This window comes from Dipodomys merriami, unplaced genomic scaffold (genome assembly GCF_024711535.1).
Source record: "Dipodomys merriami isolate MVZ:Mamm:240054 unplaced genomic scaffold, mDipMer1.0.p SCAF_102, whole genome shotgun sequence".
Taxonomy (NCBI): domain Eukaryota; kingdom Metazoa; phylum Chordata; class Mammalia; order Rodentia; family Heteromyidae; genus Dipodomys; species Dipodomys merriami.
Window position 1 is genome coordinate 3,219,036 of NW_027202294.1, and position 121,896 is coordinate 3,340,931.

The 121,896-nt window shown below is 50.2% G+C and overlaps 7 protein-coding genes across 9 annotated transcripts; 2 read left to right on the forward strand and 5 right to left on the reverse strand.

Moving 5' to 3' along the window:
• Positions 1-23,979: 23,979 nt before the first annotated feature.
• On the reverse strand, positions 23,980-27,487 carry Kazald1 (Kazal type serine peptidase inhibitor domain 1). Its single transcript, XM_069993718.1, has 5 exons — positions 27,410-27,487; positions 26,528-27,062; positions 25,360-25,520; positions 25,132-25,279; positions 23,980-24,959 (listed from the first exon to the last, which is right to left on the reverse strand). Exons 2-5 carry the CDS (start codon positions 27,042-27,044, stop codon positions 24,862-24,864), a joined length of 924 nt encoding a protein of 307 aa, XP_069849819.1. The 5' UTR covers positions 27,045-27,062; positions 27,410-27,487; the 3' UTR covers positions 23,980-24,861.
• A 17,893-nt stretch (positions 27,488-45,380) lies between these two features.
• On the reverse strand, positions 45,381-54,629 carry Sfxn3 (sideroflexin 3). Its single transcript, XM_069995000.1, has 11 exons — positions 54,359-54,629; positions 53,023-53,186; positions 51,865-52,035; positions 51,140-51,238; positions 50,714-50,789; positions 50,477-50,562; positions 49,372-49,499; positions 49,133-49,182; positions 47,430-47,479; positions 46,892-46,939; positions 45,381-46,674 (listed from the first exon to the last, which is right to left on the reverse strand). Exons 2-11 carry the CDS (start codon positions 53,181-53,183, stop codon positions 46,578-46,580), a joined length of 966 nt encoding a protein of 321 aa, XP_069851101.1. The 5' UTR covers positions 53,184-53,186; positions 54,359-54,629; the 3' UTR covers positions 45,381-46,577.
• Positions 54,630-56,609: 1,980 nt separating this feature from the next.
• Positions 56,610-75,174, forward strand: Pdzd7 (PDZ domain containing 7). The gene is made up of 16 exons (XM_069995014.1): positions 56,610-56,835; positions 59,885-60,025; positions 60,265-60,439; positions 61,415-61,591; positions 61,743-61,890; positions 64,081-64,141; positions 64,463-64,858; positions 65,292-65,492; positions 67,089-67,139; positions 67,823-67,998; positions 71,339-71,430; positions 71,570-71,661; positions 71,821-71,892; positions 72,810-73,394; positions 73,686-73,786; positions 74,217-75,174. Exons 1-16 carry the CDS (start codon positions 56,610-56,612, stop codon positions 74,589-74,591), a joined length of 3,069 nt encoding a protein of 1,022 aa, XP_069851115.1. The 3' UTR covers positions 74,592-75,174.
• A 1-nt stretch (position 75,175) lies between these two features.
• On the reverse strand, positions 75,176-86,363 carry Lzts2 (leucine zipper tumor suppressor 2). Of its 2 annotated transcripts, none has more exons than XM_069995021.1 (5): positions 86,258-86,363; positions 80,169-80,618; positions 77,969-78,622; positions 77,295-77,546; positions 75,176-76,535 (listed from the first exon to the last, which is right to left on the reverse strand). In XM_069995021.1, the coding sequence occupies exons 2-5, from the start codon at positions 80,574-80,576 to the stop codon at positions 75,852-75,854; spliced, it is 1,998 nt and encodes a 665-aa protein (XP_069851122.1). In that variant the 5' UTR covers positions 80,577-80,618; positions 86,258-86,363; the 3' UTR covers positions 75,176-75,851. The 2 variants fall into 2 exon arrangements, with proteins under 2 accessions (XP_069851122.1, XP_069851127.1); XM_069995026.1 differs by lacking the exon at positions 86,258-86,363 and adding an exon at positions 83,543-83,652.
• A 2,623-nt stretch (positions 86,364-88,986) lies between these two features.
• On the reverse strand, positions 88,987-100,178 carry Twnk (twinkle mtDNA helicase). The gene is made up of 7 exons (XM_069995041.1): positions 98,010-100,178; positions 97,604-97,844; positions 97,298-97,405; positions 96,905-97,046; positions 90,965-91,202; positions 89,424-89,509; positions 88,987-89,333 (listed from the first exon to the last, which is right to left on the reverse strand). The coding sequence occupies exons 1-7, from the start codon at positions 99,250-99,252 to the stop codon at positions 89,265-89,267; spliced, it is 2,127 nt and encodes a 708-aa protein (XP_069851142.1). The 5' UTR covers positions 99,253-100,178; the 3' UTR covers positions 88,987-89,264.
• On the forward strand, positions 99,899-101,079 carry Mrpl43 (mitochondrial ribosomal protein L43). The gene is made up of 3 exons (XM_069995051.1): positions 99,899-100,079; positions 100,172-100,278; positions 100,390-101,079. The coding sequence occupies exons 1-3, from the start codon at positions 99,949-99,951 to the stop codon at positions 100,617-100,619; spliced, it is 468 nt and encodes a 155-aa protein (XP_069851152.1). The 5' UTR covers positions 99,899-99,948; the 3' UTR covers positions 100,620-101,079.
• A 1,421-nt stretch (positions 101,080-102,500) lies between these two features.
• On the reverse strand, positions 102,501-117,948 carry Sema4g (semaphorin 4G). Of its 2 annotated transcripts, XR_011366630.1 has the most exons (16): positions 117,721-117,948; positions 114,353-114,855; positions 114,097-114,245; positions 113,760-113,822; positions 109,199-109,297; positions 109,009-109,102; positions 108,680-108,793; positions 108,311-108,474; positions 108,054-108,223; positions 107,633-107,777; positions 107,284-107,506; positions 106,746-106,861; positions 106,449-106,609; positions 106,214-106,275; positions 103,733-104,792; positions 102,501-103,601 (listed from the first exon to the last, which is right to left on the reverse strand). XR_011366630.1 is itself a non-coding variant. In XM_069995034.1 (15 exons), exons 2-15 carry the CDS (start codon positions 114,474-114,476, stop codon positions 103,960-103,962), a joined length of 2,517 nt encoding a protein of 838 aa, XP_069851135.1. In that variant the 5' UTR covers positions 114,477-114,855; positions 117,721-117,948; the 3' UTR covers positions 102,501-103,959. The 2 variants fall into 2 exon arrangements, 1 of the variants encoding a protein (XP_069851135.1); XM_069995034.1 differs by having other exon boundaries at positions 102,501-104,792.
• Positions 117,949-121,896: the final 3,948 nt, after the last annotated feature.

Sequence of the window (121,896 nt, forward strand, 5' to 3'; positions counted from 1 at the left end):
GCACTAGTCTCGAGCACAAAAGCTCAAAAGCTCAGAGATAAAACCCAGGCCCTGACTTCAAGCCTCAGGATCAGAAAAAAGAAAAAAAAAAGATAATGTTAAACTACTAGAGACTCTCCACTAGCCCAGTAGCTGATTTTCAAGAGAAAAGAGGGAAGAGGGAAAGGCTCACACCTCATCTCAACCCTCCAAGCACCCCCCAACACACACACACCTGTAGCACACCCTGGTGAGAGGATTTCAAAGAACTAATGAGGTACTCGCTCATTAGCCCAGAACATCCTAAAGATACCCCCATCATATCTATACGCGTGTGTGAGCACGCGTACGTACGTACACACACACACACACACACACACACACACACACACACACACACACACACACACACACACGTTCTTTCACCTTCTTCCTTTCCCTGGAGCTAGGAGAAAAAGACATCAAGGTTTGAAGGATGTGAAAATTAGCTGGAGCTGAGAGAGGTGTCAACTTCAAGGCAGTGCCCCCACCCCACCCAGGCTATGCCCTAAGGAGGGTGTTTCCACAAGTCTCTGCAGGGAGCCCTCCACCCCACCCCAGGTGCAGACTGACACTGTCAGGCTGGAGCAGAGAAGAGGTAGCTTGCCAGGAAAAGCAGTGTCCTAGACCAGGGCAGGGGGTTCTCAGCCACCCCCACCCAAGGCCCCACTTTGTGGTCAGGAGAAAAAGCACTCCTACTTCTAGAGCTCAGCTTCCATTAGCGGGACATGAAAGTGCCAGGAGCTAAGGCAGCTGTTTGGGGAGGTGGGGAGAAGCATCCCTACCCAGGAGGTGGAAGAGATCTAAGACATTGTCCTTCATCTCACAGTACCTTCCTGGCTCTACTTCTGACCTATTTGAGGATCTCCTTAGAATCCTGTCTTCTCAAGAGAGCCAAATCTGGGGATTTGCTCTACTTTCTGAGAAGGGTCTAACTGAGTAATGGACGGGAGCTCTGGGAAGAAGACCTCATCCTGTCTCTGTCATCGTTAACAGCCACAATTATTATTATTTGGAGAGACGGGCCAGAGGTGGTCAGGGATATGTTTGGGGTGAATGAAATGAAGTCCTCCGTACATGCCGTCTCGCCAGGTTAATACTCCTGCCTGTCGGCCTGACAGCTGTAAGATTGATTACCCAGGCCTCCTGCTCTTTATAACTCGATCAGTCGAATTAATCTCTGGCTGTCGGCCCATCTGATGCCTGAATCACAAATTTAATTTGGAGGTGTACAGTTCCTCCCCCCAATCCCATCTCCTCCAGCCTCCCCCTTCCTCTGGCCTCCTCCTTCCTATTCACTTTTCCAGCTTCCTTCTTCCTTTTCCACTGCCTTCCCTCTCCTGTCTGTCCACCCTTCTTTCTCTACGGTTTCCAATTTCTCTGGCTCTTCTTCCCCTCTGTAGCCTTTCAAGCCCCTCCAGGGGGCAGCAGGTGGAATAGGAGGAGGGAGAGGGGATGTGGGCAGCCCTGGACCAGCCACCCCCTCAGCCCAGGCCAGGGGAGGGTTCACATCCCTCTACCTACTAGGCAAAGCACCTACCCCAGTGAGCTCCACCCCAAATGGAGAAAGAGGCTTAGCTGACACTAAGTAAGACATATTAATGTACTAAAGACTTAATGAAGTTGGGGGGGGGGATGAGGGGCGGAAAGTGCTTGCTTTATTAGTTTATGGCCGATTAATGGGGACGCCATTACTGTGATGGAGATGGATTGCTGCTGTCAGCAGCCTGGGCTGAAGGCTGGCCGCAGCTCCTTTCCTCGAGTGGTAGGTGCCCCGGACAGAGAGAACTTCATTAGAAGCTTCCACAGGATCCCACCTGAAATGGGGGCAGGGGCTCAGCTCAAGCCTTAAGGGGGGATTCTCCAAGGAGGCCATTCTGGGAGTTGATACTAGTTGGAAATTCATCCAAAGGCAACAGGGAGCATTGATGTGGGTCAGCTCTGGACCAGCACACATGACAGGGGCTTGATGCTCACCTATAAAACTGCGGAGAAAAAAAGATAATGGTGTAAAATAAGCAGGATCTATTTGCTTTGCCTGAGATGCTTCCCAGGATGGAAGGAGAGAAGAATAAAGGGAATGTTGGCCCTATCCTTCCATTCTTTTTTGTTGTTGGTGGTGGTGGTCATGGGGCCTGAACTCTGGGCCTGGGCACTGTCCCTCAGCTCTTCAGCTCAAGGTTAGTGGTCTACCACTTGAGCCATAGTGCCACTTCTGGCTTTTTCTGTTTATGTGGTGCTGAGGAATCAAACCCAGGGCCTCATGCAGGCAAGGCAAGCACTCTACCACTGAGCCACCTTCCCAGCTCCCCTGTCCTCTTTCTCAGAGGGGATCATACACCATGTCACTATTCCATAGATTGGACAACAATAGAATCCTCAGCACCACACAGTCTCCAAACAGAATGAAAGTAAAAGTTACTTGGCCTCAGCTACTTCATGACTGCTGATCACAAGCAGCCAATGAGGAGCAAGGAAATGCAGAAAAAGTCTGGTAGATGGAGGGAAGGGCCACAGAAGATAGTGGGTAGACAATGTCCAGACTCTGGGTTGTCTCAGAACTGGGAGACAGAGGTCCAAGTCATTGGGCTAGCTGACCCAAAGATATCCTAGTGGCTTTCCCCATTCTTTTGCTCCTCATCTCTATGCTCTTCCATGGTCTTGTTTTTCTGTCAAGAAAAGGAAACAAGGGCTGCAACCAACACAGCTCTTCTCCATTGGGGTCACTTTCTATTAAGGAGCCTCCAGATGTCCCTAAACCTCAGGGCCTTCAATGAGCTCATATCTTCCAGGAGTGTTATATTTTAGACTGTTTGATTCAGGGATATAAATTTAATTCACATTATTTATTTATTTATTTATTTGGTTAGTTATTTAGTTAGTTGGTCATGGGAGGCCCTCAGGGAGGACTTGTTTCTGTTTTTTGCTAGAGGCTAGTACTCTATGACTTTGAGCCACAGCTCCACTTCCAGTTTTTTGGTGGTTAATTGGAGATAAGAGTCTCACAGACTTTCCTACCCAGGTTGGCTTTGAACCCCAAACCTCAGATTTCAGCCTCCTGAATAGCTAGGACTATAACACCTGACTTCTTAGTTCAGATTTGGCATGTATGTGCCCATTCCTGGGCTTGAACTCAGAGCCTGGGTGCTGTTTCTGAGTTTTTTTTTACTCAAGGCTAGAGCTTTACCATTTGAGCCACAGCTCCATTTCTGGCTTTTTGTTGTTGTTGTTGTTGCAGTTATTTGGCACTAAGAGTCTCATAGTCTTTCTTGCCAAAGCTGGCTTCAAAACATGATCCTCAGAACTCTGCCTGCTAAGTAGCTAAGGTTACAGGTGTGAGTCACTAGTAGCCAGCTTAGTTCATTTAAAAAAAATTAATGATGTTCAGATACTCCTTCACCCCATGCTAACTCCCATTCTGTACTGAGTTCCTCCCAGTCCAAACCCTAGGTCTGAAGAGGAATCAGGTGTGCAGAGATTCCAAAATGAGGCCTGAATCATACAGCCTAGTTACTAAAAACATAGTACTGGGGAAAAATAGTCTTGTTGCAGATAAAACAACTGTAACCCTTTTTGGCCTCATTGCCCCTTTCTTTACCATTTGTGTGATTCTCTGTGGTTCTACACACACCACACAGAATGTCTTCATATATATGGGTCAGTGCATGGTGTCATCGGTCCTTAGACTCCACAGAGCTCTGTGCCTGTATGCACTTGGGTGTCCATCTGCCTCACAAAGTGGTCACTCCCTGCACTGAGGCTGCTGCTTTGCCTGATCAGACCAAGATCCTACTTACAGGCCAGGGTCACCACTCAGGCACACTCTCCAAGGTAGGGTCTACCTGCTCAGTCTAACTGGGAAATAAATACTCTATTTCTGAGAGTAATTTAATTATTGGCTCTTGCAGACTAGTGGGTAATTAAATTCTGTTGCTCCCAAAGTAATTAATTGCTATGCAAATAGTAATGCCCTCTGCTTTGGAGAGGAGGATCCCGGCCTGGGTTTGCCCTGCAATTAGAAGCTAATAATTACCCTGTCAGTTTCTAGCTTCTATTGGATAATCACCTACTAAAACCTCACTGGTCACTGAGGCCATTCTCACCACTTGCTGCTGGTAGCTCTGGTTCTGGTCCCTCCAAAAGCCAGAATTCTGAATCCCCAGAGGATTAATCTTGAGGTCCTTCCCATGGGGCACATTTCTACAAACCCCAGGAATCCCGTAGAGACACCCTTCTTTCTCACCAAGGAAAACTAAGGACAGGACCTACCTAGCCTCCTTTTGCTAATAAGAGATGTCCCAATTTCTTGTGGGGTAGAATTCTTGCCAGGTTGATTCAGATAACTTACACCAAGTGATTCCTAAAGAGAATTAGTTAAAAGTCATGAAAATCAACACACACACACACACACACACACACACACACACACACACACACACACACACACACACACACCCCTATTTTGTTTCATTTTGGGTGTCCACAAGGCTTGGCTAAGCAAGCCAATCTCTTTCCAGCTGGAAAGATATTTGGAAATGTAATCAAAGTTCCTAATCAGTTGACTTTAGGGAGATTATCTCCCATGGATCTGATCTTTGCTGGCTCTCATTTTCCCAACCTGGCTGTCTATGGACCAAAGTTTGGCTAGTGCCCTGGGGTTTCAACTTATTTCTGATCTTTCCTTTCTTACTCTCTGCCCTACAGATTTCAGACTTTCTTGCCAACTCATGCAATTGTACAAGCCAAGTTCTTGACATTCATTTCTTTGCTACTTTAATAGAGTTTTGTGTATGTGTGTGTGAGTGTGAGTGTGTGTGTGCATGCGCGTGTGCGTATGCATGCAGGGGTTGAATTCAAGGTACTGAATGTATTAGGCTATATCCCCAGCCTTTAAATATAAAATAAGTTTTCTGTTTGGTTGGTATTTTAAATTTATATACATGGCCTTGTTCCTCTGAAGGCCCCCTAAGAAAGGTCCCAGAGCATCAAGACCTAGTAAGCCAACCTTGGTGATCACACTATCTAGTCCCTTATCTCTGTCCTGGGTTCTCAGCATGATTGACATACTTCTTCTTTTGTGTGTATACAGGTCCTGGGACTTGAACTCAGGGCCTGTGCACTGTTGCTGAGTTCCTTTTGCTTAAGGCTAGCACTCTACCACTTGAGCCACAGATCTACTTCTGCCTTTTTGGTGGTTAATTAGAGATTAGAGTCTCCTGGACTTTCCTGCCTGGGCTAGCTTTAACCTCAATCTTCAGATCTTAGCCTCCTGAGTAGCTAGGATTACAGTATTGAGCCACTGGCACCCTTGCTTGATATAGTTCTTTTTAAGAGGAAGAAAATGGACATATACCAAGCAGTGGCTGACCAAAGTTTCCATAGCTACTAAGTGGGAAAACAAAGCTTGAAGCGAGGCTCCCAATTATATTACCACTACCTATTCAGTAGCAGAACCAGGCTCCAGGTTCCAAGTCTAAAATAGGTTACATTAGAGCTTACATGTGTGTGGGGCAAGGCGGGGAGGCAGGGTGAGGGGGTAAGTTGTGGATCTCCATTATAGTACCCTACAAGTATTACTGTGATCGGCTGAATTTTCATTTCTTCTCTGACCCTTTTTACCTCCGGGACTCCCAGCCCTCTGTCCTGAACTCTGTTCTGCTCTCTCTGATTCTGTCCAAAAGATGTAGGCCTGAGAGTAGTAGAGACCATGTATCTCCTAGGTGCTGGTTGTTTCCTATGAAAATTACCCAGATTCCATCTTCCAGTCTCTAGTCTTCCAAGTGAATCCCTGAAGGACATTTTTCTGGTGCAGTCTCAAAGCTGAGGGCACACTGGGGAGGCTGGATTCTGGGCATGGTGTGGGAAGAAGGGAGGACTTGTGGAGATTGAGCTAAAGAGTGAGATGTCACTAATAGCTCCTAAGAGCCTGGAGAAGAAGCCTAGGAGTGGGAGTCAATAGGGGAGATGTTCTTCCCTTTTCTGTGAACACACACACACACACACACACACACACACACACACACACACACACACACACACACACACACACATACACACACACACACACAGATCTCCCACATGTTCTTCAAATGTCAGCTTCAATGAGCTGCCTCTAGAAAGTTCTTCCTCTCTTCTAGATGAGGGCAGGCCACATGTTCTGAATGTAAGGTATATTAAATAGATAGATTTCATTAGATAGCCGATGAAGAGAACATCATTCGGTATTCAGGCAGGAAAACAAGTTTATTTACCGAACTGCTGCCCCTACCTTGCATGGTGGAAAAGCATGGCCTAAAAGGGAAGAGCCACCCCTTGGGCCAGGACTTATCTAGGCCAGGGACAGGAGGAGTTATGGCCAGGTGGGAGAAAGGTGTGGCCACACTGGATCTGTATGTGATCTCAGGCCCTAGGACCCTTCTTCAGTCAGATGGGAGGTATGATCACAGGTGGGCCCAGGATGTGACCCAGCAGGAGGGGGAGGTGACTGCTTCCAGGTGTGCCAGTTACCGAGGTAACACAGATACTGGGTGGAAACTTAGCCCAGAAGTAGAGGTGTCCGCACAGGGCCTACATGGCCTAGCGCAGACCTTACACTGTGTTCCTACTTTTCTCTGCTTCTGTCTGGCCCAGGTAAACAAAAGAACAGAAGAGACAGGTTTTTCAGGTGATTAACTCTCATGAGTTCTCAGAACCATATTTAGGACTGAAGTCTAAGAATAGGTACAGTGGGAAGTCTAGCCCTGTGGATGTCTTGCTTTTGTGATATACCTGGGATAAGTGTGTGCCTTCGCAACATCCCTGCCAGAAGAGAACAGAGAAAAGTGGCCCACAGAAAGTGACATCAGAAGCCGGGCGCTGGTGGCTCACGCCTGTAATCCTAGCTACTCAGGAGGCTGAGATCTGAGGATCTCGGTTCAAAGCCAGCCAGGGCAGGAGAGACCGTGAGACTCCTATCTCAAATAAGCCACCAGAAAACCGGAAGTGGCGCTGTAGCTCAAGTGGTAGAGCGCTCGCCTTGAGCTGAAGAGCTGAAGGACAGCGCCCAGGCCCAGAGTTCAAGCCCCACGACCGACAAAAAAAAAAAAAAAAAGAAAGTGACATCAGAGGAGCTGGGAATGTAGCTTAGTGGTCGAGTGCTTGCCTAGCATGCATATAGCTCTGGGTTCAATTCTTCAGCACTATATGTACAGAAAAAGCCAGAAGTGGCATTGTGGCTCAAGTGGTAGAGTATTAGCCTTGGGCAAAAAGAAGCTCAGGGACAGTAGTCAGGTCTGGCAAAAAAGAAAGAAGGAAGGAAGGAAGGAAGGAAGGAAGGAAGGAAGGAAGGAAGGAAGGAAGGAAGGAAGGAAGGAAGGAAGGAAAAAGAAAGGAAGGAAGGAAGGAAGAGAAAGAAAGAAAGAAAGAAAGAAAGAAAGAAAGAAAGAAAGAAAGAAAGAAAGAAAGAAAGAAAGAAAGAAAGAAAGAAAGAAAGAGAAAGAAAGAAAGAAGTGAAATCAGGAAAGACAGAGACGATCAACAAGTCAACTTCCCAAACTTCAGATGGAGATATGGGACTGGGGTTGTAGCTCCATGGTAGAGTACTTCCCCGGCATGTTTAAGGCCCTGAGTTTAATTCCCAGGACTGCAAGAAACAGATGAGGATGTAAGCAAGAGCTATTCAGAGAAAAGCATCCAATATTCTCAGTATTGGGAGATGGCAGTCATCTGATATAAGTGAGAATCTTATCTATTTGGGAATATCAGACCTTGGAGAAGGGTTTTACTCTCACCCTTCCTCTTCACTTGGATCAGTCAGCCTCCTGTGACAGAGGGAGGTTCATGGTGTCCCATGGTGTGGAGTTTAAACTTCTGTGTTCAGGTTTAGCTTCCAATTTCCTATAAGGAATAGGAACTGTGATGCTGGCTTCATGAGGAGGTAATTTCTTGCCTCTTGCTAGAGATTCTAGGACAAAGATGTCTGGCCAGTTCTCTTCAAAGCACTCTGAGAGTAATCTAGAGCATAGAAGCCACCCTCCTCCATCAGACCAGAGGCTCCTCAAAAACAGGAGCAAAGTATATTCCTTCTAAACAGGGACTCTCCAAGGATGTTGGTATTCCTCTTCTATCTTCCCCCCTCAGTGTTTGCCTCTGAGGTATTCAGAGATACTCAAAATAGAACACATGGTCATGGCTTCTAGCCACCCTCCCCCCAAGATATGGCCTCTTGAGCAGGCTAATGCAGATACCATTTCATTGACAGCTCTTTAGAATCCATTCAGAGTTTTGGCCCTGCTGTAATCTCTGAGTGATGAATATTTTCCTTAATGAATGAGTGGGAATTGAATTAGGCTAAGATACCCGTGTGCTTAGACTCGAGCTGATTAAACTCCCATCTGCTAAGGCCTTCCTGGGAATTGCTCATTACATATAATTTTTTAAAGGAGGGAAAATGATAAAGTGATGTTGCCACTTGAGTTCTACAAAGGAGCAGGAGGGCAAATAGAAGCGAAATGTTTGTACAGACTTTTTTGGGGGAAGGGGGCAGAGTCTTATTGCTTTTAGCTTGACTGAGCTAACATTCTCCCAATTTGCAGTCACCTTATCTCATGAGATTAAACTCAAGTCCTCTGGGACCCAGGTTCCTATCTGCACCTTTTCCCAGGAGTAGTGTCTATATTACTTCTGAGCCCACACCTGTCTGCCTTCTGCAAGGAACTTTGATTGGACAAAGAGTTACATTGGAAAAAGGCAGGAGAGACAGCATGAGTAAAAATTTGATCTGTGGATTTAGTTCATCTCAGATAAAGCTCAGGTTCTTTGTTTTTCTCCAAATCATCCAATCACCTTCAAAGGAAGTTGCAGGGACTTTGGGGGTCCATTCAGGTTAGGTATTCCTGGACCCTTTGTCAGTCAGGACCAAGGACAGCATCCAGGCCATTCTCACTGATCTCTAAACTTCCGTCTCTTCCTTCCTTAACAAAATACTACCCCATCCTCTAAAACTCTCCCTTGTTTCCTTATCTTCCCTTCCCCCATTGTCCTTCCCTCTCTTCTTCCTCTTCTTCCTCTGTTCCCTCCTTGTCCCTAATCCCAAGGATAAAGCCTGGCACCCCCCAGGAATCCCTTAAGAAAAATTAAGATCTGAAACAAAAAACAAAACCCACTTGTTAAAAGCTTGAGTCTCATGACTGACTCTTTCCTACACTGTACAAGAACCCAAGAACACAAGCTAGGCACCAGTGGCTTATTCCTGTAATCCCTAGCTACTTAGGAGGTTGAAATCTGATCACTGCAGTTGAAAGCCAGTCCAAGCCGGAAAGTCTGTGAGATTCTTATCTTCAACTACCAAAAATATAGACGTTGAGTTGTAGTTCAAGTGGTAGAGTGCTAGCCTTGAGCAAAAAAGCTCTGGAACAGCACCCAGGTCCTGGGTTCAAGTACCAGGATCAGTACATGTGTGCATCAGTACATACACACATACAGAGAAACATACACACACTCTGAAATCTAGTGTTAAGAGGAAGAAAAGCCAGGGTGATTGTTTTCACAGAGTTGTATAACTTTCCTTCTCCTCAGTGGAGCCCAGATTAGTCCATCTGATTATTCCCAAAATGGCTGTGGTTCTAACTCCACAGCTCTTTCCCCCACCTCACCCCATCCCACTCTTCCCACTCTTTCCCATCCCCTACCCCTCCTCTCCTCAGTGGCTTTATGAAACGTGGCAGCAGCTGCTAGAGAAGGTATACCCTTCAATGAACATCAGCATTTGTAGTGACTGAGTGTCCTAGCCTTCTTTCCTGCTTAATCTAACTTGGGAAGAGTTGAGGTGTGTTCTGGCTCTGCTGCCCATGAAAGGGAGAGAATAAATAACAAGCCAGAGGCGTAAACAGATGTGCAGATATGTGCAGCTGGCACTTTGCTGCCAAATTACCATGGATGGAATGCTGGCGGGAGGCCAGGATGCCTCCCCCTCTGTTTGGAGTTTGGCCACCAGAACCCATCCAAGCTCACCATTCATTTGGCAACCTCTAAGAGAAGGGAGGAGATGTCAGAAAAGGAGTGGAAAGGCTTCAGGCATCCTTGGGTTTGGTAAAGAATTTCAGGGCTTGTCCTAAAGATTCAGGTGAATGGGGGAAACATGGTGGGAAGGGGGGAGTTCTGACTTCCCTCACTTCCCTTAGAGTAGTTTCCCCACACACACCCCATGTACTTGGGAGTGACTAGGCCAATTCTTATACATTACATAGCTCTCTATTAACACCCTCCCTCTTATTCACAGACACTGCTTAGTGTTGGCATGGAGTACAAGGGGGTGGAAAGCAGCTGGAAGAGGGACAGTCAGAAACTTCCCAGAATGAAAGGATGTCCCTGTAGACTTGGGCTCTGGAATAAGAGGTGAGTATTGTTGTGGACCCAGTAGACAGAGCAGGTGAGCAGGGACAGGAAACATAGCTAGAAGGAATGGTGCTTAAGGGGGCCTCTCTCTAAAAGTACCCCCACCCAGATCTGAATTCAGAGAGACATCAAGCTACCTCTGGGCTTCCTTAGATCCTCTTTATGTGTTATGCATCTGACTTTCTCATGCTGGGTGACTTCATGCAGATTGGGTGCAGTGGCATGACATTGTTTTCCCAGTGCCTGGCACTGCCTCGTCTCCACATAAGTTGATACACCCTGCACTTGAAAGTGCCTGCACTTTCAAGCCATCATCACATTATGATGGGTCATGAATGGGCTCAAATCTATAAGCAATGAGGAATGATATTAGTCATATGTTAAGACAAGACTGATAGTGTGGTAGAAAGATCAGTAGAAGTGGGGTTGCTAACCAGGTGCTGGTGGCTCATGCCTATAATCCTAGCTACTCAGGAGGCTGAGATCTGAGGATCATGGTTCAAAGCCAGCCTGGGCAGGAAAGGCCATGACACTCTGATCTCCAATTAACCACCAGAAAATGGGAAGTGACTCTGTGGCTCAAGTGGTAGAGTGCTCACCTTGAGCTGAAAAACTCAGGGACAGTGCCAAGTTCCAGAGTTCAAGCCCCACGACCACCACCACCAACAACAACAACAAAAAATGGAGTGGCTAATTCTGAGCCTATTATCATTCAAGACTTAGGATGCCATCTTGACATGCAATAGGAATAGAACAGAAAAAAAGAGTGCAGGGAGGAGTGTTAGTGGGTCTTGGTGAGGGTTAAAGGGAAATTAGAGATGGAAAGGGATAGTGTGGCCATATAACTTATTGTCTAATTCTGAACAAGTTTGAGTCCTTTCAGTAACTCTTCCAGAATGATTGATACAAATTGGACAATCTTGGAAAAATCTAGACACACAAACACCTAGGTCACAGATGACCCAATGTATGGTGCTTAACGACAGCATTTATGGAGCTAATGCTGCTCAGAGCAAGGGGACACATGGCAGGATGGCAGGAGAGGGGTAATAAACTTAGTTTTGGACTCGCTGAGATTGAAGTGCTTAGAGACATTCACCTGAAAACAACCAACTGGCAACTCTCTTCCAAACATCACTGAGTGCTTCCAATTGTGTATTTCAAAAACGAGAAAGAGAAATCAAGCTTAGATACATACTACGTAGCTTTTGAAGGACCAATGCCATATCTAGAAATCTGAATCTTAGAACAACTCATTTTGGTATAAAATGACATATGTTAAGGACACTCACCATGGCATTGTTTGTAACACTGGAAACAATCTGATAAATTGGCACCATGTCCCTCCGATTGTGTGTGTGTGTGTGTGTGTGTGTGTGTGTGTGTGTGTGTATGTGTCTACACACGCACATGCGTACACTGGAGCTGGAACTCAGGGCCTACATACTGTCCCTTAGCTTTTCGCTCAAGGCCAGTGCTCTACCACTTGAGCCACAGTGCTACTTCTGGCTATTTTGATGCTTTATTGGAGATAACAGTCTCACAGACTTTCTTGCTCAGGCTGGCTTTGAACTGTGATTCTTAGATTTCATCTTCCTGAATAGCTAGGATTACAGGCATAAGCTACTAGCACCTCAGCCGTCCCTCTGACATCTTGAATGAACACTCTACCACTGAGATACATCACTATTCCACTCCTTATAATTTAAATTAAAAAGGGGAACGCTGCCAGACTCCAGCAGCTCATGCCTGTAATCCTAGCTACTCAGGAGGCCGAGATCAGAGGATCTCGGTTCAAAGCCAGCCTGGGCAGGAAAGTACATGGACTCTTGTCTCCAATTAACCACCAGAAAAACAGAAGTGGCACTGTGGCTTAAGTGGTAGAATGCTCGCCTTGAGCTGAAGAGCTGAGGGCCAGTGCCCAGGCCCAGCGTTCAAGCCCCATGTCCACCAACAACAACAAAAAAAAGGAAATCATAAAATGATACAATGACCTAATAAATCTACATATATAGAAATGGTCTTGAAAATGTGTGTGTGTATGTGGAGAGAGAGGGAGGGAAGGAGAGAGAGGGAGAGATGGAGAGGTAAGGGGCCAGAAGAATACACACTGGATTGTCAACAGCAGTGATTTATGGAGCAGAGAGCAGGATTAGAGAGTGAAGGAAAGGCTTGGCTTTTCTATATTCTATATTCTTCTACATTGTTTAAACTGAACTCTTTGTAACCTATACTAATAGACTGTGTTTTTAAAGTAAAGGATGATTTTTTAAAAGTTGTTTTTTTTTCTTTGTAGGTGATGGGGCTTGAACTCTGGGTTTAGGTGCTGTCCCTGAGTTCTTCAGCTCAAGGCTAGCACTCTACCACTTGAGCCACAGCACCACTTCTGGTTTTCTGGTAGTTAACTAGAGATCAGAGTTTCACAACTTTCCTTCCCGGGTTGGCTTTGAACTGTGATCCTCAGAGCTCAGCCTCCGGAGTAGCTAGTATTATAGGCATGAGCTACTGGCACCAGCTAATAAAAAGTATTTTTAAAAGAAAGAGTATAGCCAAGTGCTGATAGCTTATGCCTGTAATCCTAGTTATTCAGGAGGCTGAGGTCTGGAGGATTGTAGTTGGGAGCTAGCCTGGGCAGAAAAGTCCAAGAGACTCCATCTCCAAAATAATCCACAGTCAGTCTGGCAGCATGGCTCAGTGGTAGAGTGCCAGCCTAGCAAGTAAGTCAAACTATTAGGACCAATTTCAAGCCCCAGTATAGGCAAGAGGCAGAGGGAGAGGGAGAAAACAAAAGGACAGGCAGGTTAGGGACTTACATTTGTTAAGGTGGTGGGTGAAGATCTGGGCTAGGGTCCAGAGGTGAAAACAGAAATTGGGGCTCATTCTTGAGATCCATTCACATGGAAGGGGAGGTGAAGAGGAAGAAGGCCAGAAAGAAAACCTGAGAGTAGCCAAAGAGAGTGGAAACATTTCTGACCACAAAGCTAGAAGAAACTCCTCTGCCATTCCCTCCAACCCATCCCTCCCCTTGGTGAGCAAGAGCCTGGCTTTGTCCCATGGGTCCAATGTGCCTAGGTTCAGGAGTCTAGACTCCTGCTGCCAGAAAAGCCTTCCTCCATCTTCAGTGCCACGAAGACCAGAAGACCAGCTCAATTCTAGGTATGACATTGCTGGGTGACCCAGTGCCAGCCTTGGTGGCCCTACCCCAGGAAATCTTGTCTTCTTTCTGCTTTTCTCCCCTTTGCTGTCAAAATTCCCAGCATTTCTCTAGCAAATTAATAGTAGAAATGAATTCCATGTTCCTGAACAAGGCTGTGTGTATGCATGTGTATTAGGGTGGGTGAGTGAAGGATGGGGGATAGGGAACAGTATGACTCATGGGGACTCCTCCCCTGGGGAGATAGAACCTGTCAGCCGGATGTGGGATTCATCTAGGTGACTTCCTGACAGGGCTGTCAAATCCTTTTACTCCAGGCCCCTGGGCAGTGAGATTTTTGCCATTTGGAGTTTCTCCACATCTTTCTCTAAGACTGGATCTCTTCCCTTTCCCAACTCAATGTCCCCTCCCCCACATGGCAAACATCCTGTCTTGCTATTCTGCCTTCCAGCTCTGCTAGACTATTTTCTTCTTTTTATCTTAATAGAAATGTATAGAGTCAGCTTTTCTGTTGGGGTGCCCTGGCCCCTGGCTTCTTTTCAACCACAGCAAATTTTTACAGATGATTGGGAGTCCAGGGATGTATTCAATATAGAGGCTAGGAGACTGTGTGTGTGTGTGTGTGTGTGTGTGTGTGTGTGTGTGTGTGTGTGTGTGTGTGTGAAAGAGAGAGAGAGAAAGAGAGAGTCTTTAGGTTTTTGTGTATGCTGCCAAGGGATGGGAAGTGTTCAGAGTTTGTGTCCACTAGAGAAAGCACAGTTGGCCCTATACATAAAGTTCCCCAGGACCCAGAAGATTCCAGATATCAATATCTTCAATGTTTAGAGTATGTCAGTGGGGTAGCAGAGGTCCAGAGAGGTTAAATGACATTTCTTCTATCACACAGCTAGTAGCCAAACCAGGATTAGAACCCAGGGACTTTGATTCATGGACCAGGCTATGTCTACAAGCCTATTCAAGTCCATCCAGGAAAGATCTACTTTTTCAGACACTATACAACTTCCCAACGAGGTGGACAAAGCTAGATTCTCCTGGCCTTCAGGCTGCCTAGGGAACAGGCAGAATCCAGCATTTGACCCCTACTTCCCATTGTCTGCCAATCTCTCCTGTAGAACAGAGTCTAAGACCAGCTCCTTCCAAGGTATATTCCAAGGTTCAGGAAGGACTGAGAATACTCCACACCTGAGTTTCCTCCTCCTCCTCCTCCTCCTCCTCCTCCTCCTCCTCCTCCTCCTCCTCCTCCTCCTCCTCCTCCTCCTCCTCCTCCTCCTCCTCCTCCTCCTCCTCCTCCTCCTCCTCCTCCTCCTCCTCCTCCTCCTCCTCCTCCTCCTCCTCCTCCTCCTCCTCCTCCTCCTCCTCCTCCTCCTCCTCCTCCTCCTCCTTCTCCTTCTCCTTCTTGTTCTTTTTGGATCAATCTTGGGGCTTGAACTCTGAGCCTGGACACTGTCCCTGAGCTCTTCAGCTCAAGGCTAGCGCTCTACCACTTGAGCCACAGTGCCACTTCCAGTTTTCTGGTGGTTAATTGGAGATAAGAGACTCATGGACTTTCCTTGCCCATGCTGGCTTTGAACCATAATCCTCATATCTCAGCCTCCTGAGTAGCTAAGATTTACAGGTGTGAGCCACTAGTGCCCGGCTTTGAGTTCCTCTTCTTACCTGTCCCAGAGTTCTACCTGTCTCAACCTGAGGACCTAGCCCAAATTGTCTTCTTATCTGAGCTCTGATTCTAGCCACTTCCTGTGGCCTTGCTTTACTTGTCAGTGTCTTTTGCCCCTGCCCTCACACCATCTAGAGCCCTCTTTAATCCACACTTCCTTGGCTTTGGGATCACTTTCCCCTACCATGGAAACTGGAAGGGAAATTGGTCCTTACTACAAGCTCTAGTCATTTAACATCAACAGGAAACATTCACATGATGCCCCACTCCCTCTATATAAGCCCAAGACAGGCTCTGGCCCCAGGGCCTCCACCTCTCCAGCGTGCTGATAATGCCTGAAGACTGCACCCCCTCCCTCCCCCCACAGTCCCCCATCTGCCCCATGCCTTCATCAGTGGCCATACTCTTCAGGTAAGAGGGAAAATGGTGAATTGAGGTTCACTGTCTTCATCCCTCTAAGTCACCTCTCCCATTTGCCCACCATCCCCTGGAAGAGTAGAGGAAAGGAGGATAGGAAGGGAGCTTGGCAGGGCAATAAAAATGTCAAGGCCTTCCCTCTCTGCTCCACTTGTTTCCTCCCCTCGCCCCTCACCCCCTCCATCTCCTCTGAGCTCCCTTCCTCGGCTCCCTTCCTCCAGCTCCTGCCTGCAGACCCCAACGCAATCGCGGCAGAGGCAGCAGCATTGGGGGCTGAGGCGGGAGAGGTTAATTATTGCTCCCCACCCCCTACGCTCCCCCCCCCATAAGATGTATCTGACTGTCAGAAGGGGTGACAGATGAAGACAAAGTACAGGTATGGCTCCCGCGAACCCGGCCCTCCTTGTACCAGCCTGGTGAGGGGAGGGAGGGGGAGGGAGGAGGGAGGGCTTATCCAAGTTTTAACCCCTCGGACACCAGTGCGGTGAGGTGCATAGCGAGAGGAATGGAACCAAAGTTAGAACCTTGGTCCTGGCCTGGGCAAGACTGAGCCCAAAAACCCTTTGGGGCCTCCTGTTCTGATCCAGTGGGGTGGGGGTGGGGTTGTAAGGCTACAGGATGCAGGAGAGAGAGAGAGAGAGAGAGAGAGAGAGAGAGAGAGAGAGAGAGAGAGAGAGAGAGAGAGAGAGAGAGAGAGAGAGAGAGAGAGAGTCCATCCCATCCAGGAAGCAGAATCAAGGCTGAATGTGGCAGGATCAGAGACAGAGGTTTACGGGGTAGCTTGGGTAGATTCAGGGACCCAGGAATCCCTTTGAGTCCCACATTCTTCTTCCCTTCCAGGAAATCACCCATCACACAAGGCTGTCCCCAAGGGTGCTGTTAGGGTGTGTCTGTATGTTTGAGATTGAGAGTATGTAATTATGTGTCTGAACCTGTGTGTATCTGTGGTGATGTAACACAATCGGCTTGAAAGAACCAAACATAGTGTATTTGCCTCTGTGTGTGAGGGTGTGTGTTCCATACACACTGGTCGGTGTCTGTTGGGAGGTAGCTGAGGGTATCTGGGTCACAAGTTTTTGTGTGTGCGACAGAGAACCTTTGCCTGTAAGCAGGCTGTAGTGAAGGTGTGTCCTCAGGAGAATGTGGAGAGAGGAGTGTTTGCAAATACTGGGTTGCCTTGTTCTGGGTAGAGGGAGTAAGATGTGTCTTTCTATGGGCATATGATTTGTGCCAGTGTGAGTAGCTTTTGTGGGTGTGTCTGCGGCTGTGTGTGCATGTGTGGTTTCCACTGTGTGTTTGTAGCAGCTAAGGCTGCAAAAGCCTCTTCCCTTCCTTTCCCCAGCAGCTCTCCCTTTCCCTGTTCTTATCTCTCCATAAGCAAACGAGGTGAAATAATTACTTTTCTATTTAAATGCCCCATGTTCAAGCCAGAATGAAAACAAAGTGATTTAATAAAATTGTCTTTAAAAGAGAAAAGAGGAAAATAAACGTCTCCTCTCCTTTCCTCTCTGGTGTTCAGGGAGGCCCCAAGCCCTTCAAAGTTAATTAAAACAGGAACTAAAATCACAGAATCACTCACCAACCATTTTCCCATCTCTGTCTTAAAGGTAAGGCAGCCTCAGAACCCCTGCTTAAGGCATGCCCTATTGAGCCTACACACACACACACACACACACACACACACACACACACACACACACACACACACACACACACACACACACACACACACACACACACACACACACACACACACCAGTGTCAACTTCTCCTAGGACCAACCCTCCTTCCTGGCAGACATCCTGCCTTCCAGGACCCCTATCCCTCCTCTCAAAGAGTCATCAAAGTCCTTGTCTGGCCATTTGAAGCCCTTGATGGACACTGGCCCCCATCAGAAGCTTCCAGCCCTACCTCTTTCCAGGCTAGCCAGCCAGCAGCCCCCCACTACCAGTCCCCTGAGCCCCCAGCTGCTCTGAGCTTTATCTGTCTTCACTGACCCCTGGCCTGGTCCTCAGCTCCAGCTCAGCACAGTTCCGGCAGCTTCCGCCTGGTCTGTATCTGTTCCCCATCAGAGGCCCCATTGGAGTACTAGCCCTTCAGCAGCCCAGATAAAAGAGATGGATGAAGGTGAGTTTGGGGGACGCCTCTCCTTGCAAGTCAGAGCTAGAGGCCTGAGTTCTGACAGGGGCTCCCCATGGAGAGCTGGGGGGTGGGGTGAAGACTGACAAGCTCTCTGGAAACGTCTTCTTTGGACATACCCACCCTGCCTCAACCTAACCCTTCTTCCTAAATCCCAATTCCTAGGGCCTCCTCCAGGCAGGCACCAGGGCTGCAATCACCCCTTCCCCAGTACACACACTTCAGAGGAAGCTCCAGACTGGGCACCCTGCACCTCTCCACATAGGTCAGCTGTCTGGAAATAATCAGAGGAAGGTAGGCCATTGATGGAACACCTATTGTGTTCCTCTCCCCTAGATGTTCCCTTGCCAAAGGGGACACAGAGGAAGGAAAGTTAGGAGACTAGCCCAATGTCTAAAGGAAAAAGCAGCAGGTCTGAGGCTTAAAACCATACTGCAAAACCCTCATGTCTCCTTGCCAGCTTACTTTTGGTCCTTAGTTCTACACTAAAGACACACTCTTACCCTTTAGAGGCCACTATCCGCAAAGATCCCCTTGACCATTGACCCCCAGAATCTAACACTTCTCTCCCTCCCCACCCCCTTCTCCCCTCCCCCCCCTCCCCCAGTCCTAGGACTTGAATTCTGGGCCTGGGCGCTGTCCCTAGACTCTTCAGCTCAAGGCAAGTGCTCTACCACTTAAGCCACAGTGCCACTTCCGGTTTTCTGGTGGTTAATAGGAGATCAGGGGGTCACAGCCTTTCCTTGCCTGGGCTGGTTTTGAACCACGATCCTCAGATCTCAGACTCCTGAATAGCTAGGATTACAGATGTGAGCCACAGGCGCCTGGCAGAATCTAACACTTCTAACACTAAGTCATACACTGGAGCTATAACCTGGGTACTAGAGATCAGTTAAGCACAGAACTCTGGTATTTCCTGCCTCACCTGGTTATTCAGGACAGTGAACAGTGAGAGGAGGAAGTCATCATCCCTACAGTTTTACCCTTCACCCCAAGAGACTCCCTCGCCCTTCCATTTCTCACAGATACCCTGCCTTTTCTCCCAGGTGATTCCAGACCTTATTTCAGCTCCCTCAAATTTTATCCTATACAACCTAGGGACTCTCCACTTGGGATCAGATTGAACTATGAGGTAATACTGGTCACTCTAACTGGTCTTGAATAAATATTCACTCTGGCTACAAAGGCTTCAGTCACCCTGATTGCAGAGAAAGTGTCAAAAAAAATAAATCTAAACTGGGCACTGGTGGCTCACACTTGTAATCCAAGTTACTCAAGAGGCTGAGGTCTGAGAATCCAGGTTCAAAGCCAACCTGAGCAGGAGTATATGTTCTGCTGTATTTGTCAGGTCCGTGTTCACCCTTGTTTGAGTCTCCTGTATTGAGCTCAGACTGGAAGTGTTATGAAAAGCTAGACAGGCAATGCCCTAGGTAGTTTGGACTAGACTTCATGGAACACTGATGTTGCTAGCCTGCCCCACCTCACCTACCAGTGAGTCTCCTAAGCCAGGCCAAGCCCTGACCTTAGCTCTCCTCTTTTGCCCCCAGCACATGTAGGATCCAGCTTGAAAAGTAAAAAGGTTTAAAGAGGGTTAGGGGGTCCTAGCATGGGGAAGAAAAGGGACGGCAGAGAGAGAAGGTCTGACCTGACTTCCAGGCTCTACCCAAGAGTGGTGTATCCCTACCACTAGAGACTTTGCCTCTGCCTCTGCTCCTTCTACTCCAATTCCATCTCTAATGCTGAACTCACTAGTCACTTCAGGCCCCTCTCCATCCCACTACTCTATCCTTAAACCCTTGGAATGGCATCCTCAAACCATCTCCTGTTACCTGCAGCTGACTCCCAGAGATCACTAGCTCCCAGACCTGATTCCTGCCAGTCTCTAAGTACCCACTAATACTGCCTTCAAACAGCCTATTGCCAAGCTGGTGCCAGTAGCTCATATCTATAATCCTAGCTACTCAGGAGGCTGAGATCTGAGGATCATGGTTTGAAGGCAGCCTGGGAAGAAAAGTCTGTGATACGCTTATTTCCAATTAATCAACAAAAAAGCTGGAAGTGGGGGTATAGCTCAGGTGGTAGAGTACCAGCCTTGAGCAAAAGCAAAAACAAAAACAAGCAAGAGTATGAGGCCCTGAGTTCAAAGCCCAATTTTACAGCATACCTGTGCACACATGCATACACAGACACATACAAATGTTCTTTGTTGAGCAGGGGTGAGATTTGATTTGCCTTAACTTTTGTTACCATAAGTGGACTTCCATAGCTGTTTCTTATTTAGAAAGAATTTAGTCATTCAGAGAGCTGAGGAAATGTCAAAATATAACCTTTGAGGCAATCAATCTGTTTCCAGCCTCTTACCCTCTACCCTGAGTGGCTGCACACTCAGAGTAGGGTTCAAGAACTGAGCTTTGGGGTATAAATTCAGGCAATCTCCTAGCCTACTAGAATTTAACATTGTCTGCCCCTCACATATGCACATGCAGTTCCATGTACATGCTCACATAATCTGGAAAGTATAATTAATGTAATTATATGTACATTCTACATACATATCAGGCTAGAATATAAGTTCAATGAAGCAGGAATCATTTTCCCCCATGATTAACCCCAGACCTATAATAGTGTTGATATATAACAAATATTGGTAGAAAAAAATGACACATAATGAAACACAGACATAAACAAATGCATATCTATATACTTATAATACATCCAATGCTAAGGTATGATATATGTGTGTGTATATGTATATATATCTACATGCTACCCACATTAGTGTATATTATTTAGATAACATATATATAACATGACATACCTAAGTCTATACATAGATTGCATATAAATACACATAAAGGGGCTGGGAAGGTGGCTCAGTGGTAGAGCGCTTGCCTTGCAAGCCTGAGGCCCTGGGTTCGATTCCTCAGCACCATATAAGCAAAAAGAAAAAAGCCGGAAGTGGCGCTGTGGCTCAAGTGGTAGAGCGCTAGCCTTGAGCTGAAGAGCTGAGGGACAGTGCCCAGGCCCAGAGTTCAGGCCCCACAACCGGACCCAAAAAAAATAAAAAATAAATAAATAAATACACATAAAGAAGTACAACCACTACAGACATACTCTAGATATTACTCATTTACAATGCCACAGTTAAAATATATAAACATAACATATAAAACAAATACATGTGCAGGTTTGTATACACTAAGTAATACAAACAGAAGCATTAATTTATTTATGTATTTATATTGCTGGGGATTGAGCCCAAGAGCACATGAATCCCAAGCAAGCACTCTACCACTTGAGCTACATCCCCCAGTCCTTGAAGCACTTTTTTATTTTTACTATAATTATTTTGCAGTACTTATGTTTAAACTCAGGGCCTCATGTTTGCTAAGCAGGTGCTCTGCTCCTTCAGTCACACCACCAGCCCTTGTTTGCTTTAGTTATTTTTCAGTTAGGGTCTCCCAGTTTTGCCCAGGGAGACTTCAGAAAAGGATTCCCCTAGCCGGGCGCCGGTAGCTCACGCCTGTAATCCTAGCTACTCAGGAGGCTGAGATCTGAGGATCACGGTTCAAAGCCAGCCCGGGCAGGAAAGTCCGTGAGACTCTTATCTCCAATAAACCACCAGAAAAACAGAAGTGGTGCTGTGGCTCAAGCGGTAGAGCGCTCTCCTTGAGCTGAAGAGCGCAGGGACAGCGCCCAAGCCCGGAGTTCAAGCCCCACAACCGACCAAAAAATATTTTAAAAAAGAAAAGGATCCCTCTATCATGCCTCCTGATTAGCTGGGATTGCAGCCATGTGAGATGGGGCCTCATTATTTTCCCAGGCTGGACTCAAACCTCAGTCCTTCCAATCTTCTCACAATCTCCACCCGCAGCGTATTGAGACTACACATGTGAGCCCCGGTGCCCAACCTTAAAGTACCGTTGCATACAGATTTTTCCAATCAAGAGAAAATTGTCTGAAGGTTCTTGGCTCAGGCTTGGATACCATTAAACCACCACTAGGTGGTACCCGTTCCCACCTCCGTACTCCCAAGTGTTGCTAGAGATGGCGCCACCCTCCCAGCCCCCCCACCTCCCCCTCCCCGCTTAAGGCACAAAATTAGTGGAGTCAAGTGTACCCCAGCACCCACCCCCAGCCCCCCCACCCTCACTACGAACTTGTCTTCGGTTCTCAAAGTCTCACATCTTGGTCTCCCCGATGTCGAGTTCGTCCTCCAGACCTCTGATGGCGGGGAGCAGCCCTGGGGCTGTTCTGCCCACTTCTCAAACCAGACCCAAGTTCCCCAGCGAGCCGGACCTGTCTGAATCCCTCTCCCTGGATTCAGAGCCTCGCGAAGAGGGACCCTCGGAGCCCCACGACGGCTCCGGGAGTGGTGGATCAGCACTACTCCACACCAGCACCGCACACCTGCACACCAGCGCCCGCAGCCCCCTTTGGCTTACTCCTCACGCCCTGCCCGCGGGTGGACGAGGGACGACCCCCACCCGCCCCGGCGCGGAGCGGCGGCCCAGCCCGTGCCCAGGCCCTCGGGTGCGCAGGCGCTGCGGGATGGAGCCGGGCGCCCTGACCTCGCGGTCTGCGCGTGCTCGCGATCTTAGGCAAACTGCTTGAAGTCCCTGGGTGCCAGGGGAGGGAAGGACAGACGTCTCCCGCTTCCCCCCTCCCCGCCCCGGGCTGCCTCAGTCGTCCCCCAGACCTTCACCCCTGCGGGAGGAGACACCTAGCGGGGCCTCCCTGGAAAGCTCGCGCGGGGGGCGAAACCGGATCGGCAACGGCTGGGCCGCCCCGTCCTCCTCCCCGCTTCTCCCCCGGGAGCAGCGGGAAATTATTTATTAAAACGCCGCCCGCGCTCTCATTTATTTGCGGTGAATAATCCTCGGCATCTCAGCGCGTTTATTAAACCTTTCCCGTCCCCGCGCCCGCATTACTTTAATAATAAATCGCGTGTCACTTTCCAGCGACGTTATTAAACCCTCGTCTGCTGCAGCAGAGGCGGGGTGCGGGGAGGGTGGGCGGCGGGAGAACCTCCCATTCCAGGCTTCGGGACCTGAGCCGCCAGGGCCACGGAGCGGGGGAAGGAGGCTGCAAGGAGGCTGTCCCTGAATTACCTGCAATCGCGAGCTAGGAGTTTGGATTCCCCGGGTGGGCAACTCTGGGGTTGGGTGGGAATTAGGCTAGGAGCCGCGAACCTGCAGGTGGGCAGGTTCCGATTGAAAGGACTTCAATGGCTGCCTTGGGCAATGATCAAGCGAGGAGCGGGGGTCCCTAGCCCATGTGGGGACCCAGGTCAAAGTCCCCTCTTTATAGAGGAAGCTATTTTGCCAAGCTCGCACTGTTCAACTGGGCCTCATTCTCCACCTCCCCCGCCCCCCACACCCCCCACCCCGTGGCCTTGGAATTCTCTCCAAGTACCCAGCCAGCTTCCATATGGTGTTCAGCTCCTGGGGCCTCAGAGCTCTAGTCAATGAGAACCATCCTCTGGCACTGGGTGAGGCAGTAGCAGATGGACAGATGGGTGGGAGGAGGGTGGGGAGGTGGTGGCCAATCCTTTAGGATGCGGTTGTGGGCCACGCCCCTCCCTAGAGGCTCAGCTCCCTGAGTTGGGCCTCAGAGAACTCTCAGGCAAGGAATCAAAAGCATTCCAACAGTGGCATGAGCTCCCAAGTGCATATAGGGCCACTGATGTTTTCAGTCTCTCCTTCCATCATTCCATAACTTCCCCAGTGTCCCTGAACTAGGTTACAGAACCAGAATGTGAGGGAGATTTTAGGACCTAAAAAGAGGGACCTCCAAGTCAGAACAGGGTACAATTAGGGCAGTTGGAAGCAGGCTTACCTTGCTTTTGAGTTTGGTGAGGAAAATGGAAGGTTTGCATGGGAGGTGGGGAAGATGTTCCGTTTATGCATTCATATTCATAGGGAGTCCCACCCACATTCACCTGGCTCCCCACTCTGCCTGGAAAGCAAGATGAATAGAGGAACAGGAAATCTATTTCTAATTGTGGGCTGACAGGGACACCCCTTCTTCAACCAGATAGCTCCAGGTTCTCTCCCTAGGTAGGCAATAGTACAAGCCTCTCACCTGGCAGGAGTGTACTGAGAGGGCAGAACCGGAACCTTCTAGAAGTTAGACTTCAGTTAATATGGGAGGCCTCTCAAGGGAATCCCCACTCTCCATGTGTACATCTACAAGAACCATGTAGGTGTGTGGCTTTGTTTGTTTACAAGTCTTTATTGACACCCCATTTTGTGTACAGTGTAAGGTATGGAATTGCCCCTGGGACTTGGAAAAGAGGGAAAACTGGAAAATGAGTTCTGAGGAAGGGTAACCTGAGGGAAGGCAAAGATGGAGGAGTAGGGAAATAATAGGAACCAGTGTTGATGGGGAAGGGAAGTTAGGAGAGACTGACTGAGCAGGACTGGAGGGAAGGCTGCTGAGGAGAAGAGGACCCTCTCTGTGGATACTGCAACCTGACTAACCTAGGGGCCAGCTGGTCTGTGTTAAGAATCCTCCTGGCCAGGGCATCTCCTTCATAGACCCCTTTGCATCTCTCCTGTTCTCATCTCTGCTTTCTCTCCCTACTGTCCTCCAACCTGCCTGCCTCTCTCTGTGTCTGTGTCTGTCTCTGTCTCTCTGTGTCTGTCTCTGTCTGTCTGTCTCTCTTTCCACTTGAACTCAGGACCTGGGTACTGTCCCTGAGCTTCTTTTGCTCAAGGCTAGTGCTCTATCACTTGAACCACAGCACCACTTCCAGCTTTTTCTGAGCAGTTTGTTGGAGATAAGACTGTCATGGACTTTCCTCTCTGGGCTGGAACTGTGATCCTCAGATCTCAGCCTCCTGAGTAGCTATGATTACAGGTGTGAGCCACCAGCACCTGACTTTTTTTTAATTAACTTACTTTATTGTTATTATAAAGGTGATGGTCAGAGGGATTACAATTACAACCTGTCTCTTTCATACTGTCACCACCATGATCATCCTACAAGGAGCAGTAAACTAATCCATGAAGGGACCTTGTTCACCCTTTCTAGATCTATTCCAGGTCTTCTCAGGAGCAGGGACAGATATTAGGACCATCACCCACCCCACCATCCAGTGCTAGTAGAAATCATAATCATAGCTCTCTTCATTTTCGGCTTCCTCAGGAACCAGGTTCAATGATTTCAGCCGAGGGATTCCTGTGGAGTTCAGTTGGTCTGAAAACACAGGAGGCAAAGAAGAGATTGTGGATGGCCACATATCTCACTCTGGGGGGAGGCTGTGCTTGTGTGTAGGGGCCACATTCCCATTCCCAGAAGGATTGTTTCTTACACACATTCAAAGGCTCTAATCCTACACATCCTCCCAACCCCCAGATGTCCCCTGTACCTGGTGTGAATACTATCAGGGAAGCAGGGGCTTCAACCCAGCCCAGGGCATTCCGGGCAATACAGCGGTAGGTGCCCTCATCACTGGAACGAACCGCTTGGATCTGAAGCCAACCAGTCACCTCAAACCGCTGAGGTCCACCTCTAAACTAGAACCACAAGTCGAGTCAGCAAGGTCATTTTGGGGAGCCCTACACTATCAGGGAGAGCCTGTGTTCCCTGTCCCTACCTGCACAGAGATGTGGGGATCATCCCCTGGCAGCTGGACGTCCCAGCCATCCTTCTTCCACTCGATGGAGGCCATTGGATAGGCAAACACCTCACAGCCAAAGATCACATCCTGCCCGGTCACATTCCAAATGTCCCGGGGCTGCGACACTATCTTGGGCTCTGGGGGATGAAGGTGAGAATGGGGTGGTGCATCCAGCCCAACAAGGACACCCAACGGGAATTGTTGTGGGTATACTTGTGGCAGAAGATAAAATATGCAGAGGTCAGTACATGTCTGTAAATAAAACAGGATGTGTACACAAAGATACATATAAGTGTTGATGCAGGAATACACAAAGGCAAAAATGCTGCTGTAGAGATGCAAAGCAATGTGTAAAAACAGAGCGTTTGTGCAAACTGTACAGAGACCCACACCTTAAACTTGGCAGTGTCACTCTGTCCCCGACTGCTCCGGTGTCCTCATTCCACCCTCCAGTCCCTTTCCTGCTGGGCGGGTAACCAACACCTCCCTCCCCACTTCCCCCTTTTCTAAGCCCGCGACAGTTCCCAAAGGCTGGGAGAGCTGCCCCTCCCCCACTCCCGTCCCCGGGGAGGAGGGGAGAGATGCGAAGCCTGAGCTGGGGAACGTGAAACCAGACATTAAATGGCCAGCCGGGAGGCCTGGGAGAAATCGCTGGGAACTCCTGCTGGAGCATATGTTTTCACCACAGCCCCAGCCAAGCCACATCCAGGGTAGAAACTCAGGAAATGAAAGAAAGCAGCCAAAGAAAACTTCAGACTTGAATGACCCCCAAACCCCCGGGATCAGGAGAGAAGAGAGTAGCGCTCTCCCCCCTTCATTAAGTCCCTACAGGTAGGGGAAAGGAGAAGCATACAGAATGGGCTCACAGATGTATCGCCCGGGAACCAGCACGCTGCCCAGGCTCCCGTGATCTAGGCAAAGTCTGAGGGTTCTTTCCGTCTGAGCCAGTTATTGGCTGTGTGCCTTTCAGAGATGGGTGGGTGTCTGCTAGTCCGGGACCTGCATCTTTAGCTGGAGCCTTTGAGGATCAGGGGTGAGAGCATCAATGCTCCCTGGGGATGGAGAGCCGTGCCTCCAGAACGCCAAAACTTGGGGGTGGAAGGGGGGGGACGGCAAGGGCATAAAGGCCCCGGGTGCTGCGTACCCGATTCGCAGGGGCCTGGGTGTGCCACCGTGAGGTTGGCGTCGGGCCTCGCGCGGGCCGCCTCCTGCAGGCGGCAGATCTGAGCGTAGGTCCGGCCGTCGGAACCGCAGAGCGGACTCTGCGAGCGACAGGCGCACCACGGCTCGGGCACCTCTCCACGGTGCAGGTCGTCGCCTGCATCCATCCGGCACTCGAGCTGCTCGCCGCAGCGCCCGTAGAAACGCGTGCTGGGATCCAAGTCGCAGAGCTGGCCCTCCAGGTTGGCGCATTCCCAACAGCAGTCGCACGCGTCGCGCACCTGACCCGCCAGGCAACCGCGGGGTGCCGCGCACAATTCTGGCCGGCAGGGACCGCAGTCCTCGCCCTCGGTTAGCAGCCTCAACCAGCCCCGCCGCAGGTAACCGGGGCCTGCCGACGGCCTGCCGCTGGTTGGGGGCAGTAGCAGTAGCAGTAGCAGGGGCAGCGCCCAAGCAGCTGTAGCATGGTTAGCTGGGAGCCCTGGGTGCACTCGGGACATCGGCGCGTTGGTGGCACCCTGCCAGGGAGAAAAGCCAGACCAAGAGGTCAGAAAGTCGACGCCGACGCCGACAACGAGAGCTTGAGCCCTGGCACAGTGCCAACCCCTGCTACCTGAGAATCAAGTTGTCCCCTCCCCTCTGCAGAGGCCCTGCGATCCCCTACGGGTCCCAGCTGTGTGGTTGGACAAGTGACTGAGCTGTTGTTACTGGACGATAAACACACCGTCAGAAACCACCCAACGCCGATGCTCCATCGCCCCAGAGATGAATGGACACCAATGGCTTTAGGAGAAGCTGTTGAAAGGGATAGGTGAGCCCCGGGCAGAGATGCTGCTTGTTTACGGCTTGGGGTCCTGGGACTCACCTGGTGTCCCGCACTGGGCCCCACGACGCAGCTGTGTTGCAACTCCAAAGCAAGCAGAGGCTCACGCACAGTCAGCTGGACCCGCTGGCCACCACTGCTCCTGCGGGAGGATCTCCGCCTAGGATTCGGAGCAGCTCCTCCGCCCTCTCTCCGCCCCTCGACGTCGCCTGCCCGCCTTCCCTCGGTTCAGAGGCGGCCCATTTTCTGCAGCCCCCCTGGGGACCATCTCGGGCCAGTTCCATCTAGCCTGCCCCGCAGTCACAGTGAGAATGCAGGAGAGTCACCGGACACCGACGCAGGGAAAGAGGGGTGCGGGGACTGGAGACCCAGATTGGGGGTGGAAAGATGTCTGGGAAGCCCAAAGGGTTGTCTGTGCCATCCGGCTTCCCAGCTCCGGAGGAAGGCTATAGCTTCTGCGTTACAGGGAGGAAGAAGGAGCTGTGGTGTCCTTTTACACGTGCGTCCCGGAGCTTCGGGAGGGTCGGGTCCACGAACACCGGCTCCCCGCACCCCAGGGCTGGCTTCCCAGGGCCCGTGGCAGCCTGGCCCGCGCAGTTTCTCCACCCAGGCGCGGACCAGTCTCGGCATTTACATCCATCTGCTTATCCACATCTGGCCTCCTCCCTCCCCACAGCCTGCAGGTGCTTCAACTCGCGGAGGAACCCAGTGTTTAGAGGTCGGAACCGAACCAGCCACCGCAGGGAGGGGTGGGCGGGGCGCTTCCCCGACGAGCGTCGCTCCCGGTCCTGATTAGAGGCCACGGTGTCTGGGCTGGTAGGACCAGAGGCATTCGGTCTCAAAGCGGCCACCAGCGCCACCGTGGCACTTTGGGTTTGGGGGGCGGGAGAGGAGCAACCCTGGAAGCCCGCCAGCCCAACTCGTCCCGGCCAGGCCCCGCCCCATCCTGTCCCAAGCAGTTTATAGAAGCGGCTCCGCAATCACATATGTAGGAGTGGAACCGCGGTTTGCAGTGGCGGTATTTAGTCTAGCTCCTCCCGGGACGGGGACTGGGGTGGGGGTGGGCGCGGAGACGCAGATTGCGCATGCGCGTCTGGTAACGGGGCGCAGGCTCTGTGAGTGAGACTGCCCGGGACGCTGCCCTCTAAAAACTCATCTGAGGCCTGCCAAGCCCAGGTCCTCGTAACACAGATGCCACTCGGCCTGAAGGGTCCTGACGAGGTGGGCGCGGGCAGGACACGGCTATCCTGCTTTCAGACTGGGACCGAGGGAACTTCGCGCGAGGATTCGCAACTGTCGCGAGAATCCGGAGAACCGTAGGCCTTCGGAACAGGAAAAGCCCGCGGGGTTTTAAACCGGAAAGGAACGGGCGGAGCCAGCTGTCACCGAATGTGGAAGTCGGCCTCACGTCCTTGCCCCGGCCGTGACGGGAATGTAGATGCGGGGGGCGGGGGGCGAGGGAAAGGGCAAAGTCCCCAGAACTGCAGGAAACCCTTTAGAAAAAGGCAGGAAACGGGGTCTGGCGGAGCCCACCGATGCAACCAGCCGCAGGGAGGTCCCGGGCTCCGACGAAACATCTTTGGAAGTGAGATCGTCGTCCAGGATACGGGAGCCGTAGCAGCAGTGGTCTCTTCGTGGATTGCTACGCGCTTTCTGAGACTCTGAGCCGGTATAAAATAACCAGCCACCTAGATCTAGAACGCTTATAACATTGCAACCCCTGCTTACGTTCAGTCTTTGCTAGGCTAAAACCATGTCCTAACGCACCACTGTGCTTGGTGAATGTACTGGCCGCGCAGCAGATTCCTGACAAATATTTGTGTTTTTAAATGTGCTCAAGTTTAACCTGGCCTTTCGCGGTCGTTGATGGTGGAGATTAGACTAGATCGACAGGGAACGAGCGCCCTCTGGTGGATTTGCCCGTCACCAAAGCTGTTGACTGTACAAGGGATCCACTTTTTTTTTTTTCAATTTTAATTTTATTGTCAAGGTGATGTATAGAGAGGTTACAGTTACATAAGTAAGGTAGTGAGTACATTTCTTGTCGAACTTGTTATCCCCAAAGGATCCATTTTAAGAGTAATGTGATAGTATTTTACAAGGGAGTTACTTACATATAGTAATTTGAAAGTCTACATATGTTCCTAGGTCTTTATCATCTGGTACTTTATCAATTAATACTCCAAACACATTCAATAACAATTATGTGCATCGACAATATTAAAGAAATAGCAAAAGATTTTGCATATTCACTTTAAAAATGTTGACTCACTTTGGATACAAGTTGAAAATAACTTTCTGGTTTAGTTGATGTAAGTAATGCAAAAAGAGGATCTAGGTCTTAACACCTATATGAAGGAAGCTAAATTCAAATGAACAAGATGAAGTTAAAGTTTGTTGAAGCATAAATGGTCCTGCCTCTGATTCCCCCTTTGCTGCAGATGCTTGACTAAAGAAGAAATGAGTCCAATCCCCAAACCAACAAAAAATATATAATGAATATCATCCAATGTTGGCCCTTCTGTGGAGAGTTGGAAAAGAAGCTGCCATTCAAGTCTCCCTTGAGCTGACCAGTTCACTAAAAATAAATAACTACCTGGTAAATATATGCTCAGAACTTCAAGCAGGAAACAGTAGATGCTTTCCTCAAAGGCTCAAAGAAGTGAATAAAGAGAACTGATTAGTCATCCATGAATTACTTAGCTTTTAGGCAACCAAACCACAGGAAGAATCTTGGGATCTGGCAGAATATCAGACTATAATTAGTAGAATGCTGAGTATGTTTAGAAGTTTGTAAGTCTCATGCTCATAAGAATATGCTCAACCTCACAGAACCCCAGATTCCTTCATGCCTTTTCTGTCTTCTTCCCAAGGGTAAGACACAAGAAGAAAGGTAAGACTAGGAATGTGGCTTAGAGGTAGAGTGCTTGCCTAGCATCCACAAAGCCCCTGGGTTCAATTCCTCAACACCACATAAACAGAAGATGCCAGAAGTGGTGCTGTGGCTCAAGTGGTAGACTGCTAGCCTTAAGCAAAAGAACCCAGTTCCAACCCCAGGACTGGCAAAAAAAAAAAAAAAAAAAGGAGGAGGAGGAAGAAGAAGGGAGGAGGAAAGAGGAGGAAGAAGAAGGAGGGAGGAGGAGGAGGAGGAGGAGGAGGAGGAGGAGGAGGAGAAGAAGAGGAGGAGGAGGAGGAGGAGGAGGAGGAGGAGGAGGAGGAGGAGGAGGAGGAGGAGGAAGGTAGCAAGCAGAACTATGGGCAGCAAACCTACTTACTCTATCCCTGACTAGGGGAATGCAAAAGGAAGACATATTGAATCAAACTGAATTGATGGCCTCAGAAATATAGTAGGAAAATGGAGCTTTTAATTAGGAAGTGATAGCCAAGCACTGGTGGCCCTTGCCTATAATTCTAGCTACTTAAGAGATTGAGATCTGAGCATTATGGTTTAGAATTAGCCAGGGCAGTAAAGTCTGCGAGACTTATCTTCATTTAACCAGGGAAAAGCCAGAAGTGGAATTGTGGCTCAAAGAAGGTAGAAGAGAGAGCGAGAGAAAGACAGAGACAGAGAGAGTGCGTGCTGAGATCTCCTGAGTCCTGGGACTTGAATTGCTGTCTTTACAAAATTCAAAAAGTATATGGATGTATTATTGCAAGAAACAAGACTGTTGGTGACCCAGATCTTGCATTTCTGGAGCTGCAAGTGCTGTCACTGGCACAGACACCAGGGACTATGTAAATGGGGCAGCATCTGCAGTGGGTGGAGCTAAAGAGGCCCCACAGTCTAGGAAGGGCCTAGGAGAAGGGGTTGTTTCCACTTAAACTGGGCTTCCAGGCTCAGCTGTGTCAGCAGCCACCATCCATCTGAAACTACTTCTGATAAACAAGATGAATCTCAGATACATTGTACTTGGCACAGTGTTTTTTAGTTTTTACTAAATTTCCTTGAAACATTGAGAAGTTTTGTGTAAAAAAACCAATCTAGAATGCAGTGGTCAGAACTGTTAGGCAAATACATTTAAAGAGGTCTTGAGGAGGTACTGAACTGAGTTAGGGAAGTAAGGAAAAACCAGAGGTAATATCTAAACTGCTGATGCTGTTAGATTGCTTTAACAAACAACACACAAAAATGAATTAGTTCCTATAGAAGCCAGACCTAAAAAACATGCATATTCATAGACAGGTTAAGACACATACATACATATATGGTATAGGTATATAGATATACACGTACATATAGAACAGGAGTCTATGGGGCTATGTAGGAGGATAAGAAGAGAAGGAAAAAGAAAGATGGAAGGTGAATTATTTTATTTTTACTCTTTATTGGTCCTGGGGCTTGAACTCTGGGCCTGGGTGCAGACCCTAAGCTTCTTTTGCTCAAGGCCAGCACTCTACCACTTGAATTATAGTACCACCTCAGGCTTTTTTTGAGTAGTTTATTGAAGATAAGAGTCTCACGGACTTTCCTACCCAGACTGGCTTCAAACCATGATCCTCAGATCTCAGCGTCCTGAATAGCTAGGAGTACAGGTGTGAGCTGGAGGTAAGTAATTTTAAAATATGGTGCAAAATAAAATATGCTACAAGTACAATATAAAGACAACACGAAGACTCTCCGTTTAAACTGCTGATCAACAGAGTTGTGGGAAGTGGGAAAATAAAAAGCAATAGAGGAGGGCTGGGAAGGTGGCTCAGTGGTAAAGCACTTGCCTTGCATGTCTGAGGCCCTGGGTTCGATTCCTCTGCACCACATAAGCAAAAAGAAAAAAGCCGGAAGTGGCACTGTGGCTCAAGTGGTAGAGTGCTAGCCTTGAGCTGAAGAGCTGAGGGACAGCACCCAGGCCCAGAGTTCAGGCCCCACGACCGGACCCCCCCCCCAAAAAAAAAGCAATAGAGGAAGCTGGAAGCTGGTGGCTCACACCTTTAATCCTAGCTACTCAAGAGGCTGAGATCTGAGGGTCTCGGTTCAAAGCCAGCCGGGGCAGGAAAAGTCCGTGAGACTCTTATCTCCAATAAACCAATCAGAAAACAAAGTGGTGCTGTGGCTCAAGTGGTAGAGCACTGGCCTTGAGCTGAAGGGCTGAAGGACAGTGCCCAGTCCCAGACTCCAAGCCCCATGAACAACAACAACAACAAAAAAGCAATAGAGGGTTATCCTGAACAAAATATAATACATGCATGTCTGAAATATCATAGTGTAACTCCTTGGTGCAATTAATGTACACTTTAAAAAAGAAAGAATGAGGGCTGGGAAGGTGGCTCAGTGGAAGAGCGCTTGCCTTGCATGCCTGAGGCCCTGGGTTCGATTCCCCAGCACCACATAAGCAAAAAGAAAAAAGCCAGAAGTGGCGCTGTGGCTCAAGTGGTAGAGCGCTAGCCTTGAGCTGAAGAGCTGAGGGACAGTGCCCAGTCCCAGAGTTCAGGTCCCACAACCCAACCAAAAAAAAAAAAAAAAGAAAGAAAGAATGATGGGCTGGGAAGGTGGCTCAGTGGAAGAGCGCTTGCCTTGCATGCCTGAGACCCTGGGTTCAATTCCTTAGCGCCACATAAGCAAAAAGAAAAAAGCCGGAAGTGGCGCTGTGGCTCAAGTGGTAGAGAGCTAGCCTTGAGCTGAAGAGCTGAGGGACAGCGCCCAGGCCTAGAGTTCAGGCCTCCCGACCCGACCCCCCCCCCCAAAAAAAAAAAAAGAAAGAAAGAATGAAGAAAGTAGAGCAGGTTCTCTTGGTGGTACCAGCAAGAGGATAGACAGCTAATGAAGAGGGTGAATGAGAACAACTGTGATCTGTGGAGTTTATTTGCATGTATGAAAACAGAAATAAGAGCCAGATGCCAGTGGTTCACATCTGTAATCCTAGCTACCCAGGAGGCTGAGATCTGAGGATTGAGGTTTGAAGTCAGCCCAGGCATTATCTCCAAAAAACTACTCAGAAAAAGCTGGAACTGGAGCTGTGTGGTTCAACTGGTAGCCTTCAGCAAAAGAAGCTCAGGGACAGTGCCCAGGTTCTGAGTTCAAACCACGTCAGGACTGGCATACACACCAATGAATAAATAAGGAGGAGGGGGATGAAAAAGTGATAGATGGGTGAGATTTATTGAGATACATTATTTACATGTGTGGAAATGTCACAAATGACACCTCCCTTGTACAACTAATACCTGCTAATAAAATATAATAAATCAGTTCCATCCAACAACAACTTAAGGTGAGTACTGGTCCTCTCCAGCCCACCAACAGTCTCTACTGAACCTGCTTCCCTCATTGAAGATTCCCCCTTAAGGGAGTCAGGAGGGGGAACACTAGAAAATGAGGGAGGGGGTTTCACTGTTCAAAAAGAAATATACTTATTACCTAACTTATGTAACTATAACCCTCTGTACATCACCTTTACAATAATTTTTTAAGTCTCCCAATTAGAGTTTAGCCTTAGTTTATGTTCCTCAAACCAGATGGTTCCTTCAGCTCTCACATGTCATAGTAAGAATAGCTGTCATTTAACAAATGGTTACATTGTGCCAGGCCTGTGGCAAGCAAGTCTCATGCTTTAGTTTGTTTCAGATTTACTTTTTTTTTCTTTTTTGGTCAGTTGTGGGGCTTGAACTCAGGGTCGGGGTGTTGTGTCTGAGCTCTTTTGCTCAAGGCTAGCACTCTACCACTTTGAGCCACAGTTCCACCTCTGGGTTTGTGGTAGATAATTGGAGACAAGAGTCTCAGGGACTTTCCTGCCCGGACTGGCTTTCAACCATAATCCTTAGGTAGCAGCCTCCTGAGTATCTAGGACTACAGGTGTGAACCACCAGCACCCAGCTTACTTTATTTTTTTTATATGAGAAAACTGAGGTTCAGATCCTTAGGTAAGTTTGCCCAGAGTCATACTGGTCAGTAAGCTATAGAGACTTGAACCTGGTACTGCCCAGGCTCATACTGTTCTGACACTAGTATACTATCTTTTGTCTTTGTGCCTGTGCCAGTACCAGGACTTGAACTCTGAAGCCTCATGCTTGCTTGGCTTACTTTCTCATGGCTGGTGCTCTTCCATTTGAGCCATACCGTCAGCCTGGGTTTTTGCTGACTCGTTTGGAGATAAAGTCTCATAGACTTTTCTGCCTGGGGTTGACTTCAAATCTCAATCCTCTAGATCTCAGCCTTCTGAGCAGGTAGGATTTCAGGCATGAACCACTGGTGACCAGCTACTAGTACTGTATTTTTATTAATCTGATTTGCAGCCTAAGCTGGAACCAAACCTCAGTAAATATTTTAACAATTTAAAGACTTCATGTTCAAGCATTTGAGGCACAGGGGAGTGTGTGCCCAAATGGCAGAAAGTTAGGATGTGAGGAGGTCACAGAATCTGGTCTCCTGAGGCTAAAAAACTTAAGGGTTGACAACAAGAGAAGACAGGAGGGGCTGGGGAGGTAGCTCAGTGGTAGAACACTTAGTCTAGGCCCTGGGTTCCATTCCCAAACAAAAATGGGGGAGGAGGGAGAGGGGAGATGAACTGGGATAGGTAGGTCAGTTCCCTGGAAGCCAGGAGGTTTGCCTGGCCTTGGAGGGAACCTCCAGTAGCTTTTGGTGCTGAGACAGGTAGATGGGAAGTGGCTTTCTAAGTTGAGGTGAGGTCAAGAGGAGTCTGGGGACTATAGGGACCAGCCTTCCTTATTCTTACTCCCCTGGCCTCCTTTGCTGGGTGCTGTGGTACCATTGCGGGAGAGGGCCCAGCCATCCCATAGACTGACTTCTCTGGGTACTGAACACAGCATAAGGCCCCCGGGACCAGGCCCCTGCGCTGGTGGGAAGGGGAAATGTAAAAGAGTTTGTTCAGAGGGCTGCGGTGCCGGCGCCCATCACTGTAGGTAGTTTCAAGGCCAACATAGAGAGCCGTGGCCGGAATCCCGCATCCAAGGCCGGGTGTGCCCCGGGTGGGGGCCGAGAGCTCCGCAGCACGTGGGTGGGAATCCGGCACCACCTGCCCGGCCGGCCGCGAGCGAGCCCCCTTCCTACCTGCGCCGGGGCACCCCGCTGGCCCGGGGGAGGAAAGGCGGGAGTCCGAGACGGGTCGGATTCCCAGCCAGCTCCCTCCTCACAGGAGGCGGCCCATTATCCGGCGTCGTTAAAGAGCAATTAGATGGAAATTAAGCCGAGAACAAGTATTGATTATCTCATTAAGGCCGGGGGAGCCCGCTCTGTCGGAGAGAGTTTACCACCGCTCACCCCATTATCGGCAAGGTGAAAGCCTGCGGTCTTCAAATCCAGTGATGCATCGATCTTGCCCCCACCTCCATCCCTAAACACACCCCCTCCCTCCCCTGAACGGAGTGGCAGGGGTGTGATCTGGTGGAGAACAGGTCAGCCCTCCACTCTGAGAACTTTCTCTTCTGTTCTCTTCCATTCTTGTTTCTAATTCCAGATCAGTATTTTCCCCTGATGCTACTGGGGTGTTTGTTGGGAGACCAGAGACAGTTCACATGCCCCAGACTGATGTCCAAGAAAGAGAAATTTAGCGCTGAGGTTTGTTATTATTTTAAGGAGACCCGGTTCGCTTTTGTTGTACAGGCTGGACCCTTAACTCCTGAGCTCCACTGATTCTTTTGTTTTCATTTGTGCTTAATTTTCTTGTGGTGCTGAGGACTGAACCCAAGGCTTTGTGTGTGTGCCAGACAACACATCCACAGCCTTCATGTGAGCCTTCTGTCTGAGCTGGGATTAAAGACCAGAGTTAATACTTAATGGGAAGAATATTCTTTTAACAGAATCTAGGGTACCTCTAAGCCTCCAAAGGAGAGAAGGAATTAAGATTTAGTTCTAAACCAGGTGCTGGTGGCTCACATCTGTAGTCCTAGCTACTCAGGAGGCTGAGATCTGAAGATCGCTGTTCAAAACCAGCCTGGGCAGGAAAGTCTGTGAGACTCTTTCCCAATAAACTACTTTGAAAAAGCTGCAAGTAGTGCTGTGGCTCAAGTGGTAGAGCACTAGTCCTGGCCCTGAGTTCAAGTCCCAGGACTAGCAAAAACAAACAAAAAACCACCCAGTGTATTAGACAGGAAAGTTATTTTCATCCTAGCTTTGCTTCTGACTGTGTGACCCCAGGCAAGTCATTTTGCTTTGTGTGTGTGTGTGTGTGTATGTGTGGTGCGTGTGTACACATGTGCTAGGGCTTAAATTCAGGACCTGAACACTGTCCCTCACGTTGCTGCTCTACTGCTTGAACCACAGCTACACCTCTGGCTTTTTGCTGATTAATTGGAGATAAAGGATTTGCCCACTTTCCTGCTCGGGCAGGCTGTGATCCTCAGCTCTCAGACTCCTGATTAGACAGGATTACAGGTGTGAATTACTAGCCAGTAGCTCTGAGTCCTTGGAAGACTAAAATTCAAAGAGCCTTTAGGCTCCTGAGCCCTCAGACCCCATCCTATGTGCAATGCCTAGCTTCCTGCTGGTAGGCATTGGGGATGCAGCTGTATGAGTCTTTGCCAAAGCATTCTACCATGGAGAGGAAAGGCCAAGTCAGAGGCTAGTCAGCCCAAGAGCTTATGTCCTGGAGGAGAAAAAGGCATTACACTGAGAAGGCAGCCAGGCACTGGTGACTCATGCCTGTAATTCCAGCTACTCAGTAGGCTGTATTCTGAGGACTATGGTTCAAAGCCAGCCTGGGCAGTAAGTACATGAGATTCTTATCTCCAGTTAACCCCAGAACACCAGAAGTGGCACTGTAGAGCTATGGTAGAGCACTAGCCTTTGGCAATTAAGCTCAGGGACAGTGCCTAGGCCATGAGTTCAAGTCCCACAACCGACAAAAAAAAAAAAAAAAAAAAAAAAACAGAGAAGGAAATGTTAGGGTTACAATCTGAGTTAGAAGAAAGCATGTAGGTGCTATGAGTCTGGAGTAGGAGACTTCACAGAAAGCAGATGTTCGAGGGCTAGGAAGGTGGCTCAGTGGTAGAGCGCTTGCCTTGCATGCCTGAGGCCCTGGGTTCAATTCCTCAGCACCACATAAGTAAAAAGAAAAAAGCCAGAAGTGGTGCTGTGGCTCAAGCGCTAGAGCGCTAGCCTTGAGCTGAAGAGCTGAGGGACAGCGCCCAGGTCCAGAGTTCAGGCCCCATGACCAGACCCCCCCCCAAAAAAAGCAGATGTTCGAATAGACACACAAGGGAACAAGCCTGTTGAACACTGATCCATTTAACACACAAGTACACTACAACCCAGGGGTTGAAGGCATTGGCTGAGATGGTAGAGCATCAGCCAATGAGCAAGTGTTAGATACTGAATAAGAGACCCAATCTTGGACCCCCCCAATTATATATATATGTGTGTGTGTATGTATGTAAAATTTCACAAATAAACATAAATGGTACATATACTGAAAAGCAGGCCAGGTTGGCTGGCATGGTGGTTTGTGCCTCTAATCCTAGCACTCAAGAGGTAAGAGGATCTTGAGTTCAAGACAAGACTGGACTACAGAGTCATACCCTGACTAAAAAACAAACCCAAATAAAAATCAGCCAGGACACAATGAACAAAGAGGAATTTACTTGGTGGTGGCCATGAATGTCAAAAGTGATGGTCAATTCATTTCAGATTGGAAGTCCTTAAATCCAAGTCCGTAGAAAAGCAGGAATCTGGTTGAGAGCATGTACCTTCTTCCCCAGCATGAGGACATTCTTGCCCTGGAGCACACCCAAGATATAACCTGGAACACTGCCACCCAAAATCCCATTGCTGGACTCACCTGAGAGTCTCAGAAGTACCAAGTGAGGGGAGGGGAAAGAGACATAGTAGCTGCAGGTGGTGGGCCTGCCTGTGTTGGCCTGAGCTTCGAATCTGGGCTCATCTCCCTGCCCTGGAGCCTGGCAACTATTAATCTTGGTTGACGGTTTCTCACATCCTAATTGGGAGGTGGAGGGATGGGCCCAGTCCGCCCTAAAGGTAAAAGCAGCTAATGGGCCTCTCCATCACCGCCAGGAGCTGGGCCCTGCTGGAGCACAAGGGCGCTACAGCAGGTGAGACTGCTGGCAGCCTCCCTTAATGAAGCTGCCCGGACTGGGGCGCTGGGAGACCAGGATGGTTCCAGGGGAGAGGAGGGTTTGCTCACCTCCCTCGCCTACAGACTAGCACAGAGATACAGCTAGGAGCCTTTTACCTGGGGAGGCCTTTTGCGAGTACAGTGCTGGGACTGGGGTGGGGAATGCTGGCTCAGAACTGCATAGATAGGGATTCTTCAGAGGCGGACAGGAGTTAGGTGGGATTTGAAGAAGATGGATCTAAGGATTGAGTACCCATGCAATAAATGACCCCTGAGCACAGCATGAGTACTCCTTAACGTCCACAGAACCTGCTGTTCCTTAGCTCCCTGATTCATACAATTCAAAGTGCGGAGGTGCCAGGCCTGGGACAAAGTTTTAATCACCAGGAAGAAGATGCCTGAATGTGGGTAAGCATATGAGAAAAATCACCTACAAGGCCTAAGCCCTAAGTGTCCCAAAAGAGATGTTAGGAGCAAATGTGAATTCCTGGACCTTCGGATCCCAGTGATCCCTGAGGGGTCCGGTCTTTTCATAACTGCACCCTTTCCTTCTCTGGGACTCAGTCTCTCCCTACAGCATCTTTCTAAGCCCTGTAGTCCTCCAATTCCTGAGCCTGGCCTCCTTTAGAATTTGCCAGACCTGTAGCTAACTCCATTCCCTGAACAATCACAATCCCCTCCCCCATCCTAACCCAAACTGTCAAGAGGGATGGGAAGTGGGGGCTGGGCCCACCTAGCCACTGGCATTCAGCCCTCTCTGGGGATCCCGGCGTCCTGCAGTCCTGGCTCCCCCACTATCCTGCTTGCTGTCAGCTTCTCTTCTCTCACCTCCAGCTGCATCAGAAAGATATTGTATTCTCACCTAATCCTGTTCAATTACAGCATAATAAAACACATAATAAAAACCTAATTCATTTTTCTCCCCCCCCCCACCATCTCCAGGCATCTTCTTGCTCGGGATTAAAAATTTGTCTTCATGTTTGTGGCACAGCAGTCTTGGCACCTCTGCATCTTTAATGTATGAGCCAGGGAGCTAGGGACCCACCGGCTCTGTGGCCTTTGGGCCAGAATGGCGCCTGATACTCACCTAAGGATGGTGGCAGGAAGGACGACTATGGACCTTCATGAGACCCCCATGCATCCACCTGTTCCCTTCTTCAGGATGGGGGCTCCCAAAGGCCCACAGATTTCCAGTGACAGAGATAGCAGGCCTGTCTGGTCCAACAGACCTTGTTTGGCCTCCAGGGGGCAGAACATGAAGGAATGGAATTTGCCAAGGAGACTCAACCTAACCCAGAGCACAGAAAGGTCCCTTAGCCTTTTTTCTCTCCTTTGTTTCTGATCATCTCACCTAGCTTGATCAGTGAAGATCTGACATCCAGACTTCCATCACCATCCTCAATCACCATTCCCAGTCCCCATAAACTCCATAATACCTTTTGATCACATTGTGCACAACTCTGGATTGCTGAAATTAGGTTAAAACTTCCCAGAAGTAGTTAAGAGTGGCCAGGAATGTACCTCAGTGGTAGAGCACTTGATTAGCATACAGTTTTCACTACATGCTCTTGGGTTTATCCCCAATGCCACATAAGAGATTCCAATACCAGTGGCTCACACCTGTAAGTGTAGCTACCCAGGAGGCTGAGATCTGAGAATTCCAGTTCAAAGCCAGCCTAGGCAGGAAATTCCATTAGGCTCTGATCTCTAACCACAAAAAGCTGGAACTGAAGCTGTAGCTAAGTGGTAGAGCACTAACCTGGATTAAAAGGCTAAGAAAACATGCCCAGGCCCTAAGTTCAAGTCCAAGGACTGGTACAAAGAAGAAAAAAAAAAAAAAGCTAAGTTCATCCTCCTCTTGTCTGTCATATCCAGGCACAAGCATTACATTATCTAAGCCACATTACTCCTTCAGATTCTGATAAGCCTCCCTGGGAAGGCCAGGATCCCTATAATCCACACTGAAAATCACCAGAGCTGTGAGTCTTGATTCTCTCATATATGTGTTACTTTTTGAGGTTTGATGAGATGTAAAACAGACTGAGAAGTACTAAATTTGTAAGCTTCTCTAATATCAACATATAAGTGTGGCTTAGATACTTTTGTATTCAGATTCCTTATTCAGCAAGTTTTGAGTACCTACTGCAGATCAAGCACTGTGATAGGTGCTGGGGGTGGGGGAGAGAGAGCGTTTAAGAGTGAAGATATAAGCTGGGTATGGTGGCTCATACCAGTAGTCCTAGCTACTCAGGAGGCTGAGATCTGAGAACCACAGTTCAAAGTCAGCTCAGGCTGTTAAGTCTGTGAAACTCTATTGCCAATTCACCACCAAAAAGCCAGATGTAGATCTGTGGCTCAAGTATTAGAGTGCTAGCCTTGAGCAAAAAGGCTCAGAGATAGTGTCCAGGCCCTAAATTCAAGCCCCAGGAATGGCACACAGACACACACAGACACACAGACACACAGACACACAGACACACACACACACACACACACACACACAGTGAAGATATGAGCTGTTTAATGGGCATAGTTTCAGGTTTCCAAGAAAAAGTTCTGGGATATGTCATAACAATGTGAAAATATATGTAACACTACAGAACTGTACATTCAAAATAGTTAAGATGATTAACTTTTGTGTGTATTATGTGTGTCTGTGTCTGTGTGTGCAATTACTAGGGCTTACCTCAGGGCCTGAATGCTGTCTTCAGGTTTTTGTTTTTGTTTTTGTTTTGCTCAAGGATGGCACTCTACCACTTGAGTCACAGCTCCTCTTCTGGTGGTTAATTCAAGACAAGAATCTTATGGAAGCTGGGCGCCAGTGGCTCACGCCTGTAATTCTAGCTACTCAGGAGGCTGAGATCTGAGGATCACGGTTCAAAGCCAACCTGGGCAGGAAAGTCTGTGAAAACTCTTATCTCCAATAAACCATCAGAAAACTGGAAGTGGTGCTCTAGCTCAAGTGGTAGAGCACTCGCCTTGAGCTGAAGAGCTGAGGGACAGGGCTCAGGCCCAGAGTTTGAGGCCCATGACCAACAACAACAACAAAAAAGAACCTTATGGACTTTTCTGCCTGAGCTGGATTTGAATTATGATCCTGAGATCTCAGACTCAATTCTAGATACAGACCAATGGCACCTAGCTAAGATGGTTAGTTTTGCATTAAAGTGTTTTTTAGCACAATAAAAAGGATGTAAGACGGGCTGGGAAGGTGGCTCAGTGGTAGAGCGCTTGCCTTGCTTGCATGAGACCCTGGGTTTGATTCCTCAGCACCACATAAGCAAAAAGAAAAAAAGCTGGAAGTGGTGCTGTGGCTCAAGTGGTAGAGTGCTAGCCTTGAGCTGAAGAGCTGAGGGACAGCGCCCAGGCCCAGAGTTCAGGCCCCAGGACCGATAAAAAAAAAACAACAAATTAGGGGCTGGGAAGGTGGCTCAGTGGTAGAGCGCTTGCCTTGCATGCATGAGGCCCTGGGTACGATTCCTCAGCACCACATAAGCAAAAAGAAAAAAAGCCAGAAGTGGTGCTATGGCTCAAATGGTAGCGTGCTAGCCTTGAGCTGAAGAGCTGAGGGGCAGTGCCCAGGCCCAGAGTTCAGGCCCCATGACCGGACCCCCCCCCCTTTAAAAAAAGGGTGTAAGAGCTGAGAAGGGAGTATAGCTCAGTGGTACAAATGCATGCTTAACATATGCAGGGTCAAGGGTTTGATCCTCAGCACAAAACAAACCAGCAATGTTCTGAGAAATAAAAATTGTCCTTGGAGCCCTTTTGGTAACAGAAGGAAGGTCTTCAGTCAGCAAGAAGTTAACAGAGATACCTAGTTTATAGACCAACATAGCAAACTCTCAAATCCATAACCCTACAGGAGCTTCTTGGTGTGGTGGGATGGGGTTGTGTTTAGCCCAAGCTATGCAAGGTTCTTCCACAGTTTCCTAGTGTTATTAAATTACAATACTTGCTGGCCTGACAAGGTTGGAAAAAGGAAGCCAGAGGAAGACCTAGCCGAAAGCTGGGGCTCAGTGAACCTGGGCTAGGACCGGAACTGAGGAGAGAAAAAAAGTGTGAAGGGAGCATCCTAGGAAGCTCCCTGCTTGGTACTGACCCGGATGGACCAAGATCCCCCCACAACCTCTAGCAATAGTGAAGAGGTTAGGGCGAGGGGGCCTTACTACCTGTCAGGCACCCGCCGCGTCCCAGCAGGTGGGAAGCTGGTTACTCTGTCCACCTGATTGTCCGTTTCTACCCAGTGCAGGGCACAGAGCCACATTAACAATACAATGGCTCAGAAAATATCTTCTGAGCCGCTGGGTGCTAGGGCGGAGCGAGAACGGCGACAGGAACCAGCGGGAGGACGGACAGACAGGGAGGAGGCTTGATTCCTCGAAAACCTGCGCGTTTCCGGGCGGGAAGTGCCAGGCAGCTGGATTTCCAGACTGGAAAGGAATGAGGCTTGGGGGAAATTTAGCGGCCCAGGACCGAGGTCGAGAGTAAACGGGGTCCAGATCGCAGGTTCCAGTCTAGGATAAGGAAAAGTGCGCTGAGCTTGCTCCCAGTTGGTACGAAAGTTGTTCCGGAAACGAGGAGGTGGAGCCGAGCTAGCTTTGAGTGACAGGAACCAAGAGGGCGGGACCGTTTCTGGATAGGACAGGGTACTGAAGGGGGCGTGACCCAATAAATAATTGACAGGCTCTGAGGGCGGAGCCTGAGGCTGATCGACTTAACTATGAGGAAAAGGGGCTTTGTTCAGACGTACAGGCCTCTGGTTAAGGCAAAGCTGGGACAGGGTGTGACGCATTACCCCACAGGGATTGAGATGAGGCTGGCCTTAAACAGCTGATATCGATATCCAATTCGTGAAAGGCGCAATTTGAGCCCCACCTGGCCAGGGCTCCAGGACCCACGCTTTTTCTTTTTTCTTTTTTTTTTTTTCCTCTCAGAAGATGGGCAAGGAGAGTTATAATCTTTCTAGACTTTTTTTTCTTTTTTAAAAAATTGGTGGTGGTATTGAGGATTGAACTCAGGGCCTGGAGTTACTTGCTAAGTAACCATACCTTCAACGCTTTTTGCTTTAATTATTTTTGGGACTAGCTCTCCAAATTTGCCTTGTCAGGCCTGGATGGGATCCTCCTACTTCTGCATAGCTGACAGGCACACACCACCATACTTTGTACACAGTCTGACCTGGAGCCTCAATCCTTCTGATATCCACTTTCAGAATAGTGGGCATTACAGGCACTAATTACTACTCCTGGCCTCTTTCTGGTCTTAATAATAGGCAGGGTAGCGACTCTGAGACAGATGAGGCCAGGTGAAAGCAGGGAGACTGGGGAGGGAAGACCAAGGACACCAATGCAAGTTCTCACAGAAGGTCCTTGAAGTCTAAGTACTAGGAAACAGGAGGCCCATCAAAGAGAGAAGAAAAGTGACACAATGAGAAACTCCTGCCTCTGCCCAAATGCTGATTAAAAAAAAATCAGCTTACATTATTTATAAAGGGGAAATTTCATTGTTTCAGTTCCACAACTGTTTATAATATATTCTAATCAATCTCACTCCTATTCACTTTGCCTGCCCTTCTTTCCCAAATGCTTATTTCTGAGGAAAATTCTAAGTACATAGAGACTGTTTGGAGAGTATACCTGGCTAGGATTGGTTCCTAGAGAGCCTGTTAACTACTCTACCCCTAACTTTTGCTGTATTTTGAGAAACGTGTAGAACAAAGGAGGAAAATATCAGAAGAGGACTTTTGTAACTGGCCACTAGTGCCCTTCCAGTTTTCTCTCTGATGTGGTTCAGGATTATTTCAGAGAACAGGTAATTATATTATAAAATGTTCTTGTCAATTTTGTTTTTCCCAGATTGCTGCCCCTCACTGCCCAAATGGTTTTATGCTTTGATAAAAATGCAAGGCCTCTTCTCAAGGGGATTCCCAAAGGCCAAAGCTGAACCACAGAAAGAAGCTTTCAGAGTTGACTCAATGGTTCTAGTGGGCAGTGGTCTGATTAGCAGAATGAGATGGAATTAGAATGGGTAACTTAAGTGTTATGCCATATTTAGTAAAGAATAGGGGATTCTTTGCTCATATATAGGCGATGAAAGTCAAATTTGGAAGATCTTTAGAGGCCTTAGTAAAAGGTTGGTGTACATTTGTGTACTTGTCACTTTGCTGGTCTGTAAACAAACTGGTCCTGGAAGTGGGTGTCAAAGGGATCGAAAAACGACCAGATTTGGCTGGTAATTCACAGGTGAGAGGAAGGTCAATACGGTAGTTTAGTCACACAGCTCAGCTTGAATCCTCTTTCATGTCCTAGTGGAGCCATGGGCAACTTTCTGAATGCCTCTAAACTTCTTTTTTTCTTCCAAGAATGGGTATAACATGTGTGCCTCACAGGGCTGGGTTATGAAGATCAAAATAGATAATGCACTTAAAGCATTTGGCTTCATTGAGCCTGGCACCAACCAGTAGGACCTGTAACAGGAGCTGGTGTTGGCCCTGCCTCCCAGAGAAGCTAACTTTTACTTACCCCAAGACCCAGGTCAAGATTCACCTTAGGTCACTGTGGGATCAGTCAGCCCTAAATATTGCTTCCCAGTAATTCATGTGAGAGTTTTGGGTGGAAGGAAAATGGCAGGTGAGGAATTATTTCCTTGAAGGGATAGGGAATGGCAGTCTTTGGCCTTCTTCCTTCCACTCTAGAGGCCTCTTTGGGTACTAGAGGTCACCACCTCATGCCAAATGCCTGAAGGAAACAAAAAGCCCAGAGCTTGAATCAATATAGAATGCGTGCTCCACCCTCCCTCCGCTAGTGAAGAGGGAAATGATAGGACTCTATGATATTCAGAGTGAATAGAAGGTACGAATGAGAGTGTGGATTTCTAAGCTCAGAGCACCCCCTGCTGGGAAATGAGGCTCCCTACAGATAGGTAGGGACCAGGATTTGGAGGAAAGAAAGGCAAAGGATTCCTGGGCACTCAGATCAGGGAACAAATGAAGGTTTAAGAAGTGGACAGGCTTACAATTTATTGACTCACCATGGTATCACAGCTGTTATCACTGGGAGGAAATGGGTTAGGAGGAGCAGGAGAGTGGTTTCAGGATACCACTGGAGTCTTTTCATCTGTCCTCATCTACCTCTTTAGCCAGAAGTCATAGAGGCCAGAGTTGAGATCTAATTACACTCTGGACTAGAAACAGCACACCTTATGCCATCCCCAAACCCATCTTCCATTTGGTCTAGCCAACAGGGCCTTGATGAAAAAGGCAAGGCCAGGCCTTAAGCAAAAGAAGGAAAGGCTGAGAGTATGTAGGTCAGTGGTAGAGTAGTTACCTAGCACAGGTGAGGCCTGAGTCTAATGCCACACACTTCCAAAAGACAAGAAGAAAAGAAAGAAGCTAAGAGGGGTTGTTAGAGATTGTAAGAAAAGTCAATGGAACACAGGATTTCTTGTCTTTAGAGGTCTGTGGAGTTGGAGTACTTGTTGTACTCTATGAGTCTCCCTCTATGAATGATGTGAGTAGTGGCAGCCCTCAAGGGGGGAGAGGAATATGGGAGTGTAGGATTTCTGTTTGAGGCCATGTAATCCCAGCAGACTAAGATCTAACGTTGTACATAAAGGCACCTACACTAAGTGTGGAGGACATGGGGAGGCAGCAAGAACAAGATACTGACTCCTTTGTTCTGATAGAGGAGAGGGAATGGAGCTTTCTAGGATATGGGGGATGGTCAGAAGGATTCACAAGCCTTTTGCCTGCCTCATCCCAACGCTGCTTTCTCTGTCAGGCCAGTTCCTGAGGCAGCTTTGAGAGCCAGGTATCAGAAACCTGAAGGATTTGTCCCAGTTTGGCCTGCTTATGTCCCTCAGACTCTGTCCTGACATTCTGTGGATGTTCTGATACATGTCTACTCTTAGTGTCGAGGATCAAATTTAGAAAGATGCTTGTGTCATGTATGTATACATGTAGAGACAAGCACAAAGGGAAAGGTTATGTTATTCTGCTCTTTGAAACCAGAGAGGAGAGAAAAAGGCTTACAGGGCACCTTCCCTAGCCTAGCAGATTGCTGGTCTTAATGGCTGCTTCCCTACTAAACCCCCTGCCCAAAGCTAGGCAGATGGACAAGTGGCAGAGATGGCAAGGTGGCACCAAAACATCAGGCCAAGGAGGGAAGGAGGGGGACAAAGGCTGACCCTCTTCAAAGCCCTTTGTTGTAGTAAACCACCTCGATGCTGGGGTTTTGCTTGTGAATCTGAGCTCTCAGCTCTGGCTCCAGCTTGGTCACATGTATGGAGCTGCAAGAGAACAGCACAGGCCAGCTGAATGTCCCCTGGACTCAGCCACTCAAGCCTAGGGGTCACCAGAGCTGGCTTGCTGACATTCCCCCACCTTCAAATCAACTGAGTGCCTGCCAGGTCTCCCTGAGGCAGACTAAGGGCCCGAGGATCAGTTGGTCCAGAGATGTAGAAAACTGTCCAGAAACTCCTGGTTGAACCTCAGGGCAGCACTTACCTCCTCTGGGGGAACAGGGCACAGCACAGCGGGGTGGCAAACACCAGGCTGGGGGAGAAGAATATTGAAAGATTCATGAAACTTCGATCTCATTGTGTTTCCTCCTGGCACCCACCTCACTGAGATAGTCCCTGGAGGGACTTTAGTATGCTAGGTGAATGCTGTACCACAAGCCACATACAGACCCCTAGAGTGGGGATTAGAGCCAAAGGAGTTTGGGGAACAGTAAGCCCAAGATCTTTTAGGAACATTAAACCCATTAATTAGGTTCTGACTGAGGACAGATGCTCTCCAGCATTAATCAAAAGGTCTGAGGCCAGAAAGTGATAAAATCAGGAATTAAGTAGACAAGAAACTCCTGGATGGTATTGAAGGGTATATATGTCCATGATAGACTGGACGCCCCTTTCAACTGAACTCTTGACTTTCAAGGACAGGAACCACCCTTTAGTACCTCCTAACACACACTGTGCTCTACAGGTGCCCAAGACACATGCAGTTGAATGTATGTCCCCCAGCTGACTCCTCGCACACTTACCAGAAGCCTACCAGTCCCACCTGCAGAGGTGCACCCAGCCAGGGACGGCGCTGTGGAGAAACAGAGACAGTGGAATGGCTCTCGTCCCCTAAACCACATCCCATTTTATTCACATGGCCCTGCCTTGAGCCTCTTCTCCTAAGCCCTTAAAAGGGCTAGGCTCTCCAGACCTCAACCTTTCACTCTAGCTAGGCTAAAGTCATGTAGCCAGGCTACACATCATACACTGTCACTTCTCAGGACTGATTCCCATGTACTTCCTGACCTTTCCTTTCCCTCCTTCTTTCCAGGAGTTGCTTTCTTCAGCCTCCTCTGAGCCCCACTGGCTTCCTCTCATCCCAGTGTTATGAATCTGTCCCTTTCCAAACATCTGTTAGTACACCCTTCTCTATTCACTCCAGTTCCAGGCACCGCATTCTGTTCCTCAAATGTACAAGCCTGTTCCTGTCACAGAGCTTTTGCATTAGCCAAAACACTTTTCTGAGCTCTTTATCTGTCTCCTTTTTATCCTTTTCAGTTTTCAGGGACCTTCCTCTGCCATCCTATCTAAAGTGCTTGCCTCAATTAATTATGTTGCTCCACTGGCTTCTTATAAAGCACATGCCACAATCTAAAATGAGGTGTTTATTGGTTACTTTTTATTTATTTATTTGGCTAGTCTTGGGGCTTGAATTCTGGGCTGGGCACTTCCTTGAGCTTCTTTTGCTTAAGACTAGCACTCTACCACTTGAGCCACAGCATCACTTCTGGCTTTTTCTGTATATGTGGTACTGAGGAATCAAACCCAGGGCTTCATGCATGCAAAGCAAGCATTCTACAACTAAGCCATATTCCCAGTCCCATGATTATCTTTTTTTAAAGTATAAGTTTATTGTTCTTATGAAGGTGTTGTACAGAGGGGTTTCCAGTTCATAAGTCAGGCAATGAGTACATTTCTTTTTTTGGACAATGTTACTCCTTCCTTGGCTTTTCCCCAGTTTCCTTCTCCCATTCCTGCCCACAAGTTACATAGGTCATTTTCCATACAATGTATACTGAATAGCTTGTATTTGTTTACCTTATGACTTTCTTTTTCTGAACTGTATCTTCCCATGCCTAAAACATGACTGGTGCATAAATACTATTCAATGAGTATTTCTGAATAAATGACTCAAACACTAAGCCAGAGCTGCTGGTATTCCTGTGCCTTGTTTCCCTGACCTATCTATGTATGTATATGCATGTGTGTGTATGTGTGTGTGTGTGTGTGTGTGTGTGTGTTTATCTGATGGTCGATGATGACATGAGTATGATATTAAGTATGACATATTTCTTTCAGGATAAAAGCCATTTCTTTCCTTCCCTGTCTTCTTCTGTCCCCCCCCCACCTTTTTTTTTGGTCGGTTGTAATGGGGCCTGAACTCTGGGCCTGGGCGCTGTCCCTCTGCTCTTCAGCTCAAGGCTAATGCTCTACCACTTGAGGCACAGCACCAGTTTCTGCTTTTTCTGCTTATGAGGAATCAAAACCAGGGCCTCATGCATGCGAGGCAAGCACTCTACCACTAAGCCACCTTCCCAGCTCTCCTCCTGTCCTGTCCCTTTAATGTTCCCCTACCCACACCCCTGCCCCAGCTCTCATTTTTACTGAATGAATGAAAGTACAGGGGAAGAAGGAGGCAGGTAGGATTGGCTACTGCTTCCATTATCAACAGATGAGTACCTACCTTCAGAAAATCTCTCTTCTCCAAAGAGTCCATGATCACTGGGGGAATGGCTGAGGGGAGATTAGGGAAGAGAGAGGAACTAGTGGAGTGAAAGTCAAGAACATGAAGGAAGGATGAAGGGCCTTTCCTTCACAGCCCCTCCTGCTCTTCCCAGAGCCCCTTGACTCCTCAGACAACTCTGAGAACCCCCTCCCTTCTCCCAGAGCCTCCCATGCCCCACCTAGCCACCCCTGCCTCACCCATGGCAGGAATTGCCATGCAGATTCTTGATACCACCACCTGGAAGATTCCTTGCTTGGCTGCAGTCGCTGAGTGGCCAAGCCTCTGACCTGCTTCATCGGTCACTGGGATGCCCACCTGCAGCTCCCTGGGAAGAGAAGTGGACAGGGTCAGATTATAGGCCCTAAGTCCCACCCACATAGTCCGCTGCTTCCCAGAGTCTCCTCACACACAAGATTCAAAGGCTAGTTTTCCTACCCAAGTGTTCCAGAGAATATGAATTCAGTTTGACATAGCTGTAGCCAGCCATCTTGAGGTGCAACCATTGTGAATGCCCCTGGTATTTTTTTTCCCTACATACTTTTCCAGAATTTTTTTTTTTTTTTGTCGGTCATTGGGCTTGAACTCTGGGCCTGGGCGCTGTCCCTCAGCTTTTCAGCTCAAGGCGAGCGCTCTACCACTTGAGCTACAGCGCCACTTCCAGTTTTCTGGTGGTTTATTGGAGATAGGAGTCTCACAGTCTCTCCTGCCCGGGCTGGCTTTGAACCGCGATCCTCAGATCTCAGCCTCCTGAGTAGCTAGGATTACAGGCGTGAGCCACCAGCGCCCGGCTTTTCCAGAATATTATAAGTAAAACTATTAGAGTGGTGTGGGGTACTTATGGCTTGAACCCTGGTGCTGTAATTGCCAGAGATGTGCCTGATATTTTTGATACTGAACTGAGAGAAATCACGTACATTTTGGCTTCATTTTAATCACTTTTCCCCTAATCATTTTATATTCCCCTTCCTTCTGATGCAAATTATGGGACTCTACTAGTCTTGTTGCTGCTCAGAGACACGCTTCCATCAGGGCCCAAATCAGTTTTACTCTGTGTGACTCTATGTTTGTCTCCTATTTTAGTCTTATGGCACCTTGGGGTTGATCCTCATTCACTGGGATGGAGACAGAGCACGGCAGCTCAAGTCTAGTGAAGGAAGAGATTGTCCCTCATGCTGGGCTGGATGATTGGCTGGTATGTCACACACACACACACACACACACACACACACACACACACACACACATACACACACACACACACACACACACGGCATACCTGTACCAGCAGCCAGGGCCACTCACCTCTGCCTCATCAGGGGAATGTTGATGCAATTGGCAGCAGCTACAGCTGCAAAGGGCACAAATCTGCCAACCAAGGGGGGTAGGTGCTGGGGAGGAAAAATGATGTTCAATGATCCTGAGGGCCATGCAGTAAAGAGAAATTCCTGGGAGAAATCTAGGGAGCTTGTAGCTCCAGACTGTAGGATATTTGGGAGAAAAGTGGGTACAGGATGAATGGGGTAAGGGGGAACCCTTTACCTTGGTGAGGGATTTGAGTCCCAGAGCTGTGGCCACAGCCCCAGTGGTAGCACTCACATAGGCTGTTCCCAGCTGCCTGTGGATAGAAGATTCAGATCACAAGAGCAAGATGAAGAGTTCAGCATTTGGCTGTTTGCTTTAGGGAGATGCTAGATCCTCAATGTCTGAGGTATAGGAGGGTGGGCTCGTTGCAGAGAAAGCCCTCCCCAGCTTCAGTGTAAACTCCTGTGGAAGTTTCCCACTCAGCTTCCTCCTTTTAAAGGGATATAAGAGAGGACCTCATGCCCTCTATTAGGTATGTTGCCAAGGGCTGGAGAGTATGGCTGAGAGGAGAACTGGCCCACAGGGATCAGGAATAGCCAGGAAAGTGCATTTTGAGTTTGGGGGAATAGGGTGCTGTGCCTCTTGCTGGGGTCTGGTTCTTACTGCACAGTGATGGGTGCGTCGCCACTGCGGTTGGAGTAGTTCACAACAGCATTGAAGGACTGGTTGATCCACTGCCAGAACACCACAGTTGGGGTCTTCCTGAGGAAACAAAGATTCAGTACTTACTTCTGTCCTTTCTATAGAATCCCTCATTTTGAATCTCCCTATAATTAAATCTCAAAGGGCTGGGAACTGGTGGCTCACACCTATAATCTAGCTACTTAGGAGGCTGAGATCTGAGGATCAAGGTTTGAAACCAGCCAAGGGAGAAAAGGCCATGAGACTTCCACCTCCAAAGCCAGAAGTGGAGCTGTGGCTCAAGTTGATAGAGTGCTTAAGCTTTGAGCACAAAAACTCAGGAACAGCACCAGGACCTGAGTTCAATCCCTAAGACTAGCGCGCGCACATGCACACGCGCACACACACACACACACACAGAGACACACACACACACACACACACACACACACCCTCTCAAAGGTAAGCTAACCCTTCAGAAGGGACTCAATTGACCTCAGAACCTGCCTGGTAACTCCCCATACACAAATGGACCAACTGTCTTGGGGGCCAGAGGACCCCTGAGGCTGAGTTCTGAAGAATAGGAGTTCTAACACACATTCCCACCCACCCACTGTTCTTTACCCATAGGCCCAGAGTAGAAGTCCCCAATCCCCGGGCTGCTCTAGAGTACAGCACTCAGCAAAGTGACATAAGATAAGACTTGCCTGTAGAAGGTGAGCATGCAGCCTGTGATGGTCATGTTCATGGGCACCTGGGCTGACATTCGGCCAATGAGGACCACCTTCTCTCCCGTGTCCGGATGGAATGCAGAGTCATACACATACTTGGCCTTCCATAGCTGGTCCTCAGTGAGCCCTGGAGTTATCACACCGGCCCTAGGGAAGCTGACATTGAGCTGCTAGGCTATTCTAAGGAGGCAAATGTACCTTCTCAAGCTCTGCCTCAGCCTCTCTGGGAACTCTGGACAGAGGAGCCAGAATAATGGAGTTTCATGAACCTGGGGAAAGCTAAAGTTTTGCAGAAGTGAAGGTTCCTACTTGTGTTTCCCCTATAACTACACAATTTCTTCTGGGTCATTGGTAACAGTGGCTTATAAGGATCTCAAAAGGATTAGGACATTACACAGATTTTTTTCTTTTTTCTTTTTTTCCTGAAGACAAGAGATATGGCCTCCTACCTCTCTGGGACTCTACTTTGAACTTGTTTATCGTTGTAGAGAGTGGACTAGCAGTGGGAAAGGGCCTGCAGAGGATTTGTGAAGTACAGAACAGCTCCTTCCCATAAATATCAATGTACCCCCCCAACCCAAGTACTGTAAAATCCTTCATAGTTATCTGTGATGTTATCAGGAAGGTCAAAAGGGGAAGGCATTGGGCTGGGAAGGTGGCTCAGTGGTAGTGTACTTGCCTTGCATGCATAAGGCCCTGGGTTCAATTCCTCAGTACCACATAAGCTGAAAAAGCAGGAAGTGGTGCTGTGGCTCAAGTGATAGAACACTAGCCTTGAGCTGAAGACTGAGGGACAGTGCCCAGGCCCAGAGTTCAGGCCCCACAACAGGGGGAAAAAAAAAAAAAGGAAGGCATTGAGGAAATGGGACCAGTCACTCCCTAGCTTAATGAGGTAGCTACAAAATGCACTAAATGAGGGCTGGGAATGTGGCTTAGTGGTAGAGTGCTTGCTTAGCATGCATGAAGCTATGGGTTCAATTCCTCAGTATCACTACACAGAAAATGATGGAACTGGTTGTGGCTCAAGTGGTAGAGTGCTACCCTTGAGCAAAAGAAGCTCAAGGACAGTGCCTAGGCCCTGAGTTCAAGCTCCAGGACTTGCAAAAAAAGGGGTGGGGGTGGGGACAAAGTCACCTATAATTCTGCACAATGTTCCGGGAAGCTTCCAGCTGTTCTCCAGACAGCAGCAGATTTCTAGGATCCGTAACAGTGAAGAAATGCTTAGCTCTGCCCAGGAAAGTGCTTTGGTCCCAACGAGGTTCCTGGATGTTGATATTTAAGGGCAAGTCACCCATTTCCTGCAAGGCAAGGACAGGGCTAGGTCTGAGAACTGCACTTGGAGACACTTTGGTGGCCCTGCCTATTCCTGAGCCTATGGCCAGTCTCTTCAAGAACTCAAGGTGACTCCAGATAGGTAAGCAAAATGAGGGAGGAGTTATTTATTTCTCTGGCAATGACCTGGCTAGGGAGGGAACTACAGGAAGTGGAGGAAGAGGAGATCCAAGAAAAAAAGTAGATTTTCTTGGGCTTTGGTCTGGTGCAGCCTTTCATCAAGGATGATTTACCTATATGTGGTTGACACACCTGCAGCAACTAATCATCTCATGCAGCTACTCATGAGCTCTGCTGCACAAAAAGTATAATACATGCATTTTATATTGGTGCCTCGTGACAGCTGCCAGCTCCAGCTGCCCTGAGACCTACATTAAAAAACCCCAAGGCTGTTTGGAACTGTGGTAAAGGCAACCCACACTCTAGCCTCAGATTAGAGGAAAGCAAGGGCTCACTGGCTACCTGAGGGCTTATCTGTTCCAGATCTCAAACAGGGAGCTCTGATGGCAGCCATTTGCCTGCATGTGGACACCTATATGTCCCCTCTCCAAACCCATCTTCTCCAACCCACACAGAAAGACCTAAAGCTCTCCCTGATCCCTGGCTGGGTAGGGCTGATGCTGACACCAATGCACCACACTCTGAGCCACCTATCTGGAGAAAGAACAGGACTTTGTAGATGCCCCCTGCACCCCTCACAGAGAGGAAAGCTGGAGCAGCCATCTGGCTGTGCAAGGCAAAATGCTGTAGAATGACTAATCCCTTCCAACTACACTTCTCCTCCCTCATAGGCCAGCACACACTCACACACTCACATAGCCACACACAAAGACAGATACGCCCTGCCCTGACACACTAACAGGGTGGACACACCACACCCTGCATAGCCCAGCCTTAAGGACCGTTAAGCACACACAAACATACATCCATCGGCTGCCGACACTTGAACGGGTGACTACAGTTTCTGAACACCCCCACCGCTGCTCAGCCACTCCCCTTGTGCCACACAAACCCCAAGATACTGAATTCCACAGGACTACGAATGCATTTCAAGCTGGCCTCCTCTGCCCCCAGCCATCCAACTTCCACCACCACCCCCGCCAGATTCCGAACCCCACTCGGGGCAAGGGGCACTCACGTTTTCCGGGGTTCAGACTCCGCAGCTCTCAGATCGGCCTTCCTCTCTGCCTTCCTCTCTGCTGGCGTTGGCCCTCCCAGCCTTCACGGGGGACGTCACGCATGACGCTAAGCAGCCGCGAGGGGCGGAGGCACCCCAAGCTTCTTTGCCCAGCCCGCCAAGAGGTTGGCAGAGCCGGGATGTCTTTTGGGGGCAATGTCCCCCCGCCCAGTTCACCCGGACCAAGCCCTACACGGCTTCTCAGAGCCAATCATAACGCGGGGATTCGTTCTGGCCCCCTTCCCAGCCAGGGAGAGGAGGGGAGGAGCCTCGCCGCTGCCCTCTTCGTTTGCAATCCCCTGGTCCGCCTCCAGGGGCACGCGACCCCGGCAGCCAGAGAGTCTCTGGAGCGCTAAACGCTGGTGGGCGGCGTGGAGGAGCGGGCCTCTGTCCGTGCTCCCGCCTGGAGGAGCTCAGGTTACTACTTGTTTACTGGATGGCTGCCTTGGCAATGGCCTCTGCTTGTTTGACACCCTGGGCTCCTACCCAGGATCCACAAGCTCCTCAAGCAGAATCTCAACATTCCTATCCTTTCACAACCACCGTCCTGTCGAGCCCGTGCCACTTCGGCGTCCCCATCTCTCCCCAGGCTCTCCTCCAGAATCCCTAGCTCTCCTTCGTCTCAGTCTCCTCGTGCCCCCAGCCCTCGGCTGGGCACCACAGACCTTAGCTACAGGTCCTGGGATATGGAGAGGCCAGAAGTCTCAATGCCTGCCAGCATCAAATGAATGAATTCTATAATCAAATGAATCCCTGCCAGAACAACGAAACAGTAAGATTTCATTCTCATCCTAGTGTCCTGGGACCAGCTGTCCTGCCCTGCGGCCTTCCCGAGCAAGTTGACTAGAGAGACATCTGACATAGAAGGATGTACACCCCCACACACACACCCCACATAGAGTGTGCCAGCCGCACACCCTGGCGCCAGTCTGCGCTGCTGCTCTTGGCTGCTGACAGTCTCCCACGGAAGCCTCAGATAACCACCGTGGCTGGTTGGCAATTCCCTGAACCCAGGTAGCTAGCTAGCGTGGCCCGAAAGACGGGGGTCCTAGCGGGAGGGTTGCGAGCCAAGAGCTACGCCCCAGGTTTGAGCGCCGGATGGGGCGGGGTCAGAATTGGAGCCAGGCCAGGTGACTAGCGGAGGTTCCCTGCGCCTACGAGAGGAGCTGGACAGGAGTGACTGACAGCCTCACTAGCCAATTGAAGCTCGGGGCCGCGCAGACCCGCAGCCTCACTAGCCAATTGGAGCCCACGGCCGCGCAGCACACTCCTATTCCCGCAGCCTGGGGGCGGGGTTCCTTGCTGCGGCACTGGCTCGCACGCGCGGGCGTGCAGAGCCCGCTGGTGCAGAGCAAGCCAGCAGGTGAGTGGGGTCGGCCTAAGAAGTGAGGGTCCGAAGGGTCCGCCCGGGGTGGAGGCTGCATTTCTGGGTCCCAGAGCTGCTCTAGAGGACTTGACCCCTGGTTTGGGACTGGTGGTTTGGGGGCTCTCTCCAGGAGATTATTCTGCCCCAGAGTAGGAGGGGTTCGTGCAGCCGCTTTAGAACCCGAGCCCCACGCTTGCCCTCCCCGTCTCGCCCCAATCTCGAGGAAGGGGCGGGGATGCCCTTGACTGCAGCTGTCCCAGGTCCTGAAGCCCTGGACTCTGGCTCCTACCCACATACATAGGAGAGGTGCTGCAGTAAGCTGTCCTGGCCCCTCATTTTTTCTCACCAAAGGCCCACAACAATGCTATCTCCACTCTCTCAACCTCTACAGAGAGGACTGGGGATGAAACCGAAGACTCAGCTGAGAGCAGAAATGAGGGGCGAAGTAGTACTCCCTATCCATCTTGTTTAAATGGCCCCTAAGGTTAGTGATGGTTCATGACCCTGGCAGATTCTGGCCTAAGGGTAGGAGAAGTAGGGAGCTGGGCTGGCCTAAAACATGATGAGAGAGCAGGATGCTGAAACCATGAGGAAGGGGTAGAAATTCCGAGGGCAATAAGGGCAGCATTTACACCCTCTCCCCCAACACCTGCTCTCCCTCAACACCTGCTCTCCCTGCCTAGGACTGGAGCAAATAGTCCTGAGAAGTGCAAGTGAGGAGCTCCACCTCAAGCAGTCTTCAGCCATACACCGAAGGTTCATGGAGCTCAGAGCATCAGGGATCAGGCTCTGGAGGGCTAGTAGGTTCCTTCTGGACCTGTAGGACACAGCCCCAGCCCAGCCACCATGGCCCGTGGTTTCACAGTGGGCTTTGACCCACTGGGTCCAGGAGAACTCAGCTCTGGCTCTCTAAGCTCCATCTCTTCCCGAGGCCACCTGGGCAGTGACTCAGGCTCCACCGCAACACGATACCTGCTGAGGAAGCAGCAGCGGCTGTTGAATGGGCCCCCCCGCGGAATCCGAGCCTCATCGCCCATGGGCCGTGTCATACTCATCAACTCCCCCATCGAAGGTGGGTGCAGGGTCCAGTCATTGGCTTGGGAAGGGGAAGATGGGAGACAAGGCAAAACCAGTATGGTTAGGGGAACTCAAGAGATGGGAGTCTTAGGGAAGGGAGGGCTTCTGGGAGCCCATTATTCTTCCTTATCTATCTTTGGCTCACTTCCAGGCCAGTCTTTAAGAGATTCAGGAGAGGTGGGAGGTGGAAATGTATGTGGCCTGCTAGCCCCTCAGTGAGCAAGGCAGGTATTAAGCTGACCCCCCTATCCCATGGACTCTGCCTTTCTCCAAATCCATTTATGTATGCCAATTGTGTGATCAACTTTAACTGTTAAGAGTAAGAAGGAGAGCCAGGTGCCGGTGGCGCACACCTATAATCCTAGCTACTCAGGGGGCTGAGTAGGCTGAAAAGTCTCCAGGACACTCTTCTTTTTTTTTTTTTTTTTTTTTTTTGGGTCTGGTCGTGGGGCCTGAACTCTGGGCTTGGGCGCTGTCCCTCAGCTCTTCAGGTCAAGGCTAGCGCTCTACCACTTGAGCCACGGCGCCACTCCCGGCTTTTTTCTTTTTGCTTATGTGGTGCTGAGGAATCGAACCCAGGGCCTCGAGCATGCAAGGCAAGCGCTCTACCACTGAGCCACCTTCCCAGCCCCTCCAGGACACTCTTATCTCGAATGAACCACCAGATAACTGGAAGTGGTGCTGTGGTTTAAAGTGGTAGAGCATAGCCTGGAGCAATAGAACTCAGGGACCACACCCAGGCTCTGAGTTCAAGTCCTGTGACTGACAAAAAAAAAGTCAGAAGGAAGGGTCTGATGATAGATCAATAAATGTTCGAAAGATAAGGAATTAGGAGCACTGAGGGCCAGGGAGGGAGCCCAAGGTCTGGCATTACACAACCTAAGTTTGTATGGTTGCCTGATGCTGCCATTACACACCAATTCTTTTGCCTGAACTAGTTAGGTCTTTGCAGAAGACTTAACGAGATAAGGCTTTTATCTTCACCCTTTGGAAATGCAATGTAGGAGAACTTTAGAGACCGAACAACAAAGATAGCTGGCAGTGAGAGGCAGCTGTCACCCACAAAAGTTGGAAGTGAAAAATCACAAAGCATGGCTGGGCAGCCACTTAGGAGACAGACTGGCCACAGTAACAGATGTGAGGCGCCGGGGCTGGTAAGCAGGACAGGACCTTGAATGTGTATGCGTGGGGGGGGGGGGGGGAGAAGCAGAGAGCGGGCCTGTAGGTCTGGGCTTTCTGTGGGCAGGACAAGATAAACATCTCTAGCTCCTCTCCTCTTTCTTAGCTAGCCAAGCTTCCCTGGCTAGATCCCAGACTGGACTTTTCAGGCCCTGTTCCTCAACTCTGACACAGCTGGGTATCTCTGTAGTCCCCTGCCACCCCCATCCCAGATGGTTGGAGCAAGGAGAGTATATGTTCTTGGGGCACAGACTTTTCTTCATCAACAATGTACATGCTTGCTCCCATCATCCACCATTGGGTGCCTCACCCCTGGGTTAGCAGCAAGGCACTGCTGAGGGTCACCATTGCCATGTTGGTCAGGGAGCAGAAGTTTCCAGAGGAGCTAGGAGACAGAGAGTAGAGGGGCACACCGTAGCACTACACTTGTTGGTCCAACTCTGTTAAAAGAACTGTGCCACAGGCCAGTCTCCAGTGGCTCATGCCTATAATCCTAGCTACTCAGGAGGCTGAGATCTGAGGATCTCAGTTCAAAAGCCAGCCCAGGCAGGAAAGTCCATGAGACTTTTTTTTTTGGGTCATGGGGCTTGAACTCTGGGCCTGGGTTTCTACCACTTGAGCTATGGCACCACTTTCAGTTTTTCTGGTGGTTTATTGGAGATAAGAGTGTCCCAGACTTTCTTGCCTGGGCTGGCTTTGAACCTCGATCCTCAGATCTCAGCCTCCTGAGTAGTTAGGATTACAGGTGTGAGCCTCTGGCAGGGTCCATGAGACTCTTGTCTCTAGTTAGCCACCATAAAACCAGAAGTGGCTCTGTGGCTCAAGTGATAGAGCGCTCGCCTTGAGCTAAAGAGCTGAGGGACAGCGCCCAGGCCCAGAATTCAAGCCCCCCCACTGACCAAAAAAAATAATAAAAAGTAAAAAAGAAAAAAAAAGAACTATGCCATACATACCCCCAACGCACACCCTATGTCCATATATGATGTGAGGGCTATGATTATTGGCGTGAGCATCTGGTGCCTGGCTTGACATCTAGACGTTTAAGAAAGCTTTTCCTAGCTGAGTGCCAGTAATCCTAGCTACTTAGGAGGCAGAAATCAGGGGATCACAGTTTGAAGCTAGCCTGGGCAAGAAAGTCTGCAGGACTCCAGTAAACTTACTTCGAAAAAGCCAGAAGTGGCACTGTGTTTCAAGTGGTAGAGCACTAGTCTGAGCACACAGAGGCTCAGCAACAGAGCCTAAGCCCTGAGTTCAGGCCCCAGTACCAGCAAGAAGAAGGAGGAGGAGGAAGAGGAAGAGGAGGAGGAGAAGAGGAGGAGGAGGAAGAAGAAGAAGGACTTTTCCTTATAAGATCTGTCTCCATCTTGGGCGTGGTTCTGCCCTCTATACCATAGCACTGCAGCCACTTGAAATCCAAGCTAAAGTACCTGCTCAGCTGCAAGGCAGAGTCCTGACTACCCCCACTGTACCCCACTGGATGGAAACTTGAACCTTCTTTTTTATTTATCTGATTCTCATAATTGAAAGATTTTTTTTTCCTTAGGAAAGAGAACCTGGGAAACACAGTAAACACACACACACACACACACACACACACACACACACACACACACACACACACACACACACACACACACACACACACACAAAACTTCTTGCTGTTCTAACAAGAAGAAGTTCCCATGCTTTCCATGGATCATGGTCTCAAAATCTCTTCCTATTCTGTCCCCTATTGAGGGCCTTAAGTGCTTGCTTGTATGACTGTGCCCAGTAACCCCACCTTTGCAGGGCTCAAGTTGGAGAACCCAGGGTCCTTATTGCGCAGAGTAAATATGGGGATCATACCTGTGTCCCCATCCCTACAGCCAACAGTGATGAAAGTGACATCATCCATGCAGTCCGAGTAGAGAAGAGCCCCACGGGGAGGCTGGGTTTCAGCGTGCGCGGGGGCTCTGAGCATGGCCTGGGCATCTTCGTCAGCAAAGTAGAAGAGGGGAGCAGTGCAGGTGAGTGCGGTTCCCCAGGGGAGATGCTGGTTTGAGCCCCTTTACCTCATTGGGGAGCAATGGGTCCTATGGTTAGAGGTAGGAAAAGGCCTCAGTTCTGCAGGCCTCTGCTGGGAACTGGGCCCACTGGTGGGCAGCATGGATTAAGGGACAGATCCTAGAGTTTACTCTGAGGACAAACACTTGGAAGGAGGAAGCTCAGTTTTACCCCACGGAGCTCTCTCCCACTTGTGCTACAGAGCAGGCTGGCTTGTGTGTGGGGGACAAGATCACAGAGGTGAACGGGCTGAGCCTGGAGAGTACCACGATGGGCAGTGCTGTGAAGGTTCTGACAGGCAGCAGCCGCCTGCACATGATGGTGCGACGCATGGGCCGTGTGCCGGGCATCAAATTCTCCAAGGAGAAGACCACATGGTAAGCACCCCCTGATCCTCGCCCTGGCTTTGCCCCAGGTTCCCCCCAACCCCACCCATGGTCAGAAGAGCTCTCTGTTTGTCCTGTGGGCACTGGAAACATAACATCCCTGATCTCTGTGTATGTGTGTGTGTGTGTTGTGTGTGTGTGTGTGTGTGTGTGTGTGTGTGTGTGTGTGTGCATGCTGGTACTAGGGCTTGAACTCAGGGCCTGGGTGCTATCTCTTAGCATAGTTCTGGCTTTTTGCTGGTTAACTGGAACTAAGAGTCTCATGGACTTTTCCATCCAGGCTGGCTTCAAACTGCAATCCTCAGATCTCAGCCTCCTGAGTAGCTAGGATTATAGGCATGAGCCACTGGTGCTTGGCTAAGACTTGACCTTGAAGTGAGGAAAGACTGTACCTCCCCAGTTCTTCCCCACTGCTCTCCTCTCCAGTTCTAGGGCCTGGCCTCCCTCCCACTACAACCATGCAACCTGTGCATACAGCATCTCTCTCCACTGGGACCTTGTAAGAGTCACAAGTGGGGCCGTAGGGCTAGTAGTAAAGGTAGTGTAGAATATACACTTAGCATGCTCTAGGCCCTGGGTCTATCCCAAGCAAGCAAGCAAGCAGGGAGGGAGGGAGAGAGGAAAGGATAGAGGGAAGGAAGGAAGGAAGGAAGGAAGGAAGGAAGGAAGGAAGGAAGGAAGGAAGGAAGGAAGGAAGAAGGAAGGAAGGGAGGGAGGGAGGGAGGGAGGGAAGGAGGGAGGGAGGGAAAGAAAAGAGAAAGTGAAATGGGGCCCTGTGTATTATGGCTCAATGAAAAGAGGTGATGAGGACATTTCCCCAGATTCCAAGTTTAAGTCCCACTGAAGATCCCAGGCCTTGGAGTCCTCCAAAGGCAAAGTCTGCTTTCTAACACAGCTACCAGGGCTGCTGGGAGAGGAGGTGGGGGGCTGGAGGCCTTGGCTGAGGATCCCCTGATGCTGTCCTAGGGTGGATGTGGTGAACCGGCGCCTGGTGGTGGAGAAGTGCAGTTCCACACCGTCAGACAGCAGCTCAGAGTACGGCGCACGGCGCATCGTCCACCTGTACACCACCTCTGATGACTTCTGCCTGGGCTTCAACATCCGAGGGGGCAAAGAGTTTGGCCTGGGCATCTACGTGTCTAAGTGAGGGCATGGTGAAAGGAGAGGACTGTAGGCTGAACATGGAATGCTGCATGCCTGGGGATCGGGCTCAGTCACCAGAAGGGGGCCAAGGAGCATGGCTGAGCATTCCCAGAGTCAAAGGTTTTGTCTACTGACGTCTGTCTCATTCCAGAGTGGACCATGGTGGCCTGGCTGAGGAGAATGGCATCAAAGTGGGAGACCAGGTCCTGGCAGCCAATGGTGTTAGGTTTGATGACATCAGCCATAGCCAGGCTGTGGAAGTGCTAAAGGGCCAAACGCATATCATGTTGACGATCAAGGTGAGCAGCACTGCAGGTCAGAGAAAGACCTTACTAAAAGAAGGACTTCCCAGACCACCCTGGTTCTGTTTGTTTGTTTGTTTGTGACAAGAGTCATGCCTCAGACTCAACTGTGTAGCACCCAGGCTGGCCTTGACTTCACCATTCTCCTGTCTCAGGCTCCCAAGTGCTGGGATTACAGGCATGCACCACCACACCTGACTGATTTTAGTACCTAATTATGCTCCTTGCTCTGCCATTTATGCCATTTTCCATACCCACATGGAATGGAGTGCAAGCATTGTCCTCACCCCATTTTGCAAAAGAAGAAACTGAGGCACAATAACTCAGAAACTAGTCAGTCATTCAGCTGGCTCTAGTACCCCTTCTTCTGAATGGTGCGGGCCTCTGGTTGAAAGAGCATATGTCCCAAGGGAAATGTGGACTGGTAACTGTGGCTTTGGGCAGCCTTAGAGATAGGCATTGTCATGGTATAGGGCAAGGAAGGCTGGGTGAGATACTGGATTTCAGGGAAGTGGCTAGCTTCATTGTTCATCTGGGTCTCACACTTGCCTAAGGATTGGGTGTATCTCATGCAAACTCCTTCAGGAAATGACACCTCACTCTCCCCAAGTGCTCTGCCAGCCCCTACCCTCCTTTCCTGTGCCCTCCTTTCCTTCACTCTTCTTGCCATTCAATGCCTCATCTTCTCCTTATCCCCCACACACTGCCCCTCTTTTCCACATCCATTTCTCCCTTTCCTACCTCTTGAACTGTCCCAGACTCCTCTTCACTTTCTCTTTGCCCCTCATTCATTCATTTAGTGGTACTTTTGAGCAACTACTGTGTTAGGCACTGAGGCTGCAATAGGAAACAGGCAGGCCTGTACCAAGAGAGACCAGATGCTGTTAAATGGTGGCTGATGGTCTCATGCATCAGCTGAAAGGTGGGATAGAGTCTTTTAGGACAGCCCTTGGAACTGGGTGGGTATATATAAGGGCAGGCCTCTCTGAGCCAGTGATACTTAAATTTAGATCAAGGACAGCTGAGCACTGGTGGTTCATGTCTGCAATCCTAGCTACTCAGGAGGCTAAGATCTGAGGATCACAGCTCAAAGCCAGCCTGGGCAGGAAAGTCTATGAGACTCTTATCTCCAACTAACCCACTGAAAACCAGAAGTAGTGCTGTGGCTCAAGAGTTGGAGCGCTCACCTTGAGCTGAAGAACTCATGAACAGCACCCGGCCCAGAGCTCAAGCCCCATGATTGACCAAAAAAAAAAAAAAAAAAAGATCAAGGACAAACTAGTGAGCTGGGTGCTGGTGGCTCACACCTGTAATCCTAGCTACTCAGGAGGCTGGATCACAGTTGGAAGCCAGCCCAGCAGAAAAGTTCATGAGACTCTTCTTTCCAATTAGCTAACAAAAAGTTGCAAGTAGAGCCGTGGCTAAAATGATAGAGCACCAGCCTTGAGCAAAAAAGCTAAAGGACAGTGCCCATGCCCTGAGTTCAAGGCCTATTACCAGCACTTAAAAAAAAAAAAAAAAGGCTGGGAATTTGGCTTAGTGGTAGAGTGCTTGCCTAGCATGCATGAACCCTGGGTTTGATTCCTTAGTACCACATTAACAGAAGAAGCCGGAGGTGGTGCTGTGACTCAAGTGGTAGAGGGCTAGCCCTGAGCACAGAGAGGCTCAGGGACAGAGTCCAGGTTCAAATCCCAGGACCAGCAAAAAAAAAAAACCCAAAACCAAAAAACTAGTGAAGCAGACAAGCTGAGGGAAAAGAAATAGTCAGAAGGAAGAGGAAATGCACAAGTCCTGAGGTACAATGGAACTTGGCATGTTTAGCAAGAAAATAGCCTGTGTGATTAGACATGGTAGGTTACTCCTGTCCCATCTCTCCTCTATTCTTTCTTTTTGTGTGTGTGCCGATACTGGAGCTTGAGCTGCGTCTTACATTCTCACTCAGCTTTTTTTACTCCTAGTTGACACTTTACCAATTGAACTACACATCCAGTCCAGCTTTTATCTGGCTAATTGGAGATAAAAGTCTCTCAGATTTGTCTGCCCAGGTTGGGTTTGAACTATGATCCTCAGATCTTAGCCTCCTGAGTAGCTAGGATTATAGACATGAGTCATAGATGCCTGACTTCCTTCTCTATTCTTACCCACCCTTCTCCCTTGCTCCTTTTATATCCACCATGCCCTCCCCAGGAGACGGGCCGGTACCCTGCCTACAAGGAGATGGTTTCTGAGTACTGTTGGCTGGACAGATGTAAGTGCCCCAAATCTCCAAAGATGGGAGGCGTTAAGGGTGGGGCCAAGGACAGAAATGAAGATGTGCTGAGATCTTCACACAGCCCAGGGCTATTCTCCTGGCAGATTCAGTTCCAGGCTGTTCGAGGTCTTGTCCAAGGTCTTAGGTGTTTTGCCCAGTCTCTCTCACAAGACACGGCAGAGCTGAGAAGCTCATACCATGGCTGCTACCTGAGATTCCTTCCTGTATCCCCAAGCTAGGGGTAGTCTGCAAGCCTCACAGGGCCCTGAGGAAACACCAGGCAGATGTTGAGGTGGCCCTGCCTTCCCCTCCCTGCAGTGAGCAACGGGGTGCTGCAGCAGCTGTCGCCAGCCTCTGAGAGCGGCTCCAGTGTCTCCTCCTATGCCTCCAGCGCCCCCTGCAGCTCGGGCTCCCTGCCCTCAGACTGCATGGATGTCTGCCTGGGACCTGAGGATCTGGATGGCCACAGCCCAGGCTGGGGACGGGCGGACACAGCCATGCAGACAGAGCCAGATATGGGGGGCCGCATGGAGACTTGGTGCAGCGTGCGACCCACTGTCATCCTCAGGGACACAGCCATCCGCGCTGACGGCCCCCCTCCAGCCCGTCGTCTTGACTCTGCCCTCTCAGAGTCCCCCAAGACTGCTCTGCTGCTGGCCCTCAGCCGACCCCGGCCCCCCATCACTCGATCTCAGAGCCACCTGACCCTGTGGGGTATGTGGGGATGGGGCTTCTGCTTTCTCCCCAGAAACCCCGAAAACCAAAGCTGAAGTGGTCCCAACCTTCCCTTTGCTGCTGTCTTTGGTGCAGTCCTAGCCCCAAGATATAGTCAGACCTTGCTCTGGACTCCATTTCTGGGTTCCAAACCCACCTTCAGTCTCAACCCCAGTTCTGGTCAGCTCTGGGCTCTAAAAACCAGTCCTAACTCAGTCTCTCCAGCTTGGAATGTCCATACCTATTTTCTCTTTCTCTCCCTCTCTCTTTCTCTCTTTCTCTCTGAGGGAGGGGTGGAAAGCTGGAGAAGGAACCCCCCCCCACACACACACACTCTGCTGCAGATCCTGTCTGCCCCTGTCCTCCCTGTTCTCTGCCCTTTGTCCTCCTCTGTCCACGCTCCAGCCCCCTGGGGGTTTCCTCATATCTGCAGAGGAGAAGAAGCAACGAAAGAAAGAGAAGTCATCAGGGTCCCCTGAGGAGAAAGGGGCCCTACAACGCTCCAAGACGCTGATGAACCTCTTCTTCAAGGGAGGGCGGCAGGGACGGCCAGCAGGGGATGGGCGCAAAGAGGCCTGGACACTGGACAGCGGGAGCCCCACCAAAACCCGCCCTCGCCTGGACCTGGACAAAGGTAGGCACCAAGTCCAGTAGACAGGAAAGTCCACCTGGCAGTTCCAGGTTGAAATCCTACTCTGCCTCACCACTGTACCCTGTGAGCCTCAGCTTCCTCACAGGTAAAATAGAAGCAGTACTATCTGCCTAGGAGTCATGGGAAGTGAGTTAGCAAATATGAGTCACTTAGTATCTCTTCCAGCACACAGAAGGTGCTCAGAAAAAATGTGGTCTTTGTCACCTGCCTCACCTGCCATTTTACAGCATGGGAAAGTGATAAGTTGTAGCCCAATAAGGAAGTGGACAAGCTGGGCTCAGAACCTGTGCTCTTGGTGGTGGCGGTAGTGGTAGAGTGTTTTTTGCAGACCATTTGGTTTCACATCCTCTAGCCAGAGCTCCACAGGCCTGACCAAGTTCTAGACCTATCCTTGAACAAGGTCTTTCTAGAACAGGTCCTAAGCTGAATGGCCAGCTCAGGCTGTACTTTATATATATATATATATTTTTTTTTTTCATTATCTTTTTGTTTATGTGGTACTGAAGAATTGAACCGAGGATCTCATGCATGCTAGGCAAGCACTCTACAACTAAGCCACGTTCTCAATCCAGGCTGTACTTCTGTGGGGCTTCTTCCTGAAGACCCTTACAAGAGGCCTGCCCCCCACCCCCCTCCACCCCGGCCCCGTGAGGCTCCAAGCCCAGACTAGACCAAGAGTGGATGCATTGATGCAGTACCTGTGGCAGAAACTCAAATTAGCTTTATAAAGCCCCTTTTGGCCTAGATACTGACTTAACAGTGTGGATAATATTATCAGATAGGGGTCCCTCAGGTCTTTTGGTTCCATTTTCCCATTAGGCTTGCTTCACTTTCATTCAGGCTTTGATGATGTCTATACAAGATGGCTGCCATTATTTAGCAACCCCAGAAGAGAGAAAGCTTCTCCTTAAATAGTTCCAGCTGAAGCCCCAGGACAGAAACAGCGAGAGCATCCATTGAGGTCCACCAAACTGAGCAAGCCACTATGATGTGGGTCACATATGAGGTGCTTTCACTGGCCAGTCTGGGTCCTGTGCCCACCCAGAAATTAAAGAAATCAAATCCTCAGGATACTGTTTCCCATAGGAAGAGTGGACATTGGATAGACAAAAACAAGCAGAGAGTCAGGATGTTGCTCCTCCCTGGGGTTGGGCTTTCTGAGGCTTCAAGTGACAGTCCTATGGGAGACACCTTTCCATGTGAGGGCTGGCTAGACCCTTCTTACTCCTCTCTCTTCCTGCAGCTCCTGAGGTTCTGCTCTCTCCTGGCTCTCAGCCTCCCTCTCTGGCCACTTCTTTCTCTCCTTCCAAGGCTCTTATTTGCCTCTCTATCTCCTAAAGGTAGGTACCCAAACTCAGTCCTTGGATGTAGCCCACACTACATCTTCCCTGGATCTGTAACTCTCACTGACTCCCCACTGCCTATGAATGAAGTTCCTATCGGAGCCCTCAGGGCCTGGTCTCTGGCCCCTTGTGCTGCCTACTTCCAGTCAGAACATTCTACTCCAGCCTATCCTGAGCCCAATCCCAGGCCCTACCAGACTGGGTAGCCTACAGGTGACCCTCTTCTTCTTCACAGCAGGAGGTGCAGGGCCTGTGCAGAAGTTTGTTACCTGGAGACTGAAACGTGGTAAGTCAAGCATCTCAGCCTGGTCCTTGTGACAAATGAGAGCTCCATGTTCGAGGCAGCTTAGTAGCTTTGGACTGAACTCATTTGGGGCAAACATGGTCAGGTAGAGAGGTGTGTATGAGGGCAGCTCAAAGGACTGGACTAGAAGAGGGGGTTATATACAGTCAGGGGAGTGTATTTCAGAGCTTGCATTGGGACTTCCAAAACAAGATTTCTGGGCTGTAAAGGAGCCTGTTTAGGACTCCAGTGGAGTATAACAGTAGGTTTTATTTATGTATGTATCATTTATTTATGTATTATTTGCATGTTTATGCTGATGCTACTGGGGTTAAACTCAGGGCCTCTTGCTGACACTTGGCTTTTTCACTCAAGGCTAGTACTCTTACCACTTGAGCCACACCTTCCCTTCCTGACAGTATATTTTTAGGACATACTGGCTAAGAACCCATTAAGGAACACACTGGCATGAGGTCATTGTTGGAGACTAAGCAACTGGGGTTGGCACTCCATTAGTGGGCAAGTTGCTATGGAAGTCTATGCCCAAGCTAGGATTTTGTCCAGATATCTGGGTAGGTATCTTGATTGTGGAGTCTGATTCCTAATGACAGAAGTTCCTGCCCCACCCTATCCTACCCCAACAACTCCTGGCTATTTCATCAGGCCATTTTTGCTCTGCTCCACAGATCGGGAGAAGGGCCGAGCTCTGCTCTCTACCAGGTCTGGGAGCCCCTCCATCCAGTTGCCCAGTGTAGATGAGTGGGTACAGACATGGGAGAGCCGACGGCCCCTCATTCAGGACCTAGCGAGGCGGCTGCTCACTGATGATGAAGTGCTTGCAGTCACCCGCCACTGCTCCCGGGTAAGCCTCCAGCTTGTATGCATCCTATTTCATGGTCTCTCAGATAGTATCCCCATTGCATGGTTATGCAGTCTCCTAATCTCTCACTTATTCAGGCCACTGACCAGTGCCTGGACTTAAGGCTAGGAGCAGGTAGTCAGTAAAAGCAAGATCACTCTTCTCTCTCTCTCTCTCTCTCTCTCTCTCTCTCTCTCTCTCTCTCTCTCTCTCTCTCTCTCTCTCTCTCTCTCTCTCTCTCTCTCTCTCTCTCTCTCTCTCTCTCTCTCTCACACACACACACACACACACACACACATCACACCAGACTCATTGCCAGAAAGGGGAGATCAACAATAACCTGAATCTTAATACTTCAGTGGCAAATCATACAGATGCTTCAAAAGAAAAGAGCACAAAGAATAATCCAGGATGCACACTTTAGGAGTGTCATCTGGGAAGGCCTTCCTGAGGATGTGACATTTAAGATGAGAGAATCTAGACCTACAGAGGAATGATGAGTAGAAAGAAAGCGAGTCCCTGCAGGCACCTGCCTGTGCCCTCTCTAAACCCCTAGACTTGTCCCCTTCTTCATCCTCTTCTGCTCATTGGGCAGCCAGCTAGTTCAGGCTTATGCCAGACCCCCTCTCAATTACCCAGATAAGCAATCCTATAACTCTACTACGTGTCAACCCCCAAATACCTGCCTGTTCTACTCCATACAGAACCAAAGAGCCCCAGGGAAAGATGTGAGTTAGTTTCAAAAGACTGCATAGAACTTCAGGGTGGGAACGCTTTGGGGGTGCAGCTCACCCCTTCCAGGAGAACTGGAAGGTCCTCTCTTATCCCTGTATCTTGTAGTGGGTTCCCAGTAGGGCATATGCATCTGCTTGCATGTGTGCAAATTGAGAGGTTTCAGAAAATTATGTGTGGATTCCTCCACTCCTGCCTGGCTCATGGTGGTGCTGAATGTCTATCTGTATGTTGTATGCATTGGCAATAAGTGCAGGAGTGTGTCCATGTATTGCCACATAAAGCCTAAGATGATTATTCATGATTTCGTTTACTAAGGCCTACTTCACAGCATAGTTGCCAATGGAGTCAGTTTATGTTGAGGAGGGAGGCGGTATGGGCTCTGAACTAATCTTGGGATGTGTCATGGCTCCAGTGAACCTGCAAGTTTGAGCTTTGGCCACTAGGTGGGGCTCTGTGTCTGTTTCTTTGGCCAGTGCTTGAACTGCACTCTCATCTCTGCCCCTCCAGTTCTCAGACCACCACCATGTCCTCTCTCTGTGTTCTCCATATCACCTTTCTGCTCTACATGCTGTCCAAGCCTGATCCAACCACCACCCTCAACATCCTCTGGGATAGAGCCCTACTGCATGAATGTGCAGACCTGAGCTCTTTATTCTCTGAACTTTACACAGGCACCACATCAGCAATTACAGACTACCTTTCAGATCACTTTATACTCCCCATCCACCTCCCAATTCCTTATTAGGTAGAATAGAGTACAAGTTGCTTTCCCTCATGTTCAAGGCCCTTCCTCATGTGACTCCCCAAACTGCTAACTTTCCCTTTCCCTGTAGTCTTCTCATGTTGGCTACAGAGTTACAAACTTGTTTTAGGGCTATTAGTCACATAGTGTGCACACAACACATGGCCTATGGCCATGTGACCCTACTCATTATTCCATGGAACATTTTCTTCCTAACACCCATGCTCTTCCCTGTATTGATCTTGGAAATAAAGTCACTGACTCCAAGAAGTCTACTCTGATTTTCTACCCTCTTCTGAAATTACCACATTCCCCCATTGCCATGGTTTGCAGTTCACTGCTGTGAGTGGCTCCCCTGCCTCTCATTCCCACATCTGAGACAAACTCTTTATTATTGTGTCCTCACTGCATTTAGTGGATACTGAATGTATGCTTGTGGACTTGAAGGATGTATGCTAGTTCTATGCAACATGTCTCTCCAGACAAAAAATACACATACATATGTATAATACATATATGTATGCTATCTATGTGTGTGAATCCTGTAACTTTGTGTGCAGTTTAGAGCCACATACATAGTTTATATTTTATTTATCTCCAAATATTTCTCAGTGACTCACTCTGACCACCAAGAGCATGCCCTGTGTCTATGCCCAGAAGAAATGGTCTGTGTGCATGTCCCTGAATTTGTCTCCCTCTTACCACCAGAGGGCGGTGTACTGTCCAAGTAGAGTGGTTCAGTGTTTTAGTTCCTGGGATATGTATGAATCCAGGCCGTGCCAGGCGGAGGTTGTTGACTAGTGAGGCTTTCTGTAGAGCACTCTTCCCCAAGGTTTCCATTCCAGCTCAGAACAAAGACTGAGACTTCCAGGCCTAGAGCCTAATATTAGGTTTGGTTTCCTTCTGTCTGGGGAATGGAGATGGGGAGGGGAGTCCAGTCCTGGTGCATGCTTTTCTAAGATCAGAGCAGGTGAAAGTCAGATGTATTGGGTTCCTCATCCTAATCTGTATGACTTTTTTTTGGCGAGGCGGGGGTATTGGTACTGGGGCTTTTTTTTTTTTTTTTTTTTTTTTTTTTTTTTGTCGGTCGTGGGGCTTGAACTCTGGGCCTGGGCGTTGTCCCTCAGCTCTTCAGCTCAAGGCGAGTGCTCTACCACTTGAGCTACAGCGCCACTTCCAGTTTTCTGGTGGTTTATTGGAGATAGGAGTCTCACGGTCTTTCTTGCCCGGGCTGGCTTTGAACCGCGATCCTCAGATCTCAGCCTCCTGAGTAGCTAGGATTACAGGCGTGAGCCACCAGCGCCCGGCATGGTACTGGGGCTTTAACTCAAGACCTCAAGCTCACAGTTGGTGCTGTACCACTTGAGCCACAGCTCATCTTCTGGCTTTTTGCTGGTTAATTGGTGATAAGACTCTCACAAACTTTCCTGCTCTGTCTGGCTTTGAACTTTGGCCCTTACACCTCAGCCTCCTTGGTAGCTAGAATTACAAGCTTGAGTCACCAGCAGCTGGCACAAAGGCCTTTCTGACCCTTAGTTTTCTCATCAATAAAACAGGAAGTTAATTTTGTCTCTCAGGGTGGCTGCTGACTAAGAGGTCCTATTTAAAAAAAAAAAAAAAAAAAAGCTTGGAAAGGTGTCTGCCCCCCAAGCTGTTGTTGCTGTTGCTATTTATTACAGATCTACTGTATTACTACCATGATTATTTCATGCTTCCAGAAGGTCACCAAGATAAGAACATCCTGTGGCCCCTGGATTGGATGGGGAGGGCTGGATGGGTTCCAGGACACGCAGGGGGCCCTGGCCTTTCTTCTCCCCTGGCTCTGGATCTCTCACTGCTGTGTGACTGTGATGCCTCTATCCACAGTACGTGCATGAGGGTGGTGTAGAGGATCTCGTGAGGCCCCTGCTGGCCATCCTAGACAGGCCTGAGAAGCTGCTGCTGCTGAGGGACATCAGGTAAGGAGGGGCTTGAGGGGCGGGCTCAGGGACAGGAAGGGGATTCCTGATACCTCCCCCAACATCCCCAGGGCTGAAGCTCCTCCTGATACCTCCAGAACTGAGCCCTGGTCAGCCTGCATCCCTTGCCTTCCCCCAGGAGTGTAGTGGCCCCCACGGACCTGGGCCGCTTTGACAGCATGGTGATGCCTGTGGAGTTGGAGGCTTTTGAGGCTCTCAAGAACAGGGCAGGTTAGTAGCTGGGGACAGTTCTAGATCCTGAGCTCTGAGCCAGGAGTAGAGAGGGAAGGTCTCATGAGAGAGGGCAGCAGAATCTGTGAGCCTCTTAATAGGCCCACAGGGAGCTGGTGAGGTGTGCCTGGCCTCTGACCTACTCTCCTCTCCAACCAGTGTGGCCTCCTGCTTTGAGACCAGCTCGGCAAGACACACCGCCCAAGCGTCATCTCATCACCCCTGTGCCTGGTCAGTCAGAGTCCTAGAGCCCAGGGAGGGGATCCAACCTTGGGGATACTAGGACAAAAGAGAACAAGCACCTATCCCTACCCCCGACATGAGGTCTTCAAAGGTACACTGAGAGTTCCCTAGGTTCCCTAGAGAATAGCAGTGTGCCCCAGAACCACTGTTACATCTCATCACCACCTCTACTATTTCTTCTAAGTGTTTTAAACTCACTTCCTTTTAAAATCTACTCTCTCAGATATGTCAAAGTAGAACTAAGGTAGGTGCTGGTGCCTCATGCCTGTAATCCTAGCTATTGAGGCTGAGATCTGAGGATTGCAGTTCAAAGCCAGCCTGGGCAGGGAAGTCCATAAAACTCTGATCTCCAATAAACTACCAAAAAAAAAAAGCAGGAAGTGGAGCTGTGGCTCAAGTGGTAGAGCACTAACCTTGAGCAAAAAAAGCTCAAGGACAATACCCAGGCCATGAGTTTAAGCCCCAGGACAGGCACAAAAAAAAAAAAAAAGTAGGGGGCTGGGAAGGTGGCTCAGTGGTAGAGCACTTGCCTTGCATGCATGAGGTCCTGGGTTCGCTTCCTCAGCACTACATAAGCAGAAAAAGCCAGAAGTGGCGCTGTGGCTCAAGTGGTAGAGCACTAGCCTTGAGCTGAAGAGCTGAGGGACAGCGCCCAGGCCCAGAGTTCAGGCCCCACAACTGACAAAAATAAAGTAGAACTATATGACAGTGTAAGATTCTATTATAACCCCTGGGCTTCGTCTACCTTCTCCAGTAGGCAGTGTCCTTTCTTTATTGCAATAGGCCTGAGGAAACCAGGCCTCACTGTCACAAACCCTAGCCCCACACCAACCACAGCAAGACTAGAAAGTAGTCTGGGCTGGGAGTTGAAGAGGGGGCCACCTGACCTTGGCCCTGTTTCCCAGACAGCCGTGGAGGTTTCTATCTTCTACCTGTGAATGGCGTCTCAGAGGATGACGGAGAGCTGAGGGACAGGCTGGGGGACCTCAAGGTTTCTCTGAGCACCTCTGCCCCCCGCCACCATCACAAAGGAATCCCTCCTTTACAAGATGTGCCAGTAGATGCCTTCACCTCAAGCCGAAGTGCACGCACACCTCCTCCTCAGCCACCCCCAGTGGCACCCCGGCCCCCAAGGCCTAATTGGCTGTTGACAGAACCTGTGAGCCAAGAGGACCCTCAGCAGAGCCAGGGCCAGGCCCCAGCACAGAGTTGTAGCCGCAACCATAGCCGGGGTCGAGGCAAATCTCCAGGGCGTAGGCGCTCCCCCTCCCCAGCACCCATTTCCAACTCCAGCGCAGTCAATGGGCGCTATCACAAGCCTCGGAAGGCTCGGTCCCCCCTACCACGACCTCTGGATGGGCAGTCAGTCAAGATGGGGGCCAGACCAGGCCCCTCAGAAAATGGAACTGGGGGGACTGAGGCAGAGGCCGCAAAGGCCCCTATTGGGCAGCTGAGGACCGTCACGCTGTCAAAGATGAAGCAGTCCTTAGGTAAGTCCAGATGGAGCTGGGTGGGGAAGGGTGGATTCCTGGGTCTAGGTGAGGTTGGGCTTGATCTCAAGTCTGAGCCCAGGAAAACAAATCTGGGGGGTACTAGCTGGGGGCGGGGAATCTAGATTTGGAGAAGGTTGGGATTTAGAAGATTTGGGAGCTGAGACGGAACAGTAACAAAAATGCAGGGTTTGGAATATATTGTGGGCCCTGAACTTGGGTATGACATCCTAGGATTCTCCAGGAACTCAGAACTTTGGGGTGTGTCACTGTGCTTTTGGTCATCCCCAGGCATCAGCATTTCTGGAGGCATTGAGTCCAAGGTGCAGCCTATGGTGAAGATAGAGAAGATCTTCCCAGGGGGCGCTGCCTTCCTCAGTGGGGCCCTGCAGGTGGGTGAAGCTCCAGGCCACTTCCTAACTAAACCCCAGAGTTGGAAGTCTGGCTGGGTGTAGGGCTGCTCCTTGCTCACCTTCCAGCCAGACATGTTCAGGCATAGGACTAGTTGTGGGAGGTGGCTTGGGGGTACTGGGGTCAGTATGAGTAGGATGAGCAGGCCTAGAGGAGAATCTGTCCCCTGTGCTAGCCTGGGCCTGAGGACGGCCCATCCTGTTCCACCTCTTAGCCCTAGGGGACAAAGGGCCATTGTCTGTGCCCCACCCTGCCCCCATCAGATCCAGGCACAAAAGTCCTATTGTCCATCTCCTGCATTCAGAAGGGGGAGGAGTGATTTAGCTGGTGGAGGTGAGAGGCCACCCGTGAAGGTTTGGTGTTAAGTGGTGAAGATGAGAAAGGAGAACAGATTATCTCACCCTATTCCAGGCTGGCTTAGAGCTTGTGGCAGTGGATGGAGAGAGCCTGGAACAGGTAACGCACCAGAGAGCGGTGGACACCATCCGTCGGGCTTATCGAAACAAGGCTCGAGAGCCCATGGAATTTGTGGTCAGGGTACCTGGAGCTGGCCTGCTGCCCTTACCTTCTGACCCATCAGCCATCACTGATCGGTGCCTTCCAGACCATTCCTCTGCACAAGGATCCCTTGATGCTGCTCTACTTCCCCTCCAGCTCCCAGAAGCTCCTGGAAATGACCAGACTGAGGCCAGGCTCCTAAAGATTCCCAGCCCAGTCCCTTCTCCAACTCTTCACACTAACCCCAGCCTCAACCCACTCAAGGATTCCCATGACGTTTCCCACTGACCTGATCATCCCACCAATCCTAGGTCAACCTGCTGTCTACAGATTTTTTTCCTGTGAATCTCCCGGGGACTGAGGCACTGCCCAGACTTGGCATGCCCTGCCTATCTGGAGCTCTACACTGGTAGCTCAGATCTTCCCACTTTCTTTCTTCACAGTTGTCTGGCTCTGCCCTTTCAAGATAAGCTTGCTTGGTGTCCCTGAACAATGTGCTAGCCGGCAATCTGTGTCAACTGTACTCCTTGCTCCCCAAACGTTTAAGATAAGAAGGGGCTGAGAAATCTAAGGTCTGGAGGCTTCTCATGGTGTCTCTCCCACTCTCCCATTGAAACAAAAGATTCAGAGCCTTCAAGGGGTCCACACATGCAGCCCCAAGCAGTATTCAATGTGTGGGATGATGGAAAACTTTTCTAGTTCTTCAAACACAGAGAAATAATTCATATTGTGGTTCACTAGACCTCAGACTTTGAGGTCATTGGTCCTCTCATCATCCTCCTTCACCCTCCCTCCCCTCCCCCCCGCCACATTCAAAAGGGAACAAACAAAGGGGTGGAGATCTAACAGACCACCAGATGTTTACCCAGATGTTCACCTTTTTTAAAAACAAAATTTTTTTTAATTTTTTTTCTTTGGGTTTGTACAAGAAATTTACAGTGTGAAAAATATACAAGTGAAAACGAGGCCATAAACCTGGGTGTTGGGTGGGTCTGCTTGGTCACAAACACAAATAAACAAGACATTGCTGAGTTCTTCCTTTGGTCTGACTTCAGCCCCCTTAGCCCAGAACAAGGATTTCAGAGCTGGGATAGGGGGGTCAGCCCCCAGTCCCAGCCCTGTTCCCCAACATGGGCAGGATAGGGGCAGGCACATCGGGAGCAGCTGGTGCCATCTGGCTCTCTCTGGCTTTGGGAGTGAAGGGAATGTGGAGATGAGGGAGCCCCTTCCTCTTCCTAGCTCCCCTGGCTAGGGTGGGCAGGCAAATAGGACAATGGCTAGCAGTGGCATTGGCAGCATCTGGGGAGTGAAATGGGCAGAGTAGGTAGGAGCTTCTGGGTAGCAATGAGCACAGGCCTTCAAGGGGTGTGATCTTGGCTCTCCAAGTCACAGGGCCACGTTAATGCTTGGCAGAGGTCCAAAGGGCCTACATGGGGCTGGGGTGTGGAGGACTGGCTCTGGGACTCAAGTTGGGGGATGCTCCGTGGGGGCCTGAGTGGACCTATGGCTCCCACCTTCTTGGGCTGTGCTCCTTGTGGAGATGAAGCTCTAGATTTCTGTGGCAGTGATCTCCTCCAGGCAGATGCAGGGGGTGGGCTCAGCCAGGCCCAGGTCAGCAAGCTCACGGGCCTCCAACTCCAGACTGAGCTGCTGCAGCTCCTGTTCCAGCTGCCGGTTGCGCCGGTACATCTGGATGTAGTTGTGCTGCAGTTGCTTCTGGTACCGGATCACCTGCTCCTTCTCAGCCTGCCAGGCCATCCGCTCCCCCTCAAAGCTGTCCCTCTGTTCTTCACCTCGCCTCCGCTCCCGCTGCAGCTCAGTGCGCAGCCTTTCCACCTGCGCCCTCAGGCTGCCCCCTGCCCCAGCGGCTGCCCGCTGCACCTTGGCTTCATCACTCTCTGCCAGGAGGAATGGGTCAGCAGCAGCAGGTGGCACAGGAGGCTCCCGGAGCCCAGCTGCCTCTGTGTCCAACTGGCCAGCTTTCTCCCGAAGTCGCTCAGCCTCCTGGCGGTGCCGCTGTAGCTCCTGGGAACAGGTCTCCAGCTCGAGCTCCCTGGCTCGGGCTGCCTCCTGCAGGCCCCTGGCCCTGCCCTCACTGACACGCAGGGCAGCCCGGGCCTCCCGCAGTGCTACCCGCAGAGCCACCAGCTCGCTGCCCTTCTGAACCAGCTCTGCCTGAGACTCCTTCAGCTGCTGCTTCAGTAGAGAGATTTCACCTGACTTCTGGCATACCTGGGGATGAGAGATGGTTAAGAAGGATGGTGAGAAGAGTTCTCTGGCAGGTTGAACCTTGGGCATCACGCTAAGCAGAAGAATGGCAATCACTATCCTCACTTTAGAGAGATGCAAATGGAGATGCGTAACCCTAGTGACAGATCTAGTCATACAGCCAGTAGCCTGTAGTCCTGGCTATTCAAGAGGCTGAGATCTGAGGATCACAGTTTGAAGCCAGGCTAGGCAGGAAAGTCCTTGAGCCTCTTATCTCCAATTAACCAACTGGAAGTGGAGCTGTGGCTCATGTGGTAGACTGCCAACTTTAAACAACAACAACAGCAACAAAAGATTAAGGTACAACATCTAGGCCCCGAGTTCAAGCCCCAGTATCAGCACAAAATGAATGAACGAATATAAAAAAAAAAGAGAACACAGAACTGGACCTTTTTCTTTCAGAGCTGGTCTTATCAAAGAATCATGAAATCCTGGGGAAGAATACCACATGGCTCTGGGGATGAGTGGTGGCAGGTGTTGTGGAGGTGGCGCAATTAAGGTAGTGTCCATGTGTCTAAGTAAGAGGCACGAGTGTCTTGGGTGTTAAGAGGCAGTCTGCCTGGGTTCGCATTACAAGACCTAACACAGGATACAAGGAGACGCTCATCCAGATAGGTCAGAGGGGCTCATCTCAGAGACGAGTAAGGATAAAGCCTCTGAGGAAGCTTGTTAAGTGTGTCTCAGAGACTCTCCTGCCTGCCTCCCTCCCACAGTCCAGCTCACCTCCCACTTGGTCTCCTCTAGCCGTGGCCCAAGCTCTCGCTGCTCTCGCTCAAAGGTAGCACAGCGCCGCTCCAGCTGCTCGCGCTCTTGCAGCAGCTGTGCAAAATCATCCTGCAATTGCCGCTTCTCCTGCTGCAGCTGGAACACCTGCAGCTGCAGCAGCTGCTGAGTCCGCTGTGCCCTCTGTGTGGCCTGCTGGGCCTGTGCTGTGCAGTCCTCACGTTCTCGGGGCCAGTGCCTTGGCCGGAATTCCTAGGGTGAGAAGGTAGAATCCCCACATACCTCAGCCCTGGCTACCCCCGTGCACTCATTGCTCTGGTGGCCTCCTGTCTGGGCTCAGGGAAGGAGAGCATCCACAAACCCAGTGACTATAGTAGTGACGGTAGCAGGCACTTACATGGTATGTTGAACACTTCATACCCTATGCCTGACTTAATCCTCATAAGTGGAACCAGAAAAATCAGTAAGGTTAGATAACTTCCTTGAGCTCCAAAAGCCTGGTACAAGGCAATGCTAGGCTTGACTCTTTATACTCTCAGACCAAGGCACACAGCTGGGGGGCTGGGGGGGGGGGATAGATGTCACACTGATTGCCCACCCACTCTGTCCCCTATAGAAATGCCTTGCATGATTCCCCGGGCCTCACCCGCCCCCAGTACTACCCCTGACCGCACCTGGCCTGTGGCACCCTCGCTCTCATCCAGACCGTCTCGCAGCTGCTGCAGCTCTGCCTCCCGGTCTCGAAGCTGTCCTTCCAGAACACAGTGCAGAAGGGCTTCATCCGAAGGAGGGGGAGGTGGTGGCGGTGGGGGTGAGCGGTCCCCACAGGAACTATCAGGGGAAGCCCGAGGCCCACTGCCCAAGAGTCCCCCAGGCACACGGCCCCCCAAGGAACCTGTGCTCTTGCTGGAGGAGGAGCGGCCACTGTCGGAGTGGGATGGCCCAGTAGGGGCCCCTCGGGCTGGCCCAGGCAGTGCCCCCCGCCCGTGGGAGGAGAAGTGCACGCCTGGGGAGCTGGTGGCTGGCTCGGCACCCCCCGTGCTGTAGGTGGGTAGGCTGGATAGTGAATTTCGGCCAGAGTCAGACAGCGTCCCTGAAGGGCAGCCGCTGGTCCAGCCACTCAGTGCTAGGGGCTTGTCAGCAGCTGAGGAGGAGGAGGAGGAAGAGGAGGAGGAGGCAGGGCCTCCAAACAGCTGTGTCAGGCTTCCCTGGCTTCCAGACAGCCCAGCAGCTCGAGGACCCAGGAAGCTAGGCAGGGTCGGTGCCCCTCGAGGTTTGGGCAACACTGGTTTGAAGGCTGTTGGGCGAATCAGGATTTTCTCCATGTTCTGAAACAGGGTGCCATGAGACATTGAGAATGACCTGCTTTCAAAGCCACCATACTTATTCCCTGCCCACCCACCCCCCAAATCTGGGGTCCCCAACCCCAGAAGTAATTGCTATCATTGGCAGAGGGCCTCCTCAATTTTATGTCCAACAATTCAAAAGGTCTGTTTGTAAGCATTGTAACAGTCATATACAAGCAAAATATTATCATGATCTCCAAATTACACATGAGGAAGAAATAGAGGCTTGGCAAACTTAAAGACTTTGTCTAAAGTTAAAAGCTGCAGGCTAGCTGGGCACTGGTGGCTCACACCTGTAATCCTAACTAATCAGGAGGCTGATCTAAGGATCATGGTTCAAAGCCAGCCTGGGCAGAACTACCTGCTGTGAGACTCTTATCTTCAATTAACCATCAAAAAGCCAGGGGCTGGGAAGTTGGCTCAGTGGTAGAGTGCTTGCCTTGCATGCCTGAGGCCCTGGGTTCGATTCCTCAGCACCACATAAGCAAAAAGAAAAAAAGCCGGAAGTGGCGCTGTGGCTCAAGTGGTAGTGCGCTAGCCTTGAGCTGAAGAGCTGAGGGACAGTGCCCAGGCCCAGAGTTCAGGCCCCACAACTAGACCCAAAAAAAAAAAACAAACAAAAAAAACATCAAAAAGCCAGAAGTAGAGCTGTGGCTCAAGTGTTAAGAGTCCTAGCCTTGGATAAAAAACACTAAGGGACAGTGTCCAGTAACAAGTCCCAGGAACAGCAGGCATGCACACACACACACACACACACACACACTTACTTTTGTAGATTTTATATATATATATATATATATGTGGGGCCTGAACTCTGGGCCTGGGCGCTGTCCCTCAGCTCTTCAGCTCAAGGCTAGCACTCTACTACTTGAGCCACAGCGCCACTTCTGGCTTTTTTCTTTTTGCTTATGTGGTGCTGAGGAATCGAACCCAGGGCCTCATGAATGCAAGGCAAGTGCTCTACCACTGAGCCACCTTCCCAGCTCCTGTAGATCATATATAACTGGTATTATATATAACTTTAGCAACTCAGGAGGATTGCAGTTTAAAGCAGCCAGGGCAGAAAAGTCTGGGAGACTCTTAATAAACAGCAAAAGCCAGCAGTGGAGAGGTGGCTCAAGTAGCAGAGTGCCAGTCTTGAGTGATGAGTAAAAAACTAAGGGAGAGCTCAAGGCCCTGAGTTCAAGCTCCAGTGTTGTAATAATTTAAGCTACTAATATTTACTGAGTACTTGCTAGGTACTAGTACTATGCTAAGCGTGATTATTTAATTCTCAATACTAGCCTACAAAGGCTAGACTACTACTATGACTATATACAAAAAAAAAACAAACAGTGGGGGGGGGGGGCTTAGATAGTTTAAATGGTTTCCCTGAGGTCACACAGCCAGTGTGAGGTACATAGGTGATTAGAACCCAGGGCTGGTGAATCTAGAGTCCATAATCTTTCCTGTATCTAAACTTACAAATTCCAGTTTCCCAGGGGACAACTGGTTCCACCTAGGTCCCCCAAAAGGGGCCAGGCCTTACCTTCTCCAGCTTTCCAGAGACAGGGATGAGCTTGGGTGGGGGTCCCCGGAGGTGGGCATTGTGTGCCCGCTGCTCTCGGGTGTCTTCAATGTCACTGCTGGGGCTAGGAGGTGACTCTGTCCGAAAGTCTTCATTGATGTAAGTGAAGCTTGTGGCAGGGACAGTCTTTCTGGGAGGCACGGCTGGGCAGAGTGGCTCCTGCACCTCATAGCCACCCCGTAGCAGTCCATCCTGCTGGCGGAAGAATGTGGGCCCAGGAGCAGTGTGGTGGCGAGAAGGAGCTGGTCCCCCCGGGCAGGGCCGGCCCGAGATGAGACTGCTCACGCTGCCCATGGTTGGAGCTTGCGGGACAGTGGCAGCCTCAGGAGTGGGCTCCAGTGGGACTGGCAGAGTGTGAACAATGGCCATGGTGGCAGCGGCTCAGGCCTGGCCAGGGGCCTCTGGGGCAACCTATGAGCAGGGAGGGAAGTGTTGTCAGAGTCCCACCTATACAAACACCTCTCCTGTCCCCAGGCCCAACACCCCAACATCAGTAACAAGCCCCAATCTCTCTCAAAAATTCCCCTCCAAGGGGACTGGCATGAATCTCAATTCTCTCTGGGCCCCAGACCACACTGCCCAGTTGTGGTCTGAACAGGGCTGAGGACTGACTCCACCAAGCAGAGGTAATAAGGGTATGGAAGCCTGGGTAGTTATTCAAGGCAACTTGGCAGTGGAGACCCAGACCCAAGCCCAAACTTGCACCCTCAACAGAGGTTAGGACTCAGGTTAGGCAGGGAGACCTAGCTACAGGTTCCCAGCACAGGTCCCGACTCTTTTGGGACAGGTAGCCTCATTACAGGGCAGTCTAGGTGGGCAGAGGTAATGTTAGGGATGCAATCACCAACTCGGATGGTAATTAGGGAACAAAGAGCCAAGGCCAGGCAGTGCTCTGTCTCCAATTTCTGGGCCTCAGTTTCTCCCAGACAGAGAGGCGGCAAGGGTGGAGCTGGCCCAACAAGAACCCCGCAGCTCTTAAGGAGCCCCTAAGTGCCCTTGGGGGTCTCCAGTCTCTCAGAGGATGCAGGCTTCTGCTTGTTTCCATGACAATTCCTGGCTTTGCCCACCCAATCAGTTGGGTCTGCAGGAGCCTGCACAGGCCCTGACCTGCTACTGACCTCCAGTAAAACCATCCTGCAAGGCTGCTTCCCAGAGTAGCCCCTAAGGGATGCAGGCAGGAGCCCACCACCACCTCAGCAGCTGCTCCAAGATCTCACTGGCTTGGATCTCAGACAAGAGGGCTCCTCCTCCCCTGGCCTTGCGCCTTCCTGGAAGGGGACAGCAGGCCTCCACCCGGAACTCCCTCCCAGTTCTGAGGCAGCTGATGACCAGGACTTAGGCATCTGCTGAAGTCATCATGCAGAGAAAGGGCCAAGAAGTGGACAGAGAATTTCATGGGAGTGGACTGTGTACATTTACATACTTTTGTGAGTATATGCACAGGAGCCTGAAAATGAACACAGTGTATGTACATGCAAATGTGTGTGTAAGCCTGAGGGAGTGTATGTATGTTGGGATAGAAGTGCCAGTACATTCATACACACATACATATGAATTCTGATGTGTAGATTTTACAAGACCATGTGTAAAGGAGCAATCGCTTTTAAAAAGTATGACAAAATTCTAAATATGTATGTTCTAAGTACATTTGTTGTGTGTGATGGTGACCATGACTAAAAAAAAAATGTGAGTCAGGTACTGGTGGCTCATGCCTATAATCCTAGCTGAGTACTCAGAAGGCTGAGATCCGAGGATTGCCATTCAAAGCCAGCCGGGATAGGAAAGCCCATGAGACTCTTATCTCCAATAAACCACCAGAAAACAGGAAGTGGTTCTGTGGCTGGAGCGCTAGCCTTGAGCTGAAGAGCTGAGGGACAGCACCCAGGCCCAGAGTTCAAGCCCCACAACCAACAAAAAGAAAGAAAGAAAGAAAGAAAGAAAGAAAGAAAGAAAGAAAGAAAGAAAGAAAGAAAGAAAGAAAGAAAGAGGGGCTGGGAAGGTGGCTCAGTGGTAGAGCACTTGCCTTGCATGCATGAGGCCCTGGGTTCGACTCCTCAGCACCACATAAGCAAAAAGAAAAAAGCCGGAAGTGGCGCTGTGGCTCAAGTCGTAGATCACTAGCCTTGAGCAGAAGAGCTGAGGGACAGCGCCTAGGCCTAGAGTTCAGGCGCCGCGACCGGACCCTGCCCCAAAAAAGGAAAAAAAGTGTGATGTAACAGTAAATTCATGCACGTGAGTTTATGTGTAAACTCTGATATGTATATCTTACAGTGTGAACAGAAGGTGTGTGCAAATATGTACGGAGGAATCTGTACAAGTGTTTATGGGAGAAGGGGGGCTGAGAGGCATACAAGGCCACCTGGGTGAGTGGAAGGCTGGCTTTTTTTACTCTGGGGGATGGGCAGGTGAGCCCCATCTGTTCCCCTTTTTGCCTGTACTTCCATTCAGTCCACCCAAGTGTTAAAAGACACTTGAGAAAAGCAGATCCAGACTGAGGGAGGAGTTGCTGGGACCTGGGGTAGGGTACCCGGGCCTCTGTAAGGGGTCCTGGCTCTGAATAAAGCTGATAGGGAACACTACTCCAGGGCATGGGGCAAACAGGGGAAGGGGCTGGCATTCTTGGGTACTCTTACGCACTTTAGAGAGCACAGAAAGTGAGAGCCAAATGGAAAAGGGCAGCTGCAGACAGACTCTCGGAAAGACAGGAACCCAAAGACAAGAGACAAAGAGAGGCCTGGAAGCTCAGGCAGGAGGAGCCAGAGGGAAACCCAGAAGCCGTGGTGGCTGAATTCGGCTAAGGGCCCCTAAATTCAGACGGATATAAAGCTGGGCCTGGAGAACAAGGCATCTGGAAGGCCAGGCCTAGCCTGCCAGGCTCTGGCTCCTGCTCCAAGAGCCGGGAGAGAGGAGGGGCAAGCGGCTCCATTTTGAGAATGCGTTGGTGGCTGTGGGAAAAGGGAACCCCTGGCTCTCCCCAGCACTCCCTGAGGAATCACTCTGGTACAGGAAAGCCCTCCCCTCCCCCGTGGTGGGCAGGGGGAGTGGGGGACTCAGCCAGAGCCAGAAAGGAGCCTGGCCCAGGTCCCAACTCTCACAGACCTCAGGGTGAGGAACTGGAGAGTTGGGGAAAGTCTCTCCCCCAAACTCCGGAGGCCAGCCTGGAATCACGAGTTCTTATTCCGCAACAGGAAGCCGCTTCCCCCCCCCCCCCCACTTTCCCCGACCCCCAAGAGTCCACCCCCTTTTCATGAAGCAGGGGGGCTCGTGGAACGCCGCTTCCCGATGGGACCGCATCGTGTAGAAGTGGAGGCGCCCCCAAGCCCCAGCCCCCTCACCTCCACCGCGTTGCTCCATGCTCAGCCCTGGGCCGCCCCGAGCGTTCCACAGGCGCGCCGCCCGCTCCAGCCCGCGCGCGGCCACACTCCGAGGGGGAAGCGAGCGCGGCCTGGCCCGACCCGGCCCCGCCTCCGCGGTGCCCCCTGCCCCGGCCAGCCCCCGCCCGGCCCGAGTGGGCGGCGCGCGCGGCGCGGGGGAGGGTCTGCGGGGCGTCCCCGCCCCGGGGCGCGGACACGCGCAAGCACCCCACGTCACGCGTGTCGGCCGGGGCGCACGCAGGGGGCTGGCACGGCGGCGCCCGGGGCCCCTTCCCTGCCAGGCCCGGTGCTCATGTATCGGGGCGCTCGGATCGGATCGGGACTCGGAGGGCGGGTCACCCTCTGCCCGAGCTGGGGCCCAGGGGCCAGCAGCAGCTGGTCATTGTTGAAACACAAAAGGCCGAGGCGCGGCGGCGCTCGCTCCTCCCCTCCCCTTCTTTAAACGAAGCCTCCCCGGCCAGACCCACTCCAGCCTCCGAGTCCAGAGAGGCGGCCGGCCGAGGGTCGGTTTCCCCCTCTCCGGCTACCGACGCCCCGCAACCCCGCACAAGTCGGGGCCGAGGAGCTGTAGCTGCCTGCCCCACCCCCAGGCTTGGAAGCAGCACTCTAGGTTTGCTCAGGCGGCGCCACCTGGCGGTCCCGGGAACCACATATCAGCTCCCCCCCACACACACACCCCCTTTACCACTCCGGGCACCCTCATCCCTCTCCGAGCCGGGTGCCCTCAGCCCGCAAGCCCAGGCCTGTCCTTGGATCGCCTCAGATCTCCCCAGCCTGACCTCCCAGTCATCTGCTAGAAGAGAGGTCAGTGCTCAGAGAGGAGCATCACCCCAACAATCTCGGGTGAGTGGTCCAAACCTACACAGCAGACAGCATCCCATTGTCTTTCCCAGAATCACAAATATTCCAACCCTCTCGAAAACAGCACAATCTTAACACCCACTCGACCTTTCCCACATTCTGTCTCAAGGCAGCCACAATCAGTCTCATCCATCACGTGATTCCAAGTTCCTTCATTCCGTAATCTCCTAGGCCAAATCTCACAGTCACTCGCTGGTGCACGCCTGTTGTGCCCTCTTTCACAACTGTTAGGTCTTTAAGAACCATTTTAAATAGGCAAGTCTCAGCCCTCTTTTCAAACACTGCCTCATAGGTAACCACACACACACACACACACACACACACACACACACACACACACACACATTTCACAAATTATCACATTTTCCCTGAGAGATTTTCAGTGACCTGGTCAGGTCAGCTAATGCCTGTACCCCTGGGCAAGGCCAGCCTCCCTCCCCAGTAGCCTCCCCCTGAGGCTCAAGGACTGCCAGAGCTGGGCTCAGCCCCAGGAAGGAGCATTCCCCCCCCTTCCAGGCCACAGCCTGGCCGGCTCTCAGCTCTATTTTTAGCTCTATGGAAAGGGTTGTTTTTCTTTCTTTTTCCCTGGAAAGGGAAACATAGCCCAGCCACACTCAGGCTCAATTCCAGACCCTCAGCCTCACAAGGGCAGACAGAATCTCTCTCCCCAGTGGAGACCCTCATCTCTGGCCTTGCCCTGATCTCTGCCTCCTAGGGCACCAAAAGCCTCCTCCCCTTTCTGGCAGCCTGCCCAGAAGCTCCAGCAGCAGCTGGGCTCAGCATGGGGAGGGGGAGGGGACAGGAATGGGGGCGGGGTGAGACTAGAAGAGAAGCTGGGCTACAGCTCCCTCATGGGGGTGGGGGGCGGGTAATCTTCCTTGACCCCCTCGGTTACTGAGGAGTATTTACTCGTATGTATTCCCTTTGGGGAGGGGAGAGGGCCCCTCTTACATTGGTGGGCTCCTGGTGCTACACTGGGAGGAGGAGCTCCTGGTCCTGCCAGGGATGGAGGTGGCTGGTGGCAGGAAGGGGATTCATAGGCAGCTGCTCCCTACGCTGGGGGCGAGGGATAGGGGCAGCTGTCTACTGCTATCAGAGGCCTCCCTCCGAATACCTTCAGGTAAGCGGGCTCCGGAGCTGGAAGACAAGGAGCACAAGAAACCTCACCCCAGCCCAACAGTCTCTGGGCCTCTCTAGCCACTCCGGCTCCAGGGGGCGTAGTGTTCCCATTCCTGGGAGAGTTTTAACACTGCTTCAGGCTTAAAATGGAATACAGCCCTGCACCGGACCAAGCACATTCGTCCTGGCCTGGGAAAGGGGTTCCCTGACCTGTGATGGGATTGGGATCCCACAGTTCACCAAACTGCAGACCAATCACGTGCCCTGCGCCTCTGTTTACCTCTTGGTCTACACCTGCAAGCAGGCAGCCGGGAAGTAGGAACCGGAGACGCGTCCCACCCGGCCCGCCCCGGCCGGCAGTCACGGGGTGGCCTCCCGGAGCCCAGCCCGCCGGGGGCTGCGCGGCCGGGAACCCTGCAGCTGGGAGGGTGGGGGTCCCTCACGAGGCGCGTCTTTTTCTAGAGCACGTGGGTCCCAAAGGCGTGCGAGGGCACAGTGCACGCGTGCATGGCGGTCTAGCCGTACAAGTTTCCCCGGTCGCTGGGCTGTTCAGCCTCCCCGCTGTGCTCCACCAAGTGGGGACTCCCTCCTCGCTCCAACCCCCAGCTTCTCCAGACACGAAAAGTTGGCCCGGAACGGGGATTTCCGAAAGGCAAGTTTCTGCACTCCGGTCGGGCCCCCCACTCACACACTCACCCAGTGCCGCCGCGCCCCGGCCAGGGTCCCGCTCCAGCGCGCTCACTTTCTCTCCCCGAAAACTCCGGCGCCCCGGCTGTTCCCGGCTCCCGACTCCCAGCGCCAGCCCGGCCCGACTCGGTGCAGCGGGGCGGGGCAGCCGAGACCGCGCCCCCAGCCCGGGGAGGGGAGGGGTCTGCGCCCAACACTCCCGCTGCCGAGCCTGCTGAGTACCCAGCTCCAAAGTAGCTCGACACCGAGGCTGTCCTTTGACTTCACAGCTCATCGGACTTGCCTTTCGACTAGGGAAGGGACGCGCGGCACGTGGCCGAAAGCTAAGCTACCAGCTCCCCTGAGCAGCTCTAGGACTCGACTCTGCCACCCTTTTCTCCGCGGCGAGGAGACCAATCCGGTTCTCCTCCAAGAAAGACAGGGAAAACCCCTAGGAGCAGACAATTAGGGCTCTAATTTCACCAAAACAGTCCCCCTCCCCACCCCCGCAACTCCCAAAGAAGATTTGGGCTTCAGTTTGCCCAAGCAGAACCAGTACCTCCCCCTTCTTATGTAGGTGTATACCACCCACGTGAGCTGGCTGCTAGTCCTGGCCCCCCACAGGGCATGGCTAGGCTTCTTTAGACTCATAAAAGTCCCACCCACAAGCACAAACAGGAAGTTGGTTTGTACTTCAAGGAGGTACCAAGGGCTCACCCTCCCTCTGGCACTTCAGGCAGCCTTGGGAAGGCCCAAGTCAGGTATGTGGGCCATATTTGCAGCCTGAGTCCTTGGGCTGCAGGAGACTGGTGAGTTTAGTGTCTTCTCAAATCCATCCGATGTAGAGGAAGCTTCTGGAGGACCAAAGCTGCCCCTTACAACAATGTATGACACACGCATTGTCAGCCTTGAGGACAGGCTTGCAGATGCAATCCTACCCTGCCTGCTTGGCCAGGCCCTTCCTGAGCTCTCAAGATTTTTTTTTTAAACCAAGGATTTTAGTATAACAGGGTTAAAGTTGGGGAAAATGGAGAAAAGAAACATTTCCTGTGTTCCATGCAGAAAATGGGAGTTAATGATTCTTAGGGATTGTAGGTTCTTAACCATTTGAACACAATTATCAATCCTATACTCTTGTTTCAAGTCATTAGCTGGGTACATCAACAGTGGCTCCCAGAGTCCGTATGCAGAATCTAGGGATTTCCTCCAGTCTACCTTCTAAGTTCTTGGGATTCCTGAACACACTTTGGACTAATCTTAATGCTGGGAGTTTAAAGCAGGTATGGAGTGGAATGTATTTGTGTAGTGAGCAGGGAACAGGGCTGTTAGCTTCTCCTCTCCATTCTGAAGCATGCCATTGGAGGTGGGGGAGGGTCTACCAGGAAGGAGAAGCAAGACTGGTTCTCTCTCTGATTTAGAACCTCACCAGGTCTCCCTACTGGAAACTCCTAACAGGCTTTCTGAAAACACATCATTCTAGGAGGAATGTGAAATTCATGTTCTTAAAGGTAAGACTAATCTGGTGGTGTGCATCTGGAAGGAATGGCTGACTTCCACATTACAGATGCTGGATGAGGCCTAGAAACAGCCAACGGCTGGCAATGATTACTGTGGGAATTAGACAGGCCTGGCTCCAGCCAGTCTGGGAGAGACCCCCAAGAAAGCAGGCCCTGGAGGAACTACCCCCACCCCAGGTTCTTACCCAAGAACAGCTTTGCAGCAGCTTGGCTACAAGGTCTAAGAAGATATGTGTGGCTATACTTTTCAAAAGACTCCAGACCTTTCCACCTTTCGAGAGAGCAGTAAACGTTCATCTTTACCAGAACAAAAGGATTCTTCAAGCACTAGTCTCTTCTCCATTTATGTTGAAGTTGGGACTAAAATATCAGAAGAAATCAAAGTCATCATTTGAAAATAATTGACATGATCTGCAGGTCTTTTCTTTTTTTTTTTGGCCAGTCCTAGGGCTTGAACTCTGGTTGTGGGCACTGTCTCTGAGCTCTTTTGCTCAAGGCTAACACTCTGCCACCTGAGCCACAGTACCACTTGCAGCTTGTGTATATGATACTGAGGAATTGAACCCAGTGCTTCATGCATGCTAGGCAAGCACTCTACTACTAAGCCACATTCCCGGCCCTGCAGGTCATCTTTTTTCACTTCCTAGCGTTTATTAAAATGAAGACTTAGTGGGCTGGGAAGGTGGCTCAGTGGTAGAGCGCTTGCCTTGCATGCATAAGGCCTGGGTTCGATTCCTCAGGATCACATAAGCAGAAAGAAAAAAGCCGTAAGTGGTGCGATGGCTCAAGTGGTAGAGCGCTAGCCTTGAGCTGAAGAGCTGAGGGACAGCGCCCAGGCCCAGATTTCAGGCCCCACGACCGGACCCAAAAATAAAAAAAAATAAAAAATAAAATAAAATAAAATGAAGACTCCTAGATCCTTCCTCAAATTCTGGAACTAGAAGTATATGCAGGATAGGAGAGGGTCAGAAATGGAGTTGGGGGGCTGGGAAGATGGCTCAGTGGTAAAGCGCTTGCCTTGCATGCATGAGGCCCTGGGTTCGATTCCTCAGCACCACATAAGCAAAAAGAAAAAAGCCGGAAGTGGTGCTGTGGCTCAAGTGGTAGAGTGCTAGCCTTGAGCTGAAGAGCTGAGGGACAGTGCCCAGGCCCAGAGTTCAGGCCCCATGACCGGATCCCCCCAAAAAAAAAAAAAAAGAAATGGAGTTGGGCTCTGTATTTTTCTTTTTTACTGATGGTACTGGGGTTCAAAGTCAGGACCTCATACTTGCTAGGCAGATCCTCTATCATTTGAGCCACATCTCTGGCCCTCCCCACCCCCTCATTTTTGAAACAAGTCTTGCAGTAGTCTGGGCTGGCTTCAGACTCTTCATCCTACAACCATGTGCACCAGCTTGGTTTATTAATTTTCTTAACAAATCCCCAGGAGTTCTGGTGTATATTAAAGAGAACCGTGGAAGAGGGTACTAGAGGGAAATGGATGGGAGTACAGATAAGAATAAGTTGAGTCTTGCAGGGCATTATGGTATACATGTAGTAGTAGCATTTAGGAAGAAGAGGCAGAAGGATCTAGAGTTTAAGGCCAGCCCCTGTATAAAGAAAAAAACATACAGTTAGCACACCCCCATCTCTCCTAGGCAAGGAAAGATATGAAAGGAAGGTAGGATGTGAAATTATACCTCAAGGCTCAAAGGCCTGGAAGTGGGGGAGGGACCCATCCACTCCCAATTCGGTGTAGAAATCCAGTTACAGACTGGGGAGACACCTGGTGGACACATAAGAAAGAACACACACACACAAAAAGCAAGTTTTTTTTTAAACTAAAATTAGAAATGGCTGTATTTATAAAAAGTCAACTCCAGCTGTTTGAGACAGCATATATGGAACCACTGTCCAAGTGGCAGGCACCTTTGGGCTTTTCCATGGCTCTATGGCCAGCAGTATTACACGGCTAAGCACCAATGCCCAGCAGGCTCTACAAAAGTGGTGAGCAGAAAAGACTTGGTACCCACCATGTTACCCTTTAGCTCCAAAAGCCTAAAGCCTGGAATTTCAACAAGAAGTCCCCTATTTAAACTCCAAGTTCAGGAATTTCAAGTGTGCCTTGCTCACTGCCATCTCAGGGCTCTGTACTTTGCTCTCTGCCTGGATCCCTTTCCCCAGATGCTTACATGCTTGTTCCTACATGTCACATGCCCTCTGTTCCGAAGCACCTTTTCAGACTATATAAACAAGCCTGTAAGCACTCTTATCACATTACAGTTTTACTTTTGGCCTGTTCTAGGGCTTAACTCAGCTTTGTGTTCTTGCTTGCTCATGGCTAGCACTCTACCACTCGACTTGTTCTGATCTTAGCCTCCAGAGTAGCATTAAGATAACCAACATCCAACACTTGTCTTTTTTGGTGTATGTCCTGGGGCTTGAACTCAGAGCCTGTAAGCTGTCCCTGGGCTAGTGCTCTACTATTTAAGCCACACCTTCAATTCTGGATTGTTTGGTGTTTAATTGGAGATAAGAGTCTCTTGGACTTTCCTGCCCAGGCTGGCTGTGAACTCAGATCTTAGCCACATAAATAGCTAGGATTACAGGCATAAGCTATCAATGTCCGGCTTCTGACACTTTTCTTTCTTTCTTTTTTTTTTTTGGGGTCCGGTCATAGGGCCTGAACTCTGGGCCTGGGCGCTGTCCCTCAGCTCTTCAGCTCAAGGCTAGCGCTCTACCACTTGAGCCACAGCGCCACTTCCGGCTTTTTTCTTTTTGCCTATGTGGTGCTGAGGAATCAAACCCAGGGCCTCTGGCATGCAAGGCATGCACTCTACCACTGAGCCACCTTCCCAGCCCTGACACTTTTCTTTATAGGTTTTATTACTTTGACTTGTCTCTTCTACCATGATCTGGGTTCTGTGGAAACAGACCTTACCTGTCTTTGCAGTGCTGATATACCAAACTTCAAACAAAGCCAGGCACACAGTAGGTCCTCAAATAGCTGCTAAATTGAATTTTCTCATTACAGAACTCCACTAGACTGAGAAGGACCCACAGTTGAGAACTACATGAAAAAGGAGCTCTAGCAAAGGGCCAAAAAGTCTGTGCCCTCGCCTGTCCCATCAGGCTCATTTCAGTGAGCAGTTCTGCACTAACTTGAAAACTTAAGAGCTATCTGGCTGGTGGGAGTTTGGGTCCTGGACTGAACCAGTTTCAGAGTTCTGGGACCCAGAACCTTTTTTTCCAGAAGAGGGCTTTTTGGCCACGAGTCCATTATCATCCTTGATCTTCTTCAGTCGTGCCTTGCTCTTTGGTGGGACGGAGAAGGTAAGCGAGCTCTTGTTGAATTCAAGTGAGAAGACACCTACATCTCCATCAAAACGGTTCTTGGATACCTGCAGATACCGTTTACCTGGCCCAGTTACCAGCTTCCTGTCCTGCAGAATCAGAACATTGTCAGCTTCTTGGCTTGCCTAAGGAATAAGGGGAAGGGGACAGAAGGAAGAAGAAAGGAAGAAGCAATATGATCAAAGGTGTAGAAAGGAAGGCTGTGAGTATATAGGGGAGTGGCAAAAACAGGGAGAGGGAAAGCACTACCCCATCACTGGCAAGAACAGGGAGAGGGAAAGCACTACCCTGTCACCAACCTCTTTGAATAATTAACTACAAACTATGCTAGGGCCACTCATCTCCCAGTTCCATGACAGTAAGTCTGCTACTGCTTCAGACTTTGTCTATATCGTTCTTTGCTTGCAACATCTCTTCTCTATACTGGGCTACCACACTCAACCTAGGTGCTTTACAGGCCTATCTAAATGTCACACTTCATAAGAGACGTCTTTTGTTTTTTGTTTTTTTTGGGTCCGGTCGTGGGGCCTGAACTCTGGGCCTGGGCGCTGTCCCTCAGCTCTTCAGCTCAAGGCTAGCGCTCTACAACTGGAGCCACAGCGCCACTTCCAGCTTTTTTCTTTTTGCTTATGTGGTGCTAAGGAATCGAACCCAGAGCCTCATGCATGCAAGGCAAGCGCTCTACCACTGAGCCACCTTCCCAGCCCAGGTCTTTTGTTTTCAGTTGTTTTTCCTTTTTTGTTGTATTAGGGATTAAATCCAGGGCCTTGGCTTGTTAGACAAAAATCTCATCACATCCTTAGCCACATCCTTAGCCCTATGGGTTTGCTATTTTGAAATTGTTTTTTCTTATTGCGATTCTCCTATTTATGCTTCCTACGTAACTTGGTGTTTTGTTGTATGCCAGTACTGGGGCTTGAACTTAGGGCCTCATGCTCTCACTTGCCTTTTTTGCTGAAGGCTGAATGGTACCCTACCACTTAAACCACCAACCTACCTCTCTATTCTGGTCCGCTTGTTACTTGGAGGTAAGAGTCTCACGAACTTTTCTAATCATTGGCTTCCAACCATAATCTTCAGATCTCAGCCTCCTGAGTAGCTAGGATTACAGACATGAGTCCCTGGACCCTAGATTGTTTCCTATATAACTGGGATGTTAACCCGCCTGATCGCGATCGCAACGATCCAGCACTCTCCACCCGAGCAGAGGTTCCATCCCGCCAAAGCTGCTCGGCGCGACAAAGGGTCCTGTCTGCAGACCACCCGCCGGCCCGATCACGATCGCAACAACCCGGCGGGGTCACTTGGGCCCCAGAGGTACCAAGAAGAAGCTGCATGAGCGTGGACACTCTTGACCCAACAGCTTCGACAGAGGCAGAGACAGAAAAGAATCACACAGAGCCACCACCGCCCAACCCAGCGCGGATTGCAACAACAACTGACGACCTACACCACACAGAAACAACCAGCTCCAGGGTGAGTACCCCACAGGGGAAGTGTATCCCTCAAGGGAGACCAGAGCTGGAGGGAATCCCCAGACCCTGACCTAGACTCCCTACCCCAGCACCCGGACCACAGGACCCACTAAAACTGGGAACTGTTTGAGAGCTCCACCAGCCCGTGGAGCACACTCAGCTGGCCAGGCTAGAGCAAGAGCACCCCTGGAAGGGAGCTTAAATGCCCAAGCCAGGAACAGCGCCCCTGGGTCAAGACTACCAACAGTAGAAGAAATTTGAACTGTGTCCCCCAGGCTGTATAACCTAGGTGGTATACACATCAGCACAGGCCTAACGAGTGCGCTCCAGGCTGCATAACCTAGGTGGTATACACATCAGCACAGGCCTAACAAGCGCGCTCCAGGCTGGGGCCGGAACCAGGCCCGGGGATCCGGCGCCTGAACAACACAACCAACTCCTCCCAATTGAAGTAAAAAGCTGAGCATACGCCTCAACAGAGGGGAGAAAACCAGGAAACAACACTCCCCCGGGAAGCACGCCTGTGACAACAAAAGACCTGGAGGCCCAGGACAAGAGAAGCCCAAACCCCACCAAAACTCCACCCATATATCCTAGACTGGGAATTGGGCAACACAGGCTGCCAGCACCTGATAATAAGCAGGAGCTCAGACTGTTAAGGCGGCTCAGCAATAGAGTGATAGTCTTGGATGTATGAGGCCCTGCATCTGATTCCTCAGCACCACAAAAGCAAAAAGGGTCAGAAGTGGTGCTGTGGCTCAAACGGTAGGGTGCCAGCCTTGAGCTGAAAAGCTGAGGGACAGCACCCAAACCTAGAGTTCAAGCCCACAACCAGCCCAAAACAAATAAACAAAAACACATCAGGAGCCCATAGCAGACTCCAGCATTTGGGAGAGTGCATCCAGAGCATCTGTTCTTCACAAGAGCACCCGTAGGAGCAAACACAAGCAGTCTAGGCTGCGCAACCCTTCCAAAGGCGGGAACTGCCAGCAATCTACAGCAGAGAGCTGAGAATCCTAAGTAAGTCAGAATAGCAGCTGGAAATAGGCTCCCAACAGAACCCAGATCAGGCACAGACTCTCTCTACCAATACAGAATCAGCAACCAAGCAAAGACAGACACACCAAAACAAAATTGAAGAGCAGTCTCCTAAACCTCCATGCGAAAATCACAGAGAAAAATCACAAGGTTTACTACCACCCAGGACAGCAAGCTCACCTCAAAAGCCAGCAGCCACACAGGGGAGAGTCCCAGTGGGAGCAAAGCAGGAATGGAAGACAAAGGCTACTTCCAAGGGTTGCTGGAGGCAATGACTCAAGAAATAAAGCGAGAAATTGATCAGAAATTGAAAGAGCACAAGGATGAACTATCCAAAGAGATACAGGGTATCAAACAAGAGATGCATGCAAAAATAGAAGCTGCACAAACCTCAGTAAGAAGTGAGATAAACGCCAAATTAGAGGTAATGCATACCTCATTGAGAGGTGAGATCAGTACTCTGAGAACCAACATTGAATCCATAAAGGGATCCATTTCCTCCATGCAAACCACAATAGAAGCCACTGTCAACAGAGTGAATGAAATGGAAGGTCGAGTGTCAGATACAGAAGACAGAATACACCAACTGGACCAAAAAGTGACAGATATGGAAAAATTACTCAAATTAAACCAAAGGGATATTCAAGAGCAAGCAGATAATGCTAAAAAATTTAACCTTCGCATAATTGGAGTGGACGAAGGTGAGGAATTCCAGAGCAAGGGAATGCAACACCTATTTAACAATATAATCAATGAAAATTTTCCCCACCTCAAAAACGACCATCTTAGCTACATCACAAAAGCTTATCGAACACCCAACAAGCAAGACCCCAGGAGAAACACTTCTAGACACATTATAGTAAAAATGATAGATCTGAATAATAAGGAAACAATCCTGCATGCAGCAAAAATGAAGAAGGAGCTATACTACAAGGGGAAAAAAATAAGAATTACTGCAGATCTCTCCACACAAACAATGAATGCAAGAAAAGCCTGGGAAAGCACCATACGAGCCCTGAGAGCCAATAACTGCCAACCCAGACTGATCTACCCGGCAAAGCTAGCATTCACATTTGATGGAGAACTGAAAACTTTTAATAGCAAAGAAAAACTAAATGAATACATAAACATTAAGCCAGCATTACAAAGAATTCTAAGAGGGGGGACACAACCTGAAGAAAGCAGCCAGGAACTGGGGCCTGCCCCAAACAGGCGTTACTCAAAGTCTAACTGAGCAAGCACAGGAGGAAAGGAAAAAAGAAAAACTTAGGAAAACGGAATGGCAGGGACAACAATGCATCTCTCTATACTTTCTCTTAATATAAATGGGCTGAATTCGCCAATTAAAAGAAAACGAACTGAGGACTGGATAAGAAAACAAGACCCATCCATCTGTTGCCTTCAGGAGACCCACCTCTCAGCCAAACATACAAACAAACTCAGAGTGAAGGGGTGGAAAAGGATCTACCAATCAAACGCCCCCAGTAAGAAAGCAGGTGTAGCTATCCTGATATCTGACAAAATAAACTTTTCAATAACTGGGATGTTAAGCATGTGAGGCCACATCTGACTTTCATTGGTTGACATGAGGTCTTGTGAACTTTTGTCCAAGCTGGTTTCTAACCTCAAATCTCCTGAGGAACTACGACTATAGGCATGAGCCACTGTACCTGCTTCCCTTTCATTTTTACCATATTTTTGCTAACTTTGCCCAGGTTGGCTGCAAACTCTAGACCCTCCTGTTTCCATTTCCAAAGTAGCTTAGCTGGGATTGTAAGTATGGGCCACAATGACTGGCTTTAGAGAGGCCTTTTTTTGGAGGGGGAAGGCGGGTTGGGAACAATAGGAATTTGAACTTAGGGACAGCGTTTGCTAGGTAAGTGTTCTACGACTTAAGCCATACCTCTAGCCTTTCTTGCTTCTGTTTTATTTTCTAGATAGGGTTTCTGCTTTTGCTTGAGGCCAGCCTTAGACTGAGATCTTCCTACCTACCATATCATGAGTAGACAGGATGACAGGCTTATGCCACCATATCTAATTTTTCTTTTCTTTTTTTTTCCCTTGGTTGTGGGGCTTGAACTCTGGGCCTGGGCACTGTCCCTCAGCTCTTCAGCTCAAGGCGAGCACTCTACCACTTGAGCCACAGCGCCACTTCCAGTTTTTTGGTGGCTTATTGGAGATAGAGTCTCTCGGACTTTCCTCTCCAGGCTGGCTTTGAACCGAGATCCTCAGATCTCAGACTCCTGAGAAGCTAGGGTTACAGGCATGAGCCACCGGCGCCCGGTTAGGGACCATTCTTGATGGTCTTAAAGTACTACCATTTTTCCACTTCTACATTATTCTTTCCTAGCTTCGTGTCCGTTTAATTATGACACAGTTTGCGCTCCTCAACCTGAATTTCTTTGCCCAGCCCAGACCTGGCATGTAATAGGCACCCAGTGTGCCATTGGAAATTTCAGGCTTGGGCTGGTCCTTCAGCTTAAAAGTCCCTCCTATTTATTTAGCTAACACCTACTCTAGGCCTCAGTGTACTCTTTGTTGACACTTCCTCTGCAAAGTCTCCCCAGATGTTCCAAACTAACTCAGATCTGTTTGTCCTTTGCTCCCCAAATACCTGTGCTGTCTATTCTTGGCTCATCATAACAACTTGCAATCACTGTTCCTCTTCTAGAAGACATAAATCCTGAAGGGTAAAGAACCAACTATTAGGGCTGGGAAGGTGGCTCAGTGGTAGAGCGCTTGCCTTGCATGCCAGAGGCCCTGGGTTTGATTCCTCAGCACCACATAAGCAAAAAGAAAAAAGCCGGAAGTGGTGCTGTGGCTCAAGTGGTAGAGCGCTAGCCTTGAGCTGAAGAGCTAAGGGACAGCGCCCAGGCCCAGAGTTCAGGCCCCACGACTGGACCGAAAAAAAAAAAAAGAACCAACTATTAACAACCTTTGTGTTTTGGACACATGTATTCCTCATGTCATAGCTCTAGTGGCACTGCCTTCTGCCTGTTCAAGACAGTCAAGATGGTTTAAGATTGACTGAGAAGGAGCTGGGAAGGTGGCTCAGTGGTAGAGTGCTTGCCTTGTATGCATGAAACCCTGGGTTCGGTTCCTCAGCACCACATAAGCAGAAAAAGCCAGAAGTGGCGTTGTGGCTCAAGTGGTAGAGTACTAGCCTTGAGCTGAAGAGCTGAGGGACAGTGCTCAGGCCTAGAGTTCAGGACCCACAGTCAGGTGGAAAAAAAAAAGATTGACTGAGAAATGTCCCCAGTCACACCTGCCCGCCCCCTCTATTCTCCAGCCTGACCTTCTTTAAAGCCACTCACTTTGGCTGAGCCAAAAATGGATGCTGTCTGTAGTTCCTTGTCATCATCTTCCTTCCGGGGGTGAATGACCAGCGTTACATGGCAGCTGTTGTCTGTTGCAAATTTCCGAAAGGCCCCCACAATGTAGTCTTGAGCTGCAATCCTATCCCCAAACAATGAAAAGAGGTTATTGGATAGGTAGGACAAGAACATGCACACACTCTTGGGCAACTTACATTTCCCCACAAACTATTCCAACCTCACTCTAAACCTGAAGACTTACACTCAGGTCTCTGTCCATAATTCCTGCTATCATGTTCCCATTCCCCTGCCTTGAAAATAAAGTGTATGTGGCTAGAGGCCAGCTTCCTGAGAAGACAAGTATGTTCAAGTTAGACAAGAGGAAGTTGTTACCTGTCTGTAGACAGCTGCTCATGACCCATCATGAACTGCAAGTTGTCGATGACCACATGACAAACATCATAGACATAGACCGCATGTTGCATTGTGTCTATTACAGATCTGGGAAGAGGCAATGAATTGAGAGTCTATTATTACAAGTGGCCCCCAGGCGAGTTGCTATTCTTTGAGAAATCCCATTCTTTGAAATCCATCTATTTGAAAACTCAAAGCCTACTAAAGGAGACCTACAAGGAGTTCCACCAGAGCTAGGTAGGGAATCAAAGGTGCTAAATGTTGGTTAGGCTCTGAGGATCTCACCTGATGTTCTGCTGTCCATGGAAAGTCATGAAATAGAGAGGCAGGTCCTCAAAGCGGTCAGCCCACTCTTCATATTTGTCCAGTTGCTCTTCCAGGCGTCCCAAAGCAAACTGGGTCAGCATGACACGGGCTAGTCTCACGTTGCTGATCTCAAAGCTCCCCCACAGTGTGTTGACCCCCTGGGTACACAAATCCAGGGCATACTCACTGATGAACGTTGTTTTTCCACTGCCTGTTGGCCCTGCAGGAGGTAAGAACACAGCCCTGGGTGAGGAGCAAAGTCTGATCCTGGAACCAAGGCAGGTAAGGGAAGCCTTCTTTTCAACATTCTCAGAAGCCCAAACCCATGCTTTTGTACCTGGTCCCCTGACCCTTCACCCCAAGCAGTGATTTCCCAAAGGATCACCTGTGAAGACTGTCAGCTCGCCCTTCCGATGCCCCTTCAAGAGACGATTGAGGTCTGGGAAGCGGCTCCAGCGGATGCCAGCTGTTTGGTCCACATTCGACAGTTCTCCCAGTACCTCTTCTCGGAGCTGCCGGAAAGATACAATAGACTTGTGCCAAGCAGGGAGGGCAGTCCGAAGAATTCGAGAAAGACTTAAGCCTTGGTTCAGGGCCTCCAAGGGATGCGGTTGTTGGTTCCCAGGTCGCACCAAGGAGCATCTCTTGGGGTTCAGTTTTCGAGCAAATAATTTGGCAGCTTCCCAGGACCGGAGGTCATCCCCGAGCCAAAACACAATACGTCGGAACTGTTCAAGATAAGGGAGTAATGCAGGGGGCAGGCAGACTGTTCCTCGTGGTAAGGCCAGAGTAGGAAGCCCTGTGGCCTGGCTCAAGGCCAAGCTGTCCAGTTCACGACTTGTCAGGACTACCTCGACATCTCGACGGCTGATCAGTGGTAATCCAAACAGGTTGTGGAAGGCACCAGGCCGGGGAATAGTGGTCTCCACATATCGTACTCTATCCCCTTGGCCTTCAGCTCCTAGTAGCTTCAAGCCTCTTAATCCTAAACCCCCAGGGGAGAACCAAGGGAAGACCAGGCTTCGAGTAGGTCTCAAATATCGAACACTGAAACGTTTGAGTGTGTCATCTGTCACCTTGGTGAGGCCAAACATCACACGAGCCAGCTGAGCCTCCTCTGGGTCAGGCAGCTCCCCCAGGGGTACTGCTCGGTTCCAGATCCTCTGGATCTCCTCACTGTCCTGAGCTTCTGGGCCTTCAGTAAGCAGGATCCCCTCCCTGGCCTTGTCCCCTCTTCCTTCCACACTGGCCTGGAAATCTTCCCAGCTTCCCTCTGCTAGGCTGGTCATGCAGAGAAAACGTCCTGTGGTTTTATCAATGAAGAGGCTGAAGGAAGCATTAGTATTAGTCTGATCTTTGACCTCAGAGGATTCCACAAAGGGACTGGGTGCCCGAAGACAGCTGTGACCATCCTGGAAGGGGATCCCATGTGTGCGCAAATACTGGCGGATTTCGGTTGTAGTTAGAGGTAACACTGGCACCTCCAAGGCTGGGAGAGCCTCCTTCCTGTATCGTCTGCGAGGAGAACCTGGGACCAAGCTGCGGGGCAAACCCCTTCGACCCATCCATTCCCCTCGTAAGGACAGCAAAATCCGAAGGGGGGATGCACCTCTGAAAAGGACCCACATCCCTACTGCGAAAGCCTGCTTTGGGTGGCTTTCATTAGTTCAGACCCTAGCATTTCAGAGCGCTCACTCTGACTGGCTATTATCTCTCCAACTCTCCCCCATCATCACCCTACTTGAGTCCTCCTCAATCTCTCTACATTGCTACTTCACGTCTCTGTCCATTCACACCGATGTCCCGCTCTAACGACTCCCCAGGTCCTAAATGGATTCGGCCACTACCTCCCGTCTAGGACCCTCTCCAGTTCCCTGGACGCCACGGTTTCTCTGAATCATCTCCTCATCTCTCCCACCTCTCCACAGAGCCTCCTCGCAGCCCTCATCTCTGCGGCCATCTGCATATTCTCAGGAGTCTCTCAGCTCCAGGCCCCACCTGGGGACCCTCCTCGCCGCGCGGCTTCGGCCGCCCAGAGCCCTTCCACGTGGTTAGGGAGCCACAACCCGACTCCCGTCACACCTCCCCGGGTCTTCCCTCCGCTCGACGACAAGCGGCCCCAGGGTTCCACACCTAGCCTCGCGCCACCACCCGCGTCTCTGCCCCTTTTCGCCCGAAACGTGGGTCACCTGCACGCGCCACTCAACTGTGACCTCGGAAGCAAAACTCTCCCGTCCGCGGATGTCTCCGGAACCGGAAGTCCCGGATTCGTCCCGCCTTCGCTCTCCGCGGCTTCGCTACCGGTGAGACTCCCGGCAGGAACTATGACTGCGCGCGGGACCCCGAGCCGTTTCTTGGCCAGTGTCCTCCACAACGGGCTTGGTCGCTACGTGCAGCAGCTGCAGCGCCTCAGCTTCAGCCTCAGCCGCGACGCACCCTCGTCCCGCGGCGCCAGGTGAGCCCAGGTGGGTTGGGAGGAAAAATCACGCCACTCCCGGCATTCCTCGCTCCGGACTTCACCCTGCTCACCCTGCCTGGGTCCCTCAGGGAGTTCGTGGAACAGGAGGTGGCCGACTTCGCCCGACGGAACCCAGGGATCGTGATCTACGTGAACCCGCGGCCGTGCCAAGTGCCCCGAGTAGTGGCCGAATACCGTGAGTGGGCCGGGCTAGGGCCGGAGGGCGGGATCCGGGCTTAACCCACCAACTGCTGACACCTGATCCCACCGGACCTACCTCTTTTCTCCCACCTCCCCATGGCCACAGTTAATGGGTCCGTGCGGGAGGAAAGCCTAAACTGCAAGTCGGTGGAGGAGATCACCGCGCTGGTGCAGAAGTTGGCGAACCAGTCGGGTTTGGACATAATCCGCATCCGCAAGCCCTTCCACACAGACAACCCTAGCATCCAGGGTCAGTGGCACCCCTTCACCAACAAACCGACGACCTTCGGCGGGCTGCGCCCCCGGGAGCTTCAGAATACTGTTCAATCCCAGTGAAGTTACCCAGCGCCAACCTCTCTGGACTGTTGAAAGAACCACCCCAATAGAGGTGATTCTAACTCCCCGATTCTGAGATCAGGAAGATAAATGGAACCCACCAGTGGGCTTAGTGCAAAGATCTTGCTTGGGGTAAAGAACTACCCGTTTATCAGTGACCTTGTGAATTCTTGAAGCCCACATAACCTTGTTGATATCCTTAAAACCCAAGATGAGAAGTTATGTACAAGATTCTGTTCTTTGAAATCTAAATTGATAATAGAGATTTGGAACACAGAGGTCTTCAGACTGGCTTCCTAAGACTGTCCTGCTCTGATGTCCTGTTGCTAACAAACGTTGACCTACATAGTGAACTCTGCTGTGGCCCAGCATTGAGCTAGGCACCTTCTAGCTTGCGTGCAGATCATTACACTAAGATCATTAAACTTATCCAAAGGCAAGCTTCACGTCAAAAGCGTGTGCATGGGGCTGGGAAGGTGGCTCAGTGGTAGAGCGCTTGCCTTGCATGCTCGAGGCCCTGGGTTCGATTCCTCAGCACCACATAAGCAAAAAGAAAAAAAGCCGGAAAGTGGCGCTATGGCTCAAGTGGTAGAGCGCTAGCCTTGAGCTGAAGAGCTGAGGGACAGCGTCCAGGCCCAGAGTTCAGGCCCCACGACCGGACCCCAAAAAAAAAAAAAAGCGTGTGCATGTTTTAAGCATAAGCCCCATTTTCTTTCTTTTTTTCTTCATTACATTGCCTGGGAGCTCTTTTTTTCTCAAGGCAGCACTCTGCCACTTTGAACCACAGTGCCCCTTCCACTTTTCTGGTAGTTAACTGGAGATAAGAGTCTCATGCACTTTCCTGCCCAGGCTGGCTTTTACATCAGATAACCACCTTGTTAGCAAGGTTTACAAACATGAACCACCAACACCAGGCCCCAACTTTTCATTGTCTTACAAACATGAACCACCAACACCAGGCCCCAACTTTTCATTGTCTTAAAATAAGCAGAACATAGAATTCTTCAATGTGGTCAATGTCAACAGCAAGGGAATCATCAGGCCTGATTCTTAGACCTGGTGTCTGATTACATGATTTCTCTGGTCCCAACTGTACTCTCACCCCAAGACCTCTTTTCCAAAAATGAACCCTTGTCTCCCTTTGACCAGGAGGTGGGAGATGCTGAAAATTTTCTTAGGAAAAAGCAGGAGGGCTGATAAGTATCTTGTAGGGTGCATGGTGGTACATGCCTGTAGTCACAACTACCCTGGAGTCTGAGCAGGAGGCTCACTTGAATACAAGAGTTTGAAATCAGCCTGGGCAACCTAGCAAAATCCTCACCTCAAAATAAATAAATTGATACAGAAGTGGGTGGAGGATGGTGAGGAAGAGAGAAACCTCGATTTGATTTGTTTGTTTTTTTGGGTCCGGTCATGGGGCCTGAACTCTGGGCCTGGGCGCTGTCCCTCAGCTCTTTAGCTCAAGGCTAGCGCTGTACCACTTGAGCCACAGTGCCATTTCCAGCTTTTCTTTTCTTTTTGCTTATGTGGTGCTGAGGAATCGAACCCAGGGCCTCTGGCATGCAAGGCATGTGCTCTACCACTGAGCCACCTTCCCAGCCCCAGAAACCTCTATTTGAATTTTTAGAACTGCTGTACTTTTCTTCTCATATTTTTATCACCATAATCATTGAATATGTAAGCCTTAACAGGGCCTGTATGCCTGCCTACCTAGCATAAACAAGGTAGAAGCTGACCCCAGTTTTCTCTGCAAATGGTTGTTTGGGGAGCAAAGCCAACCCTGGATTCAGAAATCAAACTATAGCACTATCTCCATAGGGTCAGAGCCTGGTTGTTGGTGATCAGAGAATGCTAATCTAGATTAAGCAGACTACTCAGAGCTGTGGGGAGGGAAAGGGCATTTATTAACCAACATCGGGAGGAGCTGAGCCCAGGCTCCCCACTCTTTTACATGCCTGTTCCACCCACCTGAGTGATGAGTGTGGGCATTCCTGAAGAAGTGTAGCCGTTCTCACAATAAATACATTCATTGTGGGGTGGAGGTGGGAGAGGTTTGGGCAAAGGGCAGTAAAAACCCGTGGGATTCCACGTTCTCAGCTACAAAAATAACAGTCTGTCCTCACCCAAGGGAAATGGGGGAGCTCAGTCAGGATTGATTGTCCCATAGGAGCCTAGAGACTTTGGAGGCCCCTGGACCCTGAAAGTGCCCCGGTGAGGTAGGACAGGGGTGGGAGCCAAACATCCAAACTCCCAGCCTCTGCCCTTTGCATAGTTCCAAGAACGGGCTTCATTTGCCAGGTGAGATGTCAGATCTTGTCTCCCCTTGCTCTGGTCTAGGGAAAGAAATACTTGATTCCCAGAAGGGAGGCTGGCTCATTGAGTGCAGTGTTGGTCACCATCCTAAGGAACGTCTGAGGATAGCTAGATGGGAGAGACTCTCCCTTTGAAATATTCATGGACCAAACCTGACAACACAGGTCTGAGGCAACTAGGGGAAGCTCAGAAGATGCATGTGGGTGGGAATGTAAGCATGTGTGTGATGTGGGTGCATTCCACATCTGCATACGGAAGGGACATGGCTAGAGCTCTGCTGCCAGTCTTCGATGTGACCAAGGGGAGTGGAAGGCTGACTCACAAAGGCTACACAGGAAGGAAGAAGAGGGGAATGTGGCAGTCTTACCTCCTAGGCTGGCCTGTTCCCAAGCTCTTGCCAAAGATGTTATCTAAGGGCCTGAGACTGAGGAAGAGTACTAAATAGGGACTGGACAATTTGGGGGTTACCCCAAATCCAGAAAGGATGAAAACAATACAGCAGAAAGGGAAGGGTGCTGCAGCCCAACTGATAAACATTCTTCCATGTGCACATGTGAATGTACGCAGGGCTCAGGTGGCTGGCAGAGGTCTTGTCTGGATTCAGGACTATCCAGGACACAGGGCTATGCAGAGGGTGGTGACATTGAGGCCATCTGGACCTGCAGAGCCCTACCTGGGAGGAAGAGGAAGGTTGGGCAGAAAATGGGACAAGAGGATGGACTCCTCTCCTCCCAAGCATTTAGGTTAAGGGGATGGAATCTAGGTCTAGATTTACAAAGCACCTGGTCCTGAGGGAGCACCTACCTCTGAGGAGCACCGGTGGGCCTGGGCTGCTCACATGTGGGTCTTGGAGACTGAGGAGGGGACTTTGGCTGGCCATGACTTAGCCAGCCTACAGAGACATCAAAAAGTGGGGAGAAAGGCAGGGAAGGGGGTATGTGAAGGAGGGTGTCTGTTGGTGGGGATGCAGCAGTCTGACCCAGGCAGACAGGCTGGCTCGGGAGAGCATTTGTTAGGGAGGCTGGGCTCAGACAGAGCTTTCATCCAGCTGCTCTACCAGCTGCGTGTGCTTCCTCTTCTCCAGGATGCGGCTCAGTTCTTCTGCGAAGGAGCAGGGTCCTGCTGGAACTCCATTGTTGCTCTGCCTCAGGAGCACATAGCTGTTGCCATTCATCCTTCGAAGCCGGCTGGGCAGTGCCACAAGTCCATTGGTCAGCTCAGCTGGCGGAGGGAGTGGTGGTGGAGGGGGTGGGGCTGGGGCACCTTCCCCAGGGATGATCTGGAGGCAGCTACTTTCCAGGCCCCCAGGCCCCTCCCCGTCGTCACCATCATCTTCCTCTCCAGGACACTGGCCTGAGACTGTTTGCAGCTGCACTGCCGAGCCACCTGTCCGGCCAGCCCGACCCAGTGAGTATTTTCGTCGACGTCCTTGTCTACCTCCCTTCAGACAAGCCATATAGAGAAGGGAGGAAGCTAGGATGAGGCAGAGGCCACCAAGTGCAGCAATGGCTAGCACATAGAGCAGCCTCATATCAGGTGGCAGCTGTGCCCCATGTGTGGCAGGGGCCTGTGGCGCTGGGGCAGGAGTGGCTGGCCGGACTAGGAGGCTGTAAGAAGCCAGCAGGATACGGAGGCCATTCTCTTCAGCATAGCAGCCATATTTGCCACTGTGTTCAGGCTGTGTGTCTGTCACCAGCAGCCCGTCGACGCCTATTCGGTAGCCATCCTGCCCGTCACTCAGACCCTTGCTCCCATTGAGTAGCCACAAAGCCTGTGCCAGGTTGGATGGCTGGTCACAGGGCAGGAGGACATCATCACCCCGGAGCACAGAACGCGTCTTCAGTGGTGGTGGTGGTGGCCCTGGGGAGGATGGCAGACAGGTCAGTCCCTACCTATCCAGGCGTTATGGCAAGCCATAGCACAGCACAAAGCACAGAGACTGGAGTCCATGGCAGGTTACCAAGCTTTCTGAAGTTTACATTCACCTACATTCTCTGTCCCATCTCTCATCTCATCTCCTGCATCTGCAAAGGACTCCTAATCACTTCTTCAGCACACACCTCTCCCCTGGGTGCCAAACTTGAATATTTGCCATGCACTGAATTTCACATGAGGTCTCAGGCACCTGACTAAGGCCAAAGTGCCCTTTGCAACTACACCAGGTCCTTCCTTTGAATTGCTGTTACTGTGAATGCTGCTACTACTTAGCTGCTTACATCCTGGAACCTGGGAATCTCCCAACCCCTCACCTTTGTATCTAGTCTCCATCAGAATCTCTCAGATCTATTCACTTCTCTCCTCCCACAGCTACAAAGGCCCTGATCAAATCCATTCTCCATAAACTGATGAGATAATCCTTTAAAAATACAAATCTGATCGTGTCACTCCTTGACTCACACTCTTCAGAGGCTTCTTCTGTTGCTTTTCAGATAAAGACAAAATTTCAGCATGGTCCCTGCCCACCTCTGTCTTCTGATGCTCCAACACAAGTTCCCCCTGCTTGCTGGTCCCCATTCCTCCTCCGTGTCTCCTTGGTTAACTTGTGGGAGCCAGCACAGCATAGTGGTCAAAAGCACAAACTGGAATTAGACTGCTTAGGGTCAGGTTTGAATTCTGACCCTGCTACTTACTAGCTGAGTTAAGAGCAGTTTCCTTATACTTCCTGTACCTCAGGAAGATTGTCCCTCATGGTAATAATAAGGGTACCTCTGCCATAAAGTGCTCTGAGACTAAATATGTGCGTTTAGATCAGTGCTTGGGACTTGGTAAGTAATCAGTACATGTTAGCTATGACAATTAACCTTCGTTTTTCCTTCAGATATCAGCTTAGTCATGAAATCTTTGGGGAACTACTCATTACTCCCTGTAAATATTGTTCTAATTGTAATTATTAGTAGTTATAGTTAATTATTTTTGTGATCATTTAAATGTCTACCCTCTCCATGATACCACTTAGCTGTAAGTTCCAGAAATGACAGAACACTTGGCCTCTTTATTAAAAAAAAAAAATCTATGACGCTGGAGCTGAAACCCAAGGACGTGAACGTGTTAAGGTATGGCTACCCTGAGCTACACCCCCTCCTAACACTTTGAACCTGTTCCTGCATTTATAATTTGGGCAGTATCTGTCTGGCTCTTACCCTGGGTCAGGCCCAGGGCTGGCTCATTGTTGCCAAAGCACATAGGTGTAGCCACTAATATAGAATATGCCCTTGCAAGTGACAGTATGTGGCAGAGGACAGGCTCTGCAGCCAGACACACACGTCTATAATGTCACTTACCTGTATCCCTACTGCCCTCACAGCCTCGATTTCCTCTCTCTATGTCTTGTATCAGTGCTGTCCTGGGGACAGAAGATCAGAGTTCATGAGCAAGGGGAACTAGGCTTCAGTTTCCCCAGTGAAAGAGTCCGGAGGACAGTACAACTAGCCACCACATCCCCTCTGGCTTGATAGTCCTTCCTCCTCCACTTATGCCACACATGACCCTCCCCACTCCCAACCTCTACCCTGGGACCTGTTGCCTATGGTGGTGGCCACCATGCAGCCATGGGTGTTGGGGTCCCAACCGCAGTAGGGGTCCCGGGCCAGGATGCAGTCATAGCAGGAGCGGTAGCGGAAGCAGCTGGATAGTGGTAGCTGAATCACTCCACTGGAAGCCCCAATGTAGAGGCTGTGCTGGGAGCCAGAAATGACAGTTGGTCAACAACACCCCTATTCTAAGTAATAGACAACACTGGACACAGCCCCTACCCAGCCTCCCCACTCCCCCTCATCTATCAAAGGCAAAATGAGGGTCAGAAGACACAGCTACCTGCATGGGAGAGATGATTAGATTCTCCACAGGCTGGGGCTCCCTGAATACTTGTGTCTCTTCAATAATGTGCATCCCAGAGCCCAGGACTATGGCCTTGTGGATCCAGCCATCAGCTGGCAGGGGAAAGGACAGAGATCAGACCCTAACAATGAGGTCTGCTCTCAGCACCCCACAAGAGGGCCTTACGGGAATTAGCTAAGGAATCACAGTATTGGGAACAGACAAGGATTCAACTAGTAGCACTCCCTCACGACACTAGGAGCTGCGTGCTGGTGAGTCACACCTATAATCCTAGCTACTGGAGAGGCTGAGATCTGAAGATCTCAAAGCCAGTCTGGACAGCAAAGTCTGTGAGACTCTTATCTCTGACCAACCACCAGAAAACTGGAAGTGATGCTGTGGCTCAAAGTTGTACAGTGCTAGCCTTGAACATAAGAGCTCAGGGACAAAGAAGACATTGGGAACTCCAGGCTAGTCATGGCAAGAATCACTGGGCTCAGAAGCAATAAGGATGAGGGATGTGGGTCAGAAGCACCTGTGCCCAGAAAGAGCAGGTCATAGGTAGGTCCCGCAGGTGTGGTGACAGGTGTGCCTGTGAGGTGCGTGTAGCGCACATTGCGCTTGAGCAGCAGGGGCCGTCCACGTGTAGGCACCACGGGCCGAGCCATCAGTGGGTGCAACTTCACAAAGTCCAGGATGTGGGACGGCAAGTCTTGGGATGAGTTGTAGCCTCGACTGCGCAATGAATCTGTGATGCACTGGGGTAGGGAATGAGGTGGTAAACCTCAGGATTGTATCACCTTCTTCCCTCTCCGCAGGGTTGGGCCCTCCTTCCCTTCCTAGGGGCACTCCACTTAGCAAGGGCCCCAGGCATGAGTACTCACTGAGCCAGGCCGGGGCTCAGGCACCGCACCCTCATAGCGGCCCCAGCGCCGGGCACCATCCTGGTACTCCATGTAGGGACCTGCGAAGACAGCCTGTACCTCAGTGAGGTCATAGCGGCAGATGGCTGAGGCCTCCAGGGTCTTCCTGGGAACGGAACATAGATGAAGGGACTGAGTCACACTGAGTAGAATCTGCCTTCAGCCCCCGCTCGGCCTGCAGCCACTGTTTCCTTGATGCATCTCTACTGAAGGCCAGTAGGTGCTGTCCATGGGTCGGTAGGCCACTGAGTAGCCAGAGAGCAGTTTGAGGTGCTTAATATTTTTACAACAGTCCTCCTCCAACAGACCCTCTCATCCTCATTGACCTCTGCTTGTGCCCATGTTGTCCCCAGGCCTTGCCTTCTATTGCCCCTCTACTTACCACTGGGTGGTCAGTGTGAAAGCTGCATAGAAGTGTGTGTGGGCCGAGGGGTCGGTGTCCATGCTGCAGACCCCACGTAGTGTCTCATACTGGGGAATGTGGCAGATGAGACGGGCCTTGAGGAAGGATGTCCACTTCTTCTGCAGGATCTTCTTCCCTCCCAGATCTCCCTGGGGAGGTAGGCACTCAGGGTCAGGGCTCAGGGACCAGGTCAGAGAGCCCGCCCTGACCTCATCCCCAACCTCAGCCCAATCCACCTTGCACACACGGGCCACGCGGGCCACACGGTGGTTGCTGCGGCTCTGAGTGAAGCTGCTGGAGCCTTCCTCACGCTCCATGAAGAAGTAGTAAATCTTGTCATCGTCACCCACCGCACTGGCCTTGCTCTCCCTCACCAGCACAGAGAACACAAACTCAGCATCTGTGGGTGAAGCAGTTCCAGTGGCTTTGGAGACAGACTGGGGACCTCTCTGCTCACCCACCCCATACCTCCCTTGACAACACACAGGAGTGGAATGGATAAGCTCACCTGGGGACTTGAGGATGGGACGGTCAGCTGCCCCAGGGAATAAAAATGAAGAACTAGACCTCCTACCCCCCATCATCTTGTGCTCCATCCTCCTAACCATTGAGCCAGTGCATGGGTGCCTCCTCCGTCCTCAGAGAATGTGGGTGGCGGCTCCGGCGGATGTCAGGAATGCTCCGGAATTCATACCGTGTGGCAGTGTAGAGGCCTCCATCTGAGGCAAGGACATGTAAGAGGGCATGTGACCAAGTGGCCAGGCGTGTGTGTGTGTGTGTGTGTGTGTGTGTGTGTGTGTGTGTGTCAGGGCCTCAAGCTTGCAAGGCAGGCAGCCTACCACTGGAGCCACACCTCAAGCCCTTAGAGACAGCCAGTCTTAGCAATCCACATCCTTGTGGGTGAGGGGCCAGGATAGAAGAAGGGCCTGCTCACCAATGATGAGGCCTGTGAAGCCACGGGCTGGGTCATAAGGACACTTTTCCTTCCCTTCTTCAAAGCTGGTTGGCAAGGTGAAGGCCTCAGCATTCTGGAAAACAAGTGTCTCAGTCTGTCACAGATACTGAGAACCATCAGGGGCTGCAGCCCCAAATCAGCACTTAGGAGTGAGGGCAGGCATACTCACAATGGCTGCACAGAGGGGCTGGAAGGCATGAGTCCCACATGCATAGAGGTGGGTAGCATTAAGCCGCTGTAGAAACCGCACATGATTGAAGCACTCGGTCTATGGAAAAGGTGAGAGAATCATATGAATCCCTATTACAAGGGCCTGCCTAGAAGCCTTCCCTAGTCTAGCTTTGGAGTTTGGCTCTTGTCCCCAAGATGCCCAGTTCATTCGCTCTTTCTTTCTTTCTTTCTTTCTTTCTTTCTTTCTTTCTTTCTTTCTTTCTTTCTTTCTTTCTTTCTTTCTTTCCCTTCCTTCCTTCCTTCCTTCCTTCCTCCCTCTCTCCCTCTGTCCTTTTTTTTTCCTTTTCTTTTGTCGGTCATGGGACTTGAACTCTGGGCCTGTTCGCTGTTCCTCAGCTCTTCAGCTCAAGGCTAGAGCTCTATCACTTGAGCCACAATGGCACTTCCAGTTTTCTGGTGATTTATTGGAGATAAGAGTCTCATGGACTTTCCTACCCAGGCAGGCTTTAAACCATAATCCTCAGATCTCAGCCTCCTGAAAAGCTAGGATGATAGGCATGAGCCACTGGTGCCTGACACCCAGTTCGTTCCTTTCTTTCCCTTCCTTCCTTCCTTCCTTCCTTCCTTCCTTCCTTCCTTCCCTCCTTTCTTCTTTCTTCCTTTCTTCCTTTCTTCCTTTCTTTCTTTCTTTCTTTCTTTCTTTCTTTCTTTCTTTCTTTCTTTCTTTCTTTCTTTCTTTCTTTCTGTCCAGTCATGGGGCCTGAACTCTAGGCCTGGGCTCTGTCCCTCAGCTCTTCAGCTCAAGGCTAGGGCTCTACCACTTGAGCCACAAGCCACTATCGGTTTTTTTCTGTTTGCTTATGTGGTGCTGAGGAATTGAACCCAGGGCCTCAGTCATGCAAGGCAAGCGCTCTACCACTGAGCCACCTTCTCAGCCCATGCCCAGTTCTTTCTAGGACACCCAGGGCCAGAACACAAATATTTCCTGGAATATTGTCATTGGCATCTCAGTGTCACAACCCTCAGATGACCTCTCACTAGTCTGCTAAATTCCCCTGTGTCTCAAGTAGTAACCTCCACACCCCATTCTGGAGAATGCTTGTTTCCTATGGAGCTCTTTCTTGGCAATGCCTCCCCATCCGAGAGCTCCCACAAATCTAGTGTCAGGCTACAACTCGCTCTCCATCTGCTGTCCCAGACACAACACTCAGCTTGTCAGAAAACAAGCTCACCACCTCCTCCCTAACCTGCATCTTCCCTCCTAAACCTGCTCATCCAGTCTTTCCCACCTCACTCACTGCATCCATCCTGCTCTCAGTCCAGACCACGAGTCAGCGCTGCTGCTTCCCTCTCCCTCATCCCACACCTGGGCCCTCTGCATGATTCATTTATTGTCTTAAATGGCTCTTGAACTTGATCTACTGCACCACCACCCAGTCCAAATTACCAGCATCACCTCCTCCTTGGACACCTCCTCTACCACTTTCTCTTTTTGATGGTGGTGCTAGACTGTGAACTCAGGCTTGCCTAGCAAGCACTTTGAGCCATGCTATTTATTCAGTGAATGAGGAATATTTGTGTATGGTATAAAATTCAAAAAATACAAAGGGACACATTGCAAACAACATTCCATTTATCCCTGTCTCCCAGGTGGCCTGCAAAAGGACTACTACCGGCACTGTCTGGAATTTCCTTCCAGAGACATTTCACCCATCAGCACACAGCTCCCCTCTAGTCCACTTTCCAAACAGATCTCCACATGCCCTTTTTCCTTCACTCTATTCTAGCCTCACTGGCCTTGTCAGCACCTCAAATGTCCTAACCTGCTGCATTCTTCCCTTCTTTGCTTTGTTAATGATTCTTCCCATTACCCAGGATTTAACTCCTGGTCACTGACTTACCTTTGCAGCCCTCCCATTATCCCTCCTCTTTCTTAGCCTGCTTAGGCCTCCTTCCTTTGGCCCACAGGATGCCCCAAACTTTCTATTGCTTTTTTTTTTTTTTTTGTCGGTCGTGGGGCTTGAACTCTGGGCCTAGGCGCTGTCCCTCAGCTCTTCAGCTCAAGGCGAGCACTCTACCACTTGAGCTACAGCGCCACTTCCGGTTTTCTGGTGGTTTATTGGAGATAGGAGTCTCACGGTCTCTCCTGCCCGGGCTGGCTTTGAACCGCGATCCTCAGATCTCAGCCTCCTGAGTAGCTAGGATTACAGGCATGAGCCACCAGCGCCCGGCTAATACTCTATATTTCTTAGGGAAACATCTTTCCATAAGATGGTTACATTTTACAAAGGAGGCTTGGGAGGAATTCTGTACTCAAGGAGTATGTTTGGAAGTCATAGTAAAACATATCATTATTGGGGAGCTTCTTAGAGAATGCCACCAAAATTGGCCAGTAAACCCCTCTTTGAAAACTAATATTCTTCTTCTTTTTTTTTTTTTGTCAGTCATGGGGCTTGAACTCTGGGCCTGGGCGCTGTCCCTCAGCTCTTCAGCTCAAGGCGAGGACTCTACCACTTGAGCCACAGCGCCACTTCCAGTTTTCTAGTGGTTTATTGGAGATAGGAGTCTCACAGTCTTTCCTGCCCAGGCTGGCTATGAACCACAATCCTCAGATCTCAGCCTCCTGAGTAGCTAGGATTACAGGCGTGAGCCACCGGCACCCATCGGAAACTAATATTCTTCAGGAAATATTCTAGGAAAACTTGCTAGCCAAGTGTGGTCCAAGAACCAGCAGCCAACAGCTTCACCTGGGAGCTTATTAGAACTGTACAATCTTGGTCTCCTCCTCCTAAGTCAGCATCTGCATTTATAATATGCTCGATAATTCATATGTACACTAACTTGAGAATTCTAAGATACCAAATAGTGAGGATGCCAACTGCCACAGAATAAAATCCAAACCCTCTGGTAGGCATTTATGGTCTTATGACCTGGGTTCCACCTATCGTACTAACCTTGCTTCTATCCACACTTGATAGTAAAAGACAGCTTTTGATGGAAATTGCTGGAGTACCTTTTTTTTTTTTTTTTTTGGTTGGCCGTGGGGCTTGAACTCAGAGCCTGGGTGCTGTCCCTGAGCTCTTTTGCTCAAGGCTAGCACTCTACCTCTGGAATTCCACAGCTCCACTTCCGGTTTTCTGATGATTAATAGGAGATAAAAGTCTCACAGAGTCTGACACTGTTGGCTCATACTTGTAATCCTAGCTACTCAGGAGGCTGAGATTGAGAACCGTGTTTCAAAAGCCAAAGTCTGTGAGACTTATCCCCAGTAAACCACCAAAAAACCAAAAGTGGCATTATGGCTCAAGTGGTAGAGCACCAGCCTTAAGCAAAAGAGGGACAGTGGAAAACCTGAAGTGGCACTGTGTAGTAGAGCAGCTAGCCTTGAGCTGAAGAGCTCAGGGACAGTGCCCAGGCCCAGAGTTCAAGTCCATAACTGACAAAAAAAATCTCACAAACTTTCCTGCCTGGGCTGTTTTTCAACCTCAATCCTATCTCAGCTGCCTGAGTTGTTAGGATTACAGGTGGAGCTACCAGTGCTCTGTTTGGAGTGCTTCTTTTTTTTTTTTTTTTTTTTTTTTTTTTTTGGGTCTGGTCGTGGGGCCTGAACTCTGGGCCTGGGCGCTGTCCCTCAGCTCTTCAGCTCAAGGCTAGTGCTCAACCACTTGAGCCACAGCGCCACTTCCGCCTTTTTTTTTTTTGCTTATGTGGTGCTGAGGAACAGAACCCAGGGCCTCATGCATGCAAGGCAAGTGCTCTACCACTGAGTCACCTTCCCAGCCCCTTGGAGTGCTTCTTTAAAGGCAGCTTTTTGAATAGGACTCTTTGAATAGGAATCCAGGCTAGTAGACCCTGGAATGTGGATTTTTAAAATGCTCTTGAATGCGTCTGTTACATAGCCAGACAAAAAACCACCTGTGGACACCCTAGATTTTCCTTTGTGTGTATGGGTGTGTGGGGGGGTTATACTGAGGACTGAACCCAGGTCTTTGAACGTGCTATGCAAATGCTCTACCGCTGACCTACATCCCAGCCCTTTTCTGAGACAGAGTCTCCACATGTAGCCCTCAAAACTCATGCTCTGGCCTTAAACTCATGATCCTCCTGCCCCTGTCTCTGAGAACTGGATTACAGGTATGTGCCTCCATGCCTGGTACACGCTATTCTTTCACAGAATACCAAGTGTTGACCTAATTGTCAACCAATGTCTCATGTTTCTCATCTGTAAAATGGAGGATAACAACACCTTACAGGGTTATTTTGGAACTTGGTAGGTAATAGCTAACTCTGCACTTACTGGAGGTTACTTATTGTTATCACAATTATACTTTGGAAGCCCAAAGGGGATTAAGATACTGTGACTGGACAAACTAATTGGCCACAAGATGATTGGATTAGATGGGCAATTCCCCAGGGCCTGCCACTCCAAGTAGCAGTCACAATGTTTAGTGGGGGAGGTGCAGTAGTGTCTGTATCACCTCAGCTGTGTCCCTACCAACCCTAGCACTTCCAATTGAAGAGGATGAAGGAAGTTGTTGGGGACAGGGCACACCACATACCTGGTTGTTCTTCCCTTTTTGATGACATTTTCTTTGCATCTCTGGGGAGGCCTCCCAGTGGATCTAGCAGGGGTAAGTAAAGGGAATGAATGGGCTGGTTCATTGACTCTCCAAACCAATTACTCATAGAGCCAGGCAATCAGGCTCCAGGGTGCTGGGGAAATTGGGATAGGGTAAATTTCAGGAGAAACACTGGATACAAAGGGAGGCTTGAGCTGGGAAAGGCAGTACTGTCCAGGGGTAATGGAAGGCTGGCCAGGTTTCCAGGATGTAGAGGTCCCCAGGGAGCTGGATGAGGCTGGGGGGCCTGAGGATGGCCCAGGTTCCAGGGGCTGACCTCTTTGTGAGCCCCATCTCCTATGTCGTGGGCGCTGAGAGAGAACAGGGCGCCTCGAGCTCCCACCATCAGCCTTGCTGACGCCTCCTCCAGAAGCAGTGTTGAGTAGTTCTGGGCTTGGCCCTTGAAGTGCCGCATCCCAGAGAGTTCTGGGAAGAGTAGGAGCAGTAAGCTCAGAGCTGTTTTCTGCCGCCCACCCCCCGCCCCGCCCCCGGCCATCCTGGCTTCCAAGGCCTTTCAGAGTGAAGGGTCTCACCTTCATAGGAGATGGTCATCCGTGGGGTAGCATCTAGCTCTCGGGATGGTCTCCGCAGGGAGGGTCCAGGGACTGCCACTGCTGTGAGGAAGCTGAAGAGGAGCGGCCAGAGCCTCCCCCACATCTTCCTGGGAAGGTCCAGACCAACAAGACCCCCACGGGCAACCAGGGACAGTCACAGGTGGGGATGGGGAAGAACAGTCGCAAGGGATCAAAGTCCAAGAAGGTCACGTGGAAGGTCAGGGGTCATGAGACCATGGGGGTCAAGGAGTCATGGGGCCAGGGAGGATCCTGGAATGGGGGGGACATGGAGCCACCGGGTTGTGTGGCCATGGAATCACAGCTAAGAAGTCAGAGGGAAGGAGGGATTACATGCCTTTCAACATCAAATGCAAGCTCCATGGTGAGCGGGAGTTGTGGTGTCATGAGGGGGTTACAGGTTACTATCAGGGTCACCTTGCCTCTGACAGCAGAGCTAGTCTTGGTTCTTTGAGGTCTGTTTTCTGAAGGAAAGCAAATAAGACACACAATCAAAACATGGAAAAATATCCTTGATCTGTGTTTAACTGGAAGAAGGATAACATTACCCAGACTTCAGGGGGCACCAAAAGGACACCAGCTTCCACAGGATCTCTCACTGTAGATTGACTCACAGGAATGGACTTGAGTCATTCTGTCTTTCTCTGCTCTGATACAGGAGGCTGGGATAGAACTTGCTCTCCTTACCAAGACCCTAGACTCCCCCCCCCCCCAACCCAAACCCAATGTAATGGCCTCCAATGGCTAGGTCAGCAGTCTGCTAGGCTTCCATCTCTGGGCTTTCAATTCTTGGAGAATGCCTGCTTCTCCAACAATGGAGTAGCAGCTGCTCCTCCTGCCTGCGGGGGTGCCATATGCAGGAAGGCCTGGGCAGAGTTGCTTAATGGGCCTTTGTTATTCTTGTCCTGTTTTCCTTTTGTTTTTTTCTTTTCCTTGGCCTGAGAGCTCCCTCTGGAATTTCTCTTTAATTAGACATTTCTCGGCATTCTTCTCCAAGGAGGCACACATCTCTGCCTTGCCCATGTGAGTCCCAGTCTGTACTGTACCCTCTGGCTAGGCATCCCCACCTGCCCCTACCTGCTAGTAGGCAGACACAGGCACACATGGGTGGAGGCAAGGTATAGGTGTCAAGGTTCCTTAGCTGAATTGGTGTAATGTGTATGCAGGAGGCTGTGATATGCAAGGCCAGATACATGAGACTTAGGCAGTATGGAGAAGGTGAACAATGGGACCCCTGAGGTCTTGCCACTTCCCCTGACATATCTTGGGAACTATTTCCAAACAGTTGAGGATGAGGTGGAGGTGAGTAACAGGCCTCCCCAATCCATGCAGCAAGCCTCTGAAGGGACTCCTGAAGGCTTCCTGGGCTGGAGTGGGTGTGGAGGAGGCCTGACCCACTCCAGGTCATCAGACACCCATAGGCAGGACCAGAGGGTGTCACTGGCCTCACCTTTCCCCTCCAGGTCAAATATTAACTATCTGGCCTTGAAGATAGGAGAGGAAACAGGAGTTGGCTGGAGGGATAACAGGAATTTGGAGGGTTTATTCAAGAGGCAAAGGTCAGCAATAACATGCAGAGAAGCAGGCATGAGAGGGAGAGAGAAGGGTCTCTGGAGCATAGAACTGGTTCCTGGTTTGGACACCAGGGCAGCAAGGGACTGCCCATGCCCCAGCCCTCACTGTGAAGGCACACCTGTTTACCTTTGGGGCCTCCTATTTGCTCAGCACAGAAAGGGGGAGCCATATAGCTAGGAGGGATCAGTCTCTAGGATTGGGCAAGAGGAACACACCCCAGATTAGAGGAGCCATTCACAGTGTGGTGCATGGCACACTTACACAGGTTTCTTCTGAGTCACATGGGTCCAGAGGAAAGGAATGTATACACACACACACACACACACACACACACAGGTGAGCACACACACTTTCAGAAAGGATTGTGAACACATTCACAGGAGTCATTCACACACTCATATGCACCGGGCAGTCTACTCACATGTGTGTTTACAGAGATGGCCATGACTTGTAGTCATACATATTCATATAAAGGTTATATCCCCAGGTCTAGTAGCTCAGCAGTTCACAGAGCCTCAGAGGTGGACAAGCTGGATTATAACATGGGTTTACATGGACTATATACATATTCAACAGGAAGGTCCCGTATACACACACATAAATGTGTGCACACAGGCACACAAACCACTGATCAACTAGGCACAATAATGCTCATATAAGAGTCATTACTACCATACAGAAACAAGCTCCCATGCATTCTGGGGTCAATATTCTTGCTGCAGGCTCGGTGGTTGCCAGTGTCCAATGGGGTGAGATGCAGAACAGAACCCCACCTCCTTTCCTGAAAGTCCCATTCTAAGGCCAGATTCCATATGTGTGTGTGTGTGGGTTGGAGTGGGGGAGGCTTCTGGCCTGGAATGAACGCATAGGTCAAGGCTATTTTGCAAGGGAGGAAGCAGGTAAGAAACCAAGACAGGAGGAGACTCAGCTTAGCAAAAGGAAAGAGAAGGGGATTTGTAATTTAGCAGTCCTCTACACCACGGAACTACTGCTGTTTGGGGTGGAGTGCTCGGCCCCAACTTAACCTGTTGGGAGGGCGAGGCTAACTGGGAGGGGCAAAGCATCCACCCTCTCCTCCCCCAGTGGCTGAGGGTTCAAGGTCTCCAGTTCATGCCCCACACTTCCCTCCAAGTTCTACAGTCTGGGTTCTTTCCAAGGCCTGTTCCTGAACTCTGATCAGCTCTTCCCTACTAGACCCAAGGGTGGAAGAAACAGGCCAGAGGGGGGCCTGCCAACAGGATCAATGGAAGATCAATCAGCAGGTTCTCGACCTTCATCCTAGATGCCCACCTGCCTAGTGGAGGCCGTCTCTCCCTGGGCTCAGGATGGAGGTCTCTCCTCGCTCCAGGAAGTCCCTCCCTTGCCACCCACTCTCCACCTTCCTGGAAAGTCCACGATTCTCTCCTTTTATATCTAACCTCACTCTCCACGGCTGCAGCCCGAGGACAAGCTCTCCTTCGATCCAGCCGGACGCCAGGAGACATGACCCAGATCTAGGGGAACACTGTTCGCCACACGGGTCCCCGCCCCGCTCCAGTCCCCCCCACCCCCGACACCCTTGGGGTGAGGGGCGGTCGGTGCCCTGCGCGACCCTCAGGCCTGGCGCACGTCCTTCTAGAGCCTTTATGCAGGACCGGGGGTCTTGGCAGTGAGAAAGGCCTGGCCCAGCTCGGAGGGTGGAATGGCCACCAGAAAGATGTCGCCGGTTTTAGGCCCCCAGCCCCGCCACCCCCCGCACTCCGCGCCTCCCTCACCTTTGCGCTGGGATCCGGGGCCATAGAGACGGTGAAGAGCGGCTCGGCCACCCCACAGCACCAGCTGCGGGACGAAGGGGCCGCGGTCAGAGGCGGGCGGGGGTGGAGGCGGAGCCGGGGGTGGGGCGGGGGCCTGGAGGCGGGCCGTCAGGGCAGGGTGCGGAGAAGGGCGCTGCTCCCTCTTTCGCGCCCCCCACCCTAGCACAATAGAGGCGGTTTGAGGGTGAGGCTCAGCCCTTCGGCATCTGGGGTCCCCTGTTCCCGGCGCAGCGGCCCGGCCCCGCCCCCTGGTGGGACCTCACAGCCCGGTACGCACTCCACAGGCTTGAAGCCTGCGCGCCCCTCCCACTCACCTATTGCGGGGGGGCGTGGGGGGGGCGGGGGGAGCGGTCGACGTACAAATCTGCCCAGTGGTACTGTGGTTCCCAGAGGGCCATCTGGCTTTTTGTATAACCTGCATCTCACTTCTCTCTTGGCCAACCCCTCTGGCCGAGGGTGTGGAGGATCGGGATGAGGTCCTACAGTAGGTTTAAGATCGCAAGGGTCCGGGTTCCCAGCTCAAAGGCCTCTGCTGCTTGGATGTTCAGCTTGAGGTCTGAGTGGCTGAGATGGGGGCTTGATCTGAATGTACTAAAAAATGCTTTTTTTTCATTGTTGTTGGTTCTGGGGCTTGAACTCGGGGCCTGGGCATTGTCTCTGAGCTCTTTTGCTCAAGGCTAGCGCTGTACCACTTTGAGCCACAGCTCCACTTCCAGTTTTTGAGTAGTTCATTGTTAACTGTCTCACAGGGGCTTTTCTGCCAGGTCTGGCTTCAAACCCATGATCCTCAGATCTCAGCCTCCCAAGTAGCTAGCCTAAGCCAGTATCCAGTTAAAATATGCTTTTCTCTTTTTGCTCACTAAATCATAGTCCAAACCCAGATTCATCTCAGGTATCCGGCCACTGAGGCTCCTGCCTTGTCTTCCAGCTTCTCTTGAACATCATACTTACTCTAAAATTTCGAGTGTACGTTGCCAGGCAAATACCCATCTTCTCTCCTTTCCAGGTTCAATCACCTTACCCAGCAGCAGTCTGGAAAACGGTCTCTGAATCAATCAACTCCCTCCTTCCCCCAACTCCTTTAACTAGGGTGGTCCCCCTGGCACACTCTCTTCCTCCTTCCTAGAGGATTATTAAAGGGAAGCCAGACCTGCAAGGTGTAATCCTAGATTTCTAGAGTTTGAGATCAGCAGCATCAGTAGGTCAGCCCAGGCAAAAAAATTTGTGAGACTTGTCTCAAATAAAAAACCAGGCAGAGGCCTGTGCCTCTTATCGCGGCTATGTGGAAGCATAAACAGAAAGAGCCTCGTCCAGGCCTGCCTGGCAAAATAAATGGCAGAGCAAAAAGGATGGAAAGCTTGGCTCAAGCAGTAGAGTACTTGATTAGCAAGCCCAAGGTCCAGAGTTCAAACCCTATAACCACCAAAAAAAAAAAAAAAAAAAAGGAACTAACCAACTGTCTTACTGTCTAAATGAAACCTGAACTCAGGCTGCCATGACCTAGTCTGCTCACCCCTCCCCAATCCATGATAATACTGATGCGGGCTCAAGAGGACTAATGTTCCAAAGGAACAAACTCTTAGTAAGTTTGTAGTAGGTTGAGCCAGATTCTAGTGGCATTTTCCTAGGGACCTTGGGAAAGACACTTCATCCCTTCTTTTGGATTCCCCAAAACTCCATTTGGCACTTAAGCTCATGTAAACTCATAGTTTGGACTGCTGTGTGTGACTACAGACTGCTAGACAGCAGGGCCCACATCACACTTCCACCCTCCTGTCAAACACATCTCCCAGCACTCTGCCAACAGGATGTGTGTGTGGGATGGGGTGGGGGAGATGACTGGGAAAGATGCTTATTAAAAAGTACACACACTTTAGAGTTCCCAGCTTCAATTCTTTTATTGTACTCACATCCCATCTTGAGGGTCTAGTAGCTCCATTTTGTTGAGGCTCTAAGAAATATCTTAAGTTGAAATTTATTCTTGTGTTTAAAGAAGACAGGCAAGATTGGGAAGGTCTGCGATGGTGAAAGCAGGTCAGGCTACAGGGGAAATATCTATCACTAGCAAATGGAGAACTGTTCAAATTTGTACATAGCCTTGTTTTAGAGAAGTATGGAAAAGGGGCAAGTAAGAGGTTGAGGTGTTTTTTTTGGACCTGGGGCTTGAATTCAGGGTCTGGGTGCTGTCCCTGAGCTCTTTTGCTCAAGGCTAGTGATCTACCACTAGAGCTACAGCACCATTTCCGGTTTTCTAGTGGTTAATTAGAGATGGTCTCACAGACTTTCCTGTTCCACTTGGCTTTGAACTGTGATCCTCAGATCTCAGCCTCCTGAGTAGCTAGAATTACATGCAAGAGCTACCAGCTCCTGGCTTAGAGGTTTTGATTTTTTTTCCCCTAGGGGGAAATAGAAGGAAAAACTCATCTAGCTTCTTCTTCTTCTTCTTTTTTTTTGTTGGTTGTGGGGCCTAAACTCTGGGCTTGGGCACTGTCTCTGAGCTCTTCAGCTCAAGGCCAGTGCTCTACCACTTGAGCCACAGCACGACGTCTGACTTTTTCTGCTTATGTGGTGCTAAGGAATCGAACCCAGGGACTCATGCATGCAACGCAAGCTCTATAACACTGAGCCACCTTCCCAGTCCCTCTAGTTTCTTTTCAGGAAGAAAATCCTGAGAAGATGGATTGAATGCAGAATTCAGTAAAAACTTTATGAAAGATGTATCTGTTGACCTGTGGCAAAGTGAGCTGGGGGTTAAGAGAGGTGTGGGGCAGGAAGACTGCCTAGTACCTGATAGGAAAGTAATTCCAAAAGACAATAGGTGAAGAGGCTTGGCTCAAAAGTTTTAAGACATGCACAATGCTGACTTCACATACCTTTAAATGGTAGCAAGTAGGCCATTGTGGTAGGTTCTGCATCTCACTTAACATTACTATTAATGGCAAGACTTCCTCCTCTGAGGTGCTCTGATGGCAGACTCAAACCCTCATACTTTTTCAAATGAGCAAAATGTAGTTTCAATAAGCTGCAGTGTGGCACTTTCTAAAACTGTCCCTTGGCAGTTTCTTCAGTACTTTGAGTAATACAGGTTTAGTCCACAATCCATTTCTCTCTCCCACTTCCTGTAACATCTCAACCTAACCAAAGCATCAGAAGTAAAAGCAATTAAGGGAACAATCTATAGGAAGCCTTTTGATCCACAATACTCCTTGCAAATCAGATTGATAAAATATGAAGAGAAATTACCAAAAGTTAAAGACTCAAAACCAAAAAATGTCCCCTAATCTAAATTATTTTATGTCCTAGAACACAAGGCAGGTCATTAGTTGAACAGGCTATTACTCAACCTTGAAGGCACTATCTTGACTTCTTCACAGTGTGGTTATAAGAGGATTTCATGTGGAATGCTCTGAGTACTTTCACAAATTGAGTTTTGCTGACTATCCTGGGCTTTGTTCTCAGCCACCCACACACCAAAAGGGGTTTGGCTCCAGCTTTTGTAGCTACTCACTGTAGGGGGATTCCTATGTAAGGAGGAGGGCATGAACTCCTGAAACTTGAGCAGAGGTTCTCTGAGGTAAGAGAACTCTGGCCTAGTCAGGATTTTCTGTTCCTGTTCACTGTGGGGCATGCCTGTTCATCTACCTATGTCTACCCAGCTCTTCCCCTTGGTGGCATGATCTTTCTTTGGCTATATACATAGCTGAGATGCTTCTTCATTTAGGGATGTCACCAGTGCAACAATTGTGTAGTCTCACAGTTGCACTGTGCCTCAGAAGCCTGTTTTGCCTGTTATGTTTTCCTTCCAGCCAGTTGTCCTGGAATCAGACCCAGAGCTGGGTCTTCTGGTTTGCCCTCTCTGGACTCTAGCCTAGGGAATGGTTAGCAAGGAAAAGGGAATGTCAGGACATGTCCACAAATGCTGGAAAAAACACCACCCACCATCAGCCTTAGCAAGCTTGGTTTAAGTCAAACTTACTTTTACCAGTGGAAATAGGGTTGGATAGGGAAGTCTCTGAGGCTCCCAGAGTCCAAAGCAGAGTATTTTTTTTTTTTCTGACTTGATGTCAGCTCACCTTCAGTGCTTAAGCTCAATTTGTCATCAGAGCCTCAAGGTTAGAGTGAAGTAATGATCAACTA

Coding starts and splice junctions, on each gene's coding strand:
- Sema4g (XM_069995034.1), bottom strand. CDS start 114,476: ATGTGGGGGAGGCTCTGGCCGCTCCTCTTCAGCTTCCTCACAGCAGTG. Junction 109,298..113,759: donor AAAAAGGGAAGAACAACCAG/GTATGTGGTGTG, acceptor CCTTTTCCATAG/ACCGAGTGCTTCAATCATGT. Junction 104,793..106,213: donor TGAGGGCAGTAGGGATACAG/GTAAGTGACATT, acceptor CATCCTCCCCAG/GGCCACCACCACCACCACTG.
- Kazald1 (XM_069993718.1), bottom strand. CDS start 27,044: ATGTCCCGAGTGCACCCAGGGCTCCCAGCTAACCATGCTACAGCTGCT. Junction 25,521..26,527: donor CCCAGGCCCCTGCGAATCGG/GTACGCAGCACC, acceptor TTCATCCCCCAG/AGCCCAAGATAGTGTCGCAG. Junction 25,280..25,359: donor ATCCCCACATCTCTGTGCAG/GTAGGGACAGGG, acceptor TTGTGGTTCTAG/TTTAGAGGTGGACCTCAGCG.
- Lzts2 (XM_069995021.1), bottom strand. CDS start 80,576: ATGGCCATTGTTCACACTCTGCCAGTCCCACTGGAGCCCACTCCTGAG. Junction 78,623..80,168: donor TCTCTGGAAAGCTGGAGAAG/GTAAGGCCTGGC, acceptor ACCCTGTTTCAG/AACATGGAGAAAATCCTGAT. Junction 77,547..77,968: donor GCGAGGGTGCCACAGGCCAG/GTGCGGTCAGGG, acceptor TTCTCACCCTAG/GAATTCCGGCCAAGGCACTG.
- Sfxn3 (XM_069995000.1), bottom strand. CDS start 53,183: ATGGGTGACTTGCCCTTAAATATCAACATCCAGGAACCTCGTTGGGAC. Junction 50,563..50,713: donor GACTCAAATCCCTCACCAAG/GTAAAGGGTTCC, acceptor TTTCCTCCCCAG/CACCTACCCCCCTTGGTTGG. Junction 47,480..49,132: donor AGAAGAGAGATTTTCTGAAG/GTAGGTACTCAT, acceptor GTTTCTCCACAG/CGCCGTCCCTGGCTGGGTGC.
- Pdzd7 (XM_069995014.1), top strand. CDS start 56,610: ATGGCCCGTGGTTTCACAGTGGGCTTTGACCCACTGGGTCCAGGAGAA. Junction 65,493..67,088: donor TCGCCTGGACCTGGACAAAG/GTAGGCACCAAG, acceptor TCTTCTTCACAG/CAGGAGGTGCAGGGCCTGTG. Junction 71,431..71,569: donor CTGCTGCTGAGGGACATCAG/GTAAGGAGGGGC, acceptor GCCTTCCCCCAG/GAGTGTAGTGGCCCCCACGG.
- Mrpl43 (XM_069995051.1), top strand. CDS start 99,949: ATGACTGCGCGCGGGACCCCGAGCCGTTTCTTGGCCAGTGTCCTCCAC. Junction 100,080..100,171: donor CCCTCGTCCCGCGGCGCCAG/GTGAGCCCAGGT, acceptor TGGGTCCCTCAG/GGAGTTCGTGGAACAGGAGG. Junction 100,279..100,389: donor CCGAGTAGTGGCCGAATACC/GTGAGTGGGCCG, acceptor CCATGGCCACAG/TTAATGGGTCCGTGCGGGAG.
- Twnk (XM_069995041.1), bottom strand. CDS start 99,252: ATGTGGGTCCTTTTCAGAGGTGCATCCCCCCTTCGGATTTTGCTGTCC. Junction 97,845..98,009: donor CGAGCTGACAGTCTTCACAG/GTGATCCTTTGG, acceptor TACCTCCTGCAG/GGCCAACAGGCAGTGGAAAA. Junction 97,406..97,603: donor CATGGACAGCAGAACATCAG/GTGAGATCCTCA, acceptor GCCTCTTCCCAG/ATCTGTAATAGACACAATGC.